General features: G+C 38.6%; 1 protein-coding gene across 8 annotated transcripts; it reads right to left on the reverse strand.

Annotated features, from left to right (window-relative positions):
- Nucleotides 1-1,934: 1,934 nt before the first annotated feature.
- Nucleotides 1,935-104,589, reverse strand: ERCC6L2 (ERCC excision repair 6 like 2). 8 transcript variants are annotated; one of them, XM_077817460.1, is made up of 21 exons: nucleotides 104,519-104,589; nucleotides 103,622-103,700; nucleotides 102,600-102,882; nucleotides 98,007-98,422; nucleotides 90,018-90,137; nucleotides 82,587-82,780; nucleotides 78,003-78,164; nucleotides 76,513-76,720; nucleotides 74,865-75,005; nucleotides 71,554-71,667; nucleotides 69,107-69,226; nucleotides 54,265-54,336; nucleotides 52,548-52,693; nucleotides 45,061-45,156; nucleotides 43,783-43,882; nucleotides 39,408-39,560; nucleotides 37,713-37,793; nucleotides 34,907-36,119; nucleotides 32,935-33,089; nucleotides 12,876-13,060; nucleotides 1,935-5,111 (listed from the first exon to the last, which is right to left on the reverse strand). In XM_077817460.1, exons 3-21 carry the CDS (start codon nucleotides 102,613-102,615, stop codon nucleotides 4,124-4,126), a joined length of 4,680 nt encoding a protein of 1,559 aa, XP_077673586.1. In that variant the 5' UTR covers nucleotides 102,616-102,882; nucleotides 103,622-103,700; nucleotides 104,519-104,589; the 3' UTR covers nucleotides 1,935-4,123. The 8 variants fall into 8 exon arrangements, with proteins under 8 accessions (XP_077673586.1, XP_077673588.1, XP_077673589.1 ...); XM_077817462.1 differs by lacking the exon at nucleotides 104,519-104,589 and adding an exon at nucleotides 104,020-104,107; XM_077817463.1 differs by lacking the exon at nucleotides 103,622-103,700.
- Between the last annotated feature and the right edge of the window lie 39,590 nt (nucleotides 104,590-144,179).

Here is a 144,179-nt window from a genome sequence, read left to right on the forward strand (position 1 = left end):
AGTTCCTGGAGGAGCTATCGTCACCCTCCTGCATGGAATTACACATCATCCCTGGCCCACAATGATATATACACTTAATATAGGAAGATCTCCCAAAGATATTGCAGAAAATTGCTCTATCTATCCATATCTGGGGATCAATCCAACACACGGAACAGAGAGACCCAAACAAAATAATACCACCATCTAGCTCTTACATAGCACTTTTCATAAGTAGATCACAAAGGAGAACACTGGCTCAGTTTCTTGAGAACATCCAGAATTCTGTTGACAGTGCTTGTGCACAGAAGAAACACAAGTCTGGTTTGTGAACAATAATGACAACTATGAGGAGCAGCAAACACGCCACTGTATAAGTAGCTGTTTCCAGAAGAAGTAGCGGCTGTACAATCAGAAAGCCACAGTGGTTCAGAAATAATGGCTATCAATAGATACTAGGGCTGTTGATTAATCGCAGTTAACTCAAAAAAAATAATCAAAATTAGATTAATTGCACTGTTAAACAATAGAATACCAACTGAAATTTATTAAATATTTTGGATGTTTTCTACATTTTTAAATATATATATTTCAATTACAACACAGAATACGAAGTGTACAGTGCTCACTTTATATTTTTTTATTATAAATACTTGCACTGTAAAAATGATAAACAAAAGAAATAGTATTTTTCAATTTCACCTCATACAAGTACTGTAGTGCAATCTCTTTATCATGAAAGTGCAGCTTACAAATGTAGGTTTTTTGCTACGTAGCTGCACTCAAAAACAAAACAATGTAAAACTTCAGCGCCTACAAGTCCACTCAGTCTACTTTTTGTTCAGCCAATTGCTAGGAGAAATAAGTTTGTTTACATTTACAGGAGATAATGCTGCCCACGTCTTCATTACAATGTCACCTGAAAGTGAGAACAGGCATTCACATGGAACTGTTGTAGCTGACATTGCAAGATATTTATGTGCCAGATGCGCTAAAGATTCATACGCCTCTTCATGCTTTGGCCATCGTTCCAGAGGACATGCTTCTATGCTGATGATGCTTGTTAGAAGAATAATGCGTTAACTAAATTTGTGACTGAACTCCTTGGGAGAGACTTGTATGTCTCCTGCTCTGTTTTACCCACATTCTGGCCATATATTTCATGTTATAGCAGTCTCGGATGATGACCCAGCACATGTTCATTTTAAGAACACTTTCACTGCAAATTTGACAAAATGCAAAGAATATACTAATGTGAAATTTCTAGAATAGCTACAGCACTCAACTCAAGATTTAAGAATCTGAAGTGCCTTCCAAGATCTGAGAGGGGTGAGGTGTGGAGCATGCTTTCAGAAGTCTTCCAAGAGCAACACTCTGATGCGGAAACTACAGAACCCAAACCATCAAAAAGTAAATCAACTTTCTGCTGGTGGCATCTGACTTATGATGATGAAAATGAACATTTGTCGGTCTACACTGCTTTGGATGGTTATAAAGCAGAACCTGTCATCAGCATGGACGCGTGTCCCCTGGAATGGTGGTTGAAATATGAAGGGACATATGAATCTTTAGTGTACCTGGCATGTAAACATCTTGCGACCCCAGGTACAACAATGCCATGCAAACACCTGTTCTCACTTTGAGGTGACATTGTAAACAAGAAGCAGGCAGAATTATTTTCTGCAAATGTAAATAAACTTGTTTGTCTGAGTGACTGGCTGAACAAGTAGGACTGATTGGACTAGTAGGCGCTAAAGTTTTACATTGTTTTATTTTTGAATGAAGGTTTTTTTTTGTACATAATTCTAAATTTGTAAGTTCAACTTTCATGTAAGGAGATTTTACTACAGTACTTGTATTTGGTGAATTGAAAAATAATTCTTTTGTTTTTTACAGTGCAAATATTTGTAATAAAAAATAAAGTGAGCACTGTACATTTTGTATTGGGTTGTAATTGAAAGCAATATATTTGAAAATCTAGAAAATGTCAAAATATTTAAATAAATGTTATTCTACTATTAACATTGCAATTAAATGCGATTCATTTTTTTAATTGCTTGGCAGCCCTAATAGATATCGCTAAAAGGCAAAATAATTCCAATTTGTCATCTACCTTAATCTCAATAGAAGACATTGTTTTGTTTTTCTTATAATTGGTTGTATTAGTTGATAGTTTTTCTCTAGGTGGTATTATGTTTTGTTAGCATTTGATTTTCAAAATAAGGGAAGGTATAACAACAGCAACTCCAATCCATATTACTGATCCATGTGACAGAGATAGTAAGCTTTTGTAATTCTTACCTGCGTGAGGTGGTTGAGTCAGGAAACAAAAACCTGCATGCCCATGTAATACAATTTATTACACAGGTAGATCTCTGTTTTAGAGATGGGAAAACTGAAGTGCAGAGATTCAGTGACTTGCCCAAGTTGTTACAGAATGTGTGGCAGAAATGAAAACAGAAATCACATCTTAATCCCACTCCTGTGTCTCTACTACAATATCATAATTCTTTCCAGGAGCCTCTGGATTATGTAATTCTTCAGCTCACCTGTTTATGCTTGAGTGCAATTAAACTGCTTTGTTAACAGCCATTTTGGATCAAGCTACTGTACTATAGGCAGTGACTTCATTTCAACAGCCGAATTACTTCAACAGAAATGTAATTGTTCTACAGTAAAAATAACCACAGCTGTGTTTTAAGCGTGAATATTAATACCAGTTTTTAGGGCCACATTTTTATAAATAGGTACAGGCAATTGCACATGCTGCAATATGCATACACAAATACAGTGATTGTGAGTGCAATCACAGTAACTGCACATGCAAGTAAAAAAGTACACATCTAACAAGTCATCTGCACATATAATTGCATGTCCCCTTTTCTAAATATCTTGTTCATGTTATACATAAATGTGTACAACTCAGTATTGTATATAAAACATTTATTCTTTTCAGAGCACATTTCTTACAAAAATGTAAACCGAATTATTTTTTGGGTGGAAAGAACTATCTTCCCCCCCCCATAAAATACCCATATTTGATCTAAGTTATTTTCCCATCAATTTATTTTCATATTAGATACTCAAATGTTAAAATAAACTAAGAGAAAACACTAAACCTGAGATATTGAAGATAACTGGATTTATCTTGAACTTCATTATGAAATGGGCTGAAAAAAACCCGAGTGAAGAGAAAGCATCCCTGCCTGTGGTATTAACTGAATATCTTAACTACCTGGAGACCATGGTGGCGATGAAGGTTTTTGTAATATGGGTACTTGCCCACCAGAGAAATACGAGGAATCATAAGCGAGGCCTCCAACTTATTATGTACAGGCCAATGACTAGTTTCAATAAATGACATGCAGGAGTGAAAGGCTCCAAATTCCATTATCTGAGTTATTCAATCCTCAAAAATTCTCTAGTTATAATTTAAAACTTATATGCAAAGCTCTGATTAGAAAGATACATATTCTCTGATTTAAACACAACCTTGTTTAACAGCAGTCTTATTTGAGATTGCTGGGATCCACCCAAGCAGCATCAGAGGGGCTGCTGACAGAGTCACAGCCTGAGCCACCCATATTTCAACAAGAGGAAAAAATACCCAGAGCTCCATTTAACTTTAGGCACATCAGCATCCAAAAGAAAACAACTCAAGCGATTAAAAAGAGTGTAATTTAAAATTAGCGTGCGTTAAATCACAGTAGGATGTGATAGAGCTAATGTGTACCTATACTCATGGATTGCAATAGCTGTGAAGACCGCATGGATTAGTAAACCATAACTCATGCCCTGCGGTGTTGTACTACTGAAGTAACACCTATCTTGTGTTTTATGCCTCCATGATCACAGCAGAATCCCTAGTATGAGTCTACTGAAGTCAAAACAAATATGGGCCCCCTTATGATTACAAACAAGGCCAGGGTTTAAGTGACACTAAGATCCTACATTTACATCACCAGTATTTCCGCCTTGCTTATTGCAGAGAAACATAGGGTAGAATATCTTACAGTATGCCCCAAGGCCAATGGTCACAGTAAGATATAATGGAATGCTGTCCCATAATGTATGCTACTAACACCAGTACGTTTTCTTAAGCTGTATTTGTGTGACTGATGAATTTATTACCTGAACTTTAAGATCAGTCTTTCATATTTAGACATGAAAAGGTGTGTGTGCCAGATGTAGACTCATCTGAATCACTTAGATTATATTTTTTCCATAAAAAATTATCATTTTGTTTCCAAAGAGAACTTTCATGAACTTCCTTCTTTTTTGTCAAAGCAATAGGAGGTGCTCTTTCACACAACTCCTCTATGACGGCCATGTCTGTGAGCTTTCTGAGACTCTCATCATTCTGCTCATTCAGCACATCCCAGAAGTCTTTTGGTCGTTCTTTTGCTTTTTCTGCAGGCCCTGAAAGAGATGTTCTTGGCAGCTCCGTAGGCCTGTTTCCATTACTTTTGAAGAGGTCATTGAGAACAGAGGTGTCTCCTAGTAAGTCTACAAAAGAGTTTTTCTTGTAAGTCTGAGTTTCTCTTTCTGTGTTTTCTGACTGAGACAGGCATCTTTTTCTTCGAGATTCCATCCCCTCTGAGTCCTGCTGTCCTTTAGTGATATTTACAGAGAGCACGTCTATTATTTCTGATTTACTGCTTACTGAGTCAGTTGCCATAAAATCTTTGAATGGTTGACTGTTTCTCCCACTGTTGCTATTTTGGGTATTGACAGTGGACAATTGTTTATCTTTTGAATTAAGACACACAGCATCTTGAATGCAGAAATCATTGTGAAACTGTTTTGCTTCTCCTTTGTGTCTTTTTTGGCTACATATTCCTGCAGTCACACAGGGAGGATCTTCAGCTGAAGGACCAGACCTTGATTGTCCACATTTTACAATGGCCCTTCTCTTTCTACAATGACTTTTATACACCTCTTCTTCCTCACACCCATCTGAAACGCGTACTGGAAGTTTGACTGGAAATAGGTCCTCTAACTCTGGACACTTTCCAGCATAAAAATCTCTCAACATTTTCTGTCGTACTCCTGATGTGGCTTTTGCAATATATTCTGCAAGTTCTTCAGCTGAAGCCATGTTAAAGTGGGATACCATTTCTTCAAACTGTTTCCTATCACCATCAATAAAGAAAAACATGATTATCTTGTCTTAATTTTTTTTAAAAGGCACAGAGTATAAAATAAAGATACAATCAATTCATTCAGTTTAATTAACTTATTTAACACAAACCTAGATGAGAACTGAAAGTCATACCCTTATTGGTAACAGTACTAGTTCTGACTTCAACTGCAAGGAAAAGACCAAGAGCAAAATATTCAAAGTTGCCAAAGTGACAAAGGGCTTGTCTACATCATGGTGGGGTAATGTGCTCTACATGGGCGTGCTTTCCAAAGGGAACTAACGTGTTGCTGATTAATAGGTCCCTGTAGACCCTGCTGATGTGATTTAACATAGCACTGTTTGAAACAGCTGTAGGTGAAACTGTACTATGGAAACTTTAGCATGCACCAGCATGCTACAGGGTCTACAGGGACCAATTAATGCACAACCAATTAATGCACTTTAGAAATCACAATGCTTGAGAGCACATTTCCCCCACGTGCAGACAAGCCCTTAGGAGTCCAATTTTCAAAAGTGACTTAGATACTCAGGAGCCTAAACTTTATTGAAAGGCAATGGGACTGAGGCCCGGTCCTACATCTAAAATGTAGGTTGATCTAACTATATCATTCAGGGGTATGAAAAATGCACAGCCCTGAGAGATGTTGTTAAGACAGCCTAAGACCCAGTGTGCACATCACGAGGTTGACGGAAGAATTCTTCTGTCAACTAGCTACTGTCTCTCAAGGGGGTGGATTTAGTACAGTGCTGGAAAAACTCCTGCCACTGTAGCAAGTGTCCACACCACACTGCTGCAGCTATGCCACTGTAGTGCTTGTCGTATAGACTTACTTTTAGGTGCCTAAGGGCCAGATTTTTAAAGGTATTTAGACATCAAAGATTCATATATGGCACCTAGTGGCATTTTCAAAAGTGCCTAGCACCCTCTGAACCAAAATCACTTAAAAAAATTCACTTGAAAAGTTGAAGGCATAATTTATGGCATACCACCATGTGTCACATTAAACTTGGGAGTAAAATGTTCCTGGAAAGGTCTGAACATGTACAGATGAGAGTTCTAATACTACACAGCCACTGGTTCAGATATCAAGTGCTACAATAACACACTGCTTGGTCTTCCACCCAATTCCAGAACACAGAGTAATTTAAAATCTCAAATATTAAAAAGGTCTCTGACTAAACTGGACACATGCAATACATTTTCTATAGATCTGATCCTTGGAACTAAAGCTTGAAATTAGCTCAACTCCTTTGGGTGCAGATGGTAAGCAGCCATTTTTGCAGGCTTCTGAGAGAATGCAGCTCTGGGAACAGAGAGCAAGCTCAGATATAGAGGCCCATTAGGAACTTCTCACAACTCTTAAAATGATCAGCTGCAGCTCATGGGGAACCATTGGCCTACCCAGAAATTATTGAAATGTTCCTTTAGCAATGAGTTCCTTTCAATGCAAGTGTTTTGGGTTTTAACATTCACAGTTAATTTGAGAGAGGAAGTGGGATAAAATTTTGCTGGAAACTTGTATTAGTTTATGGTTTGACATCTACCTTACTTAAATTCCTCCTCTCATGAGAGGAAAGGAGAGAGAATTAAAACTAAATTATAATTTGATAAAATATACTGTATGGTGATAAAGCAGGAGACCTACATATAATTCTGAAAACAAAACACTATGTCCAATGTTTGGGCAATTCATTAACAGAGACCTAAAAGTGAAAAGTATCCTAAATTGGATATTGATTTTTACTCATTTTAAGAACAACAGAAGGAGATAAGCCCATTCATCCACTCAATAATTCATATTGAAATGCTATCTGGTCTGATGGAGGGGAGCTTGGGTGAAAGATCTTACCAAATTAGAACAAAAAACATCCATGCTATTAAAAGTATGTATTGAGAATATAAGACACAATCTTTATACTGAATTTTAAGACATAAAAATTGGTGTTATAAACAAAATCTTTTTTTCAAAATTAACTTATCTTAGAACATTGTGAACCTCTAAGGCCAGCCTATGTTTGTTTTGGATACAATACTTTAAACAACTTGATTTAAATGAACCCATAAGTACCAAAGGCCATGGAAACCTAAATCATGGTAATAATTGACACATTGCAAAGAATTAATCTAATATTTATGGACTGCTGAACTCTGAGCTTTCCTGGCTTCAGTAACAACTTGGTTATTAATGTCTTGTAAACAAGAAGTAATTTTTTTTTTGGTAAGGAACTTCATATTCTCACCAACACTTGTCCATACTTTCACTCACACAGTTTTACCACCTTAGACAGTGGAAGAATACAGAAACTTTAAAATCTTGTATTTACAGAAATCATAAGGAAAAGTCATGGGATTCAATCTCCTCTGCAATCTGAGTGGCTGCTGATGACCAAGTTGTGTGCAACAGAATCATTAAAATAAAAAAAAAATAACTTTTCAAGACAACAAGCTATTTTGGAACGAAAGCTACATATGAAATATTTTAAGCTAAAATATCCTGCAGTAAAGTTAAAACATGTTATGAATTCAACACAAAACTTCAGGTGAGCAGGTATTGACATGCCTTACATAATTTGTGAGGCACAACAAAAAGCTGGGAGCATTCTATCTAGCAAGTTATATCTGCCGTGACTTATTGTTCTTATATGCTTTTTTTATTTCTAAAATAACAGTAGGAATTCTGAAGTAGGAAACTGTTACTGATAAAACAGTTCTCCTGATGTACTATAGTGCAAAGTAGCAACAAGGATTTTTCTAAGCTTATCTAGTAATCTGTCTTGCTGATACCTATGAAAGATTCACAGGGATAATTTTCTTCCTTCCATCCCTCTACTGTTAGACAATAGACAGCTCAGTCTTGAGTGGTGGGAACAGTGAAAATGGTTTGAGTGGTAGCACACACACACAAAGTAGAGAGAGTTTACATGTACTTTCTAAGGTTTATACTTAGCCTGGTTGAACACGTAATATTTTCCACAGACAGCAACACTGCTTGCTTTTCACACGCTGCTCAAACAATGTGTATCAAACCTAAACTGGAGGGACCATCTTACGAATGACAAATAGTACAGTGCCCATACCCACCATTCAGTCTTCAGCCAATCCACTGAGACTGCCCAGAAGGGTGCCAACCAGAGTATTTTTGGGATGTGAATACTTGTCTCCTTTGGCACTGCAAGGAGCGAAATGGGAGCTGCAGAGTTGGTGCTCGGGCCGGGGGCAGTGCGCGGAGATTATCCTCCCAAGGGGCTGCAGGTACTTGCCGCCGGCTGCTTTCAGGAGTGGTGCGGAGCGAGGGTGGGCAGGAAGCCTGCCGTAGCCCTGCTGCACTGCCAGCGGTGGTGCCTGGGGCCTCCAGGGCCTTTTTAAACCACCCTGGCCCCTGGGCAATTGCTCCCTTGACTCCCCACGTCGGCAGGCCAGAGTGTGGTTCTAGCAAAGTGCAGAACTATCAAGAATGCCATCCTTCAGAATACATACTAAAACTAAGCTCCCTTTGCCCAATCTTTGATGGCTATTCATGTTGAAGTTAGGGGTCCTGTGGGCAATTTTAAAAGAAAAATAGCACTTAACCCTGGCTTCTCAGCCAAATTTATCTCAGCAACAAAAAACATCACACAGAATAGGTTCTTATGTCCTAGATTGTGAGGCAGTCATGAATGAGCATGTGGCCACTGCATTACCTATACCTAACTCATTGGTAAGTCAGTCACTTTGGTATACCTTTAGAAAGTTGAAATCTACAGCCATTTAAAACTGAAAACAATCTTCAAGAATATGATTGTACCAGACTAGGCCCTGAGTCTCAGACATATTGCTGTTGGTTCTTTTAAACTAGACACTTTCTATAAAACGCAGCAGGTTTGTAAAGAGGTCATCTTTTCTCCTAGTTGAGTACTAAATGCAGCCAACACTCCCATTTTCCCTTCCCCATCCCCACAGTTGGGCCTCTTTTCAATAAAAGCTTGAGAGTTTCCAGCATTTAGCAGCAGCATCTCACACAAGTCTGTTTGCAACCAGCTACTGTTTTCCGCAAGATTATTTCCAGCCATTCTCAGCTTTGGTAGAATATTTGGTTGCAAAATTTCATATTTTCAGATTTCTGTCCAAAGATATTGGCACCATTCTAAATGAAGGTTAAAACACAGGATTCAACAAGCCCTAAGAGGCCCCTGCTCTAATTTTACATGAAATAAGACTGTTTTGCTTATTAATCGTTTCTAAATCCATTTTCAAGGCTTTTAAAAATCTGAAGATTTATTATCACTATCAAGCTAGACTACGTAAGTGATACTCTCTGACACTTCACTTTAACTCTCTAAAAAAATATAGAGCTTTTCCAATCTAAATAGTTTATCCAAATATTCAGCTGCTCCACTTTTTCCTCTCCCCTCTCACACCCATAAAACAATCAATTTTTAGAAGTACAAAACTAATACAAAGAGATTTAGTGAAAAAAATCTGTATTAAAATATTCCTAAAAGTTACATACACTGCACATTTTGTATATAAGTGCAAAGAATCCCACGGGTAGGGTGTATTTAAAAATTTACTATAAACTTATCAAATATATTTTAAAAATGTCAATCCACTTAGGCTCATTTTCAAATTATTGGGAAAGACCTTTAAATAATTCAGACCAAGTTTCCAATTTCAGATCAGGAGGGTGTTTTTGTTTTGTTTTAACTATGATGTAGATAATCTGCTATTTAGTTTGGACAGTGAACCAGTCTGTTTCTGTTAAAAAAAGAAATTCATAGTTAACATATTTTGAACATCTACAACAGCATCTCTGTTTTAATATTACTAGTTATATGCCTCTTGGGCCTCTCCCAGTAGCAGCTATCCAGACTCCAACATTTACAGAAGAATGCTGCATATCTTCTTCAATGGAGAAAGCAGCTTGATTACAAGTATATCCTCAAACAATTTTACTGGCTCCCCACTTATTTCAGGATCCAATCTGATATTGACCTCCTTGTTTCTACAATGCACTTGCTTCAGCTGATTTCATAAATTCTCTCTCTCAACTCCTTGCTTAGTTAGCAATGGCCTATACCTTTCTATTTCTGCATGCTCTTTGACCATTGTTACTAAGAGAACTTTCTCCTTTGCAGTTCTTGACATCTGCTACAATGTTTCTCTTTCTCTGCACGATTATAATTTAAATGTTGCTAATTAGTATTAAATAGTGAGGAGGGACAGGGTGGAGTGGAGTGGGGGATGGACTGGAGGAGGGTTGGGGGAGAGAGAGAATGAACTAGAATGAGTCTTTTTCCAAATTGGGATTTTGCAGGGGGAGAGAGATGTGGGAGGGTGGGGAAGCAGCAGCACAGAAAAATACCCTGTTTTGGAAAACTTGAATCTGTGTTTAAGAAAAACTCAACTTTTTAGTCCTTGTACCCTTCAGCTGAAAGAGACTAGATCTGGATAATACCAGTAGCCAGTCTCCAATCCACGCTATAAAATCTCATTTTATACAATTTAATAAATTAAGCTGCAGTATTGTACCGTGCACATACCATGAATCCTGCTAGGATGACATCTGCACAGATATGTAATGCATGACATGTTGATTCAACATGTTGAAATGGTTTGTGGGTGGTTCCATTTGAGCTCAGCCTCAAGACTGATGGCTGTAAATTCCCATTTAAGTTTCAACAAGAATTGGAATATCATATTTGTTTAAGAATCCAAAATTATGATTTCAACAAGTCATTTATTTTATACATCCTGACTGGCAGTGAAATATCAGACTACTGTCAGGGTACATTTTCAAATTAGCAGGAAAAGAGAAATTCAAAGCCTTACCCCCTCAAGGAGAAGACTACACCTTCCTTCCCTCCCACACACTGGCACTTGCTGTTAAACACATTATAGATTCATCACTTGCCAAAATTCCATTTGTAAAATAAACACTGTTCAGATTTAAATTAAAAATTAAAAAAGAACTTCCTGTAGATGATAAAAAATCCTGAATGTATTTTCCCTTAAGTATGTTTTCATAGCCAACTCATAAACTACACCTGACAGACAGCAAATCACAACACCTTGCACATTCTTGAACGGTTTTAAATATTCACTCCCCTAGAAAAGGCAATATGCATTTTCCAAAAATCAGAACATCAATCTCTTGTCAACACGACTGTTTGTTCCATAATGAATTTTTTTTAAAGAACTGTTTACCGTAGAGTTATAGTCCTAGTTAATAAGTAAAATCCTTAAACAGTTCATCTCTATTCTGGAAAAAGTGAAATTCAGGCTTTTCAGAGTTAAAGGACTGGTAAAACAATTATTTCAAAACAATTTTTGCTAGTAAAGACCATCTTTTCACATATCAACAAGTTACTACCCTCTTTCTGTCAATTTAAAAGCAGAGGCAAACCGTGTGTACTTTAAGTAAACAACTTGTATAAAATCTACAACCTAAGATTTCAAACCACTTCACAAATTCTGGATGCACTGTGAGTGTTTCCATAGGTAAGGAAGAGGAGAGCTTTGCACTTAAAGCAGGGATTCAGCTTTTTTGTAATGTATGAAGAATATATTGCATCCTCCTGAAGCACTTAGCCTGAGTTAAAAACTTCAAAGAAATCTAAATGCGTAGAAGTGCCCAAACAATCTTAACTCTACCTAGCAGTGACAGCATTAAAAATATGAAAAAAAACCAAATACATTTTAAAAGTCAGTTTCTTCTAATCTGAGATACCAAGCACAAAATATGTATCAATCATAATTGCATAGCTGTTGCTTTCCCACTCTTTAACAGTGTTTGGATTACTTTTAAATTTAACCTTAATTCTTAATTTCATGGATTTATAATGCTTGTTTTGAGATTAATTACATCCAGGTATTTTTTTTAAATTTTAAATTTCCTGATAAGCACTTTCATCCTCAACTCACATTAATAGTTTTTATCTGAGAATATTCACTGAATCTCAACACCTTTGTGAGAAAGGTAGGAGGGTATTGATCTGCTTTTTTCAGATTAAGGAAAATAATATAGTTGTGTATGGCAGACGCACTTGAGGGGCCACATCTGCAATCCTTAGTCAGAACTCTCAGCAATTTAAATGGGAGTTTTGCCTAACAACTGGACCCATAAAAAACAAGATTCTAATTGCACGTACTGCACAGTCTCTAAACCAGTGGTTCTCAGCCTATTTACCATGGTGGGCCACGTATGCTGCTCACTACTTGCTATGTGGGCCACATACACACAATATATATAATACCTGTATGGCCCTGAGGATGTCACATGGGCTGCAACTGTGTGCTGATTGGGCTTGGCTGCAGATTGAGAACCACTGCTCTAAACCAAAGCAAAATGGACCAAAATCCTTTCCGGGTGTAAATTTATTGACTTTACACAAGTTGCACTGGAATTATTTTGGCCCTCTAAATACAGTTGGAGGTCCTCAAATTACCTCAATTTGAAAATTATCAAAATTATCAACTTTCACAATATTAACTGAAAACACAAAAACAACATGTGTGCCATTTTAAATAATTCATGTCTATATTTTAATTCAGCCAGTATGGCAAAAGTGTGCTGTATAAGCTACAGTATAAAGGCAAAGTTTCCAATTACTTCTGCTCTTGTAACAGAAAGTTATCAATAACCCAGCCCTGCCTTTTGCCCACCCATGTCTGACTAAAGTTTATTTGACAAAATGAAAAAATTACACAACTTCCTAAAGTAAAGTTCTCTGTAATTTCTACTTCTTCCTCATCCTCCCACCTTACGAGGCTCACCTGCGAATGCTTTTGGGTGTCTCTCCAATCAAGAAGGTAGTTGGACCTACTCTGTGTACCTTTTTCTTCTTCTGGATTGCAGGATGTGCAATACAAAGGTGAGACTGCTTACTGTTGTCACTTATTTGCTGTTCTCTCTTAATGTTCTTTTTTGCTGATATGGCTTCTTGGGTTTCCTTCTCTCTCTAACAAAAAGAGAAATAGAAAACATTATTTGTCCATATTTCATAGAAGAGGGTTTTTTTAAAATATGTAGCAGTTCTGTTCTGATCACTCTAATTTCACAATTAGCCATGGTCTAGCAGTTAGTATGCTAGCCTGGGACTCAGGAGACCCAACATCAATTCCCTGATGTGTCACAAACTTCCTGTGTGACTTTGAGCAAGTCACTGTATCTCAGTTCCCCACCTGTAAAACTGGGATAATAGCACTTCCCTACCTCACAAGAGTGTAGTGAGGATAAATACACTGAATCTTTCACTAAATGCTAGTACAATGCCTGGCACAATGGGGTCCCAATCTCAGTTGGAACCTGCATCAGAATACAAAGAACCTATTCACACATTAAAATTATTGTATTGACTCAAATACATCCTCATTTCTGTCTTGCGTCATTTCGCAAGATTACATGGGCCATCTGAATTTCCACTTAGTTTCTGTTTATTAATGTTTTTGTTACATGTATACTTGCCCTGTGCAGAATTTTCAGCTACTTAATACCCAAGTTTGATTTTCAATCAATTTTTATTTGATGCGTGCCCATTTCCTAACTTCCATGGGACTGTTTGCAGTGTTCTTAGACCCTAGGATCTCACATCTGTTCTCATTATATTACTTTGGCAAAATACAGACCCAATTTGCATGGACTGGGAGGCTTTGACAATGAAGATAAACAAATTAAGAGACCAAAGATTTAAACTTTTACTTTGGCAAGGTAAGTGCACAACTCCAATCATCATCAATGCTGCAGTGAACTCTTACATAGACTACCAAAACTGAAGTCAAGGCTCTATGTTAAAAAAACAAGGTCTTCAGTTCTCAAAAGGAATTGTATAATGATATTACTCAGCAAACAGACAAATTATAAACAACATCTAATAAATTACAAATATTTTTAAAATCTTACTCTGTGTATATTTTAAAATATTTACATATTGTATAATTATTGTTTGAATACATATGGTTATAGAATTTTAATTTAAAATTTGTAATACATTTTAATAGAAAGCCTAAAGGTTAGCTTCAAAATAAATTATTTTGATGGGTCAGATATTTAAATGCAAAATATTTACAGTAGAAAGAATGCTCTCAGAAAATGTCTAGTATTCATCTTTCTTCCTCAGGGAATCAGGAGTTATATTAAAATTATATAATTTAAAATAATGCAAACAAACATAGCTGGTGTACAGTACTAGTCTAGTCATGTCAATGTCTTCCTTAAAAGTATTTTATAATTCCCTAATTTTTCATCCATTTATTTCCTTTCATTAGAGAACATGGAATAGATGAGGCAGCAATGCTTTGGTTTACACATCTGTTCAAACACAAAAGATTAAAAATCTTTCTCTTTGGGAAAAAGCCAAATCCTGTAAACACACTAAAAGTCATAAACTTGCTAGTCTTTGCAAAGAACCAGAATTACTGTAAAAACATACTGCTTACTGTAAATAAACTCTCACAAATGGCATCTGTAATTCTAAAAAGGACAAAAACTTTTAAGTGTGTTTACAAAAGTTTGTGAAACTCTTATCCTGCCCAAATTAACTGGTCACGGTTTCTGCATGGAGGTAGAAAAAGTTACTGTAAACACCATTTCCCAAGAGCTAATGCTAGTGGAAGCCTAAAGCAACTATGAATTACATTTGAATGTCTTAATTCAGTCTTCTGGACAAAAGCCAACTGGTGAAATGGACCCACCACCAACTTATGTTGATGCAGAACTACTGGCATTATTTGAATTTATGAAAATGTTCATGATTTTATCAAATTCAAACCCAAGTCTAAACCCGAATAACACTTTTCAAAAATGACCAACATGAACTTTTAGGCAAGAACAAAGGGTTATAGTGTAGCTTTTCTTAAGAAATCTTCAAACTCTCTCAGGGCCTTATCCAAAGACCATGGACTTCAATTATAGCTGAGATAAGGCCTAAATGCAGCAGTATGTTTTGAATGTAGGTAAGTGAAAATATTTCATGAATCATTTGACATAATTTGAAAAATTCTTTTGTTGTTTGTTTACTTCCAAATATCAATTTTTCATATTGTAATTACTGTTAAAATAGCCAAAAACTTCACAGGAACATTTTGGCTGCTCCTTTCTTCTTTTGTTTGTGCTTTGAATTGGATTTCTATGTATTACTCTCATCAAGCCTACTCTCATTTCCTCCTTTTTCACTCTCACATTGCTGATGTTCTTTCCAGTCCACTCTCTTAACGGCTGTTTGGCTTCTTCTCTTACCCTCTGCTTCAAGCCTATTTCATGCCAGCAACTTCCTTTCAACAGCTGCCCTCTTCTTGTTCCTCAAGGACCTTTCCGCTCCACCTTCAAACCCACATCATTTGTTATAAGTCCTTCTAGGCCAAATTCCATGCTGACATTACACCATTGGCCTCTTTCCTTTGCATTATCTCATATATTGTATACATCTGAATTACACACCATTCCTGCAAAGACGGATTGAACTGCATGGGACTTGATAGAATCATATCCTTTTATAGATTGGACTTTAAGATTGCAAACTCCTTGGTACAGAGACCATCATGTTTGTAAAATGCCATGCTCATTTACAATACTCTATAGAATACTCTGACTTTGGAATAAGACATGTCTAAAAAACTGTAAAAAAAAAAAAAATAATAATCAGTGAGATGACCAAAAAATGCTACCACGGCTAAAACAGAATAAAAGAGGCAGTTAGAGACAAAAACACATCAATTTAAAAACTGGAAGTCAAATCATAGTGAGGAAAACAGAAAAGAGCATAAACTCTGGCAAGACAAGTGTCAAAGTTTAATTAGGCAGGCCAAAACATTTGAAGAGCAAGTAGCAAAATAAAAAACTAAGTAATTTTTTCGAAGCAGGAAGCCCGACAAATGATCTGCGGAGCCACTGGATGATCAAGGTGCTAAAGGAGCACTTATGGAAGACAAGGCTGTTGCAGAGAAGCTAAATGAATTTGTTGCATCTGTCTTCACTGCAGGGGATAAGAAGGAGATTCCCACACCTAAGCCATTCTTTTTAGAAGATGCATCTGAAGAACTGTCCCAGATTGAGGTGTCAATAGAAGAAGTTTGGGAACAAATTTATAAATTAAACAGTAATAAGTCACCAGGACCAGATGTTCTGAAGGAACTTAAAATATGAAATTACAGAACTACTAACTGTGGCATGTAATCTATCACTTAAATCAGCCTCTGTACCAGCTGACTGGAGGATAGCTAATGCAATGATCATTTTAAAAAAAGGTTCCAGAGGCGAGCCTGTCAATTACAGGCCAGTAGCAAGGAAATTGGTTGAAACTATAATAAAGAATAGAATGACCAGATACCTAGATGAATATAAGATGTGGGGGAAGAGTCAACATGGCTTTTGTAAAGGGAAATCATTCTTCACCAAATCTACTAGAATTCTTTGAGAGGGTCAACAAGCAAGTGGACCAAGGTGATCCAGCTGATATAGTGTACTTGGACTTTCAGAAAACCTTTGACAAGATCCCTCACCAAAATCATGAATGGTGTGAGAAAGTGAACAGGGAAATGTTATTTATTTCACAGAACAGAAGAATCATGGGTCACCCAGTGAAATTAATAAGCAGCAGGTTTAAAACGAACATGAGGAAGTACTTCTTCAAACAATGCATAGTCGAGCTGTGGAACTTATTGCCAGGGGATGTTGTGAAGGCCAAAAGTATAACTGGGTTCAAAAAAAGGATTACATAAGTTCCTATTAGCTAAAATAGTCAGGGATGCAACTCCATGCTCTGGGTGTCCCCTAAAACCTCTGACTGCTAGAAACTAGGAGTGGATGACAGGGGATGGATCACTTGATAAATTGCCTTGTTCTGTTCACTCCCCCTGAAGCATATGGCACCGGCCACTGTCAGTAGACAGGATACTGGGCTAGATGGACCACTGGTTTGTTCCAGTATGGCCATTCTTATGTAAGCCCATAGGAGAAAAATCTTTTAAATGGGCTAGCAAATTCTTATCTAGGCAAACATATTTTATATCACTATATTAAAACCTTATAAAAACCAGTAGAACCATACCAATTCACATTAGTGAATGGGAGACCCATTATGCATTACTGAATTCTGTGACCAAGTGAAGAAATGAACAAAACAATAAAAAAGCCCGAATCCTGTATCACAAGTCATATTTTGTGCATGTAGTTTAGTTCTGATTTTTTTAATACTACTGTATAATAAAACTAGTAAATATGCTGCTGGATATTTTGAAAGAGTAACAAAACTTTAGCGATAAGTCCTCACTTCCCAATCTTTTAGATCTTTGCTGAAAAGTGGGAAAACTACTGCTGACTTGTGCATGTGAATTTTGGGTAGTGTGGTGTAATGAAATGTGAAGTGGCATTCTATTGCATTAAACCAGAAGCAAGAGTTAATAAGTATCTACAAACTTTCAAATGTTTTGCCATACACAGCCTGGGTTCTTTTCCCCAGGATTAGGATTCCAGACAACACCTGGATCTGAAGTAATGTGTTCAACCATTTTTCCCAATTTATTTGAAAGAAAATGCATATGCTTAAAAATTCCAAATACATGATGATGTGCAAAATATTTTGAAACACATCTGAAGACAGAATGTGGAAACCCATGAGGATTCTGGTCAATCAATACACTATCATTCAGAGATATGATACTTCCATGTTAAAAAGTTTTCCTATGTACAGTTTACCACATTTTCTAATTAATCTGCTTAAATGTATTTACTTTGTCTTTTGCTCTCAATCCAATACATATTTTTGAAAAAGAAAGCAACCAGCAGAGTGGCAAACTGACACTCTTCTGATGAGGTCAATAAGTTCGGTGTTGCTGCAACATGTATTTGCAGGGCATGTAACTACACTACCAACCAAAAGATTAAAGCTTCCCTTAAATAATTGATCATAGGCTTATTTGTCCTCCATCAAATTAATTGCACCTGTGCGAAATTATTTGAAACCCTCTCTTTTTTTATTACACTTCTCACATTTTCCTTCCTCTCAAACCAATATATTAGGGGATAGGTCCAGTGCCATGGCAAAGTAATGTTGCCTCTGTAGCACCGAAAGCAAGAAATTATTTACTTGCAATTGACTAGATTCAGTCTAGTTCATCACAGTTGTCCACGCTCTGTCAGAGGAAAATCTGCCAAATGTAGTCTAAATTGAATCACTAAAGATTGACAATATATTTTCAAACAAAACCCTACAGAGTAAAGTCCAGTGTCAGAGATGAAAGCCCTTTATCTACCAATTCAAGTATCAGCCAATATTTTTGCATCCTATAAAGTTAACTTAACGAAATAAACCTTAAGGAACTGGAAAGTATCAGCCATGTGCTGAAAAAATGTGAGGGTTAAGGATAAGAAACTGAGTTTAGACAGACATCATAAACTGAGAGCTGTTGTATGCACAATTAAATGCGATTGTGAGGCCCTAGTTAAATGTGGGGAAAGGTGCATATGGCAACTCAGTCATTCCTCCCTTCTCACCTTCCTCTTGTTTCACTATCTCTTCCATGACTGTGCAACAGTACCTGCTGTAAAGAGACTTCCCTGTGCTGCACCAACAAAGAAAGACTGGGGAAGGTCAGGGAGAATTATTTTAAGTGCTCTACAACCTTTAGACTATGTCATTGATTAAAAATACTTCCAGAGAAAGCAGTTATTTTGACCTCTTCATATTCCACTTCTTCTGCATAGAGTATTCAAAACATACCATACATCAATTTTCCAAAGACCAAAACCTTGCTTATAAGTTTGAGAAGAAGACACATACATAGAAAATGAAGAATGAATAGAGAAAATTGTCTTTTGTGATAGGAAGATAAGTGGATGTGTGTATGTGTTTTGAAAACTCTCAAAGGTCCAGCAAAAACAGCAACATCTGCATATTTCAAGTTCCACAGCCTTCACTCAATCCTTACGTTCACATGTATTTTCAGAAGGGAAGGGACAAATGTAAGAATGAGTGAAACTGGGGCATTAAATACAAAGATACAAAGGGGGTGACTTCATAGTCATTGCTTCCAGCTTGACATTCTATCTTCAATCCTCAACCAAACAGACATATTTTAGCAATGTGTGATAATCTAAATACCAAAGTCAATTTTAAAATGTATAACAGGCCTATAGTAAACAATTATTTTCTGCGATCATATCCATGTTCTCTTTTGAAGGCATACAACTTTCATATACTTGCTTCTTGCAAGGGGCACGCTATTGTACACCAAGCAGGGCTGGCCCTACATGTTATGGAACCTCAGGCAAATAAGTGTGGGGGCCAATTCAGCTCCCTCCTCACCTATGACTGAGTCAATCTGGCTGCAAAATGAATTGCTGCTATAGATTGCTAGTGCTGGAGTCAGAACAGACTACAAATGGGGGCATCAGGGATGGTACTCTACATGAACATGTGCTGTAGGGACTCATTAAGCTAAATGGGTGATTGTGCAATGGGAATTATCTCTAGATAGTTCCGAACCCTGTGGCAATTCCTCATTTCTCCAGGCTGCTTCAATGACAATGAATATCCTTCAAAAACTGTGGGACTTCACGTTAAAGTACTTCAGCATAAATATACTATGTCTGAGGCTCTTTCTCTCTCTAACTTATTGCCTCTTCACCCACCTAAACTATCACCCAGCAGCAGTTTTCTTGCAACATTCAGGCTTCCAGCTATCATTTCCACTGTGCATCTTTCCCCCTTCATAGCCAGAGCAGTGTTATCTAGTTTCTTTCTTAACGGATACATGAAATCACTGCCCCCAGATACGCAGGATGCATATCTTGTACAGTTTCATTATCTAATTATTTTCATTTCTAAAAACAAACAAAACTGTAACTATTCAAACTTCTAGGTGCACTGCCATCAGTCATACAAAATTATGAAATATAGTAGAGAAATCCTGTCGGACTGTCTCGTTAACATCTACTCACAATAAAACAACAAGCAAATACCCATTCTGCCTCATGCCTAACCCCAATCCCTTCAAAAACTGACAGAACAGATGGAGCCTGCACCATGTCCTGAAGGTCCACAGACTTTGGACCACTGAATTTTCCAATGGGACTCATTCACAGTCCCAAATAGTCTGTTTACTTCCATTTTTTCCTCTCCTTAAAAATTTCCTCTGCTTTTCTTTCCAGTGGCTTTTCTCACATTACATACGAGTTGTTGCCACCTTTCATTATACTTTTTAAGAAACTTTCTTATCCACAGTTTTCACTGTATCTGGGTATGTTTTCTGTATTTGCTAGAACATATGAAATCTGCAACTTTAGATTACTCTTGTTCACTTCATTTTTGGTTTTTTCTACCACCCACTTCCAGACAGATAAGCATGAAGAAAGGCTCTTTCTCTAAGAAACTCCACTACTCTGCAAGCAAGAAGCTGCTCAAAGAATAATGTAGTCAGGATCACTCTTCCTTACGGATCATATGCATTATCTAGTTCCTCTTCAACACGATATCCATACAGCCAAGATCACAATATAGCTAGCTTCATCAAGAACCATGGAACAGCTACTGTTATACCATAATACACTTGCCTCACATCTGGTAGTCTGAAAGCAGAATTGTTCTTTTATCTACAGTTCATCAAATATGAAGATAATACTGTAATTACAAGTGTTAGTGTCTATCTAATCTAAGGTGTCTGTCCCCACAATATTCAAGATACAAACGGTAAGGATTATGTTTAAAATGGCTCATGAAGTTATCATTGTCTTTAAGTAAGGGGGACTAAAATTACATGTTAAAAAAAAAGCTGCTAAAATTGTTTTCATCTGTTGTACTTGTAATACAGAATATTAGGAAGGTTCTTAATGTAATTACAAACCCCAATATTCGATTCCTCAACTTAATTTCTTCCAAAAGGAAACCAACTCCCTGCAATTTCACATCCATTATCAGACCTAATTCTGTGATAGACTTTTTGAAGTCAATTAGAGCACTTGCTCACTAGTGTGAGCAAGGGGTTCTGAGTCTGTCCCCATATAATTAATATTTCATAACACCACAGAGTTCAATCAGCGGAATCCTTTTAATAGAAGTATGTTCTTCACACTATGAAGAAAGCAACAGAACTCTAAATTACAATGTACTGAGGGACTAAATTACTTCCAAGACTTCCTTAAAGATTTAATGATAAAAATAAAAAATAAAAAAACCCAACAACAGTAAGGACCAGACCCCGGCCTTATTTCAGCCCCTCTGTGGTGCAAAGCAGTCAGAAAGCTGCCCTTACTGAGCTGATAAGGATTCCTTAGATGTCAAAGAGCTAGTATAACCAGCTTTATGTCACCACCATTTGCCCCACACTGTAAAAGACATTTCAGGAAAATGGTTGAGGGTATGGATGGGGCTGGAATGCTTTGTTGCTCAAGTGATCCCCCAGCTAGTGTAACAGCCCCTTGGGAGCAATTATCAAATGGCACATATTGCAGCATCGCTGAGGCTATTCTAACTTTTGCTGGAACTTGAGCCAGCCTCTAGTTACTGCAGGGACCAGTGAGGCACAAAGGTGATAAACTGTCACCTTTGCCCCCTTCTAACTGAGTGGGGAGATAGCTAGTGATGAAGAAATTTTGGTTGTTAACTGAAGTCCTCTGAAACATTCATATTTTTTAACTCTTTGTTTGGGAACTGCGCTGAGAAAAACCAATGAAAGAAAGTGGCTCTCTGTGAAGGGACTGGGTTTGATTCCATTTCCCATAATATTAGCCCCAGTTCCTTTTTATATGGCTATGGTCCAGATATCAACAGATTCTGCCAACATCCAAGACAGGCATCACAATATCAGTCTATATACAGCCATACTCTCCATTTACACTAGACTAGTTTATACAGGGGCCAGCATTCCACTACTTTGTATTTTCATCAGTTAAAAAAAATCACTACTCCTCAATTAGACTTACCTGTAACTGTCCAACAAGAATGCTCCCATCAACTACAGAGGTGAAACATTCTTTAGTCCGGACAGGAACAGCCCAAACTAGTCCAGATGAGGCAGAAGTCCTCAGAGCAACACACAGCTTTTCTACTTCCTCGCCTTCCATGCAACATTCAACGCTCTGCCTTTCTGGCATGTTCAACTTCAGATCAGCCATAGATTGAGACACCATTCCTGAAATTGTGATCTCAAGCTTGGAACTGGGAAGTGCTCATAATAGGCTACCAGGTCAACCAAGGACAGATGTCTCTCTGCTCTGCACAATTTTCACTGCCTCTTCTCCAGTCAGATGGAGAGAACATATTTTCAGGGGCAGCAGCAATTTCTTTCCCCTTTTTAGCTGGTTAACAGGATTAATTCATTCAAGTGACATATCGCCTTAGTACATGAGAAAACCTAACCACAAATCAATCATCATAATCATTGTTGTTGTTGAAAAAGGGGAAGAACCACTAGCTTGTCTCAGAACTCAAGACCAGTTGGTAATTGCTTATTCTATTAGAAGCCAGAAGACCTCAAAACAACATTTCCTGATTATTGCAGATAGCCCAGAACAACATCTACCCAACAGCTATAAGCTTTACAAAATTGTGTGTATAGGACATTAAAAATTACACTGAAAGGGTTAATTCCATAATATGTTGAAATAGTAACCTTAACGAAACAACATTACAGGTCAATCATTTGGGAACAATTATTTTAAAGCAGAATAGCCTTCCCTATCCTGAAAGGGCAGGATAATGGAACGTTATCTCCCCAATGTCTACTCGCTGTAAACAACCTATCTTTCCTGGATGAATGAAAAAGCTGTATAAACGTATTGCAATCAAATCTACTACAGCTGATGGAAATCCTTTGTTTAAGCAATCTAAAAAATGCCAATATACTACAAATACAATAAAGAGGAGTTCTTAATAACACAACTTTTGTATTTACAGTATTCTGAGCAGCACGTAAACCTGCATTGGGTATACAAAGGGCACATTTTTTTCTAGACTGACAGCATGCTTAGTTCTCTCATTTACACCACACTGCAATAACATAAAGAGGGGTTTACCATTAATCCAGGTTTTACTACAAAGCATCCAGTTATTTCTCTGTCAAACACTGGCAAGAGTGCCAAGTGTCTGTCATCCAATTCAGGGGATTAAGTCTTCTTTTATAGTGTGATACTTGTACCAATTTATAAAAATACAGATATAGTTTCTTAGAACTGGTCACACTCTATATTTTGGCCAGGATTCATGCCGCAGAGGTTGAATATGACAGCTGGCAGGAAGTTGAGGGGAGAATACATCCTCCCCCTTTTCAGTCACCACATTTCAGTTGCCATAGTAATTAATCCTCAATTGAATGGCTGTCTTTGTACATTTCTTTTCAGTAAAACTTTAAGTAAACTTAAGTTGAAAACATGCAGTTGACTGGAAGAAAAAAAAAAACAAAAAAAACCCCCACAACCCCAAAGCTCCATATAACCCACAGGTACAGTACAAGTTTTGTGACTAAAGCATTTCCATTTTTGAGAGCAAATTAGCTCTAATGTAGGATATTATCAGTTTTTCAAAATACTTAAATATGCAGTGCCGCTGTTTTTATAATTGTTTTGTGAAGTAAATTTTCCCCCTTCTTCAAATTCTTCTTCCCCCGCTTAAAAAAAAAATCCCTTCAGAAAAATAAAAGTAAAAATCAGCTTTAAAAGAGCTAAAGAAAGGCCATCCCAGACCCCTCTACTTTTGAATTTTCATGTAGGCTGTTTTTGCCAATTAACACTGAAATTAATTAGGGAATTAATTATGGAATCCAGACATTCAATTCAGAATAGACTGGAAACAGCAGAAGAGGACATTTCATCTTGCCTCTGGGAAGCTTTTATTTCTTTTATGTTTAACTAAAAAAAAAAAAAAGTTCACTAATAAGAGTCCAAAAAAGCAAAAGAATATTAAGGGAAATAAATCAAACATCCACCACTGAAAATCTGCTAGGCTGCTACAGTCTTTAGTCACCCTGTGCATAAGAGAAATGGAAATGCAAACTGTGCAAATATTTAGTGGGCATGTCAGCTCTGAAGAAATATGTGATCACCTATATTTTCTCCCTAGTATTTACCTCACTCCTGGAGGAATGTGTAAAAGCTTGGTTTTGTTATTTGCATAGCTGTCATGACTTTTGGTCCTTGTCTTTAGTAAGGCTGAAATCAGTGAGGCGGGGACTGACCTGGGTTCTTCATCTTTTCTAAAATGATGGCTACAGAAGAACACGCTATCCAATCCACTGCTTCCTTTGCACTGAATATTTTTCCCCCTTCAGAAACTTTTTCCATTTGAATATACTTCCTTTCCATCTGATATCACCCCCTGGCAGAGAATACAAGCACAGGTTTTATTTGTAACATATGGTGACACATTATTAACGTAGGTAAACTCCCCTTGTAATAATGTCAATATTTTAAGCAAGTCTGTGGTTGTTCATGCACTGACAACAGAACTATGAATCATTTTTATGGAAACAAATGCTGAAGATGATGGGCCCTCTGGATCCCATTAAATTAGTTGAGGATGGGCAAAGCACAGTAAGGTGCGGAAAAATTAACAGGAAAACTATTTACTTCAAGAGGAACCTTCTTCATTCAGACCAGTTCTATGGATGGGGAAACCCGCCTATCTTAAATTGCATCTATTGTTAAATAAATGACAGCTTATTTTGTGAAGATGCGAACATTGGAGCAAGGGGCAGCTGTGGATTTTTCTTTTGCTAGATGACCTTTGAACCCAGGAGACTGTGGATCAAGTCGTTAGAATCCTGAAGCCTGGTGAGATTTTCCCATCTATGCCTTGCATCATTGTGCTCTCAGAGAGCTGGGCACATTTTTGTCTCCACTACTGGGAGGAGAGGAGCAAAGCCAAAGCCTTTCCATAGACTTTAGTGATCTCTATATTTTTAAAGCGCTTTGCTCAGGGGTATGGAACACTGAAGTTTTTGGGAAGTACACAGAATAACAAGCTGTTGAGATCTGTGGAAGTGGTTTTTAACATAAAGTTATCTTTTTGAAAGATGTAAGAGGTAAAGTTTTCTATTGATAGAGCATCAGATTCTACTGCTTGTTAATATGGCCAATCAAAAGACAACCTGGTAGGAAATGAAAGAGAACCTACTAAGTTGAGTTTCCATATGGACAACTTCAGATATAAGGTGTTGTTATTAGTATGTGTGTGACAGAAAATGATTTGTTTGTCCAATGAGTCCAATATGCTGGCTACAAACACACAATGAGATTTCAGGATATTTAATCACAACCCCTGAACAGCAACATCCCAATCACATCACACCTTAACATTTAAGACACCCAGGCTTGCCTGTAATAAGGGGAAGCTCGATTCATCTCTTCAAGTGAGCTACTGTGGTGGAAGGTGTCTAGAAGTAAGGATCATTGAGGTGACTGTCATAGTAATACCTTTTCCTTCAACTTCATCCTTCAAATACTTATGCTTTTAAGTTAAACAGGCTGGCCTGACATGCATCACTAATCCATATTATACCATCAACAGCATCTTCTGATCTCCAGCAAGATCCGCTGCTCCACCACCATCTCCACTTAGGAGAATTATGCCTTCCTTTGCTAATTTGGAGTTATTAATGCCTAAATTGAAATTTCCCCTTGATCAAGGTCATCTAGATGAGCTGTATCCATAGGAACAGTTAACATAACATTTACCCAGTTTATGAGAAGGCACCTCTGCTGTCCTTAAGTCTTTTCTCTTTGAGATGTACATCCTTCTTTTGACATTCTGGTTTGCTATTAATATATACATCGTAGATTATCTCAGGCTGCTGAGTCTCCTCTGTTATACAGAGGGATGCATTTTAATTGCCAAAATTCTTAAGTAAATACTTTTATTTCCGTATGTGTTTTATACTAGGTACTACTTGTAGCAGATATAGAGCAGTTTAAGCAAAACTATAAATATTGACATAACCACATTATTTAAAGCAAAACTGCAGTTTTTAAGGGAGACCACTGTACCTCCTTGATTATGTTTCAAGGATGAGCTGCTGTATGCTGAGGAAGTTTATTTATGATGGTTCCCTTGGTGTACAAAAGTCATAGGTAACAGAAAAACAGTCTTTATCTATTGGAAACACCACACAACCTCCCTGTCTAGCTGTAGATTTGTGGTCCAATCTTGTTTGTTTGTGTAAATTACTGTTACTGCAGCTGAGATAGCTGGAAGATATTTTCAGATGGTATCATGCTAGTATAGATCCTCATCGCTCTGAGCTTCAATGTGTGTTTATACTAAGTTCCTTTTCCTGTCTTGACAGGTCCCCATAACTATTGTGAGATGATGTGTACTTCTCCCAATCTTCTCAGACTTGCATCAGTGTGAGGGATGGTAAAAGGTGGTTAACAGAATCTTTAGTAGTGCCTAGGGTGTAATCCAACTATGATCAAAGAAACATTTACTGTTGTTTTCTTGCAGTAATCCAGAAATTAACATAATTTTCTACCACATCAAGGAGCACTGAGGGAGTCAAGTTCATTTCCAAGGATTGGAGGATTGACAATTACCATCTTGCCTCCTGCTTCTTCTACCTATTTTGGCTCATGCTCAGACTCTAGAGTACCTGCTGTCTTCTATGCTTTCAATTTTGGAATGGTCAATAAGAGATCCACTGTGTGTTATAGAGTCCAAAGTCCTTCCTGCCTCTATCTGATTACTAGAATTTTGTTGGACTCGACCATTGCTCTGTCCAAAAGACATTCAAAATAGTTTGCCTTCTAAGACCTTAGTGTCCAAGAAACAGAATTTAGTTTGGCTTTAAAGATTTATATTTATACCAAGAAACATTGGATGAAGTATAGTCATTGCAAATCTGGATAAAGTTTATTCTCTATTTCTTTTTTAGGACAGGTAGTGTATATTTAATTGTATTAGTTTTATTACTTTTAAAATTGGGAAAGAAGACTCAAATCTTCAAGCTGTTTTTTTTTATTTCAAATTTTAGTCTTTATATTAAGAATGTTATGACAGATTCTAAATTTCAATAGTTTGATATGTTTTAGCCATTCATTATTGTAAATGTTGAGTACAGTTGCTCACTTTAAAAGACTAAATCAAGCCCTTTCACATTAAGTGTAGGTTAGAAAAAACACAAAACAAAGAACAGCTTGGTGTATCTCAAACAAATAATAAGACTCAAGCTTGCTACAACTAAGCCCTTTCAAGTCTATTTACTATTCAGGAACTCATCTTCCTGAACAGGTGGGATAGCCCATAAGCCCATCCGGCTGCTCACTGCACAGCTCCTTCTCCCAAGCCACCCATCTCTCCACTAAGGGAGCAGCCTTCATGATTTCTGTAATTCACTCCAGCTGTAATCCAATCCACTTTCTGCTTTTTAATGTATGCATTAATCCCTTCTTTACTTCTCAGGTACGCAGGATTGATAAACCCATTCACATTCAGAATATTTCTGATTATACAGTACATGAATGAAAAGTGTCTGTGTATACTCAGGTTTCAGAGTAGCAGCCGTGTTAGTCTGTATCCGCAAAAAGAAAAGGAGTACTTGTGGCACCTTAGAGATTAACAAATTTATTTGAGCATAAGCTTTCGTGAGCTACAGCTCACTTCATCGGATGCATTCAGTGGAAAGTCTCTAAGGTGCTACAAGTACTTCTTTTCTTTTTGTGTATACTAAGCTTTTCTTATTTCCTCTGTTGATTGATTTTTGCTGCAGTCACGTTTATCCAGTTACCATATTATTAGCTATAGTTTTTCCAGTTTGCATTTGGCTGAATTCTTGCTACAGAGCATTCATATTATAATTCATGTTTTGGGTTAATCAAAGAATGATATAATATAATCTGAGGAAAACTCCCAGCATAAATATTTTTCATTTTTTAATTTTTTTAATTTTTTTTATATTTTTATTTAATATGTAAATATTTTTTACAGCATATTGTCTTGACTCATAATTAGGGCTGTTGATTAATCGCAGTTAGCTCACACAATTAACAAAAAAATTAATTGCAATTAAAAAAATTAATCACGATTAATCACAGTTTTAATCGCATTGTTAAACAATAGAATACCATTGAAATTTATTAAATATTTTGAAGGTTTTTCTACATTTTCAAATATATTGATTTCAGTTACAACACAGAATACAAAGTGTACAGTGCTAACTTTATATTAGTATTTTGATTACAAATATTTTCACTGTAAAAATGATAAACAAAAGAAACAGTATTTTTCAATTCACCTTATACAAATACTGTAGTGCAATCTCTTTATCGTGAAAGCATAACTTAACAATGTAGATTTTTTTTTGTTACATAACTGCATTCAAAAACAAAACAATGCAAAATTTTAGCGCCTACAAGTCCACTCCGTCCTACTTCTCGTTCAGCCAATCACTAAGACAAACAAGTTTTTTTACATTTACGGAAGATAATGCTGCCATCTTCTTATTTACAATGTCACCTGAAAGTGAGAAAAGGTGTTAGCATGGCACTTTTGTAGCCAGCACTGCAAGGCATTTACATGCCAGATATGCTAAACATTCATATGCCCCTTCATACTTCAGCCACCATTCCAGAGGACATGCTTCCATGCTGATGACGCTCATTAGAAAAATAATCTGTTAATTAAATTTGTGACTGAACTTCTGGGGGAAGAACTGTATGTCCCCTGATCTATTTTACTTGCATTCTGCCATATATTTCATGTTATAGTAGTCTCGGATGATGACCCAGCACGTTATTCATTTTAAGAACACTTTCGCTGCAGATTTGACAAAATGCAAAGAAGGTACCAATGTGAGATTTCTAAAGATACTACAGCACCCGACCCAAGCTTTAAGAATCTGAAGTGCCTTCCAAAATCTGAGAGGGACGAAGTGTGGAGCATGCTTTCAGAAGTCTTAAAAGAGCAACACTCCGATGCTGAAACTACAGAACCTGAACCACCAAAAAAGAAAATCAGCCTTCTGCTGGTGGCATCTGACTCTAACGATGAAAATGAATATGCTTCGGTCTGTACTGCTTTGGATTGTTATCAAGCAGAACCTGTCATCAGCATGGATGCCTGTCCTCTGGAATGGTGGTTGAAGCATGAATCTTTAGCGGGCAGCATTATCTCCTTGAAATGTAAACAAACTTGTTCATCTGAGCAATTGGCTGAACAAGAAATAGGATTGAGTGGACTTATAGGCTCTCAAGTTTTACATTGTTTTATTTTTGAATGCAGGGTTTTTTGTACATAATTCAATATTTGTAAGTTCAACTTTCATGATACAGAGATTGCACTACAGTACTTGCATTAGGTGAATTTAAAAATACTATTTCTTTTGTTTTTACAGTGCAAATATTTGTAATCAAAATGTATATAAAATGAGCACTGTACACTTTGTATTCTGTGTTATAATTGAAATCAATACATTTGAAAATATAGAAAACCTCCAAAATATTTAAATAAATGGTACTCTATTATCGTTTAACAGTGCGATTAATCGCACAATTAATTGCAATTCATTTTTTTAATCACTTGACAGCCCTACTCATAACGTATACTATTCTCCACCTTCAATTTAATTTTCTCAAGGGTGTCAGAAATAAAGAAATATCTCCAATCAAGCCTAGTTTTCCGCAAGCATTTTATTTCTTGCTCTAAAATTCAGCTACTTCAGTTGGCCATTCCCTTAGTGTGTCAGACATCTTTTAATATTTTTGTATCCCTTTCTTTCAGAGATATAACTCTATTTTCTATCATCTCTGAAATGTGTTTATAAATTTCAGCTTTACAAAGTTGGAAGTGTAACATTACACACATATTATAAAAAACATTAATTTAACATGATGAAGTTGGCATGGAAAAGGGAATAGGAAGGGATATTTTGTTAATGCCCACGAGAAGAGACTGATCCACTACAGGAAAGAAAATGAGATTATTCTGATGTTCAATCCTTCTCCAGAGATGCTTAGGGGAAAAAAATAAGATGAAACTGTAAAAATAAAACAAAAAAACCCTACCCCCCCAAAAAAACAATAAAACCGGATCAGATATTTAAAAGGCCAGAGGTAAAATGTAACACACTGCAGATATTTTCATGCTATGTTGTACATGAGGGAGGCATCAGCTGAGAGGACTAAGACCTACAGGAGATCACAAAAAAAATCCCTATATTAAAAAAAAAAAAATCAGATTAAGGAGTGTGAACATAGAAATCGAAGAGAACATTAATGCATATGGAAACTTCTTGTAAACAGATGCCAAGACAGTGCTTCTGAAGAGCAGAGTCAAAGCTTTCATGAGGGCATTCAGTTGTTCTGTCCAAATCTTCTAATGGCAGGTCTTCACTACCCGCTGGATCGGCGCGTAGTGATCCATCTATCAGGGATCGATTTATTGCGTCTCATCTAGACACGATAAATCGATCCCCGAACGCACTCCCCGTCGACTCCGGAACTCCAGCTCGCGAGAGACAGAAGCAGAGTCGACGGGGGAGCAACAGCGGTCGACCTGCCTCCATCCTCACGGCCAGGTAAGTCGACCTAAGATACGTCGACTTCAGTTACGCTATTTGTGTAGCTGAAGTTGTGTATCTTAGGTCGATCCCCCCGCACCCAGTGTAGACCAGGGCTAACCTTGTTTTGAGAACTATGAGAATAAAATGAGCATACCAAAAACTCTACCAGGATTATACTTAAAACTCCCCATGACTCCACAAGATTTTTTCATTAAGAATTTTGTTTGGCTGATAGTACTTAAACCTGTTTTTAAGAACACTAGAGTAATTTGCATGTTTCTTTTCTTGACTATTCCTCATTTGATTCCTCACAATTTTCTTTGCAGTATTTGCCACGGCACCTTACAATGTCCTAAACTGACTGAATAAGTGAAAAATAAATGGCAAAAAGAGATGAACACCAGAGCAACCATAATTTGCCTTTCATACAAAGTCCTTGTATTAAAAATAAAGCAACAAGGAAAGGAGAAAACAGAAAAAGTAGCAGCAAAGTTGTTCCTAAAAGTGGATCATTTTTCAAAGTTTTCTACAAGGCATCAGCAGCTCTTTAAGAAGAGCACGAAAAATTCAGAGCTCTATATTTTAGAAGAGACAGACATCTAGCGATTACTGCTAAATTAATGCCTTTATGTCAGACTAAAAACAGGGAATGAAGTCAACTGGCAGTTTTTCCAACCATTATTGATGTTTTCCTTCCTTTTTCAATCTCTTCAAGTTAATTGATGTTACTGTTGCTTCTGGTTTAAGAAACCAAATACCCTTGAAACGTATCGATTGACAGCTAATCAGAGAAATTAATTTGTTAACACCTGTGGGCATGAAAATTCTGAATTCGGGTGTAATGAGAAATAAATCATTTGAACAGAAAAGCCTTTAAAATCCCATAGCCTAATATCAGAGACACAGCAGGCACTAGAGTCATTAAGTCCCAGTACTCTCCTCAAATTTTTCTTTCATTTGTCCTGCATTCTAGTGATGTTGTCAATCCTGGCTATTAGGGGCTGGGATCTTTCTGTGGTATTCTTGCGCATTTTTACCTGATGGTCTGTTTAGGGGAGAGATTCAAATACAAATACTTTTACTATAGAAAAGATCTCACTTATTGCTGATTGGCTTTTTTGATCTTCCCAGCATAATATTGCTTCAACACCCCTTGCTAATAGAACAATTATTTACACTACATCAATAGTGCTGGAAGCACACCTGTTAATGAGGAAATGCATGGGCATGACCTAATATATGTAGATCCAGACTAGAGTTTTTACCTTGAGTTAAATGATTGTTAGTTTATTCATGGTAGCTAAACACATCTGTGAAGACTAAACTGAATGTACCCCAAACATTTGCTTTAGGCTACAAACATTTGTGGTTCATCCTGGGGATCAGCCTAGGGGAACTACAAATGTTTGTAGTATGGAAAAAGATGACTGGGGAATGGTTAGATTCATCTTTACAAATAGATAAATTGATGGTGTCCATCTAAGTCCAAATTAAACATGAACCCCCAAACCAAAAACCTGGATGTGAACATTCCCACTTAAGTGTCTGAAATCTGGATCCAAATCAGAATGCCCCAAGCATTCAGGAATGCAGATTAAAACCAACAAACAATAGGTTTGAAACATAAACTTGAAGCTCTATCCGAGTTTAGACTCAGGCGTATCTCTATTCCAAATGTAATTTAACATGAAATGTAATGGCTGTAAAGCATAAAAACATACTCATCACTACAAATTAAGCAAGTGTTAGAAATGCTCCCAACAGGCTTGCGTTCAATTTTCAACTTCAGACTTACATTAACGAAGACTACACTGACCCATAAAGTTGAATTAATCATAGTGGACGTTTTGACATAAACTCTTTCTGCAAACTTGTATTTGACTTTAAGTGATTCTAACTAAAACACTTTCCAGCCCTAGTGAGGGAGTCCTCTGGAATACCATGAAGGTTCAACCTTCTTTTCTGGTAACTTGCTAATTTATTAATTAGACCAAAGAAACTGAAGATTCCAGGCCTCAAATCAAGTCCTATTACCAGAGAAAATGTGGCACAGGATTAGATTTCAGGTACCCAATCTCTGTTCTAAAACAGATAAGCATATTACTTCTGAGACAGTCTTACAGAAACCAGCAGAGGGTGCTGTTCAACTCAGTTCCCAACACTTTCAAAGCTGACCAATACAGAAGTAGCCACAGTATTTTATTTTATTAGGCCTCCACTTGAAACTCCTCCTCCTCTTCCCATCAGTCTTAGATCATTCATGGTGGCCATTAACAAAAAACCAAGTTTGAAGAAAGAGAATAAGGAGGATAAAAATAGAACAAAACAACATTTCCCAAATCCTCCTCTTTACCTTGGCACTGTAGACTGCTATATTAGCAGGGAGCTGGGAAAACTGCTTCAACTCAAACACATCTCGCACTGCCCAGTTACTCATCTGATTCTCAGCCTTGCTTGATCCAACCACATTCTGGTTTGAATGAATATAAGCCACTTCTTGAACACCGTCTAATACATGAGAAGAAAGGTATAATCAAACACTTTTGGCCATTCCAAAATACTGCCTGGATATATCAGCTCTATTATAGAGATCTATTGAAATTTTAAAAGAAAAAGTTAAAATAAAGTTAACTTGGAAATCCTACATTTTGTTAGCCTGTAACTTAGGCCTAGATTTTTAAAGGTATTTAGGCATTGTTGCACTCAGCGTTGCAATGGCTAACTGCTTTAGGAGCTTAAGTCTCATGTTCAAAAGGGATTTAGGAACCTAAATACCTTCAAAAATCTAGGGCTTTGTCCTTAAATCCTTCAGTTGTGCTAATATCCATTTAAGTGCTGCAACCATTTTAGTAAATTCCCTTTTGCATACAGAGAAATGGCAAACTTTGCTCCAAGGCACCCAAAGTTTTTAAAAGATGAATGCAATAATAACGCTCAAAGTTAAGGACTAATCGCCCCAACTACTCCATATTATACATACTACCAATACCACAGTACATATTTCAAATAATATTCAGTGATAAAATTACCAGTTACTGATAACAGGAAAAAAGTTAACATTATGGTGAGAACTCATTTACTCATTCCCAAATTAGAAAATGTAATTGTATCATACATTAATGCTTCTTTTTGTAGTGATTGCAAATGTTTAGCAAAAGTAGAAACATATGTAAACAGTCGATTCTGCTTATTAGCAACCCCTGGATTGCCAACAAAAAATTGCCATTATCTGGCAGTTGCCAATAAGAAGAAGGGCACTTTTGTGGGGCTGCAGCCAGAAAGGGCGAGGAAGGATAGTTCAGTGGTTTGAGCATTGGCCTGCCAAACCCAGGGTTCTGAGTTCAATCCTTGAGGGGGCAATTTAGGGATCGGAGCAAAAATTGGGGATTGGTCCTGCTTTGAGCAGGGGGTTGGACGAGATGACCTCTTGAGGTCCCTTCCAACCCTGATATTCTATGATTATAAGGAAGTGTTGGGATGAGCTTTCTCTGGCTTTACCTCCCCAAACCTGCCCGGGGATAGGCAGCAACGGAGAGGGTGGCTGCAGCTTGTATGCTGGGGCTTTCCGACGGGAGGGGCAGCTGCGGATAGGGCAGCATCAGGAGAACAGGGGTGCAGAGCTGCATAGTACCTCTCCTTGTGAGTGGGACTGGGAGGGGAACAGCAGTGAGAGGTATCTTGCTGCTCCGTGAGACGTCAGCACCCCCAACTCCCTGTGGAAAGCCTTGGCATCCAGGCTACAGCCCCCAACTCCATACTGCTGCCCTGCCCACAGCCTCCCCTCCCAGCTTGCAGTGCCATGACTCCAGCAGGGGTCCCCCATTGGGCAGGGCTGCAGGTGCAAGCACGTTTGCAGGGCTGCAGCGAGGGAAGGCATCTCCCTGCATTTTCTTCCCATGCTGCAGCAGTACAAACCTGCCTGCCTACAGCTGGAGTCTTTATTCCAAAAAAACTCAATAAAGCATCATGCTGTTGCCAATCCTATTAACAATCTGAATCCCATTAACATTAATGTCAATGGCATGGAATTCGTTCCGAGCAAAATGTTGCTATTAATTGGAAGTTGTTAATATCCAGGTTGATATTAAGCAGCATTCACTGTATTGCAGAGTGGCCCTCAAAATCAGAAGGGACAAGGATAAAAATAATCAGTGAAATCAACAAGGCCTATAAAAAGGGAAGGACAATATTAAAGATCTCTTAATAAATCAGATATAAACAAGGACAAGGTGACACCTTTAATATATCTGCAAAAAACTTCTCCATATTAAATTTGTACTACTACATTGTGCTGAACAAAACCTCATAATAAATTTTACAATCACCTAAAAAATTGTCCATTGATCCCACATTTTCTTCTTGATTGACACATGCTCTCTTACTTATAGAGGTCTTGTGCACATGAGAGTGACTGGGTGTCGAAACTATAACTGAGGCACCTCTAACACGACAGGGTGATTTGGGGTCAAACTGAATTCTGCGTCTCTGTTTTTTGTGCCTGTGGTTTTGCTTACTTAAGTGAATTTTCTTGACTGGTAAACCATCTTCAGAGGATGAAAATTCACCTATATTCTGTGAATCGGTTTCCTTTTCTCCATTGTTTGGCTTGTTTGCCTGTACCACAGTTCTGGAAGAATTACAGAACTTCTTATTTCGATCATATTTTTGTTTCAACCTAAGAGCAGTGAAGGTTTTCTGGTTTCTTGATTTGGACCATAGGGGTATTTCAAGATCATCAGACTCATCACTTATGTCACTAGTGCCTCTCACATATGTTGTGGACTTTTGGGCATTTTTCCAAGTATTTGTTTTGGTGAAGACTGACCTAGTATTATGGAATAGAGATTGTTTACAGGCCAAAGTGTCTCCTTTAGGTGTACGTTTAGTGGTCTTTTCTGTATCTGACCCTTCCAATTTTTCTGATACAGCCTTGTCTCTTTTAACACTTTTGGCAGGAGCAGTTTCTTGGTGAGTTAGAATTTGTGAAGGAAAGATGACATCATCACTCTCTTCTGAGCTGCCTTCAGTCTCCATGACTACGCCAATTTCCTTTGAAATGCACTGATCTATATTTTTATTTTCAATGTCCTTTTCTTCCTCAGATTCAGATGAAACAGGCCAATCTGGGGCTACAATCGCACAATGCATATCTTGTTTTTCACTTCTATTTGGTGACTCAGTGGTTCTCCGACGTCTCAGAATACTATGACTTCTACTTTTCTGAAGACCAATGCACTTGACATCTACATTTGCTCTTTGGCCCACAGACCTGGCATCTGAGCTATCATGATCAGATGCACCATTACTATCAGTGACCTCAGTAGCTTTAGTTTCTCTCTCTAGCAGTTTAAGAAAACCACACTGCATTAAGGTAAGCTGTTTCTGTGAAACTAGCATGTCATTTGCACTGCAAAATCTACTTCTTTTTGTTCTTGAGCTTCCCACAAGTTCATCATCACTAAAGTCACTGTAAAAATCAAATTCCTCTTTCTCCGATTTGAGAGGAGCTTTATCGTCTTCACAACCTGGCTCTGCATGCTAAAAAAAAATAAATAAATAAATACTGAAAATCATTGTCACAGAACTTAACATTACAACAAAACAAAAAGCTATTTAAAACAGATATACATTTGGAACAACAACTTCTAACTTTGACTCTCTAATACAGATAATGGGTTTTTACTAAATTATAAAACCCAATCCATACAAAAATAAGTACATATTCAATACACAGATATTAAGCAAGTAGGAAGCTTTGGTATGCAATACAATATTTAACCAAATAATAGCACGTGTATGACGATTAAAAACCCCCCGCAATATTAGTAAACTGTGTTAAATGTTTGGGACAATAACACATGCTATCTACTGTTTGTTTGTTTGGGAACAACCTGCATTTATCCAGTAAACATACCATTACATTTACAGTTTGAACTCATTTTGGTGCAGCTTTCAAGTTGTGTAGGTTAAAAAGCAACTCAACAGTGCAAACCAAAACACTACATAATCAAATCATTTATAAGGAAAACACATAACAGGGTGGCCAACTTTTTAGGATTTGAGGTCCAACACTCCCATTTATAATGGTTTGAAGAACTGTGCGCACATAACCTTCTACTCTAGAATCACTTAAGGACTATTGTAGCCAAGCACAAAACTAAAGAAGTTCAGAAAACAGGAACAAGTCATTAAGATGGCCTGTGGGGGGGTTTATTGGATCTGCAATTATATGGAGCAAGCAGCCCAAACCCCTTGCACAGGGGATCTGACCACTATACCAGTTACTAGGCTACAGAATACTGACTATAGTTAATAGTCAGGGGTCTGATTGGCCAAACTGCCCAACCGGTTGGAAAAGTCAGCAGACTGGCTCTTAAGCCCAGCAGCAGCGTTCAGCGGCTAAGCAAAGCATTTGCCCACAGCTGTGACAGCTCCTGTTTCAGCCCTGCTCCTGTCTATCTTGGTCCCAGCCTTGCCTCTTTTCAGGTAACCCTGTCCTGACTTCAGTTCTAATTACGAGGCCAGTCTAACCACAGAGCACAACCAGTCTCTGACACACAAACACATGAACCAACTATTTGGGCTTTGTGCAAAAGAGCGAATTTTACTTCAAATTCTCTGTTCAAAGTACAGTGGGGGCAGCTCCTCAGCTGGTGTGAACAAACACTGAAATCACTGGGGCTAGGCTGACTTACATCAATTGAGGTTCGGGTCCAACAAATCATTTGTCAAATAAGTCATTCAGAATACAGTATTTCAACAACAGCTCAGTGAGCAACTGTCCCTCTACATCAACAGTATCCATTAACAAAATATATACACGCACAGCAGTCTGATGGTATTTAAGAAATACTGTAGAGGCATCATGATGGGATATTACCACAGAGTAAACATATTAATGGAAGTTTGCCTGATATTCATTATCGTCTTGAAAATTCTAATCGAAGGCAGCAAGAGACCATCATCCTGCAGCAATGTTCTCTTTCTGATATTATCCCTTACATACTGTATCTTTTAAAAATTTTTGTGTCTAATTTTTGTCAAAGATGTTTGCTCAACACACTAACTGGACCGAGAAGAAAAAATAGCACCCACATTCCCTGATGTATGACATGCACAAAGACAACTCACCATTTCTAACTTGCATGATGATGGCTCCTCCTTTAGCCATGTAGTGGCTGTCATGACTCCTGCTTCCACTTGACCCTCCCTCTAAAAGAGAAAAGATGCAAGACAGGAAAATTTTATAATAAAAATTACCAACACAATAAGGCAGCATGTGTGGTCTTCAAGGTAAGGTGGGCAGACAGGGCAAAGCTTAATTTTTCCATATTTATCTGGAAGTGCACATGTTCAAAAGTAAAATGGCCACTCACACTTAAGGCCCAAATAAACTGCCACACTTCAGTTGATGGAAACACTCAATGGCAGTTAGATCAGGCCTCGAATGAGTAAGAAAACTGACATATTATACATGTTGAGTGGATCCTACACACATCCAGAATTTTACTATTTTTAAACATTTTTTTCAGAGAGACAGTATTTTCATCACTAAAGACTATTTAAAGCAAATACCAAGACATAATTGTTTTCCTCCTAGTAAAACAGATTTGAGCTGAAGTATCCCAAAGTGAAAAACAGGTATCTTTTCCAAAATATGGCTAGACACATTTTGTTTATAAACTTTCTAGAAACATTCATCTTTGGCTGAGACTATGACTAAGAAGCTTTATCTCCAAAGTTCAAATACTAAGAATGATTGTGATGGGGTCATGGCTTTCGCAGTTTAAAAGAGTTCTTAACACAATGGGCCAACTTCAGAGGCAATGCATCCCATATTATAAAATTAGACTCCTTTATCCACACATAAGGGTAAAGAATTTTAAATCGGGGTATCTTACTCATCAAGAAGCCAAAGCCGGTATATGTGTGAAAGTGCACAGTGGCTTACATTACCTTACATAGTCTTCTTACATCTTCATATGAAAGATTTTGGTTTTTTGCTACACATGCTATGGACTAAAAAGTTAGTGATTTATACCAGCTTAGCTCCTAACCTCCTTCTCAGACTCCACAAACCAGATTGAGGAGTGATATATAAGGGGGTGGAGGTGTCAGATATGAGAAAGAAAAACAGTTTCAGGGAATCTTATTTGGCAAAACATACATACTGGGGACATAAAGAGGTGCATGTTATGCATCCTTTACCTCTCTCTACACCACTCTCTGAATCTGGCTCAATACACTGTTTGAGAACAACCAAAAGACAGGGATTTTAGAATGGAATGCCCCACTCAACCTTTTCAATGCTGCATTTTAAAAAAAATGTATGCATATGATACATAAATGCAATAATTCTATGATATGAAAAATGTCTATCCACTCGAACTAATAACCATTAAACAGAAGGTTAGCAAGATCAGAACACCTTCTTCATAGTAAAAAAGTATTTTAAATTTGATTTAAAGGACAAATACTGTATCTGATAAATAAAATACATCTGTGAACACAGATGAATAAATGCAGAAGGTGTCCCAAAATCAATTGTGGTATTTTTATTAGGAACAGAAATGTATTTCATTGAGCTCTTGGCAAGTTTTAATAAGACTACATTTTCCATATTTTTGTTTATTTTAGAGGAATAATTTTGGTGTGCCTGAAAGTGAGAAAGTAACAGCCCTACATTAAGGCACAGTGTAGGCATTTGCTGTTTCAACTTTCACCATACTGCTTTGCATGGCACTACATTCATATTTATGGTAAAATGCTTCAAGAGGAAAAAATATGTAAAGCAAATATCCAAAAGTCATAAGGAAAGCTTCACACCTCCAGAATGTCTTTTGTAAGGCAGGACCCGTGGGTTCGAAGCTTGAAGAGGTTATGGATCCCAAAAAGCTCTCCTTGATGTTCCTTTGATCCTTGCACTGCCTCAAAATATCGCTTGGCATTTTCACTTCCAACTACCGCACAGTGAAGTTGCTAAAACAGAATAATGCAAGAGATTTCAGAAATGTTTAATCCAATCACGTCAGAATTTCCTGGCATTCACAATATATATGCAGCTTTAGTTAAAGCAGGCAGAAATTCCTAAGGAAGAATATTTTGTTTTTATTTACCTGGCAGATGTTGCCATTGTGGTATAATATTAATCTGATTAGTTTTATTGAATAGGAAAGAAAAAAAAATGTTCTAAGCCTCCTACTTCTTTGTTCTATGCCTAACACTGGAAACTTGCTAACTTATTCTTGAGTATCAGTACTTCACTGCATCATGACTGTTTACAAATAATTTATAACAAATATTTAAATTATTGTTATTCAGCCTTTAAAGTACACCAAGAGTGAAAAAGAATATGGTCACTGAATCATGAATATTGATCTGGAAAAATTTAAATTCTGATCCACTCTGATTAAGTGGAATGTACAAATGACTAATGAGAGCCACCACTGTGCTGGAAAAAGTTAAGTAAATTGTGCATTAGATCAAATGTAAATGTTCTTTAAATCAGGCAGGTTGAGCTGTGCTTCAACTGACGTCAAGTGTTCAGTACAAATATAGCAGACATCTTCTGCACGAACAGCAGGAAGAAATGATGGCTTTACTCGACCTGAAAAATTTTTCTGTAGCTCTGTCCCTAGGATGTTAGTAGCCTTTGAGGGCTACTTAATGGTAATTCTAGGACTATGCAGCTGCCTTCAAGGGAGAAGTATCCCTCTGAAATAGTCATCAGTCACAAAGGCAAACTATAGCTGGATGGAGCCCTAATTTTGCTAGGTGCAATGTACATGTTTCTCTAAAAATGTAGTAGCAATCATGATCATAGTTAAGGTTGCACCACAGATTTCAGATTAACTAGTTTATATTGTTTACTTAATTTTATATTTTTGTTCTACTTCTTTTATATTCTGAATCACTAATGGTTGTACATGGTTCCCCTCTCCCCCAACTGTTCCACTAATAAAAAACAATAAAAAATGTGAAAGTAATTTCAAAATCAAACAAATCCTTCAATAATTTCATCTTTAGAAAACACAACACAAAGCATTACAAACAGACTGCTTTTCAAAAAATCAATTACTTACACATATTAAAATATTGACTAAATACAGAGTAGACAACTCAGTTTATATGTCTATTTGAAGATGCACTTGCACATATACAGAAAGCCACATGTTCAGGTGCGGTCATGTTTCTGTGTTCTCATTAATGGTCACAATATGTTTTTATACTCTTCAACAACACTTGTTGAAAATCTCAGAGAAATTGTGTGCCCAGTTAGATACTCAACTGTCAATGCAATTCAAATCTAGATGTAAAAACCAGCCTTGGATTTCCAATATTTTGTCTGTAGACTAATTCTATGTAAAATATACTTGGCCAATTAGACAAAAAAATTTCAGCAAGTTCTGGATAATCAGGTCAAAATTTTGAGCAGGTTTCTATCAATGCAGACATAAGATTTGTAGGTTCCTCACTTCCACATGCAAAAGCCTACACATGGGCAGACAAATCAGGTAACTGCACATGCAATTCACAGTTATGTACCAGTTTACCTGTTCATACAGATACACAGGTGTTTGCAGACCAATGCGTCTGCTGATCTTAAGCGTGCATTAGTGGAGACCTAATGAAAATCTGAGTCTTAGATTTGCAAATTTTAACTGACCATTCTTATAGTTAAGAGACAGATGTTCAGTTATATGCATACAGCTGTATGCATACATATAAGCTCAGCTACATTAATAGGTACCTGATTGGTCAGAGTAGTGTATGCAGCCTGTCCCCTCCAGTTATATAATCTATCTAATATAACAGTTTTTTGCATTCAGTAGTAACATGTATATATATGTACACAATTTCATACTCAGACCTGTGCAAGTCTGGCCCTAAACATTCCTGCTAAAATTAAATCGTTATGCTTTGTGAGAACTTTACAAAGCTGGTAGAAAGAATGCCTTACACTGTACTAATGTCTTTGTAAAGTCATCTCAAAATTTTGTACATAAACAGCACATAATTTTCTTCATGGTGCTTTCGATTAAAGTTTCCTAAACATGTATTTAATTAGGATGTGTGACAAAGTTCCTGCTCCACCTTGGTGGGTCTTGCGCTTATTGGTGGATTTGCTCGCCTTGGAGCTTCACGGAAGCCCTTAGTTTGGCCATTTTTCTGAACCCACAATCCAGATCGACTCCTCCTGTGTCTGACCAGGAGTTGGGAGGATTTGGGGAGAACCTGGGTCTGCCCTCTACTCCGGGTTCCAGCCCAGGGCCCTGTGGAACTCAGCTGTCTCGAGTGCCTCCTGGAACAGCTGTGTGACAGCTACAACTTCCCTGGGCTATTTCCTCATGGACTCCTCCCAACATCTTCTTTATCCTCACCACAGGACCTTCCTCCTGGTGTCTCATAATGCTTGTACACCTCAGTCCTCCAACAGTCCGCGTTCTCACTCTCAGCTCCTAGTGCCTCTTGCTCCCAGCTACTCACACGCACACCACAAACTGAAGTGAGCTCCTTTTTAAAACCCAGGTGCCCTGATTAGCCTGCCTTAATTGATTCTAGCAGCTTCTTGATTGGCTGCAGGTGTTCTAATCAGCCTGTCTTAATTGTCTCCAGAAGGTTCCTGATTGTTCTGGAACCTTCCCTGTTACCTTACCCAGGGAAAAGGGACCTACTTAGCTTGGGGCTAATATATCTGCCTTCTATTACTCTCCTATAGCCATCTGGCCCGACCCTGTCACAGATGTCAGATAATCACTGAAATGGAGAAAGGAATACATGATGTTTAAAAACATGTTTACTGATGTTCAAAAGGTTGTCAAAGTTGGTAGGTCTAAAAATTGACCTATTTTGACAGTGTTCTCCACTGAAAGGTCTTAGCTTCCAGATCTTTTTATCTGTTTATTTTTCAGATTGATCACGGTTGCCAGTAAGACGAAAACCCCTATACACAATAAAGCAATATGACATTGTGAAAGTCACAGTCAAGAAAATAGCATACACACATACTGATATTAACAGGGACTATAAAAGTTTTTCAGAAAGTTGTGTACGTTTGAGAAAAAAAAACATGTTAAGACTTTTCAGAATAGAGCACAAAAAGCAGCAGATGTTAGTCCTTAAATAAATGCTAATTAATTATTGACGCTTTAAAAATACAGTGATTTCCTTTTAAAAATTAGATTACCGGTATATAGCAGAACTCTGCTAGTTCAGTCACAGTACATTTACCAGAACATTTTCAATTAAGTAAAAGTAAACACTGGAGAAAAAATGAAGTGAGGAACTAGTGACTTTCTGCTGCTGTCTTAGGGATGGACACAATCCACACATGTGATTTCATTCCTCAGACTTTCTATTCAGAAAGTGTCACATGATAGGCACAACCCCTACTCTTGCCCCGATGATCTCAATAAACTGTCCTGAAAACAAGACTGGGACAAGTTGAATTAGGAGAAGAGAAAACCTTTCTTACAAATTCTCATGACCCTGCCAGTCACCACAATCCATAGGAGGGAAGAGGAAGTCAGTGGGCTTCCTCAGAAGTATGATGCTATCAAGCAGCCATTACTGTCCAAGTTACTATACTGGCAATGGGGATTGCCCCACTTCAGCTCTCCTCCTCCCTCACTCAAAATGAGGAACTGGAGAATCAAGGAGTTAACAGAAGAGCCTGGCTCTCACAAATAAGGTAGTGTTCAGAGTAATGGACACTTCTTAAGTCCATTTAGCCCAGCATTTCCCAAACTTTTGAAAAATAAGCCCCACCCTTCTGGAAAATGAAAATCAATCGCGCCCATCTTCAATCCCATCATGTGTTTAAATTTCAGTTTAATTTCTCGTACAGGCCCACCAATATTTAACTGAAATTTAAAACTTGCTCTTACATTTTTATTTTAAGGAATGACATTCAATATTGGCTGTCTCAGATCTTCATAAGAGATACTTAAATCTCCTCTCTCACATGCTTTGAGTGCTGAAATAAGTAACAACATTGGCACTTAAAGTACCATCACTGGCCTGAGTTAGCACCCACTGAAATAAATGGGGTAGTTCTTCCTTGTCAAGTGCATAAATTAACATTGCAAGTCATAAATCCAACATAGAGTCAACCTTGCTATAGGTCAGCTTTCACTCATTCAGACAGCTGGCTGAAAATAGTTATTGTTTTACATGTACCATGATACTGTGTGAACTTTACCTGTTTGTAAACCTGTCGTAAGTACATCATCTCCTCCACTGTCCCCAACGAGATCAATCTAAACACTTTCACATCTCTGCACTGGCCAATCCTATAGGCTCTGCAAAGACAGAGTAATGTTGAAGAATGCTAGGTTATTAGCCAACGAGTTCCTTTGGGGATAAGTAAAATCCTAATTCCAATAAAAGGGAAATATTGTAAACTTAAAATAGAACTTCCCTAAAAGACAAGTTTAGAAATTAAATGTTTTTACCCAGCTCACATTTTCTCTCTTTATGGCCCTCACTTCAGAAACCACAGAAGAGATTTACTGAATGTCAAGACATCAGAGAAATGTGACCTTCACAGAGGTGGTACCGTGAAAGTCTAGTCTTGCAAGGACACACATTTCTGCAACATCATAACATTTTTCCATTTGTGGAGTGTGAAGGGGAGAAAGATGTCTTCCTGGAGGTATCTAAAATAGACTCTCCATACTGTTAGAAATTACAAAATAATGGAGGAGCTTAAAAGCTAAAATATAAAATAGGATGGAACAAGGAATGTATTTTTACTCATCAAAACTCAATTGCTTTATACATTTTAAAGACTCCTTGGGGTGTTTCCTTAGTTATCTAAAAGTATTTTCATGAGCTGTATGTGAAATGCTATCCTACGTTTAGAATGTCTAGGAGAAAACACTTATAAAATAAGAATCCTGCACATGTCACCACAGCAAGCTATCAGACATTAAACTGAATGCTGAAATGGGACATCTCTATATTACAGAGGTTTCAAAATAAGAACACAACTATTTTTCTTCAGGGATTCTCTGTTTCTCAACATCACACTTGAGCTGGATCACTAACTGTGTATTTTTTGTTTATATTCTCTACTTTTAAACAGGCTAGCAGTGATTGTTCCAGGTTCAGGAAAAATGCCATCAGGCTATATGTCCACTTATTTTTTTAAAACGAAACTATCATAACAACAGCTTTGTCCTATGCCTCTCTCTTACAATGATGTCACAACTTGAAAAGTAGGAAATAAAAAAAGTTACAATTCAGAGGTAAAGGAGCTGTGGAAATTCTCACTGACTTTTTAAACAGTATGCAGAGTACATTAATGCTAAAAAAAATTATTAACAGGCATTTCTAAATCTAGTCTGATGCGGCCAAAATCAGATTGTGTCTAAGAATATCCTATTCTCTTGGAAAATTTGCATAAGAAAATCTATTTCCAAAATGAAAAAACAAAAAGAGCACTATGTCTACCTAAATTTTAAAATTGAGATTATACCTGTCAATGGCTTGAAGATCATTTGCTGGATTCCATGTTGGATCAAACAACAGAACGACATTGGCTCCAACAAAATTGAGACCCAATCCACCAGCCCTTTAACAAAAATGAGTTAGTTCTTAGACTGCAAGAAAAGGAGTTAGGTACCACCATTTTTTAACTCAAATTAAAAGATTTCTAGCTCTGGATCTATTTAACCAAAATTAGGCTTACTAGTGGTAGGCTCACATTTTTTCTCATTCCAAACATAATTAAACAGCATTATACCAACGTCGGTAGCAATGGGCTGGCGCTTTATTTACAAAACACAACAATAACATAATAAACTAACAATCATGATTATTGTAGAAAATCACAATACCTTAAATTGCAGGCAGACTCTATAACCTGCCCAACTACAAACAGCTGCTTTCACCTTGATAACAGAAGTGCTGCCCAACTACCTGCTGCATCCCCTTAACACTCAAAGTGAACAATATGAACCAAATCCTCAGCTGGTGTAAATCTACATAGCTCCATTTACTTCAACAGATCTATGTCAATTCTAGCCATATGAGACAGCCAGAAGAGACTTTATGTAAAGAGAGACTTACTACAGAGTTTGTACCAGTTTTGTTTCTTGAATCACAGGGAGATGGATTTTGGCAGTACTTGCTACATGACTTACACCAAAACAAGGTGTAGTTTGTAATGCCTCTCCCAGCTATTCTTAGTGCAGCAGTCCTGGCAGGATAAACAAGTACTAGAGTGCAGTGGTGCCTGTTTCTGAATAAAACTATTGAGAGGGCTAAGAGCACAGAAAAGTGAATGATAAGAGAAAACATCACTCGTTTGTGATGCAGTCCTTCTAGTTTCAGAGTAGTAGCCGTGTTAGTCTATAACCGCAAAAAGAAAAGGAGTACTTGTGGCACCTTAGCGACTAACAAATTTATTTGAGCATAAGCTTTCATGAGCTACAGCTCACTTCATCGGATGCACAATATCTGTGAAGGTCATTATAAGAAAGTCCTATTACATATGTATATATTGGACTTTTGGGGAACAGTTAGGCTCAATGTGTTGGTTGCATCTTCCAGAACACCTTAACTACTCCAAAATGCTGTTCAGACAACAAAGGTCCCAATACAGCAAACCCATTAAGCATGTGCTTAATTTTAAGCAATTGAACAATTCCCCTATTGAAGCTAAAAGGATTACGCACTTTCTTAAAGTTGGACATATGCTGAAGCGGTTTACTGGAGTGGGGCCAAAGAGAGGAGTAGTCAAGTTGCAGGACTGGTTCTTGGAAATATCTTTAGTACCTGTTTAGCCACATTCCTCCTAATCCCCCCCAAAAAGAGATGAAAATTTCTGGAAAGTGTCTGGAAACAAAATGCTTGTATCCAATGCGCTAGTATCTGAGAGATTGTTTGAGGTGGGCTTTGATTTCAAACATGCCATTTTTGATTTTGGGTTGTTTTTTTTTTCAGATCCAGAAAGCACATTCGGCACATCCTGTGTATGATGTGAACAGACAGCTGGTAGTCAATAAGACTGAATCTAGCGGAAATGCTAAGGGGTTTCAAGAATCTCTCTCTAACAGTATCCCTTGCTGGGGATATAGACGGTAGATATAGAGTTTAAATAATTAGAAGTAGCACCAGTTAATCAAGTGAGAGTGAGGTAACATATGTATGTATGGCAGACTGGTCATCACAATTTGAGTGGATACCATTCTTAACTGATGAGTGTCTTTTTCTTGATGAGATCTATCCCCTCCATAAGGTTTATAGTGGTATCTTATGGTCAATGATGGTTTCTCCAAAGAATTTAGAAGAAAGTGGCAGCAAGCCACTACATGTTCTCAATGAGACACCCCCAAAATATGGAAAAAGTTTATTCAAGTTTTTTTTAAAAGTGTATATTTTAAATAATTTATTTTGGATTCTATTAAGCTAGTTTAAGGTGGTTGGAAAGGGTTGAGTTACCCCCATTAATTCATTTCCTTATTAAGAAAAAAGAAATTGGTGGGAACCACCACCTTATGGTCTTAGTGGAATCCTTGTTAATATAAATAAAGTTGTGGCCTTTTCCTTCCAAATGTGGTGTAGTGCTGGGTTAATTAAATTTAGAAAAGGAGAGGATGTGGGACCTTGCCAACGTTAACAGAGGTTTCCAGAAGATGAGCATTCTCAAAGTTTGAAATACTGAATAAAAATCTGTTTGTTTGTTTTTTGGTTTTTTTTTTGTTTGTTTTTTACAATCCTCCACTGTATTTTGGAATATTTTTTATTAGAGGGGATGGAATTCAGCTGCTCTTACCAAACCCTGCAGTCAGACCAAAATATAAGTCAACATGTTTTTCCAACTGGTTTCTAATAAAAAAATCCAAATATTTGAAACCTGAAATATGAAGTATATTTCAGATTTCATTAGTGGAAATAACAGACTGAGTATGAGGAAAGACAAGATCAAACAGGATGTTTAAAAAAAATTAAAGGGGCAAAAGTTTTATAAAATTATTAGGTATGCTACAATGTTTCAGAAGCCAAGGCCCCTATGACTCCTTCATAAACACAATGTACCTAGAAATGAGTTGGTGCATTATAAATAAATAATTAAAAACGGGTAATATTCTAAGTGTCATTTAAGCAGGTAATGTTTAAATCACACTGAATTATAAGAGAACTCATGGCTCAGATGGTTCAGCCTGCTACATCACTTCTGTTAAGGAGTTTGCAACATTGCCTTATAATAAACCATTATTTTTCAAGAGTTCATGGTATTGTAGGACTGCACATTGGATCTGACTAATGGTCTATTTACTTTTGTATCCTGTCTCTGTGCTCAGTACCATAATCTTCAGAAGTTAGAAAACAACATGCCAGAGGGAAGTTTCTATGGAGGCAGTTAGTAATTAGTTCTATTCACAGAATTGTGTGATCCTAAACTTTGTGTCTCAAAATCACTTTGTTGCTGGGAGTTCCACAAACAAGATTATATAGTACATAAAAAATTCTTTTGTAATTTTAAAATTTGTCATCTTTTAATTGGATGCTTCTTTTTACTTGAAAGGGCAAATACTGTAAGAGCACCTGACCAACCGAATAATTTTACACACTTCTATCTTGTGTGCTCTTATTTGTCTAATATCAAAAGTTTAATAGGAGAGATTTAAATATTAGAACTATTTACATCTTTAATGATTAGTCATCTCATTGCCTTGCTCTGGATTTTTTTCTTCCCCTCTTGCTACTTCCTTTTTGAGATGAGTGACCAGAATTGTACACAACCAGAATTGTATACACTACTGAAGGTAAGGACAAACCAACAATATATAATATAACATTATAATAGTTTCATTATTCTTCTCTGTCCCTTCTTTTATACAACCTAACATCTTTTTTTGCTTTTGAACTGCTGATGCACACTTTACAATATTTTCTTAAGTTTATATACACTTAATTTAGAAGCCACTAATAGGTGAGATTAGTTAAAATTCTTTCTAGTGCATATTACATTACAATTTATCTCATCTCCCATCATTGCCTAATTTTCTGGCTTCATATCTGGATTAATACTCCACTTAAATAAAGGGAATCTCATGGCTCTAATAGCTACTATTTCAGGTCTGTGTGCAGACTCAGGAAGACATCATTGCACTGGTTCACATTAGAAAAGGTTATTTTCATTACCAAAAGGATAAGAAAATTGCATTTTAAAAGAAATTTTATTCTGAAAAAAATATTAGAAATACCAAAAATCTACAGAGAAGCCCAAAGTCTGCACTGGTACGCATACATTTGCATGTGGTGCGTTTCCAGTTGATCTACTGAACCTTTTCAGGCTTTATAGGGATGCAAACAGAAGTTACAACCTTCTTGAGACATTGCTTTCAGATATCATGGCACTTGCAAGCAGCACTGCCAAGACCACTGATATACAAATCCTTCACTTCTATCTCCTTGGAATTTTCAACCTCTGCAGGAGGAAATTGATGCAGTAAGCATCACATATGCAGGACTCAAAGAGATAAAAAACCTGAAGATCATGACTGTTATATGATCCACTAGCCAATCATGTGTGAATTACATGAGGCTCTGTCCAATTCACAGCACTGCTTGCTAAATATGTGAGCTCTAAAATGTAGGTCTAAAGATTATCGTGTCAACTTTACTTCAAAAGTTTATAAGATCTGAGAGTCTTCAAAAGAATGACTCAGGATGTCTTAGTTCAACCAGCCTGGATGCAAACATGCTAAATTAAAATGTGGCCTTACAGAAGTTTAAAGTAATGAGGCATGTCTGTAAGAACATGCAGAATACTGGAATTTATATTAACTATTTTTGGTATGTTTATATATCTAGGTATTTTACATGACCCTCATTACTCTAGTATCTGAGGGCCCCCCATTACTAAAAAAATGACAATGTTCTCTCTCTTCCTTAGCTGTCATCAAGAAGCAGATTTAGGTTATTTTTTTTAAATGAATGGATTTCTGAGCACATGGAGATTAGTGTGGGAAAGACAAGGTAGAGCATTGGATTTAATATTTGGCTCTGAAGGAGGGGATATTAGCAGTTTTTATTTCTTCCAGCATGATATATTGGAACTTTGGAACAGCGCTGCCCAATGTCCAAGTGCTGTAGTTCCCTCCCCTTAAACGAAGTTGCATCACAGATATTACAAGCTCTGAAAGCTCTACCAGCTGAGTTTGTAACTCCTGCAAATCATAGCACTACTTCTCATGAGATTTACAACTTGAACTTGTTTGCTTCCAGAACCAGCAATGACTCTAAGCATTATGGACCATATTTATTCTTCTCCCAGGACAGACTCTTCTGCCAGCACAGGTTTAATGAAAGAGATATTTCTGTCATGGAGCTCTAAAAGTGACAACAGATAGTACATGGGAATATGTGCCATAAACCTTTTTCTTCCACAGAACGTACAAGTGTCTGTCCTTGTAATCTTTAACAATCTATAGCTACTGGTCTCCAGAAATTTATAAGATCAGTAGGAATCATCCATATTACTTATAACTTGTCCAAAAGATTTTTGAAAGTTAGAATATCCACAAGATTATGTTCAATACTAGTATCTAAAACAAATGTGAGGATTTAAGATCAAGTTGTTCTGGAGATATGTCTTTACAAATAAAGTTATATTTATTGAAAAGCTGTTTTTGAAAGCCCCTTTTCTCAAAACCATATTATTCCATTAAAGTTTACGTTTCTAAAGGTACTTTTTGGCTAAAGGCTATGCAGGAGAAATTTCAGGCAGAATGGATTTATTTCTCCAGAACATAAGGTAGAATATAAATTTGGTAACGGTCACTGTTTTAAGAATGAAGTCATTATTACTGCTTCATCATTTAGTAATTGTATAGGCTGGTGCTTCTTCTTGAAGTTGTATATTGATTGTGCCACTGGAATAAAATGACAAAAAATAAAGCTACTGTATTGAGACATCACCCTTTGTTAGATGCATTTTTTCAGCCAAAATAAAGCATAAGTGGATTTGTCAGAAATTAACATTTGGCTCCTTGAAAGATGAGACTTTCAGAACATAGAAGTTGACTGCACAGAGCAGTCAGCCAAAAACTTTGCAAGAAACTATGGACAGAAAAGTATGTCGCAATTCTGTCAATTTATGATGTGTTTAGAAATAAATAAGATACTGAAAAGTTCCATCAACCAGATGACTGCACAAAAGATCTTGGTTTGGTGTGCCTAAACTCTGATTTAGAGGAGACCAGAAACCCTCGTGGAGTACTACTAGGATATAGCACCTTCAGATTTCCAGAGGGTTACAAAAGACTCTTGTAGTCTCTTTGATTACTTTATCTCAGGAAAGAAGAAACACATTCATTTTTGTTGTACAATGTGTGTGTGTTGAACTACACTTCAAGAAATACAGAGTATACCATTTTGTTTCTCTTGAAACTTACACTATGCTGCATATTGTCCTAGGCATGTTTTTCACTAATTTACTCAGTGAAAATGTAAGACATTGTATTCAGCTCTGCATAGATAGGATCATCATAAGTTAAGGTGGCTGGCATGAAGCAACACTGGCAGGCATGGCCTGCCTTACCACCTTTACTATTCAAAAGGGCAAGGGAGAAGAAACTACTAATGAAGCAAGACTCCATTTCCATTTAATTGAATTCTCTATGTCATAACACAGAATTTATGAGATTGTGGGGATGAAGCTAATCCTAAAGTGTTTAAAACAAATAAGGTTGACAGAACATTCACTATAAGTAGAAAGCCTTTCAGAACAGTACAGATACAGTAACTCCCAGAAGGGGTAGCCCTGTAAAAGACTGTTTTCATTTTAATTTTCTGTTCACCTAGAAGGACCAAAAACCGCTTATCATTTCTTATTCAAGAAGTCCCCTGAAATCACTGGCCAGATATTCTGATTCACTGAGGTTATGCTCAGCAAAGCAAGAGAACATCACTAGAGCCGTGATTCTCTGCTTATATACCAGACCCATGCAAGTTAGAGAAGCCTGAGGGCTGTTCTAATGTGTGCCAGCTGATAGTGGTCTTAAACGAGCTATGATGGTTGAGCACAGCCAGAATGTATCGTGCTCTGGCCTCTCCACATCTCTGCTCCCAACATGCACCCTGTGCTGGGACTGTGGAAAGAACAGCAAAGGAGACAGTTATACTGGCTCTATACCCACTGGAGTCTCCCAACAGCCAGGGACAAATAGGCAATATCTGCTCCCTTTGCACCACTGCCTGGGAGTAGTAATCAGCTTAGCCAAAAGATAAAGGATTATGTAACTAAATCAGAAAGCCATGAATGGGTTGATATACTATTTTAATAATTTTTGGCTGAACACGTACATCTCATTAGCCTATTCCAGTAGAATTCACTATTCATCATAAACTGATGAAAAGATCCCTTTCAGGCATATAGAATGTGTAAGATTTTATTGCTTGTTTGAGATAAGTGCTTTAAGGGACAAGTGTTAGGAAACTGGGCTCAAACTGCACATATAAAAACCATTCATAGGTGTAAAATTTTACTGATAAAAATATGGCTTTCCGTATGGGTTCACTATGCACACATAAAATAACTCACATGCTATTGTTTTGCACACACAACTTAAGAGCCTAGTTTTTGAAAGTTTGTCTCTTAATGTGCACAGCAGAACAGAAATAAAGAATGCAGTGGTGCACTAGACTGTTAGGAACAATTTGTGGTTGCCCACTGCCCTTGGCTAGCCTGGGGATTTAAAACTATCACTCGCCAGGTTCAAATCTCAACGATCCCAGAAACGACAGGAGAGAGTGAAGAACAAAAATTAAGTGTTATGACCCATTTCTACTGTAGTAATCTTAACCCATAATGGATGCAGCTGACACCACAGTTTTGTAACAGCTGACAGTAACACCAGGCAAGATCAATCAAGTTAATGTACAGTAACTTTACTACAAGCCTCTAAATACGTAGCTGAAGGCAGACACACAGTACAAATTAAATTCTCTTACATTGTAGAAACAAGGCAAATGTTAACATCTTGCATGCTATTGAACTCTCTCACTATCCTGACCCGGTCCTCTGACTTTGTATTTCCATCAAGTCTTTGGTAATCTAGCCCAGATGCCATACAGTATTGTTCCAGCACATCTAGCAACTGATAAAAAAAAAGATGGGGAGATAAGGCATTATTAGTATTTTTTAAAATAAGCACCATAACAACCACAAAGATTAGGTATCCTGAATATCATTTCTAATAGCCCACAGACCATTTGAGAATATAAATGTCTCTCTCTATTGGTATTTAACATCCTTATCCGCTTATTCTCTATGACACAATTGGTTTTGTACTGTGGCATTTAAAACCTTAATCTTTCACAGGTTTTTTAATTGAAAGCAACAAAAGATATAAAATTAAAGCAGAGATCTTGAACTGTCATTTACAGTAATCATCTATGTTGGCATGCAAAGTATTTAGTTAGATAATCCTGAGTTATAGTTTGCATCATTTCAGAAACCACATTAGTTACTAACAAGAATACCACATTTAAGGCTTTGGCTTCACTGCATTGTTAGCTTGATGGATACCTGAGTGTTGCTACTAACACATCTCCCAAAGCGTCTAGCTCAAGTTAAGTTGTTCATTACTCTCAAGCTAGCTGGCCCATTGGAGGCTGTGGGTTGATGCTTCAGTGGTGCTGATGCTTGATGCCAACGCAGTGGGGACTCCACTACTCTGTGCTGCTAATACAAATATTCTGTGTAGCTCACAAGTTGTGTTGCACGCGAGCTAGGTTAGTGAGTAGGGCCCTACCAAATTCACAGCCATGAAAAACGCATCATGGATTGTGAAATCTTGTCTTTTGTGTGCTTTTACCCTCTGCTGTACAGATTTCACAGGGGAGACCAGCATTTCTCAAATTGGGAGTCCTGAGCCAAAAGGGAGTTGCAGGGGGATCGCAAGGTTATTTTGGGGGTGGGGTGGTATTGCCAACCTTACTTCTGCACTGCCTTCAGAGCTGGGTGGCCAGAGAGCAGCAGCTGGTGACTAGGTGTCCAGCTCTGAAGGAAAGTAAGGGTGGCAAAGCCATACCATGCCACCCTTACTTTTGCGCTGCTGCCTTCAGAGCTGGGTTGCCAGAGAGTGGGAGCTACTGACTCGGGGTCCAGCTCTGCCTTCAGAGCTGGGCTCCTGGCCAGCAGCTGCCACTCTCCAGCTGCCCAGCTCTGAAGGCAGCACCGCCACCAGCAGCAGTGCATAAGTAAGGGTAGCAGTACTGCAAGCCCCCCTATAATAAAGGTGCGAAGACCCCCACCACCATTTTTGGGTCAGGACCCCTACAATTACAACACTGTGAAATTTCAGATTTAAACAGCTGAAATCATGCAAATTACTATTTTAAAAATCCTCTGACCATGAAATTGACCAAAATGGACCGTGAATTTGGTAAGGCCCTATTAATGAGCGGAGACAACTTCAGCTAAGACTCCAGTGAAGACAATCCCAAAGACGAAAGGAGATTACTACATTTGTCCTTGCCACTGTCCTTGAGATAACATATTGTTTCAAGATGTTTTCTTTAGTACTGCACATTGTCCATATCAACACTATTTCCCATAGTGCATGTGAGAAAGAAAATGTGGTTGAAAGCTGCTGCTGTCCCCTGTGCTTTATGCCTCAGGACTTATTGCTGAGGTCAGTCATAATGCAAGTCATATAGAGCTCACCTTGGTGGAAAAGGAGAAGAGAAGAACTTTATCTTTGTTTTTTCTGAAGTGATTTAAAAGCTGTTGAAGGACCTGGAAATGAACCACAGAGCAGCAATTAACTGACTTCATCCCAAGTACACCTTATATATACACACACTTACATTTTCTAACTTTAAAAAGAGTAAGCTGTAGTTTTGGTCTGTATTTCACACTATTTTCTAAGGAAAACAGGCACTAATGAGAGGCTTTGCAAGCCTAATACAGTTTCCTAGTATCATAAATGTCACTACAATAAAAGGAGATTCTAAATAAACACATACACACACACTGTTAATAAACTCCTTCTCTGAACACATTCTGAAAGGGCAGTTTTAAAGGATCACACTAACAGAAGTCAAGTTCTAAAGGAGCTATTTGTATCTTTCAAGTTGCCTTTTAACAGAAGTTAGTCTACAAAGCTGTAACAAATACTACCTATCTACTGTTCTACCCTGGGTTTGGGTTTTTTGTTTTTAATTAATGAATCCGTACATCCACTCTGAACAGAGCTAACCTTATTTAGTTTGCTGCACTACCTCTGAGTTCAAAACTTTTTGGAACTTGTCTTCTTAAAATAATCAGTCAGATGTATGCCCCTCCCTACTCCCCCTCTTTTCTGTTGCTTTGTTTACTGTAGGCCTCAGCTTCCCAGACTCTGCACAGACCTTGAAATGCCAATAATCCGCCCACACACAATGTTCTTCTGGTAGGGAAGCAAATAATCCAGAGCCTTGCGTATAATAGTGATACAGTTATTTTCAAAAGAAGCATGTCCACATCTGGCAATGGCAGTTCAAGAGTACCATGCAGAAGCAATACACAAAGGGGAAAAGGAATTTTCTGCACCATGTCTGGAGCCTTCTCCCACTGGGCAATAAATATTTAAATTATTTTATTTATTCGGTGATAACTACTTAAACTGTTACATCTATACAAATTTCACTAAAAGTGTAACCACTCAAATAATAGAGGAATGCTTGTATTAATTTTACAGTTCTGGATAAAATCTTGAACACAAAATACTAATATCACAGTCATAACATTTTCTGTATTGTAGTGTCATTCAATTACTGGGTAAATAAAAGGCACAAATCATATAAAGTTGCATGTTTTCCATCTGTAACTATAATTTGTAAGTTGTACAATGGACAAAATGAGCTTTATTTTACTCAAAAAGTGTAAAATATACTGTGTTAAACATCCTACATTTGTATTTCACGCAATTGCATTAAGAAAGGACAGAAAAATTAGCAGCATGTTTAAGCTGTAAAAGGAGTTTGTCTCCTGTAATATTATTATTAGAGTAATAAATATGGTCACGTAATTAATTCTCTATAGGAGATAGTGCAAACAAATACACCCAGTTTGTTTAAATAAAGTGAATCAATGTCATGTCTGCTTGGATTTTAGGTATTCTGGAATATAATAGCACTAACTCTGACAAACAAAGAAAATTAAATGGTTTTGTGCTGAAGAGAAACAAAGTATATGTTCCCACACTGGAATACTATCCTAAAAGTTAGGTGTTTTGAAAAACACAAACTGGGTGAGCATACTCAAGCAAAAACATAATGTTACAATTAAAATATGGTTTTTCAATATGGTGAGCATGGATTTAACTCCCATCAGGATTATTAGAAGTCCTGCAGTGAAATCACTTTACACCATATTGATATTTACCTCTTAGATTTCAACTACAATTTATATTGCGTACAGCTGTCAATGCCGCTTTTGATGTTTTAAAGATAGAATCACAGGATCATAGGACTGGAAGGGACCTCATGAAGTCATCTAGTCCAGTCCCCTGCATTCATGGCAGGAATAAGTAAAACACGGGCTTTTATAATTCATCCCTCAACCTAAACTAGGCCTAATTTTTTGTTTATATTTACATGGTACTCCCGCAGAGATACTTGCATTTTCCTGCTTAAATAATGAAGAAAATAAGAAGCCAGTAAAATCAATCTCTTAATCAGACTTGTATACTCCCAGTAGACATATACTTACTAAACAGAAGCTTTCAAAAAGTTGCAACTAATAAAAGTATTACAAAAGAAGTTCTAAAACTACATTTTATTTCTAACAGCCAGGTATTTAATATAATTTTTTATTTAAAAGTCATATACACAGTGAATATTGGTAGACCCAAAATTTGAGGAAAATTGAAGGAGTGATCGGACAAGTGAAGGTTTTGGCCCATGTGATTATGGGACAACTATTGCGTGACTCAGAGAGCTGTGTAACCATTCTGTTTCACCACTCCTGCTCCCCCCTCCAAAAAGTCAATGATATTGTAGAATAATGCTCAAGAGCATGCAGTCTACAAGCACAGTACTTCAAAAGTGACGAGTCATTTGTCTTTTCATTACACAATTCTCACTTCATAGATTCATAGATATTTAGGTCAGAAGGGACCATTATGATCATCTAGTCTGACCTCCTACACAACGCAGGCCACAGAATTTCACCCACCACTCCTACAAAAAAAACCTCACACCTATATCTGTGCTATTGAAGTCCTCAAATTGTAGTTTAAAGACCTCAAGGAGCAGAGAATCCTCCAGCAAGTGACCCGTGCCCCATGCTACAGAGGAAGGCGAAAAACCTCCAGGGCCTCTTCCAATCTGCCCTGGAGGAAAATTCCTTCCCGACCCCAAATATGGCGATCAGCTAAACCCTGAGCATATGGGCAAGATTCATCAGCCAGATACTACAGAAAATTCTTTCCCAGGTAACTTGGATCTTACCCCATCTAAAACCCATCACAGGCCATTGGGCCTATTTACCATGAATATTTAATTACCAAAACCATGTTATCCCATCATACCATCTCCTCCATAAACTTATCGAGTTTAATCTTAAAGCAAGATAGATCTTTTGCCCCCACTACTTCCCTCGGAAGGCTATTCCAAAACTTCACTCCTCTGATGGTTAGAAACCTTCGTCTAATTTCTAATCTAAATTTCCTAGTGGCCAGTTTATATCCATTTGTTCTTGTGTCCACATTGGTACTGAGTTTAAATAATTCCTCTCCCTCACAACTGAGGTGTACTGGATTATCACAACAATGCATATTGTCAGGCATTATTTCTTGCATGTTCAACTACACCAAATCTAAACAAATGCTTTTGTATTACATTTATTGACAAAACAGTCTGAAGTGAAAACAGAATGCTGTTAAAAAGGGGAGGGGGAGGGAGACTATTGAACAACCACACATGCAAGCAAACACCTTCCACCTCTTGTTATTCTACTACAAGAAAATCTTTAATAGCTACATTTCTGCAAGTTTTATAACATTTGGTCAAATTTATTTCCCCACTGATATGTTAATTTTTGTCTCATTACTGATTTTAAAAAAGTGTTTATAAAATATCTTCCAATTCTTAATTAATGGTGACCTCTCTCTGTGCACTTTTTAGGCTTCCCAAGAGACCAGAGATCCCCTGGATACCTTTTCTCTCATAATAAAAGTCCATCAGTATAGTAGATTTATAGTTCTTTCAGAATGCAACACATACGGGACAATCAGAGAGAATAATCTGATCAAGAAGAAAGTTCACAATATTATTTGAAGCAGCCTTGTCAAAACAATTTATCTCAAAATACTGTACATTTGAGGTCTAGAAGAACAGGAAGTATAGGTCTAATTTGTTATGATTATTCAGTTCACAGACAAAAGCTATCACCCAGGATCACATATTCAGAAAATTTCTTGAACCTATGCAGAATAGAAAACAGATTAGCTAATCTGTTCTCAAAAAGATTACCCTTCAATGAAGTCTCCACTATTTTAAAAATATAGTACACCAGACATTAAAAAGGCATTTTGGCATTAAAAAATTACTGTCAAACATTTTTAACTTAATGAACTTAACACAAATGTTATTTTTCAGTTATGCCAATCTGACTCACTATAGCAATGAAGTCAGATACAGTATTGATGCATTTGAAAGTGTTTTTTATTTTTAGAACTAAAATAGCAACATTTAAAATATTAAACTTGCAAGGATAATAAAGTGAATTTCTATAATCCAGGTCAATTAAATTTTGTCATCTTCTACAGCAGAATTTCCAAGTTTGAAAGCTGAACCCTCACTTCTTGAAAATAAAACCAATCGCACAAGACCAACATATGTTATTAAAGGCCCACCCATCTTCATTTTTTATCCTCTATATAGTCCCATCTCCCTCTTCCATTGGGATATGGATGGCATTACACCTTTTGGAAATGTTGTTCTACACTGAGATGCATTTCCTGAAGTGATATAAAATCTGAGGTCTCTTTAAGATAGGAAGTCGTTATTTTCCATTTAATCAGGTGTTTCATTCCACTGACCCTCAGATATACTTTTTTAAGCTTAGATATTGCAACCATGCGCTTAAGTGGGTTAAAATGAAAACAGTCATTAAGCAGGTTTCTGCAGTGACGTCAGATCATTACCATCAGAAACAACCAGGCATGACGGAGGACTGAATAACAGTAATCTACTGGGATCTCTTCAAAGCATGTTTTAGCAAAACGGCCCAATACAGTAGCAGTAAAACAAAACAAAGGAAAAATTCTATGAAGCAGTCAAGCAAAGGAAAAACTAACACAAGATCACTGTTTTTCCTATTTTCCCTCTAATGGCCAGGGAGAAGAAAACTACTAGGTTTCAAGTGACTACTGCCAAAACGTGCTTGTACCCTATAGATCCAACTCCCCAGCTTGCCTTATGATACACTTTAAGAAAAGGGCACATTAAATATGCTTTATTTTACTAAGAAAATTTGAAGCCAAAAATGTAAGTTAAAACAGACAAAAATCACTCAAACTTTCTGACTGAGAGAACCAGCCAAAGTGAAGGGCAGATTTCCCACTCGGCAAAGGAATTATTTTCCAAGGGTAATCTAATCATTAAAAAAAAAAGAACTTTAAATGTAAGGATCCAAAGGAGCTTTTCAAGCTGATTATATCTTAAAGTAATGAATTCATGACTTTTGTCTGTGAAAGTAATCTTAAAATTAGGATTTCTTTAGTCAGGTTCTAAAGAAGGAATATTTGATCCACATCTCTCAGAGAAGTGTCATTTTTTTCAACATAAATGGAAGTTTCACCAGGTGCCAGACAGATAAGTGGTATAGTTCTTGTAGTCATAAAATATATTCCACTCTCTTCTTTTAATGAGGTTCTTCACATTCAAGTGAGTTTACAAGAATATCTGCTTGTTTTGGAAGTCTGATTTCTGTAGTTACGTACTTTCTGAATAGAAAGATTCCTTCTTAAATTTCTTTTAAATTTTCACAATAAATATTCTGGTTATTTGTTTTCCTCTGATGATACTGGAAACACCAGCTAGCTATCACCAACTCAAACCCAACATCACTATCACATCTCTGCAATAAATGATAAGGTCAAAAACTCCTGTATACTAGTGTTGTCTTTTGAGATTCTAATTATATGAATATTAGATCCTCTATTAATATTTGAAATCTTCAGTTCTGTTTACTCAAAAAGAAACAATGGCTTTTCAAACTAGCTACTTCTCTTTCAAATCAGTGTTGTGGTCCTTGGTTTCACAAATTCCTCATGGAACATTATACATTTTATTAAATGTATTTTATTTCATATTCATTACAATATTAGTAATTTAAGATCTTTAATGTAAAAGAATACTATGAGAACTTTTAATATCTGTAAGAATCATAGTTTTAATGGAACTACCCTTCTCCTTAGCTTGAAGGGGATTAGAAAGCAAATCTAATTTTCATCGAAGGCTTGAAGTTTCTTAGTAGCCAAAATAAAAATCTTTCAAGTCCTTTCCAACCTATAAATCTTTAATTAGCCATCTTGTCCCGATCTCAATCTTTTATGTTATGCAGTGTTCTTGGTACTTTGAAAAAAAGTAGTTTTCCTGCTGAAATGAAAGAGGGGCAGAACATGTCACGATTCCAATATATTTTTAAAAATTAATTCTCCTTTCTTTACATTTTTACTCACATTAATGAAATCAAGTGTACACACAATATTGCAGGCTACATTAACTGAAACCTAAATTTCTCATACTGTATGGACTCCAAACTGAAGACTAACATAGGATGTGCTAAAAGTTCATTTATGATTTGATCTTCACTTTTATTTTATTAAACTCAGTTTCTAAATAAATAAATGTCTTGTGGTCCAACCAAGATACAATTCACAGATAAATAAGCAATAAGACTCTCACTGAAATGGGTTTTCTATTGTTATGATGCATTAGTGGAGAAACACAGGAATGAGAAAGTCAAGTAAACTAAGGATCATTCCATAAAAACAGTATTTTCAATAAATAATCTTTCCCTTCTACTATGTGTGCAAGTGGATTTGTTACTCAAGAAAGTAAAGGACTTTCAGGAATGGACCACCTACAAAGATGGCTAATGTAAACTTACACACACACACACACACTTATCACAATGCAACTCTATTCCACTTGGTGTGATAAATGGGAGGTTTGACAATGTTACAATGTGGTCAGATTGAAATATCAGAGATTAGAATGAGAACAGAATAATTTTTTATTTGCATCTTAAGTTAGTGTGAATTAAATTCCACACTTGAAAGCTAATACACAAATCCACTACATAATCTAACCACCTATATTTAATTGGCTATTATATTACTACTTTCTTTTCAAGTATTGCCCAAAATTTATAGTGACAAAATATTCATCCACAATATAAAGCTATTTCAGGGAAAAAGTTAGCAATCATTTGAGATGCTCAGATTATCATGTTAAAAACGGGAATTAGGGGGCTTGAAAACACAATGTGGTTATGCTCTAGGCTCTTCCTTCTGTAAACCTGGCTTCAAATCCTGAATTTGTTCATAAGTGAAAATAAATTCCATGACATCACCCCGTTCCCAGATTTTGGCACAACTAGGAGTCTCTGCTAAATAGAGGTTCAGGACTAAGAAATGTTACAAAACAGGTGTGAAGAATTGTGAGGGGAATATTATACAGGATCTACTTGCAGCACGTTCTGTTCCCTGCTATTAATCATTCTCTTCCAGAATTAGCATTCCAGACTATTGTCATTGCATTGTTTTATCATTAATATCATTTATCATTAATATTGCTAGGAGCATTAAAGTATGACATACTTCCCTCATTCCCTCTAATATACAGTAATATATATTACTATCCTATCTTGAAAGCATTGAGACTAGGCACTTCTCTTGCCATGCCAAACTGACATTCTAGAAAAATGACAGGAGAAAAACCTGCTTTAAAAAGAGCAAAAAAGATTTAGACAGCTCAGCAACAGCAAAAATTACCTCATCTCATTTTGACACTCTTAAAAGCAAACATTTATAGCAGATCAAATTGGTTCACAGCCATACTTGAGAAAAGCAGCTACACCCACTACACATCTACTTCCATAGATAACAGAAAAGCCCAATATCTATTAGAACCAGAGTTGGTTGACTCCCAGGATTCTGAATGCTACCTAATTCACTAGGATCTATTCTTCCATTAACACTCAGAGCAAGAAAAGACCTCCTTAATATTTATGCCAAGGAGTGAATTAGTTTTTGCCCAGCAACTTTACTGAATACCTCAAACAAATCTACATAAATCCCATGTATAGTATTCAAAATATAATAATGATCTCTTTCAAGCTACTTTCCATTTCATCTGAACATTTAAACCTAAGGTTTTAGAATGAATGCTGTTCAGGACATACTGTTCTACTATGCTACTGCATATCTATATAGGCAAACTAATGTGAATTGAAAATTAGCTAAAAGATTGTAAAAGGAGAGGTTACTCATCCTGTGAAGTAACTAGTTTTTCGGGGTGTGTCTTGCTACGGATGCTCCACTTGAAGTACACATGCACCACATGTGCCTTTGATCGGAGATCTTAGTTAACAGTGCCCATTCAGCTGCACACGCACTCTACTCTGCCTCATGCTCTGCTCTGGCCATACAGAACTACATGGGCAAACCACCCTCAGTTTCTTCTCCATCACAAAGCTCCATAGCAGAGAACTCCGAAGCAAAAAGGAAAATGATGGAGCATCCATCAGGACGCACATCTCAAAGAACTACAGTTAATGTACAGGCAGAATAACCTCTCCTTCTTTGGGTACTATTCCTATGGGTGCTTCACTTCAGCTAGAACTGAGCAGCACACTCTAAGGAGTGGGGGGGGCTGCTGAGTTGGATCCAAGATCGAAGACAGTAGAGTACAGCCAAACACAGCATCAGAAGCTGAGTCATGAGTTACTGCATAATGTTCAGAAAAGGTGTGCACGGAGGCCCAAGTTGAAGCTCCACATATCTCAGCAATGGAAACATTCTTAAGAAAGGTTTCAGAGTAGGAGTACTCGTGGCACCTTAGAGACTAACCAATTTATTTGAAAGGCTACTGAAGCAGAAAGAGATCTTATTGAATGGATCAGTACTCTAGAAGGAGGTTTGAGACCATGAGACTGATAACAAAAAGGTAATACAGCCTGAAATCCATCTAGAGAATCTTTGTTTGGAAACTGGATATCCCTTAGATCTGTCCGCAGTAGACACAAACAACCTGGAAGATTTTCTAACTGGCTTAGTCCTGTCCAAGTAAAAGGCTAATGCCCACCTGAGCGTATGTATTACCATATCCTTATTATTCAGGTGTGGTTTAGGGGAAAAAACTACAACAGAAATAGACTGGCTGATGTGGAAGTCAAACAACACCTTCAGTAAGAATTTAGGATGTGGTCACAATGTGGCCTTGTCCCCGAAGAATAATGTGAAGGGGATATGCCATCAGAGCTCCTACCTCCCCAGGTCTTCAAAATAACTAATGGCTACCATGAAGCCGTTTTCATAGATATGTCAAGTAGAGAAGAGGTCACTGTTGGCTCAAAAGGATGTCCCACAAGGCAGCTAAGCACCAAGTTGAGGTCCCAAACCAGAGCAGGATTTTTGACTTGTATAAAGAGATTCCCCAACCCCTTGAGAAACCTCACCATCATCAGATGTGCAAACACCGAAAAGCCCTCCACTGGGAAATGGAAAGCCATAATGGCTGCCAAATGTATCCTAATGGAACTCAAAGACAAACCTATCTTCTTCAGTTCCAGGATACAAACTAGTATATCAGCCTGAAAATGACACAGGTGAAAGATCACACCACTGGCTGAATCTCATCCTCTTCTGTCGGTAAGCATTATGGGTACACTGCTTTCTACTACATAACAAATAAATTCTCTTCTTACGTCCTCAGAACAGGCTGTTTCTAGTCCCGTTAACCATCAGTCTGCCATGGTTTGAGCTGAAGAACCCTAAGGTTGGGGTGAAGAACTTGACCAGCAACCTCAGACAGAAGATGAGGGATGGTCTGGAGGGTGATTGGTTGACAAGCAGCCATTGGATGAGGTAAGGAAACGATGTCTGTCTTGGTCAGAACCACCACAACAACTCTGGCCTTGTCCTTCCTTATCTTGATCAACACCTTGGATATTAGAGGAGTTGGAGGAAATACATACAAATCCAACATCCAATGAAGGAAAAAGGCATTTCCCAAGAAATTGTGGCCCAGTCCTCCTCTCAAGCAGAACTGGAAGCACTTCCTGTTTCTGGCCATGATGAACAGATCTATCCGCGAGATGCCCCAACACTTAAATATGTGATTGCTTACAATGGGATCTACCTCCCATTTGTGATTCTGAGAGAGGTCTCCACGGAGGGCATCTGCCATGATGTTTCAAATGCCTGGTAAGTAAGCTGCTGAGATCTTGTATGCACCAATTCCAGAGTCTTGACTGCTTCAGCACAGAGGAAGGATGATCTCACTCCCCTTTGACTGTCGATATAAAACATGCATGATATATTGTTGGTCACTATTTTCATATGTTTGCTTCGATCAATGGCATAAAATGGAGACAGGCATTCCTGACTGCTCTGAGTTCCAGGAAGTTGATGTGTAGAGTAGTCTTCCAAGATGACCACCTGTCCTGAGTTGCATGAGTGTTGAGATGTGCCCCCATCCCAACTGGGATGCATCTGTTATTATCACCATTAAAGACATTGAGCAAAGGGGACTTCTGTTCAAATACTGTGAGGGTCTTTTCACCACTTGATGGACTTCTTCATGACAGAAGGAACCGAGAGTAGTTTGTTCAAGCTGTGCTTGCTTGTTGAATAAACAAGCCACCCCTAAAGGCAGTGCAGGTGCAACCTCATGTGGCTTATTACAAAAGTAACACCTGCCATATGTCCCAATAATTGGAGACAGTTTTTGACTGATGTCTGGGAATTGATTTGGACAGTAGTGACTAAATTCGATAGGGTTGTAAACCTGTGAGTAGGAAGACAGGGTTTGGCCGCTACCGTATCAAGATAAGCTTCTATAAACTCCAATCTTTGCACCAGGGTCAAGGGGGACATCGAAATAACAATGGCCACTCAGAAGGTCAGAACGAGGTCTCACTTTAGGAGCATCCCTTTTACTGCCAATTGTCGAGATATGGGAACATAAGGATTTCTTTTCTGAGAAGGTAAGCTGCTATCACTGACAGAACCATCAAAAACACTCTGTGAGCAGAAGACAGACCAAACAGAAGCAGTCTGTGTTGAAAGTAGTTTTGACACAGAGTAAAACATAGGAAATTTCTGTGGGAAGAGTGAACTGCTAGATGGAAATATGCATCTTGTAGGTCAAGAGCAGAGAACCAATTCGCTGGGTCCAATGATGGTATTATTGCTGCAAGTGTTACCATTTTGAATTGCTGTATCTTCATGAGCCAGTTTAGGAGCCTTAGATCTAGAATGGGACTCTATCCACTGTTCTTTTCTGAAACCAGTAAGTACCTGGACTAAAACACCTTCCTGTGTGTTGTACAAGAACTAGTTCAATAGTACCTACGTTCAGGAAGAAGTCTATTTCCTGTTCTAGAAGATACTTGTGAGAGGGAAAATGCCTGAAGAGGGACAGAGGGAATTGAAGGGAGGAGGGAGAGAAGTAAAGCAGATGGAGCATCCTGCTGATATGATCTCCAAAACCCATTTGTCCATAGCAATATGCTCAAAAGCTTATCTGGAGTGAGGAAGGCAGTTCCCAAAGCAGCGAAGGCACATGAACCATTGCATCTGGTAAGGAGTAAGGGAGAGAACTCAGAACATTGACTACTCCATCAAAATTTGTGTTTCGATGAAGGTTGAGAGATCGATGCCTGTACAGCAGACAGACTCTTCTTCTGGAACATCTGCCTCATTCATTGGAGTTCATAAGGGCTCTAGAAGCAGGAGACAGGACAAGATTTCTGCATTGTCTGAGACTTACTAACTGTCCGTTTATGAGCAGCTGTGTAAATTCCTAGAGAAAGCAAAGTGGCCCTGGAATCTTTTAAAGTATGTACAGATTCGACGGTATTCTTCACAAACAATTTTAATCTGTTGAAGGGAAGGTCCTCAACTGTATTCTGGACCTCTCTTGGAAATCTTGAGAGTTGAAGCTAGGAGGCCTTTCTCATGACACCCACTGTAGAAACAGAGCGAGCAGCTGTTTCAGGGGCATCCAGAGAGGCCTTCAGAGATATTCTGGCAAGAAGGTGACCCTTTGTAATGGACTGCCTGAAACTGGTCCCTCTGCCCTGGTGGTAAATGCTCAACAAACGAATTGAGTAGTAGCTGTGATTATATTTCAATAGTTGGTGATCCTAAACTGCAGAGTCACAGATGAATATGATCTGCAACAAAATAAAACAAGACACTTCTGATCTTTGCCTATGGCATTGATTTAACACAGTGCTTCTACGTTCATTTATAGCCTCGATAACTAGGGAGGAGTTGGGAGAGAGATGAGGAAATAGAAATTCCGAGTCTTTAGATTGGACATAAAATTTCTTATCAGCCCTTTTACAGATGGGTAGAACTGTCATTGGGTTATACCAGATTACTTTTTGCAAGATCCAGCAGAGCCTCATTAATAGGTAGTAAAATTTGGGTAGATGACGTTGTATGCAGAATATCTAGCAGTTTATGTCGTGACACCTTAATCTCCTCAAGTATTTGTAATGGGTCTGCTATGCTTTTAACAAGGTCCTGGAACTGTCTGAAAATCATCAGCCAGGGATGGTGGAGGAGGCATGACTGCTTCATCTGGGGATGAAGAAGAGATATTGGTTAGCAGGGTGATCTCTGTCTGTTCTCACCTCCTGCTCCTCCAAAGTCTCTTCTTGTGGGTCAGGCCTTCTAGAGGAAGAGGAATGCGGGGATGGGGAGGAATTTTCTACTTCTGTGAGCAATGAGTGATACTAAGGGTCCTAGAGAATTGTTGGCGGTATGCTGCTCATGGATCCAGTACAGCCATTGAGGGGGTCAATATGGAATAGGTGGGAGCACCCATGAGTGCCATCAGACCATCAGGATGGAGCTTGAGGGTGTCTTTCTCAAATAGGTTCCATCTTCCTAGAAGTCTCCAGAAAAATATTTGTCTGATAGTGAGGAGTGGAGCCCTGAAGCAACATTTGAGAAGTCAATGAAAAATCCCCATTATCATCATCTTCAACATGACTTTGTAGAAGTGGAGCACTGGTAGAAAAAGATGGTGATGCCATCAGTACTAGGTGAATATCTGGAGACGTAGAGGTCTCTATCAAAGGGTTGTCAGGCATCTCACACTGTGACATCTCATGAAAATTTAACTCCTGTGGTACTGACCGAGGTGGCAGCCATGACTGTGGCAGAGGAACTAGACAATACTGCAGACTTTATGTGCTCCAAGGCGTGTGTCCACAAAATGACACTCTGATCTTCTGCAGTGCTGCAATGGTAGGTACGGAGAGCCTGGCTTATTCTATTGGTACTGACTTAGAAGAGGTAGTCTTCTTCTCCTTGTTGCCTCAATCCCCTGACAATGTTAATGAACTTCTGGAGCTGGAATCCTTACATTCTTTGGGGTTAGTGCTGCTTACAGTACCTGAGGACCCGCATCTTTGTGGGTACTGAGTCACGAACTGGAGGAGGGGTGGGGGGTAGAGGGGAGATACCAAAGTAGCAGCCTCAATCTGCGACCACAGTTTCTTTGACATAGTTTCCCTACCTGGGAACCAAGCTCTGTTCTCTAATGACTTTTTGAGAGTATTCGAGTTTTCCTCTTAGAAGCACTAAGGGAAAGTTTTGTGGAAATGGTTTAAGAGCTCTATTTGCTCAGAGACAGGTGTATGGCAGGGCAGGGGTGTCTCCGTGGCTTGTGTCAGAAGCCAAATGGAGGGAGCTGTTCATCATGAGGAGATGCAATTTAATCTCCCAGTTCTTTCTGGTTCCTGATTTTAACGCCAGACAAAAATTACACTTCCCCCAAAAGTCAGACTCCCCAAAGCATGCAAATGGATGCACTGGGAGTGGCCCCTGGCACGAAGGATAGACTCCTGGCACGAAAGGCAACATTTAAAACTGAGAGAGACAGGCATACCATTCTAGAAATCTAAATAAAGTTCCCCACATGAGAAAAAACCTGAAAGGACAACGGTCCTTACTACTTTTAACTATTATTAACCAACACTACTACAACTAACTAAGCTAAGAGAAACCATGGGGGGAGAGAAACTACAGTGAAGGAAAGCTCAACTCAGACACACCTGAGGCTCCATCCCAGGCAAAATCATTGAGAAGGAACTGAGGGCAGTTCGCCCACACAGATGTATATACCCATGGTAAAGAGCACAAGGCTGAGCAGAGCATATGCGCAGGTTGAACAGGCACTGCTACCTAAAATCTCCAAACGCACAGGGCACCCCCACCCCCTCCAAAACGGAGCACCCATAGTGACACTACCTGAAGAAAAACAAAAAGGTAATAGATTACAATTATCAAGTCAGGAAGATATACCTAGAGGTGTACCCTCAGGATCAGTGTTAGAATTGATTTAATCATCTGAAAGAGGTATTAATCAGCATGCTAAAGAACTCCAGAGTTGATATTAAAATGAAAGGAGATGGGAACCCCAACAAGCCCAGAGAAATTAGAAACATACAGAAAACAAAATGAGATTCAACTTAGAAAAATTTAAGCAATCTGGAAAAAAAATAATCTGAAAACAATGATGCTCAAACAAAAGGAGAACCCTGGGAAGCAGTAATGCTGAAGAGAACTAAGGATGATAGTTAAAACAAATTTAATATGACTTTGCAGTATATATAGCTGCAAAAAGGCCAATGCATTTATGGATTGCACAGGCAAATACATCAAGGGGAGGGTGGTAGTGGTCCTTCTCTACGTGACTCTAGTTAGATAAGACATCAGTCCAGTTCTGGGCAATACATTTTCAGAAAGATTCCGAAAAAGAATAACTCAAGCAACCAGGAGACTAAAAAACTGACTGATGAGGAAAGGTCTCAAGAGCTAAATATATATAGCTAGGGTAAGAGAAGGCAATAGACAGGAGACCTAAATGGATATAAATCCATTATATTTAAAGACTGAACACTAGAAGTGGTGACATTATTTATGAAGATATAACTAGCAACTATAGTTATGAGTAATGGAATGAAAAGTAAAAATTTAGACTCCTATTGGGGTGCAGGAAGCTTCCTGACTACAGAGTCTTCCAAGAGAAGTACTGGATACACCACTGCAAAGAACTAGAATGGACAAAGCACTAGAAAATGTTTTAATCAGGAATAACCCTTCATTGCCAGGGAATAGTATGGTGATCTAGGTCTTTTAAATCTGTAACTTTCATGATCCAGGTACAAGGATTAGTTATAAAGTGGTTAGATAAATGGTAGATGCAGATTTTCTAACACATCTATACTACAATCTCTAAAATTATGTAACACTGTTTTTTCCAAATATGTTTACCTTCATTTTCCCACTGTACTTTGGATCAGAAATTGTTTCAAAGGCTGCGTCTTTGCTCAGCTGTACAAAATCTGGAAACTCGGAAAATACCTGGTTGCATATCCTTTTGATATGTTCTTCCTGTAAAAAAGAAAAAGGCAGAAAATATGATCACCACAAACGAAACATGGAGTTCAGTATTAGAGATAATTTGGTCCAGCATTAATCTGTGAAAGAGTGAAATAGGCTAAAAGAGCACATTCTTGATGATGCTGGAATTAGTAGTAAATTTATAAAAGTGCTCAGTACAAAAGCATCTGACAACAGTAAGAAAAAAATTGAGGTTTTAGCTTAAAGGATAAGAGGCTACATGGTTAAATATGAGAATTCTAGTAACTAGAGTCTGCCCAAAACACAAGATAGTCCTCTCTCCCATATTAAGAAAAATAAAAGTGCATTGCCTCACTTGGAAAAATACCAATGGTGGACTTCGGCGTATATTAAAGAGAGCATTGCAAAATTTTCTTTCCCTAATGGAGAAGTTCCCAAACCTCTCAAGATTATGAGGATCATTAATTTTCTGATCTCAAGTACCACAATGGAAGATACGGCAGCAGACTGGCTCGCAAACCCTCTCCCCCTCCTTTCTTTTTCGACTTTATTATTTGTTTAGTACAAACAAAGCTGGAGCTGGTCAAAACACAAATATCCTGTCCCAAAGAATTTAAAATCCAAAGGACAAACAAGAAGACACTGAGAAATACAGAGGGAAGATTAAGAAAGGTTTTTAAATCAGTATTACTACAAGTATAACTTCACTTCTTGCTGGCTCCAAAGAAGAGTTGATTCCTTAGGAACAATATCAGTAAGGAGAGGGCAAACAGATTGGGAGGTCGATTTCATGGGGGGGGGTAGGGGGAAGCAATGGGCAGGAATGGGAGGAGATGACAATAGAGCATTAAGACTGATCCTGAGATACTGAGTTCAATGGGAGTGAGGGTGCTAGGTAGCTTGCAGGGCCAGGCTCAAAAATACTGACTGATGGAACTAGAGCCCAAGTATCTTGGATTTTCCGGTTTGCTTACTGGCACTAATTGTCAACATTTTAAATCAGTCTTTTGTGTACAGATGTAATCAGACAGGTATCAACTGCTACACATACAGTAAATAATCATGGGAAATGAATTCACCATTAAATAATACAGCAATTCTAGCCTACTATATCATACCAGTAACTATTTCAAGCACTACAGCACACTGTAATTTCCATAAACCATTTGAACTCTTAATTTTTTGTCGTAACAAAGAACACTATTCTTCCAAAAAGAAAAGGAGTATTTGTGGCACCTTAGAGACTAACCAATTTATTTGAGCATGAGCTTTCGTGAGCTACAGCTCACTTCATCGGATGCAAGTGAGCTGTAGCTCACGAAAGCTCATGCTCAAATAAACTGGTTAGTCTCTAAGGTGCCACAAGTACTCCTTTTCTTTTTGCAAAGACAGACTAACACGGCTGTTACTCTGAAACCTATTCTTCCGAAGCACGCCAGACAGTAACAATATTTAAAGTGACATTTAGGCACTTACTATGGTGATAGGTATAAGTATAAAGTCCTGGACAGCGAGGTGTAACTTTTCATAGAGGGACCGCCTTCTTGAGGGGCCAGGATTAAGCCAGGAATTCTGCAATCTTATCCCCTTGAGGCCTCCAAATGAAGGTGATAACATCCCTTTCTTTTTTACTCATTTGCGGTCTTAGAGGTATATTGCAACACTTAAAAAAAAAAAGTTTCTATGCTGCCTCTGTCTTCACTTGAGGAAAGAAGTAAAGTGAATTCCAAGAAAATATCTGTGTGCCAACATCAGTTTAGATTCACAAATTCCCCCTTGCCATTCTAACAATTCCAGCTGACACTGTCTTCTCCTTGCCCCTACTTTGATAAAAGTATTTCTTCTTGTGCTGTTCAAAGCAATTCAGCTCTCTCAAAAGAACAATTCTTTTGGAAAGCAAATGCCCTAAAACATTTTCTATTTTTACAAGGAAGCCAACCCTGGAGAAATTCTTTTGATAAACAAATATGTTACAAGTAGTTACCTCTGACATTATTTGAACACTAAAATGTCTACTTATCTACTGTTCCCCCAACATCACCAGAATTCAGTTCTTAAAAAATTACTCGTGACTAAATGAAAAATATTGCTACCGTTGAAAACTACTGAATAAGGGTTGTTCCTGCACTATAAAAGTCAATGGGAGTTTTGCCATTCGATTTTATGGGAGCAGGATCAGACACCACGCACTAACCAAAATACTTCAATTCCTGCTAGCTAGACAAAAAGATGAGAGTAAATAAAGTTGAAAAGAAGTGGCCATCACAATTATAGCTAGCTGCTACAATAAGACCTTTTCACTAAAAAGTTTCTCCCTTTGTTTCACGACTTTGCTCTTTAGGCAGACCCAAACCAACCTGATGTTTGCTGGTGTTCTCTGTCTGTAGTAGAGCAGCATGATTAGCAACCTTCCGAAGGATTGTCAGGTAACTGAAATACAGTGCCCTCATTGTTTCACCATGGGCATTTGTCTGTAGAAACAAAACAAAAAAAGCAATAATGCTTCCTAAAGGTGCAAACAACCTAGAAAAATGTGACTATCCTACAATTATAGATATTCTAACCACATTTATTGGCAACTGGCAGAATCAGCGTTCTAAAACTCTAAGATGAGAACTACCATTTTCAGCAGAAAGTGTATTTGCGATTTCCAAGTATTTTTTAAAACCTCTTCTACATAGATTAATATGGGAACCTTATTGATTTTGTTAAAAATGCAGCATGACAGAGAATACTTACAATTTTCCTGCATTTTGTAACAAATAGCATTAACAGAAAAGATTTCTTCAGAGCCGATGCCAGGCATAGGCAAACTAAGCAATTGCTTAGGGCCCTGAGCAGCTCAAGGGGGCCCCTTATTAATTATTGGTATGTTTTGTGTGTGTGCGGTTCCAAAAATACTCCTGCTAGCACCGCCTCTGCTTCAAGACAACAATGTTGTTTATATTTGTTCTTACATATTACAGAACATGTAATTTATAGAAAGTTAGGGTAACCAAGATGCCATGTAACATGTCATATGAAAAACAGAAATGGAAATGTTACAAACAATTTAAAATCAAATTTAAATCACAGTTGTTTTAATGGCATCTTACACAACAACAGCTAATAGTTTTCTTTCTGAAAAGAAACTCAACAATATTTTAAATAGATAAATTAATAATAAAATGATAAAAATAATATAATAATAAAAAAATATAATTAAAATGTCTTTAAATGTTTATGCAAGGTTTTCTACTGCATCAGCAATGACATCAGATAACTGTGTTTTCCTGGTTATGGCTGACTGACTTTAAATATGTGAATATGCCAAAAATAACAGTCAGAGCATATCACTGAAGTCACTAGTTGACAAATAATAAAAATGACAGCTTTAGCACTTGCACTCCATTTCCAATATTATTCTTAAATGCCTACCATAACATTTTAACTAGTGCTCAATCATGTTTCCCCCTACAACCTTTCAAATTGCTAGATTTCATGGGTAACTTCAGGAAGTTATTCTATAGCAATCTATTTTACACTTAAGCATCCAGGATGTGGCCAAGGGCTTCCAGTAATTTCAGGTGTCATTAGCGAACTGAATGAAATGGAGGGTCACTTTTCTCTACAAAACATCATGAGACATAGAAGCATGGAAACAGCTAATGTTAAAATTAGTGAAAAACTAGCAGCACAACTTCATAACGTAAAATCTATTAATAAAATAAACAATCCAAAAGCTGCCTTACTGTAAAAAGCATTTCAACAAGAGATAAAATAGATCGGGTTATCACACTGAAGCAAAGCTGAAAAACATTTATAATGTACATGAGGAATAAATACAGTATATAAAAGTGTGTCATTGGCCAGTATTATGTGCTCATTTTACTATTATTGTAAAGTGTGTATTTGACTAATGATTTTCCATTACAGGACAACTTCTGCTGAGTAAATACAAATGTATGCTTATAATTTGAATTTATTGCTATTACTTAGAGCTGGAAGTGAGCTAATAGGTCCTTCAGTCCATCCCCCTATCCATGCAGGTTGTTCCCGACTGTACCTTTTCTAATGTTTTACCACAGATCTAAGAAGGCTATTCCACAACCTAATACAGCTCAAGTAAGGAAGTTTTTCTTGATATCCAATCTAAATTTTTCCATTCTTAAAATTTGAATCAGTTGGTTGAGAGAAGCTGTCCATAACACTCTCAACCCGGACTGTAACAGCTCTTAAAATATGGGTGTCAAGGGCAGAGCAAACTGAGTGACCTGGAGACACAGATATGCCTAGACAATAAAGGGTGATAGGGTACATGGAAGAAAACGTGAGAGACTGCAGTAAGTTAAAAGTAACAGGGAAGTTGACAAAACAACAGAGTATTTAATGTAAAGATAGAATACATGGAAATTTAGAAAAAAAATGCATTGCTTTAAATTGGAGAAGTAAAGACTGGGAAGAATACCAACCAGCCAAAAAGAGTGCAGTTTATTATTTTGAAAATTATAAAAAAGAATACATTCAAAGCAGACAAAAGACAAGAAGTCTTCAGCAATTACTACTTCAGGGAACAGCAACACCAGTGGAGCTTGAGGCAACTTCCATCACAGCACTTCCACCAATAGTTTACAGATGACCTGTGTCTCAATCAGTTTGATTTATTTTGTCTAGGTTTTTAAGTTAACAAGCTGCCTGAAGTAAAATGATTTTAAATGTAATCATCAGGACTCCCAGGACATTTTAAGGGACAAGGTTATGGGTTTGCTGAAGTAACCATCCAGGATGCAGTTCTTGAGTTTAAACTGACAAAAAGAATTCTTATCAAAGCCTCCTTCTGAATATTTTCTCCTTGCATGCAAAGTGCAATGGCTGTACTGAGTGGAAGATCACAAGGGGTCAGTAGGTACTGTTAAGTCCCAGTTAACTTGAAATTACACAGTTAAGTTAAACTATAACTAACTTTAGTTTCTTCCCCATGACCTCCAATTAACTGACACTATATTTATATTTATAACTGGAGTTTAATTGCATTTTTTTCTTAAAGTTCAGTCTTTCAATAGTTTTCCTGTATGTACAGTATATTTTCCTTGTTTTGTTCTTTAAATTGATTTCCCTGTTTTTCAAAACAAATTTTTATTGTTTAATAGATTTTGTTGCCAGTGTATTTATATACATTTACCTTTTGTTCAACTTTCCCTTGTGAACTATAACATACAGATTAAGACAGCCCCTTCTTAGCAGAAATAATCATTTGTGAATAGTGTCTACCGCTATCCCTTACCCTAATTAAAGACAGAGAATGTGAGAATCTCAGCCACCAACATGTCATAACTATCAGCAAATACTGGCTCTTTAATGGCAATGACCAAATAATGTACCTTTCATCCCCCACCTTGGATTATTAAACAAATATAAAAAGGGATCAAAGAATTTCTATTCTGCCCTCAACTGCTACAAAAGTTGTGAGAGCAAAGGTGAGAGACAGCCTGTGCATCTAGAGGAACAGTGGTTTTGGGGAATGCTCCACTCTGCAACTCCTCTTTTGGTGATCTATTAGGAAGAAGACCTGCAAAATAGGTAGGGCCAGTCATTCCCTGAAGCATATTCCTTCACATTGTCCAAACCAGCAGGGTGGAAAGATGCAAGTTACTGTACATCCTGAAATCTAGACTGTGAAAATACTTACTTTGTAACAACAATTCTTCCTTTTACGGCCACTGCTACAACTACAGGGCTCCCATGCTCGCAATACTAAGCTTACATCTTCTGTTGCCAACACAGCCTGATATACTTGTTTCTGGAACTCTGTCAGGGAACAGTATACCGTCTGCCAAGACAGAACCCCAAAATACAATTGTATGCAGCATACATGAAAAAACAACAAAGACCTCAATAAGAATATAACACAAAAATGCTAAAATACTAAAATTACAGGAAATGGAAAATAAACTGATAGATGTACAGGTAGTTAAAGGGTATTTTTCTGCTCCCAACGAAGAACTGGAGGCTGATGTGCTGGAAAAAAAGTGTGAAAATATGGTCAACAGGTAACTGTGGTAATTTTAATACAATTTTTTTTTACCCATTCTATTAGCAGTATTAAAATCAAACTACATCAATCATTCTGCAGTTTTACTTCCACTACATTTTCTTTAGCCTTTTTTTTTTTTTGGGGGGGGGGGAGGGGTCGGGGGTTATTGAGTGAGTGAGTGAAGGTTTAAAAGACCTAGCCATAAAGGTTCTTGCCCACTTAGTCAGAATGGTTTATTTGCCTTTTCCTTTCACCACCCTTTGGTACTAACTATTGTAGAACACTTCTACAGTCAGAGAGATAAAAAACAGTCAAATCTAAGAGACCTATTGATACTGAGAGTCACAGGAATGGGGCGGGGGAGGGATCTGTACAGTGGTGTGTCCAAAACTCTTATCCCTCCTCCCAAAGACCACGGGTGGCATCTCCATGACATCTTTGGTCTTAACCAGCAGGAGACAGAAAATCCCAAGATCACTTCTGAACTTAGGCCACCCACATAGCAGCAGCACCATGCTGTGCTATAATAATACAACAGTAACTTGAACGTATACTCACATTAACAAGAGAATGAAAAGACATAAAACCCGCTAGATTTAGAAAAGCACCTGACTGACGTTTGTGTTAATCTTTCCTTTAGAAGACACAGTTTGGATGACATCATTACAGGCTCTGTATGAAGGGCAAAACAAAATCTAGAAAAACAGCTGCAAGCTAATGTGTTTAATTTATTAAATGTATTTGTGCTTGCTGGCTAAATAAATTCTCATATTCATCAAAACGGCCTAGTCATGATGATTTAAAAAAGTATGAATTCTTAAATTATGTTTACGTCAGCACCAAAGAAACAGCCACAATTAGTCACAATTAACTTAAAAAAAATAAAAACAATTTTAAAATGAATACCATAAAAGGGGAGGATTGAAAGTAATTGGCTTTTAACAAGTCTTAATTTATATATTATCAGACTCCACCTCCTGCACACAGAAATGTGAAGCGGATATTAGCCATATAATTACAACTGTGCATATAAATTAAGCATCTGGATGTGTTAATGGTCAGTCAAATGTCTTGCTGGGCATTTCCATGCCCAAATAACTCAATCTGAACATGCAATCATAGTAATTATGTGAACAAATGAAGTGTACTACTGCATGTGCATTTTTGCTCACAACCTGGACCTCTGAACTCTAGAAAAATCTGACCACAGAACCATGAACTATACAAAAAACACTACGATATATATAACAACCACCAAGATATGATATATTTATTAGTATTTTGTAAAAATGGCCACTCTTACTCTGTCTTCCTTTTTTGGCAACTGATCACTAATAAAAGCCTTAGTACGTCGCAGGAAGCAGCCAGACATTTTTCTTGCTAGCTTCTGCATGGCCTTTCGACCTGTTGCTAGCTCTCTCTTAGTTGCGGTGTGCCTTTGGCCATGCTCCACTGGATCAGAAAATTCCTTCTTGAAATGTGTTCTGCTACCCAAAAGTCCAGGTATAGCCCTAAAAGAAATAAAAGAACAGCAGTTATTTGCTGAACGCGAACGCAGAATATCCTCTTCCATTGACTAAAAGCATGTGAAATACTCCTGACTAGCAGTGACAGATCTTAAATCAATCATCAGCAGTTAAATGAATAAATACGACTCATGTATATAATAGAAATGTATCATTCTACTTCCAGACAGTCAGCCTTTCCATGTACTCACTGTCAGCCTAAGTTTAGGCACCTAAATCCCCATACAGGCTCTTCAGTAATAATGACACAATTTTCAGAGGAGCTCAGCATCTGCACGTCCAATGGATGCTGACCGGTGTTATGAATCAGGTTACTATTATTTAGGAGCTTATTTTAAGGATTTAGGTACCTAAAGTTTAGGCACCCAGGTTTTAAAATGTTGATTTTGATTCTTTCTGCTTTAATTCCATCAGGTTATAAAGATATCAAATAGTTTAATGAATCTGAATCTAAAGAAAACAACAGGAATTATTAAACCCATTAGGCATTTCCCCATTGGGTAATCCATTCTAACACCATCTTAATGTTTTAGTTGCTTGGATTTTACATTAAGCTTTGCTACTAACTCATCCCCTTCCTGACATTTCATTCAGCCCACAATTGCTCCATATTTAAGATTTTTAAAATTGTAAGTAATAAAAGATTATTTTGTTTGCACTTTCTATTCCCTCATCTGGGGGTCTTTTTTCCTCTTTAAAGTTCTTTGGGGTAGGGACTGTCCCTTCCTATATATTTGCACAACACCTAGCACATTTTGGGCACTACTGAAATATTAATAGAAATCATCAGGAGGACACACAACACTCTTATCTACATGAATGTGAGTTGTGCACTTTAGACAAAGCAGGGAGCAGACTGAGACTGGGAGCTAAATAATTATTCTTATCCTGTTACATGTGAGGTGAAGTGGGGGCACCACAGGCCAGGGAAAGAAAGGAAGGACCACTGGAAAGAAGTTAGGAGGGGTAATAATAAGAGAAAAGAACTCCTCCCCTGCTTACCAGTACCCAAAAGAGTGAGGGGATGAGGACGCCCCCAAGTTTACCAGATACAAGCTATCTAAGACTACTCTAAAAGATGGGTTATTGCAACAGCTTGGGGGCAGTGCCCTGGTGGGAAACCACATGTACTTCCAGCAGAAACAAGACAAAAGTGTGATGGAATTCCTACTATAGCACAGTTTCTGCACACTGCTGAGCCCCACACCATTACCACCCTGTCACTTCTCTGGATAAGTCTTAATTAAAATATTAACCTCTTACTTACCAGTCCATGACACACCACAATTCTTTCATGTTGTTCTGAAGAATGGTTCCAGTAAGACCTATACGAACACTGCATTTTAAAGCCTTCATAGTTTGGGTTATTTGAGCCTTTGGATTCTTGATTCTGTGTGCTTCATCTACAATTACAGCTGACCATTCTAGGCTGTGGATCAACACGAAATACAGTTTCATGTAGCTGTCGCTTGCATTATCTCACAAACATGTACTTAGAATTAGCTGTGCTTCCTCACAATTGTTGACTAAAAGCAAGTGACTTAAAAGAAATGCCATCAACTTAAAAAAAAATTCAAAGACAAGTCCAAATGTTACAAGTAACACTTAATATTATTGTAAGTGAAAAAAAATATCAGCTATTTTTTCAGCTAACTTTATGTATTTTACATCCTGTTGTGTGTACTCAGTTTCACTATAATCAATTTGTTCAGATCCCTCACACAGATAAATGCAAGAGAAATAATGTTTCAGGAAACAGAAAAATTTGGTTTTACTATCACATACAATGGGACTTAGGTATAATATCTGAGATTTTTAAAATTCTCTTAAAAAAATCCTCAGATTTCAAGACGGAAGTGTGCCTTAAACTGTAGTTTAAGAGGAATCTGGCTCCCTTTCTTGAGCATTAAATCAACTCTGCAATGAAAAATATGCATCAGAAAACTGTACTAATCAAGTTTTTTAAGCTTGCATGAGGAGAATTTGATTACTTTCATCCATTATTCACCTGTAGTTTATATTTACTTTGTTATGACTAGAAATTAGGCTATTTCCAACCCGGCAGCTAGCTGAGCCACCCACTATAGCTAGAGCCCTATCAAATTCACAGCCATGAAAATCATGTTACGACTGTGAAATCTGGTCTCCCCCTGTGAAATCTAGTCTTTTGTTTGTTTTTACCCTATACTATACAGATTTCACAGGCATTTCTTAAACTGGGGGTCCTGACCCAAAAGGGTGTTGCGGGGGGGGGGGGTTGCAAGGTTATTTTAGGGGGGTCGTGGTATTGTCACTCTTACTTTTGTGCTGCCTTCAGAGGCAACCTAGCCGTGGGGCGCCCAGCTGCAGCAGTGCAGAAGTAAGGGTGGCAATACTATACCATTGCATCCTTACTTTTGTGCTGCTGCTGCTTCTGGCAGTGGCTCTGCCTTCAGAGCTGGGCTCCCAGCCAGCAGCCGCTGCTTTCCAGCTGCCCAGCCCTGAAGGCAGCGCTGCCGCCAGCAGCAGCATAGAAGTAAAGGTAGCAGTACCGCAACCCCCCTCTACAACAGCCTTGCAACGCCCCACACACACACAATATTCCTTTTTCGGTCAGGACTCCTACAATTATAACAGCATGAACTTTCAGATTTAAATAGCTGAATCATGAAATTTATTACTTTTAAAATCCTATGTCCGTGAAATTGACCAAAATGGACCATGAATTTGGGAGGGACCCAACTATGGCATTGCTTTCGTAGGCTCCTGCCTTTCCTAAGGTTAGACTTATCTTAAAAAATTAATTTAGCGCACTGAAAAGGCTTTGTGGCCAAAAATATGAACTATTGCCAGTCATGCTATACCTATTCTGTGAAAGAGAAAGGCTGTCTGTCTCTAGGCTATTAATCCAGCAGCTTTTAATATCACTAACTCCACTTTTAAAAGATTTTTTTAAAAAGTTAATTAACAATTATAAAAAGGTAGCAGATTGAGAACACTGCTTACTGAAATTTTCCATTTTCCCCACACAAGAGGTACAGCATGGGTAGCAGCAACAGGAAAAACATCCTTATCAATGAGTCTGAAATATGACTTGAAGGGATCAACTGTAGGGATGACAGGATTGTTTATTCTTTTTGATATCTCTACTGCCAATGATATCGGGGGGTTGGAGGGATGTGGAAGGGAAAGCTGCATATCTAGCAGCACGGGAATAATGGGCAACTGTTCCAAAAGGAATCTGAACAATATCAGCAGCCATTCCATGGTAACAACTTTTGGTCACTATCAGTCTGGAACACAATAAAACCCCATGACCTAAAGGTGAAATGATTCAGATCACATTGCTAATCCTGAGTCATCCAGCCCCCAGAGAGATTTATTTAAATTCAAATTTATAAAGCAGGTAGAAGATTAGTTCTGAAACAATGATATTTTGAGCAATTTCAAAATACATTAACTTCAAGTTTGATGTTCCTTTAATACAATCAAGCAGCTGCAAGTAGGAGCAGGCACATTTTAAAGTATCAAAGTTTTTTTTCCATTTAAAAAAAAATCTATTTTAGATTAATTTATTTTTAAGACTGAACCTTCATTCAGTACTATTAAAATACTCTAAATCAAGTAGCCCATGTCAGCCTCCTATATCTCAAAAATCTACTTTAAGAAAAGTCAGATACTCTCAAGAGAACATAAGAGATAAAACCATGGCTAGATGCAAAGTAGGAACAGGAATGAGCATATTTGAAAGTAACCAATTTCAACTAATCATTCCTTATGCTCACGCATGAAGAGATCTGAGTATAGGGATTACTCCTCCCTCTCACACAGATTCTCACATCTCTACTTCAAACCACAGTATTTTTAAACAAGACTAGGTTGACAGAGATAGCTATAGGGATCTCTTCAGCTGTGAGTCAATCTAAATTGTTATCAAGTCCTGAAGGTGAACCCAGCTGTTTAAACTACAAGACCATGTCAAGCTGTCAGCAAGTTTGTACTGTGAGTTCTCTAGTATTTAAACAGTCAATACTGACTTGCTCAATTGATTGTACTCAAGGTTATGAACTATAGCAGAGACAAATTGGAAAGCAGGAAGATCTCATATTCTATAAAGTCCTTTGGGGTATTAAGAAACATAAATATTACAATATCTCTCTTACTTAAAGTTTCCTGAATTAAAGGACCAACACAACCTGGCAAAAAACACTGCACTGTGTCAACTATTTGCACTGTACACCAGAAGTTAATCTACTGTGAGGACTTGTTGGGGGATGTGTGGGGGGGGGGGGGGAGAGATGGAGAGTTCTATTCTAAACTAAATAAATACATATTAAATCATTTCCTATCATTACTTTTCCATGTAGGCAACTGCTGTATTGCAACAAAAATATATGATCATGAATGGGAGGTGAGGCTGTCTGTGGGATCACAGATGAGAGTACGTTGTCCATGAGACAATTAAAGTATGGTCCACTAACAGTGGATACTGACCTCTGTCATGCAACAGGGATATGTAACCCACATGCATATTCTATTACTAGTGATGACCCACAGCTTTGCCATTCCAGTTTATGGCAAGTATGGGGGGGTGGGAGAGTATGTGCACTGTGCTGGGAAATCTTGTGTTGATTTATGAGAGTGGCGAATGAAGAGTGTTTGCTGCGGTGAGGAGCTATCTGTGTTTGGGGTTATTGTGTGTTCTGGGAGATTTGTGCTGAGTTGTGTCGAGGGGGTGTGCACTGGGAGACTGTGTTGAGCTGTATGGGTGGTGAATAACAGCTAGTTGAGTTCATGTGTGTGAGGGTATTGTGTTTGGGTGTTTTGCATTGTGCAATCTGTAAAGTTAAAATGGCTGACAACTTAAAAAATACATGTTCCCCAAAGTTTGTGCACAGAGCTGCTCCCTGTTGGGAGGGACCACCACCTCTTTGTTACCCCACACAGCTGTCACTCCCACCTCCTCTGATCAAGTGTCACATTCCAACCACCACAGAACATTTGGACTCTAACATTCCACCTGGTTCTCATCAGGAATATAAGTGAGATTGGAGGAAATGTGTGTGTAGTGATGGGAGTTTTGTGCAGGTGGCAAGTGAGGGATGTGTCCGGCGGTGGGGGCTGTGTGTGTTTGGGGTTACTGTGTGGGCAGAGTTATGTTGGTGGTTTTGAAAAACTGCGGCAGTTGGGCCCAGTAATCAACCATCTGGACAGTCTCCCTCATACAACCAATAAAATTGTTGCATGCTAATTAGGTGTAGATATTAACTCTGATATGGCAATGGAATAGGACTCTCAGCCTGACTTTACATGGGTGTAATTCGTAAAGTCAAAATGGCTGAAAACTTAAAAACTGGACTCAACAGACTGCAAATCACGCTGAAGATTCAACATTGTGATATTTTGAACAAAAAGAGCTCACAACCATGCTTGAAGCTGTTCCCATCACTTTCACATTGATTCTATATAAATCTCACACTTCAAAGTGACAATCCCGGAATCTTATTATACAAATGAAAAAATAAGTCTAGGGCAGGGATTCTCAGGGTATCAAGCCTCTGCCATCCCATGTATTTTAATGGTCATTTTGGGGGACAGAATGGGAGAGACAGAGACTAGTTTGCCTGACATTTCAACATTTAATACAGCTATCATTCAAATAACTACCTTCTTGGGGGTTACCCATTAGAAAGAGATTCTGTTTGATAAGTTCACTGGATATAGATGTACTGTATCTCCTCATTCCACCCCCCAGTAAGGAGTTAGATTCACAGGATTTAAATAGTTGTCAAAAAAATTTAAAACCAAAACACTGTAGACTGTTACAAAAAACAGTGTTTGCACAAATGAACATTAGAAAATGTTACATTACCTGTTAAGTTCATCCAAACATAGGCGAAGTGTCTCATATGTTGTTAGAGCAATCTCACACTTTCCCTGCTTGATGCGACTCAGTTCATTGTCCTTTCTACTGCCATGTAAAATAGCGACTCTGAAATAGCCCCAAGTGTCCAACTCATCCTTCCAGTTATAAAGCACAGAAAGAGGGGCCACTATTAGGAAAGTCTAAAAACAAACAGCTGTCATTATACTGCTGCAGAACCCATGTCAAAAACATTTTATCAAGAGCTGTCATGCAAAAATCAAAATAATGAGCATTGTTTTAGTATTTAAAAGTTTGAATTCTATTTAATCATTTTCCATGAATGATATTTATTATTTGCTTAGCGTTATATGAACTGAACAGGGAAGAGAAGAATTAGAGGACAAACTCATAAAAGTAAATCAATCTAAGTTTATTTACAGTGTGTGGTCATCAGAGGAAACATACAGTAAAATGGTCCCCAGAAGGAGTACTGCTTCAAAGCAATAATGGTACTTACTCAAGTTATACTGTAAAGCTTTACAAAAAAAAAATCTACTTCATATGGACAGAGAGAGTAAAACTGATGAAATGCAAGAACTGTAGAAAAATTATGACTGTAGATTGTTAGAGAAAACACCAACCATCACTTTCTACTTCTATAGAATGTGCATCCACGGATCACAAAATGTTTTACAGATGGGAAAACAGAGACACAGGAGTTATTCAGTAACTTGTTTGATGTCACAAAGCTAGTTAATGGCATAGCCAAGAACAGAATACAGGTTTTTTCTCTTCCATCTACTTGCATATTCTATTAAACCACAGTCGTTCTTATGAATGGACACAAATGAAGAACCAAAAGACACCTGCAACTGAATTATGTAATTAGTCCATTAACTATATTTGCTACAACTAACCTCAAAAGGCCAATATTGATTCATATTTTATTTGTTTTTTAAAATGTATTTTAGGTATTAGAGATATTAACTTTTGCCGGAAAAATGCAGAACACTAAAATTGTTCGTGGTAGATACAGTTAGCTGATTTCAACCTTTTTACAGCGTGTATTTTAGTTCAATGCATATATTCCCATACAGTAGATATTCTCTGTATTCAATTGTGAATTATTGTTTAATAAAGTATTTCAAATTTACCTTTAAGACTCTCTACTGTTTTGTATTTAGTAAGCGTTTGACTTAATTGAAGAATAAGAACATTGTATTAGCATGTGTACATGGCTTTTATAAAAAGAAACATACGATTTGTACATGCCATTGAATAGGACACAAGACTGGGAAACAAGAGACTAGGTTCTATTCCTGGCAGTGATACCTTGGAAAGTCACTTCACTTCTGTGCCTCAATTTTCTCTCATCTGTACAATGGGAACAATACTAAATTAACCACAGTTGAGAACTGGTTTAAAAAACACAGATAAAAAGCACTACATATAAATATTAAGTATTATTAATACCACCATAATCTTTTATAATCCTGGTCCCATTACAAATGCTCACTCAAAGGATTGTGGGACCAACTCATGCGCAAGATATTAAAAAGCTTCCATTTAGCACATTACTTTGGGTAAAGGAACAAATCAGAACTTTACAAATAAAAGTATGTATCTTAGAATCCTATTTCAAGCAATAACACTTATTACTTGTTTACACCAACTAAAAGAGAAATAAGGATTACTTGCGTATTGTATACCATTGACACTTTTGTCATCATTTTTCTCTCTTTTTCTTTTCAGGGAACTGAACCACAAAGGGAAGTTTCCACCTTGTCTAAACTACTGCATACAGTAGGTTTCCAAAACACTGATTTTTAAGCAATATACAAATTCATTGTGGCAAAAATTATCAAATAAGAAGTAACACTAAAAGAGGCAATTCAAAAATAACTTTACTTAGCCCTGGTCTACACTACAAGGTTAGGTCGACTTTATAAGCAATGCAGCTACACAACCAACCCTATTCTGTCGACCTAAAGGGCTCTTAAAATCGACTAATGTACTCCTCTCCGATGAGGGGAGTAGCGCTAAAATTGACCTTCTCGGGTCGAATTTGGGGTAATGCAGACGCAGCATTGTGCAATTCTACGGCATTGGCCTCAGGGTGCTATCCCAGAGTGCTCCAATGTGACCGCTCTGGACAGCGCTTTCAGCCCCGATGCACTAGCCAGGTACACAGGAAAAGCCCTGGGAACTTTTGAATTTCATTTCCTGTTTGTTCAGTGTGGCAAGCTCAGCAGCACAAGGGACCATGCAGTCCCAGAATTGCAAACAAGCTCCAGCATGGAATGAATGGGAGACACTGGATCTGATTGCTGTATGGGGAGAAGAATCTGTGTAGGCAGAACTCCAATCAGAAAGAAGAAATGCGAATATATATATATGCCAAAATCGAACAGGGCATGGTGGAGAGAGGATACACCAGGGACACACAGCAGTGCTGTGTGAAAGTTAAGGAGCTCAGGCAAGCCTGCTACAAGATAAAGGAGGCAAAAAGTCGCTTTGGGTCAGAGCCCCATACATGCCACTTCTGTGATCAGCTGCATGCCATTCTAGGGGGGACCCTACCAGTACCCCACCACTGTCTATGGACACCTGCAAGGGGGGAATCTCACGCAACACGGAGGAGGAGGAGGAGGAGGAGGAGGAGAATGCGCAGCAGGCAAGTGGAGAATCCGTTCTCCCCGGCAGCCAGGATCTTCTCATCACCCTGGAGCTAAGACCCTCCCAAGGCGGGTTCCCGGACACTGAAGGTGGAGACGGCACCTCTGGTGAGTGCACACTTGTAAGTACACTGCAGGGGTTAAAAGCAATTGTGTTTAATATTTGATTTGCCCTGAAGAATTGGGATGAATTCGCGGCCAGTACAGCTACTGGAAAAGTCTGTTAACATGTCTGGGGATGGAGTGGGAATCCCCCAGGGGCATCTCTATGAAGCTCTCCTGGAGGTACTCTGAAAGCCTTTGCAGAAGGTTTCTGTGCGGGGGCTGCTTTATTTCATCCTTCATGGTAGGACACTTTACCACGCCAAGCCAGTAGCAAGTAGTCTGGAATCACTGCAGCACAAAAGCATGGCAGCGAATGGTCCTGGATTTTGGCCGCATTCATGCAACATTCGGTCTTTATCTTTCTGTGTCAGCTTCAGGAGAGTGATATCATTCACGGTCACCTGGTTGAAATACAGGAATTTTTGTAAAGGAACAGTAAAAGGACCCTGTTCATGCTGGGCTGTTTGCACTTGGTTAAAAGGGATCGTCCGGAGAATAGCCACACAGTGGGAACAGGGGTGTGCTGCACATCCACCCCAAAACCACAGCCACTCCTTTTAAACAGCAAACCCAACCGGCATTGCTTGCTATGGGAAAGGAGGGTGCTGGTTTGAAACCATTCCCACATGTTATGAAGGCGGAAAAAGCCAACCCCGCGTACTCTTTGGCTTACTATGGCTGCCTGGAAACCAAATTCTGTTGCCCAGCTGTGTGTGATGTGTCACCATACCGGCAGGCACTCAATATAAAAGGCAAAATGTGACCTTGTACCTAAAGCACAGGTGCTGTCTGCTGTCAATGGCTTGGTTCACTGTGAAAGAGACTCCCTTCTGTTCTCAGAAACATATCTTCTTAAATTTTACTCTCCCTTTTTATCCCCCTTGCAGGCGCAAATGTTTCTAGGCTCCCCGTATCAACACCCTCCATGAGGTTATCGCAGATTAGAAGGCAGAAAAAAAACACACTCGCGATGACATTTTCTGAGTTCGTGCAGTCCTCCCGCACTAATAGGCACAGCTGAATACATGGAGGCATTCGGTGGCAGAGGCCAGGGAAGCATTCAGTGAGCGTGATCAGAACATGTAGGAGGCTATGCTGAGGCTAATGGGGGAGCAAATAGACATGATCAGGCATCTGGTGGAGCTGCAGGAAAGGCAACAAGAGCACAGACCGCCGCTGCATCCATTGTATAACCACCTGCCCTCCTCGCCAAGTTCTGTATCTTCCTTACCCAGATGCCCAAGAACGCAGAGTGGGGAGGATCCGGGCATCCAGCCACTCCACTCCAAAGGATGGCCCAAGCAACAGAAGGCTGTCATTCAAACAGCTTTGATTTGTAGTGTGGCTACAATAAGCAATGTGGCCTTGTCCTTCCCTCCTCCCCCACCCCACCAGGACTACCTTGTCAGTGATCTCTCTCTCTCTTTTTTTTTTTTATAAATAAAGAATGCATGGATTCAAAACAATAGGGACTTTATTTCCTTTGCCAGTTGTGGTGGACGGGGGAAGGGGAACTGGCTTCCAGGGAAGTAAATTCAACAAAGGGGGTGGTTTTGCATCAAGGAGAAACACACACAACTGTCACACTGTAGCCTGGCCAGTCATGAAACTGTTTTTCAAAGCCTCTCTGATGCGCAGTGCGCCTAGCTGTGCTCTTAGAATCGCCCTGATGTCTGGCTGTTCAAAATTGGCCGCCAGACAATTTGCCTCAAACTCCCACCCCGCCAAAAACATCTCCCCCTTACTGTCACAGATATTATGGAGCACACAGCAATAACAATGGGAACGTTGGTTGCACTGAGGTCTAACCTAGTCAGCAAACAGCACCAGCGAGCTTTTCAACGTCCAAAGGCACATTCTACCAGCATTCTGCACTTGCTTAGCCTATAGTTGAACTGCTCTTTACTACTGTCCAGGCTGCCTGTGTACGGCTTCATGAGCCATGGGAGCAAGGGGTAGGCTGGCTCCCCAAGGATAACTATTGGCATTTCAATATCCCCAACAGTAATTTTCTGGTCTGGGAAGTAAGTCCCTTCTTGCACCTGTTCGAAGAGCCCGAAGTTCCTAAAGATGAGAGTGTCATGCACCTTTCCCAGCCATTTCATGTTGATGTTGGTGAAATGTCCCTTGTGATCCACCAGTGCTTGCAGCACCATTGAGAAGTACCCCTTGCGGTTTATGTACTGGTTGGCAAGGTGGTCCGGTGCCAAGATAGGGATATGCGTTCCGTCTATCGCCCCACCACAGGTAGGGAACCCCATTGCAGCAAAGCCATCCACTATGACCTGCACATTTCCCAGAGTCACTACCCTTGCTAGCAGAAGGTCACTGATTGCCTTGGCTACTTGGATCACAGCAGCCCCCATGGTAGATTTGCCCACACCGAATCGAATCTCGACTGACCAGTAGCAGTCAGGCTTTGCAAGCTTCCACGGAGCTATCGCCACTCGGTTCTTAACTGTCAGGGCAGGTCTCATTTTGATATTCCTGCGCTTCAGAGCCGGGGGAAAGCAACTCACAAAGTTCCATGAAGGTGGCCTTACACATGCGAAAGTTTTGCAGCCACTGGGAATCAACCCATACCTGCAATATTATGTGGTCCCACCAGTCTGTTCTTGTTTGCCGGGCCCAGAATCAGAGTTCTACTGTATCAACCTGCCCCACTGCTGCCATGATGTCCCAATTGCCACATCCCATGCTTTCAGGAACATCTGTGTCCATGTCCTCCTCACAATCATCCTTGTGCTGGCATTTCCCAGCCAGGTTCTGCACATACTGCAGGATAATATGTGAGGTGTTTACAATGCTCACAACAGCAGCGCTGAGCTGAGCAGGCTCCATGCCTGCCGTGCTATGGTGTCTGCACGCTAACCCAGGAAAAAAGGTGTGAAACGATTGTTTGCCGTTCCTTTCAAGAAGGGAGGGAGGGGAGACTGACGACATGTACACAAAACCACCCGTGACAATGTTTTTGCCCCATCAGGCATTGGGAGCTTAACCCAGAATTCCAGTGGGCAGCGGGGACTGTGGGATAGCTACCCACAGTGCACCACCCTGTGAGTCGATGCTAGCCACAGTATTCAGGATGCACTCCGCCGACCTACCGCGCTTAGTGGGGACATACACAATCAACCGTATTAAATCGTTTTCTAAAGATCGACTTCTATAAAATCGACCTAATTTCATAGTGTAGACATACCCTTAGTTGAACATCTCTTCAGCTATATCATGGACAGGTGTAACTTGTAATATTAGTTATGTGTCTTAGAAGTTCTCTTTCTACAGACATATTCCACTCTCTCAACTCATGAACTGTCAAACTGAAATTATTATCCATATAATAATTTGGATTGGCTACTCATTATGTTGGTTCCGTACACATTGATACACATAAAATATCAAAAGACACCTGCTACAGAATAATATATAAATTAGCATTATAAGTGCCATTACTTTAAAACAGTGGCAAACTTGCTGGTGCAGTCTTACAACATGAGTCCCATAAAATCAACTATATTAAGTTGCAGCTTATTTAGCCCTGAAAAGAAGACGGATCCACAAACCAACCATTAAAAATATTTAAGTGATAAGTATTTAAATAAAAGGTTTAATGGTTTAAGATGGTTCCTGCAACTCAATCACCTCAATCAAATGAAAATCAGCTAGGTCTTTCAATGTAGGCATATGAAGGTGTGTCTTACATTTAAAATAAACTTTTAGATAATTTATCCATTTGCTAGCATTATAACAGATTATACAGGAAATCATATAGCCTCACTTCTAAAATCATCATGTGTCTACCATTCAACATTTTATAGCTTATAGAAACTTCACAGATACAATGTAATTTTGAACCACCAAAAGACCTATAAACTTGTAACAGTCATTATAAAGGGAACCAATAGCTATCCCTATGTTTAGGTTGCCTAGCTCTTTCTGTTATAAAAGATCCTTGCAATCTTTCTTGAGACATGCTAAAACCTCCATCATTTGTAGCAGGATTTTGAAATTCATCAGAGGGAAAGCCCTTAGGCTGGAGAAATACTTTTTCTTTGTCTCATGAAATTACACTCGGTTCTGCAGATATAAACCATTTTCCTTTTCTTGCTTCCATTGTTCATAGGTCTTAACTACATGATCACATGTAGTTTTCCATAGGACACCTGACTCATTCAGTGCACAGAAAGGACATACATGGAAGAGTTAAGGTTAGACTAGCATTTCCTAACTGTCAAGTGCTTGACTTTGCAACTTAAATAATGTTTTTTTAAGTACACAATATACGATGTATTAAAGCATAACATTTAATTTTCCTTTTACGGACAATTGCTTCACTACCTACTTAGACCATTAGATTCATCCTGCTGAATTTTCCCACTGAATTTTCACATTTTGCATAGTTAAATAAATACTAGACCTACATATTGCATTGTCTCGGTTTTAAAAAAAACGGGAGGTTGACTTGCATTATCAAAAATCCATGAACATCTGTATTTACACATGCAAACTATATAACACCCAAAACCTGGTTTATGCAAACATATTTTTTGCAGTGCAAGTAAGTTTTTATTAAAAAAAATAGCATCAACTTTTATGTTATCAAAAATAAGTGTTTTATGTTATCAAAGAAAAAATCTATATCAATTAAAATTTTTACCTTTTTGGGGATATAAGTTGGTTCTTTTTTCATGGTCCTCAATAAAAACTCTGGCATATTGTTTTCAATATCTTCACGTGTTCCCTTTTTGTGTAGTACTGCAGCCAGAAACGAAATGACCTAGAGAAAGAATGCAATTTACAGTGAATATGCAGAAAATGCAACAAAATATGAATATGTCCTTCAGACAACAGACATTCAGAGCACGATCCTGGAAGTGCTAAGCATCCTCAGTGTTTGTTGACTTCATCCTTGAAATATGACTTCAACTCCCCTTTTTCTGGAGAATCATCTACCCTTGGCCAGATGGTAAAAAAATGGTTTACAGGGCTAGAATGTTTGCTAATGGATGAAGAAAAAAACAGATCCCTGAAAAATACAGAAGATGTAGTGCACGAGGATAGGGAGAAACGATGGAAGGGGCATGCCTGGGAACTTTCCAAAGAAAGGAGGAAATAGGGTCCTTTAATGGGAAAACAGAAGCAGCAAAGATGTGGTTAGTCCACCTGAAACTTCAGTCCAAAGTTTCCTCTGGGGAAGGGAAAGGAAGGGTTTTAAACTGATGATTGCTCAATCCTATTAATATGTACTTCTTATGTATTTCATAGATAAGGCCAGAAGAGACCACTATGATCTGCTAGTCTGACCTCCTGTATACACAGGCCACAGGACTTTCCTGAATTAATTACCACTTAAACTAGAGGATGTCTTTTAGAAAAGCATTCAATCTTGATTAAAAAATTGCCAGTGACAAAGAATCCATCACAACTTGATAAATTGTTCCAGTGGTTAATTACTCTCAATGTTAAAAATGTGCAACTTATTTCCAGCCTACTTTTATCTAGCTTCAACTTCCAGCCATTTGATCTTGTTATACCTTTCTCTGCAAGAGTGAAGAACACAATATCAAATTTTGGGGCCCCAGGTAAGTACTTATACACTACAATCAAATCACCCCTTAACCTTCTCTTTGTTAAACTGAATAGACTGACACAAGGAGCTCAATCACTATAACGGCATATTTTCAAATCTTTTAATCTAGCAGTTTTCAACTTTTTTTTCATTTCCAGATCTCTAAAAAATTTTGAATGGAGGTGTGGACCCCTCTGGAAATCTTAGAGATAGTCTGCGGACCCTCGGGGGCCATGGACCACAGGTTGAAAACCACTGTTTATGGTAACAACCACCTTTCGCGGACCACTTAGGTGACCATTGATCCCCAGAGGTCCACAGACCACAGATTAGGAACCACTTTGATCATTCCTGTGGCTCTTCTCTGAGCCCTCTCCAATTTAGCATCATCCTTCTTGAATTGTGAACATCTGAATTGGACATAGCATTCCAGTAGCAGTTGCACTAGTGCCAAATACAACGGTAATATAACCTGCCTACACCTACTTGATATTTCCTTGTTCATGCATCCAACGATCATATTAGTCCTTTGGGCCAGCATTGCACTGGCAGCTCACATTCAACTGACTATCCAAAATGGCCCCAAAGTCTTTTTCAGACTCACTGCTTCCCACGATAGAGTCCTTGCTCCTCTGATTCTCTGAGGATTAGCTTTCTCCATTGGATTCAGGGCCTGAAGTACAGCAAGGTCACCTTGTTAAGCCCCAGTTGCAAAGCATTCTCTGCTGACTTCAGCTTATCTGTCAGCTTGGAATGTGGGTGGCTTGAGGTAATATGGTACATACACTGCAACATTCTATAGTACGCTAGGGGCTCATAGTTTGAGCTACACTTCAGTGGTCATCCAGAACAAACAGAACGCAAAAAGCACAGCTATTGACAGACACAGTTTGGCTACAAGAGTCACATTTTTAAAAAAAGAAAAGGAGTACTTGTGGCACCTTAGAGACTAACAAATTTCGTGAAAGCTTATGCTCAAATAAATTTGTTAGTGTCTAAGGTGCCACAAGTACTCCTTTTCTTTTTGCGAATACGGACTAACACAGCTGCTACTCTGAAACCTGACATTTTTAAAAACCACCCGGGTATGGTGTCCCAGGGACTATGCAGCAGTAAGAAGCAACTGTTCTGCCACTGCAGTGCTCATCTTTTAGAAGTTCAGCAGTTCCTCTATTGCTCACGGCAGCAGCCAGCTCCCATCCCTTCCCTCCGCAGCTGCCTCACAGCTGTTCATAGCAGGACAGAGCTAAAGCTGTCAGCACCACTGAGAGAAGGAGGTAGCCAACAGGGAATGGAGGAGGGAGACAGCCAACAAGGAATTCTGAACTGCGAGGACAAAAACCTGCAAAGGATAGAGATGGGTGGGGCAGAAGAGGGGGAAGCCACCATGTGGGGCAGGAGAATGGAAAGCTGCCATAGGGGCCAGAGGAGGCAACAGAATTTTAGGCACAATTCTTCATATCAGGGGTAAGGCAGTTCTGGAAGTTTGTATGCATATCAGTGAATTTTAATAAGAAGTTTTTGGTGGCTGTGGACTTTTTTTTTTTTCTCCTTTCAAGCATAAACTGAAATTCCCCAGAAAATAATAACAACCTCTAGTGGCTTCCAGACTCTTCATTTATTTGAAGAATTATTCCCATCAAACTTTCACATTTTGGCAACTATGGCAAAGGCCTGAAAAAGAACAATCTGCCAGAGAAATCTGCTGCTCCTTCAACTGAAGCAGGAAGCAAACTGGAGAATAGACAGCATAAGGAGGGGGAACTGAAGCCAAAAACATTTCACTTTTGTCTGAGACACCTCATAACAGATAGATAGGGGAGACACAACCTCGAGAAACAATATAGTTTGAACTCCGTAAAATAAACATATATAAATTATTTTGTAAATCCATCCTGCTACAACAGACATGGCCATTTCTCAGAATGTTCTGTAATAACTATTTTACAGCACAACTACTTAGGTGGTCACAAGTTTAAGGAAATAATTAGGAAAAAATAAAGACTTCAAACTTTATTAGCTCTTCAGGCCTTTAACTCCATTTTTAACCTCTTTTCAAGGTGTGCTGGAAAAGGAAGAGAGATCTTGCTACTCACCACTATCCACCAGCACCACCCCTGCTTCCATAAAAAAAAAATCAGTAAGTAAAATTATTTCTTCATACCTGAGGACACCACTAAGATAAGTTAAAACTAGGGTTGTCTATTAATCACAGTTAACTCACATGATTAATTAAAAAAATTGTGATTAATCGCAGTTTCAATCATACTGCTAAACAGAATACCAATTGAAATTTATTAAATATTTTGGATGTTTTTCTACATTTTCAAATATATGGATTTCAATTACAACACAGAATACAAAGTGTACAGTGCTCACTTTATATTATTTTTTATTACAAATATTTGCACTGTAAAAATGATAAAAGAAATAGTATTTTTCAATTCACCTCACACAAGTACTGTAGTGCAATCATGAAAGTACAACTTACAAATGTAGATTTTTTTTTTTTTGTTATATAACTGCACTTAAAAACAAAACAATGTAACTTCAGAGCCTATAAGTCCACGCAATCCTACTTCTCGTTCAGCCTATCGCTCAGACAAACAAATCTGTTTACATTTATGGGAGATAATTTCACCTGAAAGTGAGAACTGGTGTTCACATGGCACTGTTGTAGCCGGTGTTGCAAGGTATTTACATGCCAGATTTGCTAAACATTCATATGCCCCTTCATGCTTCAGCCACCATTCCACAAGACATGCTTTCTTGCTGATGATGCTCATTAAAAAAATAATGCACTAATTAAATTCATTACTGAACTCCTTGGGGAGAAATTGTATGTCTCCTGCTCTGTTTTACCCATATTCTGCCATATATTTCATGTTATAGCAGTACTGCATGATGACACAGCACATGTCGTCCGTTTTAAGAACACTTTCACTGCAGATTTGACAAAACATAAAGAAGGTACCGATGTGAGATTTCTAAAGATAGCTACTGCACTCAACCCAAGGTTTAAGAATCTTCCAAAATCTGATAGGGACAAAGTGTGAAGCATGCGTTCAGAGGTCTTAAAAGAGCAACACTCTGATGCGGAAGCTACAGAACACAAACCACCAAAAAAAAAAAAAAATCAACCTTCTGCTGGTGGCATCGGACTCCGATGATGAAAATGAACGTGCATCAGGCCACACTGGTTTGGATCATTATCGAGCAGAACCTGTCATCAGCATGGACGCATGTCCTCTGGAAAGGTGGTTGAAGCATAAAGGGACATATGAATGTTTAGCGCATCTGGCACACAAATATCTTGCGACGCCAGCTACAACAGTGCCCTGTGAATGCCTATTCTCACTTTCAGATGACATTGTAAACAAGAAGCGGGCAGCATTATCGCCTGCAAATGTAAACAAACTTGTTTGTCTGAGCAACTGGCTGAACAAGAAGTAGGACTGAGTAAACTTATAGGCTCAAGTTTTACATTGTTTTATTTTTGAGTGCAGTTCTTTTTGTCAATAAGTCTACATTTGTAAGTTCAGCTTTCACCATAAATAGATTTCACCTCATACAAGTACTGTAGTGCATTGAAAAATACTATTTCTTGTGTTTTTTACAGTCAAATATTTGTAATAAAAATATAAAATTAGCACTGTACATTTTGTAATCTGTGTTGAAATTGAAATCAATATATTTGAAAATGTAGAAATCAAAAAAAATTTAAATAAATGGTATTCTATTATTGTTTAACAGCATGATTAACTTTTTTAATCTCTTGATAGCCCTAGTTAAAACAATGTTCTTTTAACATTAAATGGACAAATGTAAGGAAATTTAAAATTAAGCCTGCACTTTGCCCATAAGCCACCCCACTGTGACTATGGTGTAACAGAAGGTAATTCTGCATGCCACATGGATTGAGGAAGTGGCTGCCTGAAATATGAATTTTTTTTAAAGTTTACATCAGACACACCAGCCCCATGTAGGATAATATGTTTGGGGAAGGTGAAGGAGGAGTTTAAACAGTAATTCTGAAATTCAAGACTTCATCAGGTTTAAACATTACACTCCTAAAACCAAAACCTGCAAACTGCTGCACATGGGCAGACCTCCATTCCCATGGAGTCCCACTGACTTCAACAGGGATCCGCCCAGAGCCCCATTGACTTCTGTGAAGATCTACAGAAGAGCAGAGGTACACCTATTCTGAGTAGTTTGCAGGATTGGAGCTTTAATATGCTAATTTAACCTCATGCAGTGCCTCCTTCATGTTCTTGTGGTATTAAAAACCAACAGTATTTTCCTAGAGTTAATAAAATACCCCATATTCAAACTCTGACTTTGAAAATAAAACTGAGCCCAAATGAATTGTCATCTTGAGAATTTGTATGCAATGTTACAACTGAAAATGAGATTTTAGGCTGAATTACACACTTTTTGAAAAGGGAAGTTTAGAAAATGTCAGGAGTTTCTAAGCTACTGCAGCACTGTAGGGGGTTGCTAAAATAAATTGTATTGAATAGAAGTTTAACAAATCATTTACAGAAACCAAGTTATCCATTATGGAACAAAGTTTAAATTAAGCCTCAAAGAAATCCCCAAAGAATAAAATCAACCAGAATAAGTGTTCCAAACTACAATCTAATCTCTGAATCGGTCATAGGATAGAATGGTATTTCATCCCTGAAATGACAGACCAAATTATGATTCTGGGAAAGTGCTTTTTTTTACAGGCATCTTTCCCCATGCTGACAATGAAACATTTACAGGCTCTTTCCTTACACGCTGTCCGTTAGCAATAGATACTATATGCCAGGGTCTAGGAAACAGTGCAATAACATTTCCCACTGGCCAATGTGAAGGGGAAAAGGGAAATCAGACTTGTTTAGAAAACATTTGCACGAGTGCTTTTGAACATCTCCTCATTATAATAAAAAAAGTTTTCAGAAGTGGAAAAAAAATCTCTCACTGTGTGCATTAGTATTTCCTAAAGGCATCCCAGCCATCTTCCAGAATCACACTGTAATTTGAGCCAGGGATGGGAAGTTCAGCATGTAAACAAGCATGAGGAGGAGGAGATTTTTACAGCACTGTAAATTAGGTTTTCTGATATGTGTTACGTGGTTAATTAAAGTGACTGAATATACATAATACTTGTTTCAAAACAGTAATGTCTTCTACACAAATAAGTGAGACTCCTGCCTCTTTTGTACTTTCATATGCACTGCATAGCCCTTCCTGCAGCTCAAAGTGCAGAGTACAAAGACTGACTTTTTGGGGAGGGGAATATATAAGATACTCTTTTAATGATGCATTCTTCTTCAAAGTTGGTGTATCAGTTAGAAAGTTTATCACATTCCAATTCCAAACAACCACATAAAAATCAGTTGTTGCAACATGCTAAGCTTGCTTGTCTCCCGTCTACCCCTTCATAATAATTAACTATTCCATACAGTTATACAGCACAGCAAGCACGCCACTCACTATCACCCAGCATCATCTATGTGTTCCATTCTTTCAGGCAAACTGCTTGATATTCAAACTTCTAGGAATCCTGTTCTCTAAAATGGTCTATGTTTGTATATCCAAAGGGATATTCTAGCACTTTATATGCAGAAGTAAAATTTTAAATTCAGCTTGATGAAAGTATTTTTCATTATAATTATCAATGACATTGCACTTTTAGAATTAGTTTCATTGTTTGGATGGTATTATAGAGCATTAGCTAAACAGGTTGATCAAGGTTAAGAAAAAAGTTTAAGAACTTTTTAGTTTATATTTTAAAAGTAAACACAATAAATAATATAGTGAACATGTGTTATTACTTTGTATTCCTTCTCCTTTGAGAGGGATTTGTAGAGTGGGCAGAATGTCAAAGAATGTTACCAACATAATGTTGACACAAGTCAACTGAAATATGATACATTGCAGAAACCCAAAATGGTTATTTAAATATTAGTGGTATTGAAACTGACTGCCAAATATCCTTGGATATAAGTTTTTTATTAGATTGTATGAGATACTTGCAGTTTAGAATACAAAAATACTTCTACATCTACTGTATTTGAGTGCATCTGATTAGTTCCTTTTGCTCTCAACCTCATGCTAACAATAAACCCAGGCACAACCAGGTGCAGCATTATGCAAACACAAGCAGTTCAGTTTTATTCAAACTGAGAATGTTACAGCACCAAGAGGAAGACGCACATTGTGTGGTACATCTATAAATACTCCCCCTAGAGAGACACTTTGCCAAAAGTACACTTAGTTTATTCTCCCTTTTTAAAGAGAAAAGGTTATGATGTTACAGTGTGAGACAATGCTAAAGTGAGTAAAGAAAATTCTCAGTTAACGTTCCCAGAAATGGGGGTGGGGAGAATTTTACACTGGAGTAGATGGATCAGTGGGGCTCTGGAAGGAATTAGACAATGGAGCAGTCCGTTGCGGGAAAGGGGGGGAGAGAGAAGAGGGCATCATATATTAGATACTTTAGGAATCAACCCGCTAACTAAATAAAAGGAGTGGAGGGGTAAGAACCTCCTTCCAGATTAAAAATGTCCTAATTTTGACTGAATCATTCAACCCTGATGATCCAAAACAGATAAGAAAAAATGCTACTATATACTGTATCTTTTACATTAACATTAGCTGTCATCTTTACTTATAGGAATAGTAGCCTAAATCAAACACTTACATTTCTGACTGGAAGACAACAATGGAATGAAATATCTTGGATTTTACAATATAAATCTGGCTAGGGTCTCCAAAGTTTGGAGTATACTTGAAGTACTTTTCAAGAGCAGCACAAAACTGTTGCTGTCTAGACAATAAATGAAAAACAACTTCATCCACTCTGTGCATGTTAAAAGTGTAAAGCCCCATTTATAATCATTGTTATGATGCACAGAGAGTAATTCTCAAAATACCTGAAATACAAAGACAAACACTGGGTCTCTAACTAGATATACAATTATAACTTCTTAAATAGGTGCCTTTTAAAAATCATTAACCCTTAAATGTAATCTATTTCATAAAGCATAGTCATATCTGAACCAATAGTTTAAGATGACAAAATACCTGTATTGTTTTTCCAAGTCCCATATCATCTCCAAGAATACATCCTCTTTTACGAGCATAGTGTCCATAGAGAAACTGAACCCCGTCCCTTTGATAATCACGCAGATACCTATTAATTGTATAAGGGATACAGTCCCCATCTCCAGATAACTCAAAAGCAACAGCAGGAGATGGAAGCCTTTGGTCAGGGAAATAAGGCTTTTCCAAATCTTCATCATCAAATATTAAGCTATTCCGGGGATCTCTGGCTTTACAGAGTTTCGTTATTAATATGTTCTTTTCTTCAGACCCCAAAAATGATACAATTGCAAATGATTTCCCATTCTTGTCTGTTTCAACTGACTTTATTGTGGCTTCACAAAGTTTCCCACTTTCAGGAGATGGGGCAAGACACTTCTCTCCAGCATGCCACCTGTCTAAAAACAAAAACACCCAAAAAAAGATGAGGTTGCAAACTATGTGAAAAAAGTGCTATACTTATTACGCTTTTGTTAACACTGTTCACACTATTTTATAAACACTGTTCTGAGAAAATAAATATAAATAAGGCCCTTCATTTTTGGTTTTTATTTATATATGTTTCTTGGAAATTTATCCTGTTCTCTCTAAAAATTTTACAAATGGGAGAAAATCTGGAAAAAACAAAAACAAAGGGCAGCAAACGCTAGGGAGGGATGCCCAGTACTCATGGGGACGGTACTCACCATGTAGCGCTTGAGGAAACCTTCCATGCCCTACAGTGCTCAGGAGGTCTTGGCTGCCAGGACCTTACTCCCTACCCTCTCTTTCTGTGCCCCTGACACAGAGGCAGCCAAGGGAGTGCTGAAGAGGTGGTCAGCAGAAGGGCAAAAGGCTGCACTCCGTGAATACTGGCCTCCCTGCCAGACAGAATGCCCTCCTGACCCCGCTGGCCCTTCGGCATGGCCCCCTCTGCTTCCCTTGCACAGACTCTGTTTGGCAGAGGAAGTGGATGGGGCTCTGTGCCCTGCAGCTGGCTGCTACAGCTGCAAGGTGGGGGAGCAAGAAGGGCAGGAAGCCTGGCCCCAACAGCCAAGACTACCGATACAGAGTTCCCCCTGCTTCCGATGGCGGACACTGTCCCCTTCTGATCCCAGCCCTTCAATATGGCCCCATCCACTCTCACACTGAAGGAGAGGGCTCTGTCTGGCAGGGGCCAGTATTCACGGGGTGCAGTGTTCTGCTCCCTGCAGGTCTGTAACTGCAGTGGTCAGGCAGTCTCAGTTGCTGGGAGCCAGCTCCCTGCTCATCTCACTCCCCCACAACACAGAGGACGCAGATTGGTGCCATGCTGAAGGACCAGATCAGGAGTGGAGCAGAAGCCTACACCACATGAGTACTGACACCCTTGCCAAAGAAAGCACCCTCCTGACCCCACCTGCCGTTCAGCGCAGCCTTGGCCACTTGCCCTGTGAAAAATTCCCAAGTCCCTAAAAAGCCAAAATTCAGGTGAGAACATGAGAACCCCCCAACTCCTGTAAAATCCTATATACTGGCTTTTTTCAAAAACTTGTGAATTTTTCAGGGGAAAAAAAAAAATCAGTAACGAAGGGCCTTACATATAACATAAGGTAGGAGGTTAGGATGAAAGTCACACTAGAATTATGTTTTTACTGGCTATTTAGCACTGAATAATGTAAATAACAATGAAACATATATGAAAAAATATAAAGACTAAAGCCTCAATCCCACAAGTTGTTCCATGACGACTTCAGTGGAACTCCATGCAGGTACTGGAGGGCCACTGATGTATAACAATCAACAGGTTTGGGATCAGATAGGATGGCATGGTTAGAAAGACATTCTGCTGAATATAATTTAGTCTGATCTATTGATAACAAGGAATCTACTCTTTACATTACTACTGTAGATATAATTAATTATTTATTTCTTAATGAAAGTGTGTAAATCATCTTGCCTCTCAACATGAACTGTAATTGTAGCCATGTCAATCCCAGGGTATTAGAGACACAAGGTGGGTGAGGTAATATCTTTTATTAGACAACTTCTGTTGGTGAGAGAGGAAGCTCATCTCTCTTGCCAACAGAAGTTGGTACAATAAGAGAAATTACTTCACCCACCTTGTTTCTCAACATGAAGACAAGAGAAAAAGCAGCTCTTGTTTAAAATCAACACAAATATGCCTCAGCACATGAATTTAAAAACATATAGCAGAGTGGTGTTGCCGACAGCTTTCTTTTCCTAGTCACATTCTCAATGAATTTACACAAGGCCCATTTATACAACTGCATCTGTTCCACTTTCTACATTCAACAAACAAACTCAATGTTGACAGAGCTATTCGACTTAGTTGAAAATTAGTTATTTCATTGTGAAGGGGTGTATCAGCACTGCACTATTGCAGCAGGGGTTAATCCTTCTCCCTGGGCCGAGGAGGCCATGCCCCTTTGGCTCTGCTGGGCATGCTCCAGCTGGAGATAGGATATAAAAGGCAGCAGAGCAGCCCACTCTGGGCTGACCGCTAGTGAGGAAGGAGGTGTACTGCCTGCACTTCAGGACGTGGAGGCCAGCCAGCCAGCCAGCCAGCGAGCGAGTGAGTGAGTGAGTGAGTGAGCGAGCGAGCGATGGACCCCAAAACATAGGCTCGGGATGCTGCAGAGAAGGGAGAGACCGTGGAAACCTGGAAAAATTAAACTGCAGAGAATCGGGTAGGAAGAAACCTAAGGCAACTTTGTGGGAAAGAGGTTGTAGAACTGTAGACAGGCTTGGCATATTTTGGTAGAATCCCTGCTGAGCTGGTGGTGGACAACCCAGCCACCGACAGGGCCCTGAGTTGGGATCTGGTGTGGAGGGTGGGCCTGGGTCCCCTTATCCTGGCCACTGCCCATCCTGGGGTGGTGGCCCAGCTCAGCAGCACTATTGATGCTGGCCAGCTAGGTTGCACTGCCCAGCTAGCCAGGGCCAGGCTTCTGACTAAGGCCACAGGGTCACACAGCCCCGAGACCAGGGGCAGCCCTACAGGCTCAACTGTGGGGCTGTAATGCATCTGTCCTCCCTCCCCCAAAGGGTGATGGGGTATATCAGCCTCATGACTCTCATTTTTAGATTGCACGTACAGAGGTAACTTTTAAAATGTCTCTACTGTTAACTGAGGGTGGAAAGAGCAGAAGGAAACAGTATAGCAGGGCTTGAAGAATCCACTTCCAATTTGGCAAGAAGAAGGCCTAAACCCACCAATTTCCATAGAATTCAAGCTTTTTTAAAAAGAAATATTTATCAAACATGATTGTAAAGAAAGCCTTACAAATCTGAGTTTGTGGACAGTCAGTTTCATTGCCTGTGGTGCTCACAGTACTCCTTTACAGTAGCAGTGAAATTAAGACTGATTAGTTTCATTGCTACTATGTAGATTTAGACAACAATGTTAAATTTCAGTAGCAACAGAGACAGGCACGTGAACTATTTGTGGGGAAGGAGCACCCAAAAAGTAGAGACTGGCAGTGAGATACAGCAATGAGGAGTAGGAAGGTATCTTCCTAGGCACTTGTCTTCCTCCTGACTCCAATGCAAAGGTTCCAGAGAAATGAAAATACCCATCCATTTGCTTCTGCGCTCTTTTAAATGGGACCATGAAGGGGTCCTGAGGGAGGGGAAACACCTGACCACTGGTCCCCTCTTAGGTTTCAATGCAAGAATCCATGGGAGCGGTAATACTCTCCTACCCACACACTCTTGCTCTCTTCCCTGGCACCTATGAGATCTATATATTTTCAGGACAATTCTTTTAAATGTATTAATTGGAAATAGATTACAAGTTTACTTAATTAAATGAAAAATTAACATAGAAGAATATATCTAATCTCTGAAAGATTAGAATCTTTGTTTCATCGTTACTGTTGCATACATGTGTTTGGAGTACCTAAGGAAAAGCATACAGGTAACCCCCCCCCACACACACAAAAAAAGTATGAATCTTCATGCTAGTATGCAAAATTAGAAGTGAATCTAACCAACAAAGAAGTGAAAGTGACTATATACAACATGCTGTTAAAAAGCCACAAAAAGGGGGGGAAATCCTGTAATCTTTCAATTACAGTAATCTTAGTTGTACCATGCATCTGAAGTGGGGTTTTTACCCATGAAAGGTTACGCTCAAATAAATCTGTTAGTCTTTAAGGTGCCACTGGTCTCCTTGTTGTTTTCATGTAACAAAAATAAATCTAAAATTTGCTGTTAAAAATGTGATTTGAGATGACACACTGCAGATTCACTCAAATCTGGTCCACACACAGTTTATGTATCAGTATACCTATTTGTCAGGAGTGTGGGGTTTTTGTTTGTTGTTTTTTAAAATCAAAATTATATTGGTACTTTCCCTAGTGGGCACAGTTATACCAATATCAAAGTGCTTATATCCTTTCCTGTATGAGAATAAGCTAGACCAATATAAGCACTTTTATATTTGGGGAGTAGTATCACTTTACTATATGAACAGAGAATTTATGCAACCCTTTACAGTACCTGTCACTTAACAGTGTTACATTTTACATCTTCAAAGCATTGTACAGATATTTATTAATCCAAAGTACCCTTAAAAGGTAAATAATAACTTACCTCTACTGTCACACATTTCAATTTATAACCACACATACACTTGTGACATCCATGAATTAGAACATCCAGACATTCACGATAACAAAAGAAGTCAGCGAGTCCATCCACATGCTAACAGAGATGGAAGGAAAAGGAGCCAGTCACTCAACTTTGAAGGTATAACACCAATCAAGATGGGACTCAAGAGCCTGTTGTGATGTTCTTACTCCATGCTCAATGTAGTAGTTGTGTAGTTCTTACCACATGCTCAATGGCCTATGCTTTGGATCCTAGTAAGCTGTCCCTGTGAACAAAATACATGGGCTGAAATGGACTTAAGACATCCACTGACCAGGCAAGCATTTTCACCATGCTACTTAAAGAGTTTAACATCAATAAGTTAAAAGAAAAGGAGTACTTGTGGCACCTTAGAGACGAACAAATTTATTTGAACATAAGCATCCGATGAAGTGAGCTGTAGCTCACGAAAGCTTATGCTCAAATAAATTTATTCATCTCTGAGGTGCCACAAGTACTCCTTTTCTTTTTGCGAATACAGACTAACACGGCTGCTACTCTGAAACCTATTAATAAGTTAAGTCATCTTACCAATGAACAACAATGTTCATGTCAATCATCTGTTTTATCACCTTTTCCTATATGCCCTGGTATTTGGTATCATAGCATTTACTAAAAACCTGTACTCTTGTTTTTTTTCTTACGCAATATCTTTCAATCATCTTTTAATATATACTCAAGCTCCCACTTGTTAACAAACAACAGAGGAAATAACTCATGTTATCCAACAGAGTATATACACCTCTTCCGGACAGACCATCAGACAAACAGGCAAATCAAACTGGGAATTAAACATATAAAAATTTTCCAATTCACCTCTAATTGTTCTTACAAACCATATACCAGGTTTTAACTAGATTTTAACATAAAATAAAGACTACAGGGAACAAATGGCAAATAGAGACATTGAAGAAAACCAAATAAAGAGATGGACACATAATCTCTTCATATTAACCAATACTTACCTAGTCTTTGCCCTCCATTAAAATTTAATTGAGGTAGCGTGATCAGTTTCAAAATAAAAAATGCTGATAGTATTAAAATCTGGTGAAAATAAATACAGCCTGTGTCAAAATGGTATTTAAAATTTGAAGGGAAATCAATATAACAGATCTGGAAATATCTCCCTTAATATACACACATTCAGGGGTCAAGTCTTGCACTCCTTGTGCACTCACAACTCCAAGTGCACAAATAATGCAGGACGGGGACCTTTTATTAAATTATTTCAGTATTTCCCCCAGTTAAGAACCCAATCCCACGCTTCTTCCCACTCCTCTCCACGACGCTTTATCACAAAATCAGACGTGTTTAGGAAGTAACAAAATGTTCATTGACAGCATAACACCTCCTCAGTCCTCACCCCAATCCTCCAAAGTACATCATGATTTCATTTACATCTAAATGGAGAGGTTCTGCATAAGTCCCAAATTTCTGTCACTTTATTGCAAAAGGGAGAGGGGGAGGGGAAGATAACATATTCCCTGCTACGAGTGTGTTTCAGAGAATATTAAAACACCTCTGGAACTGGAGAATTTAAGGGGCAGTTTCCTGCGGCTCCTATGGAACCGGGGAGTGGTTGGAATGGGTTGATAAGGAGGGGACAGTTCAAGGGCAGCGTTTGCAAACCCCCCCGCCCGCCCGTGCGGGGGTATGGCTGGCGCTGGTCAGTTGAAGCCCCCCATTCCCTTGCCCCGCAGCGGATCCCCCTGGGTGGGAGGGGGCTGCATGAGGACGGGGAGGGAGACTGCTCCGGGCACGGTCGCTCCCCGCTATGGTCGGGGGGGGCTGGACCCAGGACAGCTCCCCGCTCGTGGGGGGAGGGAGCGCGGGGGACAGACACCCCCCTCCCTGCTCCTTGCCTGGACTTCACCCGCTTCGCACCGACCGGGGGCTGCGGCTGCCCCACTCCAGCCGGTGCCTCCGAGGGCAGGCTCTACAGCCAAATATCGCGAGATGAGAAAGCGGCTCTACGGGATTTTCTCTTAAAGGCGCCGCAGCCTCGGTGGAAGGGCTGTTGGCTTCAGGCGCCGAAAGCGTGATGTTTTCAATTCTCGCGCTATGCGCCCGGCTCTCCCTGGAAAGGTGGGGCGCGTCGTTCTTCCGACGTAGGGTCGGGCTCCGTCCAGTCCGTCCCTGCGCCGCTGCAGCCGGCCCAGCGAGCCCCGTCACTAAGCGGCTCCTGCCCTGAGCAGCCAGGCGGACTCGGGCAGGGAGTAGCCACAGGCACCGTCACAGCCACCGCTTTGCTGGAGCGGGCCTGCCTCAATGTCAGGGTAGAGGCTAAAACGATAGTGCTGTACAAATGTTTTCACTCAGGTATTCCCCTTTGTTCTGCATCTATTCAGCACCTGCTCTAATGGGCTCCTAGGCACTATGGTAATGCAAATTAATAAGAAGTGACTTGCCTAATGACACAAAGCGGGTAAGCAGCAGAGGCAGCAACAGAACAGAGGTGAAATCCTGGCTGCACTAAAGTCAGTGGCAAAAATCTCATTGACTTCAATGGGATCAGGATTTCACCCCAGGCCTCCTAACTCCTATTCCAGTGAGCTGACCACTGGATGATTCTTACTTCAATCTCCTTGGCATGGAAATTACACCATTTTAGACTCTCTTACTATTGCTACAATACGTAAGAAAGTCTGAGTGTAGGGCAGGCTGATTTATACCATTTTACACATACCTCTGAATTTGGTCCTAAAAATCTTCAATAAAATCCTAAAAGATAACTCTGGAAAAAAAACCCAATACCTCTTCCTCCAATTTTTACAGTGATAAATGAAAGTGACAGAGTTCCACACACCCAAAAATCTCCAAACCCTCAAAAAAAACAAATCTCAAACCCATATCCAGGGAACAGAGAATTAAGCAAATGACTATCTTTGTTCCATCCACAAAACAAGGCTGAGTTTATTAACTAAAATAATCAGTAGTTTCTTTCAAGAAAACTTTATAATTACAAGATAATACAATAGATAGAATGTCCTTTACCTGCTTAAATTAGTAAACTACATATATTAGACTGTCTACATTTCCTCCTGCCACATCCTGACCTGGTTATTGACTAATGTGATCTTGCTGGCTTTAGTTTCTGAAAAATAGAGAATGTTGTTATACACTGCTTTCTGTGGACTGCAACTCTTTCATTGACATCTCTATGTGTCTTACACTTCTGTAAGTTAGAATCAGTTTGAGAAATAACACTGTCAACCTACTTGATGTCTCTTTTCTCCTGCACATGAATAACTGAAACCAGCTAAGTATATACAATATTATTCCCTTGAAATAATGTCTGTGGGCCCAAAATAAATTAACCTTGGTTCTGTATTTGGCAATAAGATCAGACTTCTCCCTTCTCCCCCACATACTTTTTAGGGATCCTAGTGATAAGTATCCACTTAAATGTTAGCGTTGACTCAGAAAACAAGTCTTCCTTTTTAATTTATTGGGCAGTGTTGCTTGCCAGTTCTTTTGGCCCATATTCTTTGTTAAGCTTCCAATTTACCCAATTATTCTTTTTTTCTTCTTCTTCTACATCAATCTGTACTCCAGCCTGAAATACAGGAGGTCATTTGGGAATGGGGCAGAAGATAGCTGGTATGGTAGCTGGCTGTATAGTAATTGCACTTCCTCCCAATGCAACTGCCATTTGTATAAGAATCAATAGTGAAAAGGGGATTTAAAAGCATATTTAAGAAAACATTATGGAACTAAACAAGCAATTAAAATAATTACTTCATGGAATTTGAAATGCAGGTCTACTGTACTGGGCTAGTGAGAGTGGCCTCATAGGATCATTATAGTATTATGCAGAGGAAAGGTGGCATTACTGTAAGTCTCATCCAATATTACATGGGAAAAAATCCAGCTTTGTGAAGCAAGTCTAGTGTAACACAGCCCATATTTCCAATAAGCTTCTGTTTATCCCCAATTAGAAGACTTCAGTGAACACAGTAGCACATCACTAATTCTCAACTCAATAACTGGCACACTTGCTTGCTTTAAAAAAAAAAACGAAACAAAAACATCCAAACAGACACCTGAAACACTTGCCTCATTTCTCAGCAAAGACTCATGTTCCTAGAACTTTGTTACTTTGACTAAATATATTACAGCACTTTAGTAATATACTCATGTATTATAAATAACGAAAATCACACTTGTCAAAATGTTGGCAGCGATTGTTTAAAAATTACATGTAATATGGTACAAATAACTTTTATTGTTTTAAAATATACAATCAATCATACATTTAAATACATTCATTCAAAAGGAACATGACAGGAAACATACCCTTATAAAACCTGAGCTGAAAACAGGACAGCATTTCAGATACAAAATTGACAGAATAAAACACTCCAGTGTCTCAAACCTAGCCTTGGATAAATGAATATCTGTCACCCTCATAGTATCTTAGAAAATCTGCTACAGTATAGGCAGTACTTCTTCCAAGGGTGCTTTCACATTGGATCATACTTGAAGACAAGATGCATTTATATCAAAAAGTTTACTTAACCAGGATTTTTCCAGGTTTGATTTTTATGGAGATATTTGTGTTTTAATAAAAACTCTGTCACAGCACAGCTGCTCTTGTACTTGACACTGTGGTGAATTCACTTTCTGCATAGATCACACCATATCTCTGGGATGTCACAAATTCAGCCTGGTGACTTCACTATAGAATCAAATAAGAGAAGGGCACTGTGCTAAAGCTATTGCTTAAACACACTAACTTTGTTAATAAGCAAACAGGGGGCCTGATCCTGTAAGTACTCCAAAGGCCTGAGCCTGCTTCCATTTAAGTCAATGAAAAAACTGTCATTGTCTTAAAGAGGAGCAGAATTAGGGCCCAAATACAGAACTCCCATTGAAATCATTGGGATCAATTCTCCTTTACATTCACCCCCTCTCTTTTCCAGTGCCCCTTTGCATTATGGTGGACGGCATAGGAGCTGGCTCTGCCAGATTTATTTCATGAAGGCGTTCCTCTCTGCCAGAGAAATTCTCTGTTGGCCATTTACAACCACGACCTGTCCCCTGTACCACCTGAATGATGTAAAAGGGCTGGAGCACAATAGAGACTCTGGCCCACTGAGAATAGGAATTTGCAATGCAAACCCCTTTTAGGATCGGGCCCATAATGAAAATATTTTGAAAAGCCAATGAGTGGATTTCCATTTGTTTGTACCTTTAAGTTTTTCCTCTTTCAGGAAATCTGCTCTTTTCAGCTCAAGCTAGAAATTATTTGCTATGCTGCCTAAAATATCTCATACAGTATTTGCTGCGTGGAAAATGTTGTAAAAGGACTTCCAGTTTTCAGTTAATAGTTCTTCAGCACTCAAATATTTATCCAAATTCTGTACCTAAATATGAACTCTATTCCTATTTAATTTTATTTTGGTTTAGGTTTCTTAAGACAACAGTACAAGTGTTACAGCCAAAGGGAGGAGAAGGGTAAGATAAGTGCTCTTTTACAGATGCATTCTACCAACAGAAATCATTTCACATGTAACACGATGGCACTTCATGTCAACTCTTCTGAGTCAGAGAGAGGAGATCAACAGGAGAGAAGATCATTGCCATAAGGTTGGGTCCCAATGGCTGAACAGCCTTCCTTTCTGGAGGCACCTTAGAACAATGGAGTAGCTGCAGCATAGCGGAAAACCAGTTTTACCCAGAGTGTCTACAGCAGCAGGGGTTGGAGCAGTTGAAAATGCCCAGCAGAAAAGAAGGAACAAAGAAACAAGGTGTTAGGACTGGCTTTTTAAAAAATGGACTCTGGGAGGTTCAGGGAACAAAACAAAAAATTCACATACCCCCTCTACTTCCCCTCTTCCCCCCCATAGTTGTAGTTAAGCCAACTTAACTCCTGATGTGGACACAGAAGAATTATTTTATCAACCTAGCCGTCGATCTAGCTACCACTGCTTCAGGAGGTGAATTACCTACATTGACCAAAAAAACCAAAAAACCCTTCCGTTGCTGTAGGAAGCATCTCTGCTACGATGCACCAGCAGCATAGCTGCGCTGCTGTAGCTGTGTTGCTGGAGTGCTCATAGTGTGGACATGGCCTCAGCCAGGAGAAGGGATCTCAGACCGCTGAAGGCACAGACCAAAACCCAAAGAACACTCTCCAGTGCTGAGGAAATTATGTACAAGTGTTCTTATTTTGCCTAGATCGAAGTATCTCCTGTGCTTTGTCTATAAATAAAAGAATGATTGCTTTAGAAATTCCTCTTCAAAGTCTGTGTCTTCCTTGCTTCAGCTGCCAAGTGTCTCTGCAGGGTTACATCAATGAGGGTGGACTTCTGGGAAGGTTGTGGTTGGCATGTCAATACCGGTCCTGGGGGCTCAGGGCATCTAGACTATAAGCCCAATTCCCTGAAAGTGGAATCAGACAGAGTCTGTGCCTGGGGAAGAGAGCCTGAGAGGCCAGATCCTGTGACTGGAGCCTGCCCAGAGCCAGAGGAGCTTAAAAATCTCACAGATCCAATGTGTAGGTCCAAATATAGCTGTCTGGTAAGTATCTAAAAAGGGAGCTAGTCAGGATTGTGACACTCTATTTCTGTTTGAAATAAAAGCAAAATGACTGTTTTTCAGAAGTGCTGACCACCCACAAGTCCCATTCCAGTCACTAGGAACTACAGTGAAAATTAGGCATGGGTTGGCGCTATGAAAAGTGTCACTAAACTGGACTCAGAATTTTGTTTAATTTAGATCCCACAACTAAGTGAACACCTCATACATCAGAAAGTCCTTTTGCCTCTCAAGTATACAGTTTGTCACGTGGGCATATTGTCATACATTCCCCACTTATGAAAGTGTATGTCCCAACTCCCAGGAAGCCTGTGGTAGAAACTCAGCCCTGGTATAAACACACAACTATATTATCTATTCTTCAAAAATTCAGAGGTCTGGCTACACCACTTAAATAATCTTTTAAAGCCAAATTGGGTCTAATTCACCCATTTGGCCCAGCACAAAAATATATGCACAATAAGTAATATTTTTATCAAATACACACTTCCAACCTCACATGCATAATAAATAGCCCTGACAATCCATCTATAAAATCTTATTCTGTACAATTCCACAGTCCACAGCACTGAAAATACAAGTCTGGACACACCAGCTAGGCACCTCATGGGAGCTGTTTGGACAAGACTTCCATATAGAAAATATAACATTTCAGAAGTTTAAATTAATATTAATAAATCAGATATAGCTATCCATCATATTGTGTCAACTCATGCTCTCTCAACAAGGGACTAACCCACTCCTGGAGTCCAAATATTCCTAACCACTCAGAAGTCAGGATGGTATTATTATAATTACCGGTTGCTAAATTGTCCTTTAAAGTTAGTCTTACAGATGATGTGTTGCCTAGCCTGACTAATCTTGAGAGACTGATTCCACAAGTGTTATGAAGTAGATACATTTCCCCAATGTGTCTGGTTAAAGGACTTGAGGAAAATCTGAAGTTTCATCCTTAAATAAATATTGTTCATAAATGGATCATGTCAGCAACACTCTGCTTTCATGGTTGCTCAGAGTGGGGACTGGGTAATGAGGCTTGTTGCTTCTATTACATTTGTAACAGATACTTGTGTAGAATGGTTCTATATGTTTCAAAAAGGCACACGAATACTCTGAAGACTGGTTGACCAGTCACAGTCGTACTCTGGGCTCGTTAAACTGAATCAACACAATTACTCTTCAGAGAATCTTTTATTATGTGTTACTCACTTTACCTTACAAAAACAAAACGGTTTCAGAAATGGAACAGAGCTTTCCATCAGGAATAGTAGTCTTAAAAATGGTTTATGGAGATTACAGCCGAGTTTGTTTTTTTAAGGACCAAAAAAGGATTCCAGGCAACCAAAGACAAAGTTTTTGCTCCCTCTATTCTCAGCTATCCAGTTATATTTTTTACTGACACCAACACACATGAAAGGAAATAAAAAATAAAGTCACTGCAAAAAGAAAAGAAGAAAAGTACTATCTGAAGAATTTGTGGTTTATGTTAATTCTTCCCCTTTAATTAATGTCAAGGTGCCTATATTAGCTGGTAGAAAACACTGTTCAAAAGCTATCCCAAGATCAGATGAGATGCAAACATGGTCTGATACGGGAGGAGGAGACATGTTTTGATTCCCCTAGATACCTTCTTCACTCAAAATCACAATCTTGAACAGACAACTAATTTGGTAGTTGTACCAGGTTTTTTATTTAATTTATTTATATTATGGCTAGCCATTCAAATAGATTGTAAAGGAGAATTCCAGCCAGAGAGGCATCACTATAATTGGATAACCCCACCAAAAGCTGCATTGTTTCTGTGCAGGTCTGTTGCTATTTGGATTTTGCTGTAGTGAACACATATGCCGCCAAAAAGAGAATCATCAACCTCAAGATGTTTTTCATTGCGTTTTTGCTTCTTTTCAAAAGTTTGCCTTGTTAGCTGTGCCAGCCATAATGTGCTTGGTGTGTGTAATTTTAAAATAAATCAGGATGTAAATGCTTTTCTCTCTCCATCTCCCACATATACACACTCTAATATATAGCCTCCTCTGATTTGACTTAAAAGTTTCTGATTGTTTAAATGCAAAGTCTGACTCAAACATTCTCACTAAAAATGTTTTATACAACTTATGTCTCCACTGTATTTCTTCTCAGCCATTATGCACACATGTAACAAAATACACGTAACTTGGTTAAGTGTCTGCTCAGGAGAGACATGCTAACGGTCTACAAATATATTTAAGGGTGTAAACACTAGAACTAGTCAAACAGTGGCTAGTCAAATAAATAATTCATCAACTGGGACCTGAAAAACCACCCAGGATGACTATGTGTTTATGGAGGAAGGGGGATAATTTTGTTCTTGTAGGGTTTATTTTGTTTTGTTTTTAGCAGGCTGAACTTTATTACTAGAATGATCAGACCTCGATGGAGTCAGAAACCACAGACTTCTGGGACCAGGTCAGAGATTATTTCTGATTAATCAGGTTGTTAGGGTAATTAATGTATCAAAGCAGTAATACAAACACTACACACAGGGATATTTTCCAGAAAAATGTGAAATGCATTTGAAAATACAACTTTTGATTAAAACTTGAACTTCTAAGCCTACTACCAATTTATGAAATGTGACACCAGAAGTAGGTGGGTCCAATGTAATACTAAACTTGCCAATTGCTTTGCTTTTAAAGTCCTCAGTATAGGATCAAAATGAAGAAAAATGGAAAATGAGAGAAATAATAGGACATGGTAGAGGCTGATCTTCCAAATAATCAAAGGAATTATTAAACCAATTACAGTAAAGGGAAATTTAGTTCAAAAACATATCAGAGTGACATTCTATTAGTTTTAATAAAAAAATAAGTTGTGGGTTCCTTTTATTAGATTAAAGTAGATATTCCATACACATTCTTTTCATCAATACATGAAAAAAGAATAGAATTATGGGAAATACAGCTATTTTAGTTTTCATTCAAAAAAAGTCAACTATATACAGTCACTCAAACAACAAACACCCTTTGCTAGTTGACATTAAGGCTGTTCAGATGCAAATACCATCACGCAATCACTAAAAGTTAAGAAAATCATCAGGTAATACCATCTTCATTCATACGCCTCATTTCCTAAGTACACCTCTACCCCAATACAACACGACCTGATAAAACACAAATTTGGATAGAACGTGGTAAAGCAGTGCTCTGGGGGGCGGGGCTGCGCGCTTCGGCGGATCACGCTGCTCTGAACGGTGTGTTAAGGCTGCTGGGCCAGGGCCGAGGGATTGGATAAGGGGCAGAGGGTCTCGGGGGGGGGCGGTCAAGGGACAGAGAGCAGGGAGGGTTGGATGGTTTTGAGGTTCTGGGGGCGAGGCGGTCAGGGGACAGGGAGCGGGGGCGGGGGTTGGATGGGTCGGGGGTTCTGAGGGGCCAGTCAGGGGGTGGGAAGGGACTATTAATAACGGAAATGCCTGAGGCCAAAGCAAGTTCAATATAATGCGGTTTCACCTATAAAGCGGTAAGATTTTTTGGCTCCTGAGGACCGCGTTATATCGAGGTAGAAGTGTATACTATTCAAGCCAAATACACTCTCAGATTCCTCAAGGCCACAACAACCTACTTTGCACTTCCAGCATATAACCAGCCATAATGCACCCTACCCCCTTACACACATGCAAAAATCTCAATTTAAAATATTTTCTCTGCCAAAATAATTCAGTATTTATTAATTATATTTTCTACAATTACTTAAGTTTATAGATTTTAAGACCAGAAGGGACCATTATGATCACCTAATCTGACCAGCATAACACAGGCCAGAGAATTTACTCTGCATTCAATCCATACCTTCTTCTTGAGCTTTTGAATAAAATTTAGAAGATATCTAGTCTTGATTTAAATACTCCAAGTGATAGAGAACTCCCTACATTCATACATAGTTTATTCCAATGATTAATTGCCCTCAATGTAAAAAATGTGCATTTTATTTCTAGTCTGAATTTGTCCATAAAAGAGATGAGCATAAAACAAAACCAAGATTTAATAATTCCGAACTTCAAATCTGAATCTGAGTGCATATTTTTCAATTTTAAACTACTGCAATTTACTATATTTATTTCTGCACATTATATACCAAGACAATATGATCAGTGTACACATTTCATTTAAATTCTACACTCCTCTTCCAGATGTATGAAAAGAACTACCAAATATGTATTTTCCAGTGTATGTAGGTAATTATGTATGAATATACATTGTATATATTGTGACGGGGCAAGGCCAGATGGCTATGGAAAAGTAGTGGGAGATAGATATATTAGCTCCAGGCTAAACAAATCCCTGGTACCAGGATAAGTGAAATGGCAGCTGCTCCAGGTCAATTAAAACACCTGGGGCCAATTAAGAGCTTTTCAGAAGGCAGGGAGAAGGCTAGGTTGATTGGAACACCTGAAACCAATCAGGGGCTGGCTGAAACTAGTTAAAAGCCTCCCAGTTAATCAGGTGGGTGTGTATGTCAGGAGCTGTGGGAGGAAGTTGTGCTGTTGGAGAGGCTGAGTAGTACACACCATATCAGGCACAAGGAAGGAGACCCTGAGGTAAGGGTGAAGTGGAGCTTGAGGAAGTGAGGGCTGCTGTGGGGGAAGTAGCTCAGGGAATTGTACATGTTGTGTTTCTAAAAGGTCAGCTACCATAGCTGATACTATTAGGGTCCGTGGGCTGGAGCCCGGAGTAGAAGGTGGGCCCGGGCTGCCCCGCACCACCACCACCTTTGTCCCCTGATTAATCACTGAGACTGGGAGACAACAGAGACTTTGCAAGGAAGGATAACTTCTCCTCACCTCCCTTGCTGGCTTATGATGAAAATGGCTCAGTAGACTGTGATCCTTGTCTCTAGAGAGAGAAGGGTTATGTGGAGGGTCACAGTGAACCTCTGAGGCTAGCAAAATCTGCCAGGAAACGCGGGACCCATGGAGGCAAGGACAGAGCTTTGTCACAATATTTACACAGAGAGAACAAGATAGATAATAGTGAATGGTGGAATAGTGTATATATCCTCAATGTTTATAAGTCTTGGTGGAAGTCTATAACTTATTTTCTAGCAATACTCTCATCTCTTCCCAAATCCATTGTCTCAAAAATGGCACTTCAATTTCAGTGCTCTAGTGCAGTAGTTTTGGAGTTTGCAACAGTTTCCAGTAAAGCATCACAGCTTACAACTCTTCTCCATTACAATATGCGCTAAGTATTTACGCTAAACAATCTGTTCCACCTTGCATTTTGCTGTTGCGCTGGGAGTACCACAACACTGAATACAGCATTTCACCATGTCATAAACTATAGTTTTGTGAATTTCTGTGTAGAAATAGCACATGTAGAGGTTGCTAAGTGAATTATATTCCTCTAAAAGTTCATCCAAGTCCACCACAGTCATTTCACAAATACTTCACTTCAGACAATAATTTAACCAATGTCCCAAGTCTATTAAACCACCAAGCATTCCAGGATTATGATCTTGAATGTATTTGCTGTGATAATGTCTTTTTACTGATGGATGCAATCCATAAATTCAGGACTAATAAGAGCAATATTAACCTTGTGAGGGGATGGTTTTAATTTTAAGGAACTAAACAAAAGTAATCAATGGAAAGAAATGATTTAAGTTAGATGACATGGTTTCCAGCTTCAGTATCCCTGCCTGCAGCTCTTGTAAGTCACTGTAATCATTTTACAGAATGTAAAGCCCTATAAAATTCCAAGAATCATCCATAGTTAATTGATTTCAAAAGGAGAAAAGTTCAAAATATATGCAGAGTGTGTTAAAAAGGAAATGAAAGGAGGCAAGGCTGATTTTAAACTAGAAAGACAAGCTGGGTGAGGTAATATCTTTTATTGGACCAACTTCTGTTGGTGAGAAAGACAAGCTTTTGAGCCACACAGAGCTCTTCTTCAAACTGGAGAAAGATCCTCCGAGCATCACAATATGTGCTAACTGCTTCTGCTAAACAATTTGTTCCACCTTGCATTTTGCTGTGATGCTGGGAGTACCTTTCCCAGACCTTTGGGCCTTGAAAGCTTGTCTCTCTCACCAACAGAAGTAGGTCTAATAACAGATATTACTTCACCCACCTTGTCTTTCTAATACCCTGGGACAGACACTGCTATAACTAGTTCAAAATTATGGAGTGCAGCCAGACTGTTTCCAGTAATAGCCTGTGGAAGTATAACATTGTATAAGTATAACGTTATATAAGGGGACATGCTGGATACATTGTATATGAGAGGGCATGCCAAAACATGTTACAAAGTATCTGAGGGAGCACACGTAGGGACAGTTAGCTTTTGAATGGAGAAGCAATTAAGATAGAGCCAGCACGTCTAAGAAGCAGGCATCAGAATGGAAGGTGTGAAGGGCAATTAGTTAAATTAACTGGAAGCTGTTAAAGGAGATTAAGGGTGGCAGGTAATTGAAGATACGTGAATGGTCTCAGGGATCTCGAAGGGTGGTGACTAAAATCTTTTTCTTCTTTTGTCTGTAACTTCTCTGTAACTTGTTCTCCAAAAAAACTGTATAAATTAAAAAGACACAAGCCCCACTCGGGGGGCTCACTTCTAAAGGTATTAGCAGAGCAGCTTTGCTAATAAAACAGAGTGGTCTGATAAATTGTGAGTCTGAGTCAAACTTTGATAAGCCATTATAAAAGATGCTGTACTCTTGAAATAGAGTTGATGAGCTTAGTTCTGCCCTTATTTACACTGATGAAACTCCACTGATGGGCAGAATGTAATGCTGTTTATAGTAAACTATTACTATTATTTATTACTTCATAGAGTTGACAAACATGCTAAGCAAGGAGAAAGGAAGAGATCTTTGTGACAACAGATGACAGAATTTGAGACTACCATGATTAGTGGAGTGGAAAGGGCAAAGGAAACTAAAAAATAGACTGGTTCAGAGATGTACAGTTGGCAGCAGCTGGGTGGTATAGGATTTTGAATGTGAGGAGGAGAAAAAATAAACTTTATGGGAAGCCAGTGAAGGGACTCATATTTGGGATAGATTGGAAAGTAAGGGGAAGAGGCAGGGTAGTAACATATAAAGACATGAGAAGAGGAGATGAGGAAATGCACAAGCAATTTGTCCTCAAAAAGAGGTACATTTTTGAAATGTTGTGGCAAAAGAAGCAACCAGACCTCATTAAAGCCTGAATTGAGGGAGGAGAGAGAGAAATATCAAAGATGATCCTCAGGTTATAGACCAGGAGGACTGATGCTGTGGTTAAAGTACTGGAAGTGGGACTCTGTCAAAGAATTCCTGTATGATCTTAGAGCTTGATTTTTCAAAGGTGCTGAGCACCCACTATACCAGTTGAAGTCAGTAGGAGCAATGAGTGCTCAACATCTCTGATAAATTAGGCCTTCAGTCTCTCTAGATCTGATACAAAAGCATTTGAAGTCAATGGAAAGACTTCCATTGACTTTAACAGATTTTTGATCAGATCATTCGCACTCAGGTCCCCATCTACAAAATGAAGATATACTTCCATACCTTTACAAAGTTCTTGTGAGGATAAATATTTGTGTATGAGGCATTTCAATCCCCGTACAACAGCAATGGAAGCCACACAAATAAATGGATATTATCAACCTTAATGGAAAATGGAGGTACTAGAGAGGGCTTAAGAAGGAAGAGTATAAGCTTGGGCTTTAATGTCTTCTATATAGTATGAATAGTATTTAGAGTTTAAATTCATGTGATGTGTGATTATATACCCTTTAATTAAGGTACAAAACTCTAAAAAGTCTTAACTAGGTGACTACAATATGGTAGTATAGTGAGGAGTAGCTGCCTCCCTCTGAACTGGAGAGCGAGGGAACATTACACTCCCCCTGGTGGGCAGACTAGACTCCAAGTAGAGCTGTGCCCTGCAGTCAGAGGATACGGGCAAGCATCCTGAGGACCTGTCCAGACCGCCATCAAAAGAATGCCCCGAGGAGCTGTGGTGACTGCCAGTGGCCAAGTATCCTGAGGAGACAGAGGAGCTTTGGACTATGGAGCCCTATACCCAGACTGTGGTAGGAAGTAGCCCAGGGGAACCAGACTTTAGTCCGGTTCTGCTGCTGGAGAGATAGTTGTTTTGTTTTGGGAGGATCCCTACTGACCCAGTGGCGGACCCATCCACCATTAAGTCTGAGACCAGTCCCCTACCAGTGACCCCATCTTTGGGGTGGTGGCCAAACCCCCCCTTTTTGGCAGAAGGCCTGAGCTGTGTTGTGGGCTCACCCCAACTCAGAAGGCTGTGGAATCATACACTGCTCTGCCCTGCCCAGAGGGCCGGTGTGTCTCCTATAGACTGTTACTTGCTGTCTGCCTATAATGAGATGGAGTAGCTTCCCTCCTCACTCGAGAGCAAGGGACCACTACAGGTGGCCTGATGACATGCCCAGAAATGTCCGTTTTCTACTGAATCTGGGGTGTTCGTTGTGAAGAGCTTTACTATACAAATATGTCACTCAAAACTAAGACCTTAGTTTTGAAGTGTTTTGCAAAACTAAGCAGAATTTTAAGTACACGAGTAATCCCATCCTTATAGAGCAAGACACCTAAACACAGGCTTACGTTCTATTAGCTTCAATGAGACGTAGCACTGCTTTGCTGAATTAGGGCCTGAATTACTAAATCATACCAGAAAGCCCAAAGGAAGGCAGAGAGAATTCCACTTTCTCCTTCCTAAAATGCTTTTATATTATATAGTATTAATTCTTTGTATTAAAATAATCGAAGGAGGGCCAGTATTGGCTCTTATTCAATAATAGCTTGTTCTTACCATGTTATTATCCTGGTTTATGAATGTACCTATCATTTTCAATCAAGATCTAATTCTCCTCCATCACTGAGAAAGTTTGGAATCCCCAGGGATTACCCCTCATCCTCAAAGACAAGAGCAATTCCAAATTAACTTCCAAATACATTCATGTAAACTGTGTATCCTCTCTCAGAAATAATCATCCACTACATTCGCATATAAACAGAACCTTTAAATATGCAACAGATGTTCCTTTTTTTTTGAAAGGCTCTTGAATTCATTGACAGACCTTTGGCTAAACTGATGAATTAATTTGTTCAGGGCAGATTTCATAAATCCTCTAATAATTCTTACCCTCACACATCTTGACTTGATTTTTGAGATCTACAGCATGTGTTTTAAATGTTTTAACCTTTACTACTTTAATCAGGTAACATTTATTTCAAGGTTGGATGATGATCGGTCTTTGAAAGATGGAGTTAACTAGGAAATAAAATCCAATTTGTCAGTTAAATAAACTCCCAAACCTGAATAATAATAAGAAATCAATCTGTATTATTGAATCTTTGAAATAGTTTGCAGCTTTGATGTCGCTCTCCCTCTCAAGAATTTACACTGAAATGTGTAAATTCTTGAGGGAGATAGATTATTCAGTATTACTGAACCCCATATGGATATGCAGATAGCATAGTTGCCACACTTATGTCTGACTGATTTAGCCTAGTGGTTCAAATCTAAGCCTTTAACTGTACAAACAGATTTATTTATGGTGTGTTAGACTTTTTTGTTTTATGTTAATAGGCTTACAAGCAATTTAATATGGTTGAAATCAAGCTGTAAAACAAGTTACATCTAATCCCCTTGCTTTTTTCTCAAGCATTTATTTTAACTCTATTAATGCATCAAAAGTGAGTAGAAGACTACATTCACTAATTTAGGCTCTTGATGATTTGCACTATATCAAAGACTTTTATCAATCATAGAAACATAGGGCTGGAAGGGACCACAAGAGGTCAAGTCCAACCCCCTGCACTGAGGTAGGACCAAGTAAACCTAGATCACCCCTGACAGGAGTTTGTCCAACCTGTTCTTAAAAACCTCCAATGATGGGGATTCTACAACTTCCCTTGGAAGCCTGCTCCAGAGTTTAATTAGTATTTTCTTCTCAAGACTAAACGTGCCAAGTTGTTTCAATCTTTCCTCAGGGGTCAGGTTTTCTACACCTTTCACCCTTTTTGTTACTCTCCTCTGGACTCTCTCCAATTGATCCACACCTTTCCCAAAGTGTGGCTCCAGAATTGGACGTAGTAGTCCAGCTGAGGACTCACTGGTGCCAAATAGAGCGGGACAATTACCTCCCATGTCTTGCATACAAAACTTCCATTAATACACCCCAGAATAGTATTGGCCTTTTTTTTCCAACTATGAGTTGACTCATATTGAATTTGTGATCTGGTATAATCCCCAGATCATTTTTAGCAATACCATCACCCAGTCCCATTTTGTTGTTGTGCATTTGATTTTTCCTTCCTAAGTGAAGAACTTGGCATGATTTGTTCTTGACAAATCCATGCTGGCTATTCCACGCAACCCTAATATGCTTTAGGTGCTTACAAATTGAGTAATAATTTGTTCCAGTATCTTTCCAGGTATCAAAGTTAAGATAACTGATCTATAATTCCCCACATCTTCATTATTCTCCTTTTTAAAGATAGGTATTATGTTTTCCCTTCTCCAGTCCTCTGGAACCTTACTCATTCTCCAGGAGTTCTTGAAGATAATAGCGAACAGTTCCGAGATTGCTTCAGCTACTTCCTTAAGTATCCCTAGGATGAATTGCATCAGGCCCTGCCAACTTGAATACATCTAACTTACCTAAATATTCTTTAGCCTGTTCTTTCCCTATTTTAGCTTGTGTTCCTTGGCTCTTGTTAATATTAATTGTGTTGAGTACCTGATCACCATTAACATTTTTAGTGAAGGCTGAAGTAAAATAGGCATTAAACACCTTAACCTTCTTGTTGTAATCAGTTATTTTACCTTTCCCCATTAATATATGCACATGAAATGGTTTCAAAATTGTTTTTGTTTTCCTGTGCTAAACAACTGGCTTCCAACAGATTAAAGCTTTATATATTTTCTTGCCATAATGAAACACTGAGAGGTCTACAAGTTTACAGTCTTTAAACTGTAAAGAATGGATTACATTTATGCCATTTTTTTATTCACACTAAAATCATTGACTTGAGGAGAGATTAATTTTTCTGCCTTTTTTAAAATGTTTGTCAGTTGATGGAAGGGTTAAACTCAAAATGATCTATGTAAATTTCAGGTTTCAGAGTAACAGCCCTAAGTACTCCTTTTCTTTTTATGTAAATTTCAGTGGCAACATTAACTATTACCCACATTTTGATGGGTATTAAAATGAGTAGCAGGGAATCTCACATCTCCTCAGGTGCCAAAAGCCCCAACTGTATCCCTAGCTGTCAATAGCTTCAGCTTCTCCCTTGCAATGCTATGTAATACAATTATCCATTTCCATATAAAATTATGCAGTATATGAACAATTCAAGGTGTCAGGGCAGTGTAAAACTGAATATAGTATTAAATTAAATAAGAAAAGATACTGTTCTCATATTCCGTTAAATAAAAAACTTAATTTTAAAAAAATTCTTTGAAGTGGTCATAGCTTGTGTACTATGGAATACAGAGTCTTACTACAGAATTTAGATCAGATTGTCATGGAGTACATGGGGTCTTGAATAGAAGTGTCCTCAGGCCACATTGTAGCTCTCCAAGGACTGAATCCAACTTGTATTACCACTGAAGAGAGCCACTGTAACTCACTGGTGAGCAGTGGCTCTGGAACAATTTTTATAATGGAGATGCTGAACAAAACTGTAAACGCTGTATATGATAGAAGCCATGTATTTGTTTGCCATTATTACTTCAAGCCAGGAAGTGCTGCTACAATCCCAGCCTCCGTAGTTCCAGTGCCCCTGCTGGTGAGTAAATGCTACAGGTCCTCTTTGTGCCAATCCATAAAGAATATATGAGTGTTACAGCCTCAGTTATGCAGCTTTAGCTCAAGCTGTAACAGCTCATACCTTATCTCTGAAGGTCCGCAGTTTATTCTATGGTATGTCACCCAAGATGGTGGCCATCATGTAAGGACTACTTATGTGAGTTAGGATTGCAGGAGCCGGTCCTAAAGTCATGGAAAATGCATGCATGAAAATCTGAGGTAAAAACTGGCTTTAGAAATAACCTGAAGTTTAGTCTAAATAAAATGTAACACTTTACAAGTTAATATATAGTTTGATATTGATAAGTTATGCTATTAAAAAGATCTTTAGTATGAGCTAGCTGTGCGCATGTTTCTTGGATTATATCTCTGTTGAAGCTGCTCTTTATTAAATAAAACTCCATTCCTTAAGTGAGAAAAATAAAATTGCAAATTCAAGTCTCATTTAACTTTCCGAGTTGCTGAAGTTTATCACTACTGCATTTGCAAAAGATACTTGACTCTGGTCAATTTGCAAGGTAACATGGAAAACTAATTTGGGATGAATGAAAGGATACCCAGTGCATAATACATGCAATATAAAAATAAAGGAAGGGTCAGCACAGTTCAATGAATGTCACTGGTCTTTCAGCTATGAACTATCATTTAGCTCTCACCACAACAAATACAGTTAATTGTGATCAGAGGTCTTTTAAAAGGTTCTAAGCAAAATAAATCAGCCAAGTCCCTCTTGGACTGTAATCTGTATCATCTATCATATTTGGCATATTGGTCCTACTTTTTAAAAAGGTCAAGAATTAAGGTTCTTAATAAACGAAATGCTTTCACCTTATTCACCAGAGGGCAATTCCTGCACGTTAGGTCTAAAATTACAGTACACTGAAGGATCAGAGTGCATGACAATGTGCCGCCAAATTGCACTGGCAAAGCAAAAGATCTCACTACTTTGAATTCCTTCCCAATAGCTGAAATAAAAAAAGCTGCTCTAAAGGAAATGACAAAGGAATTCTAAAGACAAATAAACTCAAATTGGGTGGTTTTCATGACATTTTATCAACAATTTCCTTCCTTCTAGCTTGAGGAAGAAGATTTAGAGCTACAGGGGAACTGGAGAGCTCAGGCATGGACTCCAAGCTTCCAAAAAAGAGGAGGCAAAATAGATTGAAGCTGGGAGTGTAGCCTTGTATTCATCTGCTCACTTGCAAAATAGTATGTGTCCTTGCTTCCTATAGATGGAGCTAGAACGCAGTTTGTTCGGATTGGCTTTGTTTCACAGCAAAGGAAGAGAAGCCATCCAACAAAGGGCTTTCTTGTTAAAATACCTTACCTTGTGTTCTTAAATCTAGTTCAATTTTATTTTAATAAATATTTTCTAGGGAAGTTTTATAATAAAAAGGTACAAGTGCTGCCAGTTCAAAATTTTATTTTATACAGAAAAATGGCTTTTGGTGTTTGAGCTGCATTTTCTTCCCCTTTAGCATTAACTCCTTTAGCCTAATCCTTCCCTCAGATATGTGATAACTAATCTGCAAAGAGGAGAAAACAGAGAATAAAGATCTCAGACTCATAGGCTGAACAAGACATGTTCTGTTTCACTACTTACTCATTTTGTTTTTGTTGCATCCCTTCCCCCATCTTTGCTCTGCAGACTGTGTATTTAGATTATATGGTTTTCGGTCCAAGGCCCTTCTCTGCACATGTGGCATTAGACAAATAGTGAGTAAATAATTTTAAGATGTCTTTGTTTCACTGGAGAAATAGCTAGCTGTAACTTGATTAACATCAGATTATTCACTTCTATTTTCTGAGAAAAATCAGTTAACTGTAACTGTTGAATTCTTCAAATGCCTTACCTAAAAGGATTCAACATTTCTAGTCCTGTGCTCCGTCACCTACCCAACACTCATAGACAGTGAATAAGAGAAGACTACATCAGCTGGCACCATGGACAGAGACCACACAAAGACAACAGAAATCAAGAACCCAATCCTGCAAAACTTTATTCTGATGAACAATACCAATGGCCTAAATTACTTAACTAGCTTAATTGAACTAGTTCAGGGTTCTAGCCAATGAAAGCTTATGCCCAAATAAATTTGTTAGTCTCCAAAGTGCCACAAGGCCTCCTTGTTGTTTTTGCCGATTCAGACTAACATAGCTACCACTCTGAAACCTAGTTCAGTGTGGTTACTTCTCCTCTAGAAAGTGACCCAAAGTCACCATCTCATTTCCACAGGATATTTATCAGCTTTTAGATAGTAATAATTTTTGTCACTACCAACTTGTGCCAGACAAATTGACCACTGAGCAGCGAAAGGCTCCTAATCATATTCCCACAATCATGAATGATCCAGCACTTCCAGACTGAGTCTACAACAGAGCACTGAAACAACAGCCAGCAGAAAAAGGACGCCATTGTCCGACAGATTGCAGCCTTATATGGCCCAATTTTACTTTTTTGTTCAAACTCTCCCTGCACTCTAAAAAGTGCTTTTATCTCCCTGCAGTGTCATGCTATGACCACACCCAAATAAATACATACAGCTTCCTCTCTCTGGATCCATAAGAGTGGCCATACTGGGTCACACCAAAGGTCCATCCAGCCCAGTATCCTGTCGACCAACAGTGGCCAATGCCAGGTTCCCCAGAGGGAGCGTACTTAACAGGTAATGATCTAGTGATCTCTCTCCTGCCATCCATCTCCACCCTCTGACAAATGAATGGTGTCCCTAGCCTCTCTTATCCATCCTGGATAATAGCCATTAATGGACTTAACCTCCATGAATTTATCCAGTTCTCTTTTAAACTCTGTTATTGTCCTAGCCTTCAAAACCTCCTTGGGCAAGGAGTTCCACAGGTTGACTGTGCACTGAGAACAAAATCCAAACATACTTTGTATGGAATTTGGGGGCTTGAATTTTAGATTTCCTACTCCAAAATGGAATGGACCTGGAATACATTTGCTGTCCCAAGAGCACATTATAATTCAAATGCAAGTTTCTGTGATTTCTGTCCTGCACTTAATGATTTCCTACTGACCTTCTCTTGGTTTCTTTTCAAGTCATATATATATATATATATATATATATATATATATATATATATATATAAAATAAACTGTAAAATGTGTAACAGATACACATTCTCATCTGTTTTACACCAAAGCAACATTATTGATTTCAAGGGGTTTGAAACCATTGTAACTGAAGGGCAGAATTTGGCCCATTCTTTCTGATGTTTAACTAGCGGATTTTTATTTTAATGCAGATCAAATTACAAACTGCCACCTTTGGCAGCTAAGCAATTTGCTTGACAGGTTGCCACACAGTCATTTACACCAGAACGTCTCTCTTTCTGGGTGCATTTCTTAGCGAGGCCAATGAAAAACAGGGAGAAGGGGTGATGGGCTTCAGGCCCTGAAGTGCTGAGCCTACAATCCACCCTGAGAGTAGGCAGCTGAAAAGATTCATACCATCTCAAGACTCCTTTCCTGAGAATACAGACTACAGTGGGGAAAGAGGCAGCAGCCAAGTGAAGAACCTGCATTGGATGTCCCATCCAATCCCAGAGCATGGGTTTCAGAAGGAGGTGACTGATGGCAATGTAGTTTAGCAGCATCTCTTTCCATCAGTGGAACATCCCATCTATCAGATTTTATTAGGTGTTCCCAGTGAGAGAATGTCCCTAGCCTCTGTTTGCCAGAAGCTGGGAATGGGCGACAATGGGCGATCAAGATCACTTGATGATTATCTGTTCTATTCATTCCCTCTGAAGCACCTGGTGTTGGCCACTGTTGGAAGACAGGATACTGGGCTAGATGGACTTTTGGTCTGACCCAGTATGGCCATTCTTATGTTCCTTAATCTTTACAGGAAGATCAGCTACTCACACTATAAAACAGAGCTATTAACAAAAGGCAAAAGCAAAAGGCAGGAAGGAAAGTCTAGCAACCCGTACTATATTTTTAATGTACAAATTTGAATCCTCTCTTGATACAGGTTGAATGGAAAATACCACCATGATAGAGGATAATAAAATGGATGCAAATGCAGTAACTATGAAATGCAGTCTTACATTTTGCAGTATCACTCAGTTTATTAAAGACATGCTAGCCTGAGAAGTGCAGCTAATCATTGGAAACCATCTGATCCAATGCCAAGTTAGTGTCAGATGGGCTCCATCTGCCCTTAGCTTCCGCAATAGCCAAAAGGAGTAGATTCTAGGGGTCTGATGCATAGGTCATTGAAATCATTGGGCAGATTCCCATTGACTTCAAAGGACTTTGGATAAGGCCCTAGATCTCTTGGTACATCATCAAGAATCTCATCAGGATCTAGAACGGAGCTTCCCTGGGACACCTTACATGTCAGGTCAGAATCAAGATGGCTGCGTAAACTTATAATTATGAAAAACAACTGGAGTATTTCAGATAATTATTGTTATGTTTTTGGATCTGGAACTTTACAGCCAGACAGTTTTATTTCTAAACAGAAAGATTCTTGTAGATCCCAAGCTACACAGCCTCCAGAAGAATCCCAGTCACCAGCCAAAAGAAATCACTCTGTGCTTGCCAAACACCAATAACTGGGCTGACAACTTAGGTGGCGAGTGAGAGGGAACAGCAGCTCCCCATTTAGCTAGAGCCACCAGAGAGAATATGCACATCTGATCCTGTGTCCCCTTCTGTTTTTTGTCAAGCAACTGCTTAACTTCAGTCTGAGATGTCTGCTCCTTCTAGTCAGTCAATTTTCTTCCACCCTTTCAAAAGAACAGCCATCTCAAGCACAAGCTTTGGATAAAAAAGGAAGCATCCTAGTCCCAGTGAATTAGCATAGGAACATAAATTAATTATCAAGAGAAGTCTTGTAAATCTCCAATAGAACTTTAGTCAGTCTGCTCTATTCCATGCCCCTTTAATTCTGTAAAACACTTTGAGACTTGTGAAAGGTCATATAAATAATAAAATTATCAGAAGAGCAAAGTGCCAGAAAAGGTAGATGAAAACAGGGATAAATCGGAAGAGGCAATAGCTGAAATGGAAGCTGTGTACTGCAGCAGAGGAAGATGATGTTGAGATCCTTTGGTCACAAATATATTTTCCATGGGTTTACCTTTGTCTTACCAAATTAAAAAATGAGAGAGGGAAATCCCATATGGTTTATATTTTAAAATATGGTTAATCACAGTATGAAGGAGAAATACAAATAGAAAATTCAACCACTTATCATTCGGCTTCTATTTTCCTTTTTGACTCCCTCTGGAAATCAGAGAAAAATTCTACCTATGCTACTGTACAGAATTTCCATTTCAGCCACTGATTCTGCTGATTTTTTCTTTACATCTACTTTTTCAAGAGTTTGCTCTCATAATGTTATTAATCTATATATTGCCTTTCCCGAGCTTCAAAGTGCTTTACAGAATTAAAATAATACAAGAATTACTTTGCCACCACTGAAATCCAGCCACTACTGGAATTGGATGTGGCAAATATTATAATTGCACCATTAACCCCATTCAATAGCTTAGAGAAAGAGGTCCAGATTGCTGGGTGCAATGCAGTTGCTTTGAGAGCACTGCTGTCAGATTTTGGCTATAAATCCAGCATAGCTGGCCACAGAAAGATTGCCACAAAGTACATGGGCTACTTAAGTCACTCCTTTCCTTATTTCCAGGATGGGTGCATGGCTGGAGAAAGGGGACACAGACAGCTTTCCTTATTCTCTGCGGATTCCCAGTTACTGTACTGGCCCCTTGAGGCCACTGGTAAGTGACATGACACAGCTGTTTTCAGGGAACCAGACCAGGATCAGCGAAGAGCAAAGGCCACATTTACACATTCTCCTCTTAAGCTGTATATGGTGTACGCTCTGAATATCTAGAACAGGAAATAAAGAATACTTTTTTCATTGTAAGAACTATAAAATGCAAGTAGATGCAATATAATTAAATACTTTTTATTGGATTTTGGCCAGAAGACAAGGGCAGTCACCCTAACTCTTGCAAAAAGTGCAATGGGATCTTTAATTACCATAAGTGGTCATTTTGCAGGATTTTGTCTCACATGAAAAATGGAATCTCCAGCAACTCACTTTTACATGTGTCAGATTTTGTACAAATGATTTGCAGCAGGGCTTTCTATGAGGAGAGCTGGAGCACACCTCCTGAGCTCCGCAGGAATGAACTCTTATTTTAAGGAGTCCAAAGACCTTTTATTCAATGAACATGTTTGTTCATAATTTTCAGTGTATCTTCTTGTGCTGTATGTTGTAGCTTAGTCAAATTATTCAAAAAAAATGCTGTTAATATAAATAAACCATTATAAATTAATCCCATATTTACATCATATATAGCAAGCAGTCAATCAGAAGCGGATGGCCATGACTTAAACATCTGATTGTGTGATGATATCTAAACTGTGTGTGTCACGCATAGAACCAGTATAACTTGGCAAAAACTTCAGGAACAAGGTTCCTGGCTTCTCAGAATTGTTCATACTGTAGCAGTGCTTCCTGCTCCAATACATCTCAGTATTGGTGGATAACTCAATGGGAACAAACATGTACAGTAGTCAGTTACTCCCAGAATATTTAAGAATCAACTGTGACATACTCCTATGATGTGTAATGCAGCTAGTAAAGCCAATCTTTAGTAACTCTGCTAGTAACCAGCAAAAAAAAAAAAAAAAAAAGTCCACTCAACAATAGAGATTGGGGAGATTTTTTGTTGTGAAATGTCATAAGAAGCTGGAGCTCCAGTGACTTGAGATATGGAAGGCACTGAAAGCTTGAAGCAATGTTTTATACAGGTAAAAACATTGACTTCAATCTTTGGCTGAAATCTGAGCATTTTGTGCCACACCCCAGGCACAATGTGGCCCTAAAGGAATCTTAACCAGCTATGGAGCAGGTACCTCAGAGTAGGTGGATCTTATGGTGGGACAGAGATAATCTAGAGAGTTTTATGCTACCACAACCCCAGGATAGGATTGTAGTCAGGGTTTCCCCACACTCCTGTAATCCACTGGCTCTAGTTTACACTGGGGTAACTGGACTGGCACAGAACTAGCCACATATCAGAAAACCACAAAAAGAGCAGGAAATCACTTTTGTGCATGCATATCAGTCTTAGGTATTTAGATGACCCCCTTCCCATCAATGTAGTATCTGAGCTGCTCAAAGTCTTTAATGTATTTGTCTCACAACATTCCTGCAATGTAGAGAAGTGCTATTATCCCCATTTTAAAGATGGGGAACTGAGACACAGAGAAGTTAGTGACTTGACCAAGGTCACACCAGAAGTCTGTGATAGATAAGGATATTAAATGCAGGTCTTCCAAATCTTAGGCAAGTGTCCGACCCACAAATGCCTTCCCCCTCCACACACGCATCCCCTCCCCTGCATCTGGGCTATACATTTCTTGACTACAATCAAGACTCAGGCCATTCATTTTAGTAGTGCTTCATGTTGGTCATTGGACTTTCCTGGCATAATGAAGTATCTGACACACTTATTTCCCTCCCACCCCACACAATTAGACTCATGGTGGGACAACAGCTTAGCTTTACACCAGGGAGATATCAAAATGAGTACCAATAAAATCTGTAAGCTCTCTAAAACATTTCTGAAATAGTTTAACATTAAAATCTGTGATGTAAACAAAATGCATGATAGTGTAGTATAAAGTTTTCATTCTTTTGTTGTGGTTTTTATAAAACACTCCACTTTTATTACTCATACATCCCAAATTCATACCACTAAAAGTTTTGTACCACACCTTAATGTTATCTGTGGGTGTTATAGGCATATGCATTCCAACTGAATGCACAACACGATTGTTAGGTTAAATGTGGACTTCCATTTTCATTGTCACTTCTTTTCTCTTCTTTAATGGCCCAATTTGGCAAACATTGAAGGCTTCTGAACTTCTGGGTGCAGGACAACTGGAGGATGAATGAAAATGTTTGTCCACTGTACATGTGTATATTGGCATATCCAATATTTAATTCTTTACAATTTAATTAAAAGCCCTGTGTTTATATGGTCATCTAGAAAGACCAGGATAGTTACTTTTCTATGGCTCATATATTGCACTAAAAATTGTTCTATTGCAAACCACCATAACAATTTAAAAAAAAAAAAAGTATCATGATCAATAAACTGCCAACAGTAGATTTATTCTTTGCACTGAACGAAGATCAGAGTTTTTCTCCAGAACTTGCAAGTTTAAAGTAAAAAGATATTCTCAAATGAACAATAGTATGTTCTAGAATCAATAGTATACTATTCTGTTCTCATTCTGTGTTCCAATCCCCCACGGAAGTCAATAGTAGACTGGCACAAAAGAACCTATAGGATTGAAAACATACATAAAATCTGCTTTCAGTTACACTAGAGTAATTCTCATTGAGTTCACTGAACATAACACTAGTGTAACAGAGGACTGAATTTGGCCCAATATGCATAAAATAACAGGGTGATCATTCTTAATACAAGAACTGAAGTTGAAAGGAAGATTATAGTGCATTACAAACAAAAATCATGATCCACTGTGGGTGGCAATTTTGAATCCCACCATCATGTGTTATGGTTGTATTAACTTGTTTAATTTTATGCACAACTACAGCCAGTCATTCTGAGTAAGTCTCAACTTTGCCAACAGTATAACATCATAAACAAGATTTACTAATCTAAGAAAATTTAAATTATATATTTTATACAAAGCCGTGTGTGTGTGTGTGTGTGTGTGTGTGAGTGTATATATATATATGGATACACACACAGATAAATATACAAGGTAAAAATACTTGCGTACATGTAAATTATGCTGGCACATTATTCTACTAAAGCTAGGATTACACTGCCTTTTGTATGACTAGTATCTACTCTTGCAGTGAGTGAATTTGAAGTGTAAAGGCAGAAGAGAAAAGAGAAGAAATTCCCACTAGGATTAGGCTATGAATATAGTCTAAAAAGTAGCAGCAGACTGACTGTACATTCAAACTGTGAAGATGAAATAAGTATGCACCTGTTCTCTATGGACTTGATTCTGCACCATTCAAGTGAAGAAGTTTTTCCATTGGATCAAGCCCCCCTTTTACATTCCATTTCTCTATACAACAGCAAGAAAAGTTACTATATCGGCCATCTTCTCAGGCTACCAAAAGACAGTGGTAAAATGAATGACCGCATGGTTGGTATCATTTCCAGTGGAATTATTGTAATGTTATCTGGTTTGTAAATCACATCTCTCTGCATTCCTATGTCACAAAAAGCAAATGTATTGAAATCCCTTGAAGGCAAAATTACGATTTTTATAAAAAAAAATCATAGCTTAGCCCTATAAGGGAGTCAAGAGATTGCTGTTTCTGGCTCTGTCACAGACTCGCTGCGTGACAAGTCATTTAGACCAACACTTCAAAATGACTACTGATTTTGAGCATTTTAAGAGTTACCAATTTAAAATACCTTTAATTTCTTTTTCAGAAGAGCTGAGCATTCACAGCTCCAAATTAAGTAAAAAAAAAAAAAAAAAAAAAGCACAAAACAGAGGCATCTAACCCTAGGGGCCACTTTGGAAAATAAGGATCATAACCTCCCTCTGAATAAATTTCTCCATCTCAGGGGGAAAGAAGAATATTTCTCCACCTCATATAGTGTTGTGAAGCTTCATTCATTACTTTTTTCTAAAGTGCTTTGCAAGCCTTGAAATAAGGCACAATAGAACTATAAGGTATTATTATTATTAATATTATTTTAGAATCCTATTTACGGCCATTTACAAGACCAAAATTCCATGGAGTAGAAGCCAATTTTTGACTTGTTGCTTCCATTAAATGCACAGTTTTCATATTGGAAAGAACTCTTCCCCCGCCCCGGTGGTTGCAGCTAGGAAGAACGTACCACATCAACCCAACATTTATGGGTTTAAATTAATCCTAACATCATTATTTGTACATTATACAAAGTATCAAAGCATAGTTTTTCCATGTACATTTTCATTAGCAAAAAATTCAGTCTAGGAGATACAGACTGTGGCCAAAATGTTCAAAAAGAGGAGCCTTAACTCCATATTTAGGTGCTTTGACATCAATTGGGCTTATGTTCCTAAATCATTTAGGTTCTTTCGGAAATCTAACTGTTGGCCCCTAATTATTTTTGAAAAACTTTTGCCTTTGTTACTGAGATTGACTTACCTCCAGCATAACTGTGTCCTCATGTGCTAAAAGTATTGTGAATTGTGACACACAGCATCAATGGTGTTCCCATGTATTTAAGTGAGAGATGCATAAGTCAATGTGAGTTTTGCCTGATTAAATATTTCAAGATAGGGTCTTAGATCACTTGCTTGAAATAATAAAACAAGTGATTAATTTTATCAAGAGGGTTATGTATGAGGACTGGCAACAGGGAAGTGGGAACAAGTTAAAATGTGGTGGATGTAAGGGAAAGAAAGGAAATACATTCAAAAATAGGTTAAAAGGCCAAAATGGGCATTAACAACATGTTACCTTAAAATACATTAAAATAAATGCCTATAACCATATACATGTACCCTTCAATTTTCTAATTCTTACTTCTCTCTTCAGACTGTCCCAATAATTAATGCAATTTCTTTTTGGGGTGCTGTCCACATTTCTTGTGCTATATAAATAATAAGCAGCAGCTCATATTCATACCAGAGCCTATGCCAGTTTATGCTGTGGGAGGGCAGTAAAGGAGCAGAGCATCCTCAAGAGAGGATAGCATTATCCAGAAGTGGGCACAGCTAGAGAGGACTGATTTTCTGCCTCCTACCAGCACAGCTCCTATGCAACAACATATGACCTTCTATTCTGATTAATTGCCCCCTCTGGCATGGGAGGCTGATGCAGGCGAATGTAAATTACATCTCCCTGTGCCAGCTTGCCTGAATCTGGATCTTTAATTGTACTTATGAGATGAATATAGTTTCTTCATTTTTGTTTTACTGATAAAATTAACAGATTAACTGTACCGGAGGATGAAATTGCTAGAGCTGGCCAAAAAATGGTGTGAAAATATTTCATTAACGTTTTTCAAAAAGGTTTTCATGACTTTTTTGTTGAAATTTCAAAAAACAGATTTTCAACCATCTCTAAAAAATCACAGAAGAGACATCCGGACAAGAGGCAGCATAGGAAGCCTTTCCCGCCAACATACCTCAACCACAAACCAGAGTGCTATTTGCGGCAGTGGTGGATTTAGAGTTAGTGGGGCCCTATGCTCATTTTTAGCCCCCGCCCAAGAAAAAGAACTCTCTTATCTTCCCCGCCCCTGTTTTTTCATTTTTCCCCTTCATCCTCCTCCTATATTATAAATAGAAAGTAAATGAAAATAAAGTGAGGTACCTTGATTTTTTTTGTAATCTAACTTTTTTTTCCCCCACAGACCACTTGAAAAGTGCTGAGGGGCTTGGCGAACCACTTAATAATCTTTCCAAACATTATTTGTACTGTAAGCTAACTATTGTAAAGTTTTTTGGATAAGAGTGCTTTGTTAAAAAAAACCCAAAACCCAAAACATAACAATCTTTCCTTGGTCCACTTGAATGGAATCATCGGACTACAGTTTGAGAACTTCTGGTCTAGATGGAAGCCTGTATTTATTTGTATTACACTAACGTGAAAAATGTGTAAAAATAAAAAGTATAGATACATGAATGGAAAAATAAAAGTTAACTTCCTTTGAAGAAACTTATTCAATTTGAAAAAAAAATTCATTCATTTTGATTTTGTAAAGAAAAGAGTGTAGAAAAAAGCTATTAATTCATAAGTAATTTTTCAAAGAGGCACTTTCAATTGTCGATATTGCAGAACTTGTCAAATGTTCCTGACTCGTATTTCACAAATAAATTTTTAACTCATTTCAATACAGAAGAATACTCACCACAAGCATTTGTGACAGGTATTGTTAAAAATATTTTCAGAATCATTTCTACAGTTGGAAAGGTTACCTGCAAACCATTATGTACAAGTCTATACAAATAACTGGTGATCTCGAAGCACAGACCTCATCATTTTTGATAAAATGAATGAAATGTTTCACTTCATCTTCAAAAACATTTATGTCTATGTCCTCTCAGTAGAATTCACTTAATTTCTTACTGTAGTTGCTTTTAGCATTTTCATCTATACTTCTGTCAAAAAACACAAAATAAATCAATTTTCTTTAGAGTCACCTCTACTCTGCAATTGCACTATGACTGTATCACAAACACTGACTGTCTCAACAATGATCTTCTTTCCCTTTTACATGGATTTCATAGTCTCCAGTTTCATCGAAAAATAACTTCCTGGTTTTTTTACGCTTCTCATCAGATATATCAGAGGAACCTATATATTCTGTTAATGTTAGTGCCTCTACTTCCACCAAGCTATAGTAATTTCGGACTTCCATGACAAAGCTTGTAACTGAGGCTAACAATTGTGCAGCATTCAATGAATTTGCATCAACCTTTTGCAGTGATTTGCTGATGGTATTAATTCTATGAAGTAAACGGTTCCACAAAAGAGCAAAAACAGCAATATCATACTTCTCAAACTCTTCTGCTAAGGATTTTGCTTCAGTTTTCACACATGGTTTTTCAGAATGTGATGTGGCCAGGAGAAGCAGGCAGAGACCTGCATGGGCTGAACACCCACCCACATGTGGGGGGGAAGGGCGCACCACAGTTCCATCAGCGGCCACCTGAGTGCCCTCCTGCCTCCGCGCACCCATCTCTGCCCCCCACCCCACCTGCAGGCTCTGCACCTGCTCCTGCAGCCAGCCCCATCCCCCAGCGGCCCCCCACCCCGTGGGCTGCAGCCAGCCGCTGCTCATCAGGCAGCGGCGAGAATGCAGGAGGGAGGACGCAGGAGGAGCAGGGGGCAGCCACGCAGCCGGCGGATGGAGAGAAGCGGCGGTTTCCCCTTCAAAGCGCCGCTTCTCTCCGGCCGGCTGCCCCGTGCTCCTCCTGCAACCTCCTGCCCGCATTTGCGGCGCTCGCCACCACCCGCACCTCCCGCCTGCTCCCCTGAGGCTGCAGGGGAGCCTCGCTCCCTGCTCTCCTGCCCCCCACCGCTTCTGCCCCTGCAGTCTCCCCCACCACGGAGCGGGCTGCCCAAGTACCTGGCCCTGGGTCCTCCCGTCATGGGGGGCGGGGGGGTGTCCTGTGCCAGGGCATGGTATGTTTCGTGGTAAATCTGCGCCTGATTTACGGTGTGTGACTGGTCACTCAAGTCACAAAGTATTGTCATCCAATCAGAAAGCACAAACAACTTTTGTCAACAAGATGGGGGCCATGCAAACATCCACCTGGAAACACATTCCCCACAAGTATTCACAAGATTTTTCCCTTTCTTGCAATTAAAAAAAATAAATAAATCACTATGAGTGCTTGCAGAAATCAGATCAGAAGTGTTGATAATATCAAAGCAAGTTTCTGGGTTTTAGCTGAAAATATTAGTAAATGCTATTTAGCCATGAGCACTCAGCACCAGTCTGCAATAACTTACATTACTTTAACCTCAGGGCTTGGGTGCAGGAGAATCTAACAGATCTGCTAGCCACACAGCCCTCTTCAAAAGACTTTGTGTGGGGGAGGGGGTGAAAAGGAAGCAAATCACAGAAGCAGCATTTCCCTCTTCCTCACACCTCAGCTGGAACCTGCAGGCTCCCCCTCTGCTTGCAGGTATATAGGAGGCCATACTGGACCCTCAACAATGACCTCCAACAGAAAAACTGCCATGTCCTTGTCACCTGACTTTCATCTGCTATTGTCACAACTTTGGGCTTCTGTGCTGCTAAAACTGAGCAGGAAAGAGTAGTTACAGAAAATGTAACAAATAAAACCCCACGTACCCAGAGTGTGTCTGCGTCTTAGTACTATGCTGCAGAGACAGTAGTTTTCTAGTAGCATTGGAACACTTTAGGGAAGTATACTAGAGCTGACACTATTAGAGCTGATAGTAGCATATACAGATTCAGTGTACTCTGGGTATCCAATCTGGAGAGGCAAACAGACAAAATATGGTGATTTTTTTACAAGAAATAGTTTTCCCCTTCAGAAGTCAGCAAGTTAATATGCTACATAACACAGATTTCTAGTTCAGCACATAGTTCAAATGAGTGACAAAGGATCAAATCTTTTATGACCAACCATTTCTGCTAAATATATATTTTGTTTTATCTGTTCACATCTCCTTTTTATGCAAGTTTGTTTTTATTGGACCATAGGCAGCAAATTCCTACAATTTTATAGCCATGTGACAGTGTTGCCATTGCTTTTAGCACAGGAAATGGTACATCTGTTAATAAAGAGACTGAAGGAACTCTCCCATGAGTCACTAAAAAGCATTTGCCAAAACTAATTAAACTAATGCCAAATGTGACAGTTTAAGGCCCATAGCAATTTACAGTACATTGGGATTTTTGGGTGGGGGTTGGGTGGTGGGGTTAGTGGAAGCCTGGGATAAGAAAAGGAGAGATGCATATGTAAAATGACATATCACTTAGAGCTTCTCTGTTTCTCTAAGTCTCCTTCCATTTAGGAACCAGTTTTATAATCAGTTTAAGACAATGTTCTTTAATTTTAGTCATAAATAGCTCTTACGTCATTTATCAGGAAATTGGAATTAAATTGGAAAAATCATGATATTACCCAAACTAGCGATTGTGCTAGAGTTTACATTTTAATCTTTCCTTTACAAGCATAAACTTTTTTATATTAATCTAAAAGCAAAACTATTTTTAAGGCAAAACTGAGATCATGGTTGACTTGTAGATGCTGTTATACTTGAATAAAACCTGCAGCAAAATGGACTGCCAGAATTACACTTCTAAAGAGACTGTCAGACTTTGATTTCCCTAGAGGAATACATGAGAATACAAAGATTACATTTGCAGTACTGAACTGTTCAAATGACACTAGAAATCTCTGCGCCAATTTTCCAGATCAGTCCTATGACTACTGGCGTAGTGTGTGATTGACAACCAGTTCATCAATATTTGTTCTTCCCTAAACTATCAAAATACTCCATGGGAGTAAGCCAAGAAAAACAGCATAGGTTTTGATAATACAACTGTAAAAGCAATTCTTCCCTTTTTCTATCACACTGACACAGCCGAATTATTACATTAGAAGTCAGCAATCTGACAAAGCCCAATTTGACTAGATTTAACGTCAGCAAAGTGTTACCTAAAAACAAGCTGAATGTCAAAGATATTGATTGCAATAAAGTTGAAAGAAAACTACCAGTTAACCGGTTTCTGACAAGCAAAGAGATATATACAGAACTTGTGATGACAAATGTTGAATTAAGTACTCCATTTACTGCCTTAGAGACACCTTTCTGAAACAGGAATCTTCTTCCTGGGGCACTAATACTTTATATTGTAATATTTTACATCAATGAAAATAAAACCAGTGATACTGGATAAAATCCATAAGGGCAAATTCTGATTATTGCACATGTGTACATACTAGAAAAACTGGGCAGCAGTGGCAGGAAAGCGTGGAAACTGGCTGCTTGGATTTTACCTCCTACAAAAAGTTCAGGAACAACTACGGTGCATATCTTCTGCACTGTATTTTGCTGAGGTAAATAGCAAACAATACATGTATGGCTTCCCTGGGCAGCAAGTGGCCCCTCAATGCAGACTTTTTACTCTGTTGCACTATAATTAGTATAGGACAGATTTTGCCACCTGTACTCACCTGGAGTAGTTCAAGAGCCTCTCATACAGTATGTTGCCTGTGGTTAGTATTGCTATCTGCTGCATACTATACTGCTCCAAAAATTACACTGACTTCATATTCACTTCAAGATGAAAATCAAGGTATTGGTTTTGAGAAGACTTAGAATCATAGGACTGGAAGGGACCTTGAGAGGTCTTCTAGTCAGTCCTGCCGTGAGTCTAGGGAGTATTATCTAGACCAGGGGTAGGCAACCTGTGACACACGAACTGATTTTCAGTGGCACTCACACTGCCCGAGTCCTGGCCACTGGTCCGGGCGGCTCTGCATTTTTAATTTAAGAAGCTTCATTTAAAATTAAACATTTTAAAAACCTTATTTATTTTACATACAACAATAGTTTAGTTATATATTATAGACTTATAGAAAGAGACATTCTAAAAACATTAAAATGTATTACTGGCATGCAAAACCTTAAATTACAATGAATAAATGAAGACTCGGCACACCACTTCTGAAAGGCTGCTGACCCCTGATCTAGACCATCCCTGACAGGTGTTTGTCTAACCTGCTCTTAAAAATATCCAAGGATGGAGATTCCACATCTTCCCTAGGCAATTTATTCTGCTGCTTAACCATCCTGACAGTTAGGAACTTTTTCCTAATGTCCCCTAAACCTCCCTTGCTGCAGTTTAAGCTCATGGCTTCTTGTCCTCTCCTCAGAGGTGAAGACCACCAATTTTTCTCCCTCCTCCTTGTAACATTTTTTATGTACTTGAAAATTGTTATGTCCCCTCTCAGTCTTCTCTTTTCCAGACTAAACAACCCCAATTTTTTCAGTCTTCCCTCATAGGTCATGTTTTCTAGACCTTTAATCATTTTTATTGCTCTTCTCTGGACTTTCTCCAATTTGCCCAAATCTTTCCTGAAATGTGGCACCCAAAACTGGACACAATACTCCAGCTGAGGCCTAATCAGCACCGAGTACAGCAGAAGAATTACTTTGTGTCTTGCTTACAACACTCCTGATAATACATCCCACAATGATGTTTGCTTCTGTTGTAACAGTGTTACACTGTTGACCCATGTTTCGCTTGAGCCACTATGACCCCCATATACTTTCTGCAGTACTCCTTCCCAGGCAGTCATTTCCCATTTTGTATATGTGCAATTGGTTGTGGCTTCCTAAGTGGAGTACTTTGCATTTGTCCTTATTGAATTTCATCCTATTTACTTTGGACCATTTCTCCAGTTTGTCCAGATCATTTTGAATTTTAAGCCTATGCACCAAGCACTTGTAACCCCTCCCAGCTTGGTATCATCTGCAAACTTTATAAATGTATGCTATATGCCATTATCTAAATCAGTGATGAATATATTGAACAAAACTGGACCCTGAACTGATCCCTGTGGGACCCCTACTTGATATGCCCCTCCAGCTTGACTTGGAACCACTGATAACTACTCTCTGGGAATGGTTTTCCAACCAGTTATGCACCCACCTTATAGTAGCTCCATCTAGGTTGGATTTCCCTAGTTTGTTCATGAGTTGTATGGTCTGGGCTACAGCCACCCGAGATAATGTCTTCCCCGCCCCCTCCCCATGCACCAGTATGGCAATTAAGAGCCTAGAATGCACTCTTCCTCAGTCCCTAGATTTGAAAACAGAGTCCATGTTTTTTTATTTTTAAAGGCACAGTGTAAAACTCATCCATTGGCCAGTTTCCTGAAGTGGTAATAAATTAACTGTATTTTTGTTTATAGCCAAGTGTGGCTTTTAAAAAATTTTTAGTTGACATCGGTCAAGTAAATTAGATTTTTTATTGTGTGTTTAAATAGGTAGAGACAATCCAATGGATTCATATAAAAAATACATACTAGTTAGTCATAGAAAGAGAAAGGTCTGCTTTATGAACAAATCCACAATTTATTTTGCTTCTTAATTATTAGTGCAAAAATATATTTCTCCAGTTACAGGTAAATAAGAATGGAAAGAATGATTTAAATGCTCATCCATATTCTTCATTAGTTGTAACATTCTGTACAGAGATAGGCTCTCTTGTTTTAAGCACAAATTGAGATAAAAACTGTTCTCCTTAGATATAATGAATTTTTGGTTTATGGTATGTTGGGAAACCATACGGAGCACTACAAGAGGATTTCACTTGGATTCAGTTTAGACTTTACATTAGAAGTTGTATGGCAAATTCATTTCAGAAGACAATCTATCCAATCAATCACACCACATTTAAAGCCTTTTCAAAGTAAACAGATGTGTAACATAATATAGCAGATGTTTCCCCATGTAAGTGTTAAGGCCCCAGTTAAGAAATGATTAATGCCTTGCTACTAACTTTACACAATATTAGACAGAAATCCATTGATAATCCAAGTTTCAGCGTACTGTTTGATATATGACGACAGTTAGCACCAGGATTTTTACAGGGTAGGGGAAAACAGTCACATGTGGAATGAAGAACAGGTTGAATGATTTTTGAAAAATATATGTGAAGAGTTTAAAAAAAAAAAAAAAAAAGAGCTTTAGCAGAAAGATAAGACCCCCTCAGCACAAAGACAAAAAGCCTCAACAAATACTACTAAGAGGGAATCTCACAAATTGCCTTGCTCAGTATAAAGTAAGGGCTAAAATAAGGGAAAAAGAATAAATATAGAGTGTTCAGAGGGGATGTGGTATTTTTTCTTTACTTGTTGACAGTTTATAAATGTCAGTAACAGACATATACAAATTACATTTGAAGGGACAAAGCTGATCATACAAACATGTGTTCAGTAGTATTGAAAAACTTCAAATATAACTTGCAAATCTGTAGGAAACCCTTTGACTTCAATGGAATTAATCCATTTTACTCCGTTATATCCAAGAGCAGTATTTGGCTCAATATATTTTAAGACAATCTTAAAGTGATAAATAAATACCATCAAATGGCTATACCAGCTCATGAAATTATCCTCACCCTCTCTCATGCATACTTCCTCCAAGTACAAAACACACATTCAAATGTAAAGTTCTAGAAAAGCAAATACAGAGTTGCAACAAAAATTAAATTACAAGAAAGCATAGAGGACATTTCTTACCCTGAGCTTCCCCCAAAAAAGCTATCCTAAAGGTTAACGTCTTAAGTTCTTAAGGGTAAGATGAATCAAGCCTGCACTAAATGCTTTACTTGGTTTTCTTATTTAAAAAACAAATTCTAAACAATTTTTCAATATAACATGCACACACAAGCACATACAAAATAAATAGGTTGTGATTTAATGGCAAGCAGAGCTTTTGGTATTGATTTTCTTTGTTTGCTTTGGAACTAGGACAGCTTTTTGGTTGTGCCTCAAATACCATGTTTTGCCCATTTGAATATTTCTTTCCAGTTAATTCAGATCTGTAAACTAGGAAATCTCTTGAAAATGAGGCTTGGATAAACATTAACAAACATAACTGGCAAACGCACAGTTCTCTACGAACAAATATTAGCCTAATGTACTTTCATTCCAATATTGTATACAAAAGGAAAAATATACAGATGCAAAGAGAAAGTTGGGATTTTATTTCCCTCTCTCATTCTTACTCTCTCTTCCACCCAGCTTTATTTCAATTGCCTTGTAAAGATGGTTTATTATGGAGCCAGCACCACTAAGCGGAAATAAAAAGGGTGTGGACCTCTTCGACACAGTGGCCTCCTGAGGCCAAAAAGAGACCTGCAGAATTCCACGTTAGATTTCTTTGTCACTCATAAGATTGAGGAAACTTGCACAAGCCCCACACTGACAGCCCCAGCTTTTGGGCCCAGATAAGCAATTTAAAAAAATATAAGCTTAAATTGTTTTTAAATATGAAAACTAGTATTTTTCATTGCAGGGATAACTTTGAAAACTAAGTGTCAGACCGATTGCAGAAATGAAAAGGAATATGCATCTGGGTTCTATTTCTGCAACAGAAACTAAAGACCGCCCCTATATTTTCAAAAAGGCAAGACAGTTAAGCTTAGGGGTATATCCAAAACAATCATTTTGCTAACCCTCCTCCCCAAAATCCACAGGCCAGCCTTGTGTCTAGCTCTGTGATAAACATGAGGGGAATTAGTTACATTTAGGGAGGAATACAATGAATAAAAATGCTTCATAACCAGCCAAAAATGCTAAGTACAGCTCTGACTGTTAATATTTTCAGCCTTCTCTGAACACACCCATGTAAGCTGCTTCATCAGTAAAGGGGGGGGGAAGCACACTCCACACCCTCATCTTTAAAGCCCTTTCCTCAAAGGATTGTTTAGAACAATCTCACACACAAACCAAAATAAAGCCAAATCAATTGAAAAAAAAAAAACCCCACAAGTCAGAACACTCAGAACCCCGCCTCAACCAACCCTGAGGAAAGAGGACACACCTTTTCCCTGAACCCTGTTTCCTCCTCCTCCTTGTATATCCCATCCAGCCACGTGATAGATAGGGATCTCAAACCTTTCCGGGCTGCTGCTTTTACTTTGTCACAGGCCATGACTGCTGCTGCAAAGAACTTCTCATGCTCAACTTCTTTGCAAACCTCCACTAGTCATTCCAGAAGTACCTGAAGGAGAAGAGAAGCCATGGGTCAACCTGCTGCTGCTGCATTAAGTGGGAGTCCTGTAGTAATGAATATAAACCAGAAACTAGAAATTGTAGAAAACTGATATCTTGTTACTGGGAAGACATCAGCAACTCTGTTCATACCCTATTCTTTCTGGCAGCCTGGGGAGCCCAACTCTTCACACTATCCCCCACATTAACCTTGGGAGACCTACTCTGATGGCTTCCTGACACTGTTGCTAGAAAAGACAGCCACAGTTAAAGATCTCACACCTCAAAAACTAAAGGATACCCTTTCTCCAAATGACCACCCAGCTCTTCACCTACAGGGTCTCACTCCCACCTGGTCAACCATTAGGGGAAGCATGGAGGGTTGAAAGACACTGGGCCAGAGAATGGAAGGATTCGTGGATTGTGTGGTAGGGAATGCCTGGAGCTGATGGATTGGAGGTTGGGCAGGGGTGAAGCGAAAGACAGTATTTTACCCAGGTAATAGTATACATGTCACTAAGTGAGGCAGAACATTGAGGGAATCCCTTGTTAAAATTTTGGAAGTGTATCACTGCTCAGGTCAACACAGTGAATTACGGTCTGCAAGTCTGTTTTAAAATGAAGGCAAATGCAACTTACTCCATTTCATGCAAATCAGCTGTGGCCATCAGGGCTGTAGGAAGTTGCCAATTGAGCAAAAATTTTGGACCCTCATAGTTTACTGGAAGTGGGCAGAAGCAGACAGACATTCTCCAGAAGTCCAAACCCCAGGAGTAGAGAGAGAAAGTAGGCAAAAACAAAATAGTCTCAGAATGGAGAAAGTGTAAGGGTTATACTGAAAGTAGTGGTGTTCCTAAAACAAAATATTTGAAACCATAACCTGGCCCTATATTTATATAAAGGACCTTGTTAACGTGCTGTTATGTTAGTGTTGGAATCTACCAAGAAAATTTATGTCTGCGTGTTTCTTTACATAGGAACCCAAAAGGGTGTTTTTCTAAGGGTCTTATTTTAGTCATGTAGGTGCAAAGATTTACCAGATATTGGAAATGTGACAGCTGAAAATAGTTCACGTCTATCACTAGCTAAGAACTGTGTCACGAAAACTAAGTTGTAGGCACTTTCAGGAGAATCACATTTGGTTTCTTTCTTAAATTCTGCTACTGAAAGTACCTAGAGCAGAGGTTCTGAAACTGGTTTGCAGACCACTAGTGGTCCAGGAGCTCCATTCAGGTGGTCTGTGGATAGTTCCCTCTAAGGTGTGCGCCTGGGCAGCCACACACAAGAAAATGAAGGGCCACCCACCTAATCAGTGGAGCCGGGCACTAATTATGTGCCTGGACCATGGAGAAGTGCTTCAAAAGAGACACTATAAAGTGTTTGGATTACACTCACACATTATTTTAATACTGTATATTTAGTATATTGAGCAAAAGTTATCATAGCTCAAATCCAGCTGAACCTGAAAATCATCCTAGAAAATAAAACACATAATACAGGACTTTGGGCTACCTCCAAAATTTATCATCAAGATAGCATTAGTGAAAATGTACCATCTTAAGAGGCTGCAGAACTGGAACAGTTAAAAGTTCCTGGACCCTATACAGGTAGGGTCTGAAATTCTGTATATTGATTAGCACAGAAAGCCATCTTGCGGCAGGACAGTGAAGCAATCTTTCTGTTTCTAACCCAGGTTAACTTTGTTGATGTTTAGCATCTCAAATTTTCTTTCCATCAAGCAAGGTAAACAAATTCCTAAAAACAAAGAACTAGATTGGCCTTTAAAAAAAAAACAAAAACAAAAAAAACACAAAAAACAACCACCCACCACCAAAGGAAGACAAAACAGAATTGATTCACATATATTGAGTGTGCAGAAATGCAACAAGGCTTAAAGCAGAGATCCCCAATTAAGATTAAAGAGGGCAGTGACAGCCATTTGACATCAGAGCCAGTGTCAAATGTATCAGGAAGCCTGCTTCCCATGAAACAAGGATGCTTAGACAACTGATGACAAAAATTATTTTTCTCATCAAAATGATGATGTTGCAAAGTGTTGACCTGAATTGGGACACTTCTTTGTTCTGCACTGGGACGGAAACATTGAAAATGTATTTACAGCTGAACTGTGGCTCATTATACAGTGACCTAGTACAGAGACCTTTTGTTTAGCAGCAGAGACAAAGTGAGCGTGCCAGCCAGAGAGTATAACTGTCTGTTTCATCTGTCTCTTCATGAAAGGCTTTTGAATCTCTTTTGGCTGCAGCTAAGCTACAGTAGCAGTTGAAACTGGATAGAATTCTATACATATGAATTAATATCCTTCACAAGAATCCAGACTGGGACATGCTATGTTGTTTATTCCAGAGGTCATGCTAATATAAAACTGCTCATGAAATGTTTATTTCAAAATGTTTTGCTCCCCTTCTCCTTTCCCACCCCTAATTTTTGGCACTGGGTAATGGAAGGGGGCAGAAAGAATATACAGTGAACCCCATACCTGGTTTATTTCCACAGGAACATTTTTGAAAAGTCCAACTCTTTATTATGTTACTCCATAGCTGACAGTAGCAGATGAAGACATTTTAGAATTGTAAGTAGTAATAGTTTATATTCTAGGAACTTTTAAATGCCCTAACTATAGCTATGCCAGCCACTGACAGATACAGGAGGGCTGGAAACCTTATTCTACTTTCTCTGCCACTCAAAGGCTCCAATTCTGCAAGTACTTATGCTACTCTTCTTCTGTTAAGGACGGGCCTAACTACAAGGGGACTACTTGTGCTTGAGAGAGAGAGAGAGAGTAAGATCAAGGCCGAAGTGCCTCTGGATGTGTTGGAGGTGCATGGCTGAAGCTGCTGGCATTTGCAGACATTGAGCTAGACTCTGCTCTGACCCACACTGTTATAAATC

Source organism: Eretmochelys imbricata, chromosome 5, assembly GCF_965152235.1.
Source record: "Eretmochelys imbricata isolate rEreImb1 chromosome 5, rEreImb1.hap1, whole genome shotgun sequence".
In the NCBI taxonomy this organism is placed as follows: Eukaryota; Metazoa; Chordata; order Testudines; family Cheloniidae; genus Eretmochelys; species Eretmochelys imbricata.

Excerpts from the sequence above, each read along its gene's own strand:
- ERCC6L2 (XM_077817463.1), bottom strand. Across the intron at positions 90,138-98,006 it reads GACTTGGAAAAACAATACAG|GTCATTTCGTTTCTGGCTGC; the intron begins GTATTTTGTCAT and ends TTCTTTCTCTAG. Across the intron at positions 75,006-76,512 it reads TGCCAAAAAAGGAAGACAGA|ACGGTATACTGTTCCCTGAC; the intron begins GTAAGAGTGGCC and ends CTGTCTTGGCAG.